At 44.4% G+C, this 144179-nt stretch overlaps 2 protein-coding genes across 2 annotated transcripts; one reads left to right on the top strand and one right to left on the bottom strand.

The window, feature by feature from the left end:
* Positions 1-2713: 2713 nt before the first annotated feature.
* Positions 2714-98356, bottom strand: Iqgap1 (IQ motif containing GTPase activating protein 1). The gene is made up of 38 exons (XM_051206571.1): positions 98192-98356; positions 95524-95623; positions 65823-65979; positions 63639-63716; positions 60462-60538; positions 57124-57191; positions 55356-55469; positions 54697-54875; positions 53116-53200; positions 48737-48900; positions 47890-47974; positions 45088-45251; positions 44744-44904; positions 44219-44343; positions 42275-42438; positions 37298-37388; positions 36961-37128; positions 36203-36345; positions 33461-33631; positions 32647-32730; positions 32484-32555; positions 32322-32391; positions 31748-31956; positions 30514-30669; positions 29845-30008; positions 28672-28896; positions 24674-24814; positions 24503-24587; positions 23240-23472; positions 22671-22803; positions 21040-21142; positions 20334-20469; positions 19936-20023; positions 17977-18189; positions 17148-17314; positions 12935-13057; positions 7954-8062; positions 2714-5274 (listed from the first exon to the last, which is right to left on the bottom strand). The coding sequence occupies exons 1-38, from the start codon at positions 98244-98246 to the stop codon at positions 5161-5163; spliced, it is 4974 nt and encodes a 1657-aa protein (XP_051062528.1). The 5' UTR covers positions 98247-98356; the 3' UTR covers positions 2714-5160.
* A 14146-nt stretch (positions 98357-112502) lies between these two features.
* LOC127238091 (high mobility group protein B1-like) lies at positions 112503-113367 on the top strand. The gene is given in 2 exon segments (XM_051206550.1): positions 112503-112837; positions 112839-113367. Coding segments are annotated over 2 exon segments (648 nt in total). The 5' UTR covers positions 112503-112600; the 3' UTR covers positions 113250-113367.
* The last annotated feature ends 30812 nt before the right edge of the window (positions 113368-144179 follow it).

The following is a 144179-nucleotide window of genomic DNA, read 5'->3' on the forward strand; positions in this document are numbered from 1 at the left end:
AACCAACCAACCAACCCAAAACCCTGGGTGACAGTGGTATCCACTTCATACCTGTATGAAACAATTGCCGTCTCAAAGTCCACAACATACCAGCCATTATAAAGTTGTGCTGGGCAATGAGCCAGGTCATATGCATGCTGGACAAGAGCCCTCTCACTGAGCTACACCCCAGGCCCACACTTTGTAACTTAAATCTAAGAACTTGGAAATGAGCTGCTAGTGGTGGTCCACATCTGTAATCCCATTGGTTTCTGGAGGTGGGTGCAGATGATTGAAGTCCAAACTGTCCTTGGCAATAGGAATTAGATGCTAATGTTTTACTTGAGGCCATCCAAAACCAACCAATGAAAGCAAACCACCCATCAAGCTGGAGGAGAAAATGTGTGAAGGTAGATATAAACTCCCCCAAATCTTTTTAGGGTTAAGTGAGTGGGGCACTCCAGAGTTTCTGGGTTGGCTATCAGCTGAGGGATGACCTCCATTTTGTCTGAGTCAGTTTCATGGTGACTTTACTGATTAGATTTTGCCTGTGATTAATCCTATCAATTTGACTGGATTTGGAATCACCCAGGAGACACAGCTCCGAGTGTCTTTGTTCCTGTATTTTGTGCGTATGAGCGCTTTGCCTGCATCTATGTCTGCAAACTTATGAGTGCCTGGTGCCTGTGGGGCCAGAAGAGGGCTTTGGATCCCCTGGAACTGGAGCAACAGCTGGTTGTGAGCTGCCACGTGAGTGCTGGGAACACAGGTCTTTTGCAAGAGTGGCACATGCTCTTAGGTGTGGAGCCAGCTCTCCAACCCCTCTAAGTTTATCTTGAGACTCCAGAGAGATATAACTGAGAGGACCTCCCCTGGGATCTGGTGGGACCTTTCCTCAGGCTGTGGTCCTGGGCAGAATAAAAAGGGAGAAAGCCAGTTGAACAGACAATCCCTTCTGCTTCCTGGTTGGCACCACCAGCCCTGCTGCAGGCAGCTGCTATACCTTCACCACCATGGTGCACTGCACTCCCCTGAACTATGAGCCAAAATAAACCTTCCTCTATGCAGTTGCTTTTGGTCGGGTCACTGCAAGGAATAAAAAAGAACATTGCTGCCCAGTTCTCTATATTTAAGGATCCTCAGGCTTCTTTGCAGGACAATATAGAGCACAGGCTAACAGAGTTCATGCCCCAATAGCCAGCCTGCTTGATGGCACCGTGTTTCAGAAGAAATCTGTGGCTCATCCTGTGTTGTTCCTCCTGAAGGTCCCATGTTAGGGAAACCATGTTCTGACCATGATGTTCTTCCTTAGGGGGCCACTGCAGCCCCTCACACAAACCATTCCGATCTGTTGCTTAAACTCACTTGGGATTATTGCTTCAGTCATATTACCACTGGCTTTGCACATCTGGCTAGCTTACAAACACAGTAAGATACTAGAGACATGCATTCTTTTTTTGTTTTTTGGAAACAGGGTTTCTCTGTGGCTTTGGAGGCTGTCCTGGAACTCACTCTTGTAGAGCAGGCTGGTCTCAAACTCAGAGATCCGCCTGCCTCTGCAGAACAGAGTGCTGGGACTAAAGGCATGCACCACCACCACCCAGTGAGACATGTATTCTTATGTAAGGTTGTGTGAGCAATGATGTGGAGGCCAGAGGACAGTAGGAGTCAGCCTTGCCTTCCACCTGAGACGGGGGTCTTTTCTTCGTATGCCAAGCTCCACAGGCCTCCAGCTTTTGGAGAATGTCCTGTCGCCGTTTCCCATCTCACTGCAGGAACACTGGATTAGAAACGTGTGCTACTATGCCTACTTTGATGTGAGTTCTGGGATTTGAACTCTGGTCCTCACACTCAGCCACAGTGCTTCTTACAGAGTCATTTCTCTAGTGTCGCTCCCTGCTCCCATCTTATCTTATTCTTTGCAGCTGATGCTTTACTGTTTCTATATCCAGTTTACCCCAGTCATTTCTGGTGATTTGCATATGACAGGAGCCCCCGCTCTCCATGCTTAACAACTGTTGTGCTGTTGGTAAATTAACACAAGGGGCAATTAAAAACCTTCAGGCTTTAGCCTGCCACAGTTATGTGGCAATAGGCTGTCCCTCACTACGTTCTTATATTGAGGCTACTTGAAGCATAACACACTTTAAAAGGCTAAACATCAAAAGAGTCCATAATGGGGGCTGGAGAGATGACATGGCAGTTTAGAGCACTGGCTGCTCTTCTAGAGGTCTTGAATTCAATTCCCAGTAACCACATGGTGGCTCACAACCATCTGTAACAGGATCTGATGCCCTCTTCTGGCCTGCAGGTGTACATGCACTCATATTGGGAAAAAAAAAAAAAAAAAATGCTCATAATCCGAAAGCTGGTGAGATGGTTTATCAGGTAAGGCACCTCCTACCAAACCTGACGAGCTGGCTTTGATCCCTGCGACCCACATAGTGGGAGGGGGGAACACACTCCCAAGTTGTGCTCTCTCTCTCTCTCTCTCTCTCTCTCTCACATACACACACACACACACACACACACACACACACACACACACACACGCACGCACACACACTCACACACACATAAAATTTAAAAATGGTATTCTGTGGTTCAAAGGCAGACTTGATTTGCTCTTTTTAGAAAAGACTGCAAAGGGGTTTGGTGATTTAATCTTACTCTAGTTAGCACTGTTTAACAGGAACTTCTAACAATGAAACTGAGAAAAATAAACACAAACAGGAACAAATGACCTTTTATTTCACACAGAGATACAAAGGCAATTGTGTGTAGCAACAATCTGAGGGCCAGTCCAAATTCTTGGGAGGAAGTAAATTCATAGTAAATGTCATGATGGCTGGTCAGAGAGAAGGTCAGAGGAGGAGGGGAGAGCCAAGACAGGGACGGCAGCAGCAATAAATAACACGAGTGTGGCACGACGTCAGTGTGCCAAGCTGAGGCTCCACAGGTGACCCCAGTGCTGCTTACGGCAGGGCTCCAGAGCAGCCACGAAAAGGTTCCGAGGGGCATTTGGTGCAGTTCTAACTGGTATTCAGGAAGGAGCATCCTTACAGTTAACTGAGACATCTTAAGGCACCATGAACCGTACACTTACTATCGTGGAGATGGCTGACGGCACCACGTTTGTGATGGGCATTCTTTCTTTGAAAACAGGCATAGTGGCTTTGTGCCTTTAATCCCAGCACTTGGGAGGCAGAGGCAGGCAGATATCCGTGAGTTCTAGGACAGCCTGGTCTACACAGAGTTCCAGTACAGTCAAAGCTAAATAGAGCCCTGTCTCTTGTCTCAAGGGAAGAGAAAGAGAGAGAAAGAAAAGAAAAAGAAAAAAAGAAGGACATTGGGCACATCTGTTGGTCCGGTCTGAGGTGATGCTGGTTCTAACAGTATTCCACCCCCTCCCCCAATAGGGTATGACTATGTAGCCCAGGCTGGCCTTGACTTAGTGATCTTCCTGCCTCAGTCTCTCAGAACTTGGATTACAGGTATATCCTAACATGCCAGCCTTAGTGTCTTCCTTTAACCTAAAGAAAATATTTTCTGAGAAAACTATTCTAAAACATCATGAGAAACAGGGTCCCTGGTGGCAGACCCTTCCTCAGCACCCACTTCTACCTGAACCCACTCTCTGAGGCTTCCACCATGGCCTGCCCATGAGGACATATTACATTTGTAATGTAAGGGACAAGCTATATATCTGTCAATAATTAACTACTTTGCAGGGGGAGGGGCTTGATACAGAGTTTCTCTGTATAACAATCCTGGTTGCCCTGGAACTCACTTTGTAGACCAGGCTGGCCTCAAGCAGACATCTGCCTGCCTCTGCCTCCTGAGTGCTGGGGTTAAGGCATGTGCCACCATCGCCTGGCTATCTGTCCCTAATTAAAATAGCTTATTGGCCTTCAATATACATCAGTAAACTCTGTAATATTAGTTTAATTTTACGTTTTATGCAAGAATACCAAACAAAAACATCAAAGAAATTGAAGGCTCAGTAGCATGATTTACCTATCTTTTTGGATAAACAGATTTTTTTAAAAAAAGTTTATGACTTTTAATCTGAGAACAAAGGTTTCCAAATTCAATGCCTGAAACTGAACGGTCTTTGTTAGTTGGAGCCCAACGGTCCAGGCTTCTCAGAATACAAGCATGAATATGAAGGCAGAGAGGAGAGTGGGAAATGGATTTAAACTTCAAACATGACATGGGTTGGCTGCTGTTGCTAAGCTCTCACTGACTCTGTAGATAAACCCTAATATAGGCCATAGAGAAGCTTCAAGAATTCAGATATACAGATAACCCAATTAGAAACGACCCTTTCTCAGGGTACTCTAAAGCATTATACAAATATTTAAGATTCCTATCACTCACATTTTAGGAGATAAACTTATACTTTAGTAAGGCACTCTTGGACACAAACAGTTTTGAAAACATTACATTTTGGGCTCGGGTGAGCCATCCCTTTGTGGGAGGGATGGCGCAGACACGGTCCTTGAATGGAACTCTGCACTGCTCTGAGGGGGTGCCTCAGCCCACTCTCAGTGACTCTAGATGGCCAGCTATGGTCATGGGGTTTCCTTCACCAGGAAGGACACTGCACTAAGAGCGCTGCCCAGACTTAATGGGGAATTCAAAAGCAGTTGTTTTTCTCCTGGAGCGGCTTCATTTGAACAGAGAATAGACACTTGGGATTAGTTCCGCCCACAAAGGCAGCAGAATGGAAGACATCACTGACTTCACCTCTGATCGCACTGATGGGTCATCCTTAGCCATGAATCTGATGCGCACCTTTGCTGTTAACCTGACAGCTTTCACTTCTAAACAAGAATTGGAATCCCATCATTCTAACTGCTAAGTAAAACAACCACCAATGTTTACAAAGTAGCAATTAACACTTAGGAGACCATGACAGAAAGGGACTGGGTGGGGCCCACTCTTTCTATGTGATGAAAGACATGGAAGGAAGCCGGAGAGAGGAAGCCTGAAGTACAATTTACTGTTAAAAGAGGGCATGGAAAGTCCTGGGGGAAGGGGCGGGAGCACTTAAACATGGGGCTTCAGGAGTGCGAGACTGAGGCACCTCTGGACCAGGTCTTTGCTTCCAAGGAGTGATGGAGGATCCTACCAGGCATTGCCACTTTGAATTCTTCTGGACGGGCAGCAAATGCCCATTTACTTCCCATAGAACTTTTTGTTGAGAAGGAAGATCAGGAGGTTGACATTAACTTTAGCTCTATCAAATAACTTCATGACTGCAACCCCTTCGTACTGTAGCTGCAGCAAGTCCTGTCACAACAAAACAAAATATTTTAGCCATCAGGTCTGGAAGGTCCCAGTGAAGGCAGGAGCCTGGAGGCTGAGACAGGCCGCATATGCTAGAGGTGAAGTGCATCGAGTGAGACGACAGAGTGCAGAGCCTTCCACCACACAACTGCCCTGGGCGCTGGAGCAACAGGAAGTGTGGCTGGTTAGCCAATCTTCAGGCTAACTTGCTCTTAGGGAATCATTTAGTTATAGCAAAGTATTCTAAACATGGAAGTGGTACATTCGGTTAAATACATACATTTAAATCTTATTTCAGAAGTTACAATGACATTTTCCCATTCCATTTCAGCTGTGGGTTAAAGTATCAGTACCCATGGAAAAGGGAAAGACATTTCAGTTCATGAAACATGCTAATGGCTGAAAATGAGAATGGCTAGTAATGTGTCAAGACCTACTAAGTTTTTTGTTTTTTGGCTTTTTTTTTTTTTTTTTTTTTTTTGAGGCACAGTCTTATTTGGCACAGGCTGGCCCCAAACTGTTGTCTCCACATCTGGGATAATGAATATGTGCCACCACACTCAGTTCTACAGTGCTGGGCTCAAACCCAGGGCTTTGTGTATGCCAAACAAGCATTCCACCAGCTGACAGCCACATCTCCAGCTCCATGAGCTACTGGACTCTTCTTTTTAAGAGACGGAACCCAGGCCTTTGAATACTGAATATGTGTTCTCTGATGTGCAGCCCCAGCCCTACCAGACTCAGACTTCTGTTCCACCTGGGAAAGATTTTCTACTGTAAAGGCAAGCGAAATAGGAGGACCACACATTCACTGGATGCCTAGCCTGTGAGAGGCATTGCTTTTTACAAAGTATCTTTTCAAGTCGTCACAAAAGTCCTATGAAGTGTGATTACCCCAACTTTAAGGATGGGCTGCTGAGGCTCACAGTTGGATGGCATGGCTGGCCATCAGAAAAGAGCAGGCTTTGGGGTGGCCCAGATGTGACACAGGCTGTTTTCTCAGCGCCCTCTGCTGACCTGAAGGCTTACGGGAGCACTGCCAGGGTCTCTACCGATAAACTTGCAAGAGTAGTGATGAGAAAGCCAGGGTCAAAGGGCATGAAGGGGCCTCAGTGTCCCGAGGATAGGGACCATGATGTGTCCTCTTTGCCTAACCTAATTAACTAATCCAGGCAAGTCTAATGAATGTGAACATCAGTGTATATGTTTCCTTAGCAGAGTCCTTAGCCTCTACATACATGGTGAGACCCATGGGATACAGGGTTGTGTGTAGTAGTTCTTAGTTACAGTGTATGAAGAAGCCCTTACAGGTTTATTTAATTAATATGCTCTGAGAGACTACGGATTACCAAGAAGGAAATGGAGATGACTAAGACATACTGTTTTAAGAGTTCACAGTTTAGGGGGTGGCAGGGAAATGAATCAGCTCACACCGTCAACAGACGACGTCTCTCAGGGCTGCTGAGGCAAAGGGAAGAGCTGCCAATGTGGCCATGGGGAAAGGCTGCAGGGGAGGCAATGCGCGTGCTAGTGCTCACTGTTCGATGCAGGCAGAAGGCGGGTAGGAGGACAGGAAGGGTGGCCAGTTATGGGAGGGGAGAGCATCCTGTGCAGAAGTCCGCGTGCTCACAGAAGAGTATTAGTCTCGTCTGGCTTGCTAGACCACAGCCATGTGAAGCAGGGCGGGGCTAAGACATGGATAGCACAGTTCTCTTCAGGGCATGTGCGAGGCCCCTAGGTTTGATTCTCAGCTTTGCAAAAACAATCAACAAAAACTAAGAGGCCTACATACAAAGCTAGAGGGGTCTTGATCCTGCTTTTATGCATCCTCTCAATTTTCTGAATATTTTTGGCCTTGGGTTTTAAAGATGACTTTCACTATATAGCTTGGCTTGGAATGCACAATGAAGCCCAGCCTGGTCTCAAACTCTGAATCCCCCTGCCTCTGTGTGTTGAGTGCTAGGACTACTGTTGTGCGCCACCACCCCACTGGGCAGATAATTTTAGGTGGTCAGGCATGGCAGCACATATCTATAATCCCAGTATCTGGGAGAAACAATTGGGTCAGGAGTTCAAGGCCAGCCTCAACTACACAGTGCACTTGAGGCTAGCGTGGGCTACATGAGATTCCTACCACTTTTCAAAATTAGATATCTGGGGTTGGAAACTGAGCTCAGTGGGAAACTCCATGCTTAGCAGGCACAAGTCTCTAAGGATTAAACCTGAGCACCAAGGGAAAAAAAAATGAAGACCCTTAAAAATAAAAATTAGGGATAATTATGTTATAAAACAAATCACTACACAATTCATTTTGAATTTAAAATGTGATTCCGATTTACAAAGACCCAACTTACCCACATCATTTAAGTAACACACCTAACAAAAGTATCCATATCAAATCCATACGAGGAAAAATGAATTCCTAGTACTGAGGAGCATACACTTTCACACTGTTGATATTTGCAGTTAGGCACATCCATCAAGGGCACCAATGGACTCTAAGCTCTTACACCTTGGGGAGCTCTTAGAGGGCACAGGCCATGCCCAGCTCCCCAGACCCTTGGTTTCTCCCATCAACCAGGCGCTGAGCCCTTTGAACCCAGGAGCCTTCCCCAAAGGGCCTTCTCTTATCTTCTCCTCCCACCGCATCAGAGCTTCAGGGCGAGGCCTGTGAGCACCCACCTGATAGTGCAGCATGAAAGTCTCCATCTGAACTCCCATAAACTTGGCTTTCACTTCAAAGTCCCCAACTTCTTCTGTTGGACCGATTTCAAAGATAACATTTTTAAACCTGTTGAAACACACACAGCACCATACGGGTGAGCTTCACATTGTCAGGTGATGGTACTCCCAGGTGGGGGAGGGGAACAGCACAGGTGCCTGGTAGAAGGCACAGGATCAAAGTTCTTCTGCAGGGGAGGCACCATGGGCAGGGCATCCTGTCAAGCCCTCTGCTTTGAGACCCGGAGAGAGAGATGGTCACCTCTCCCTAAGCACTTACTTCCTGTTCAAAGAGGACCACGGGGAAGGCCACAGTGGCCTGAAATTGTGATGCCAGGGGGCTCTTTCCTGAAGGTACTATAGAAAGTTAGTGATAAAAGGAGGAGGAGGAGCCAGGTGTGGTGGTGCACACCTGCACACCTTTAGTCCCAGCACACAGGAGGCAGAGGCAGGCGGATCTCTGAGTTCGAGGCCAGCCTGAGCTACAGAAAGTTTTCCAGGACAGCCAGGGAGGGCTACACAGAGAGCCCTGTTTTGGAGAGGGGATGTTGACAACTGGAAGTGGATTGAAGCTGAGGGAGGAGAGTGAGTGCATGGATGTGAGGGCAGGGAGAGGTGACTAGGTAGAGCAGAGTGGCGTCAACAAGAAGCAGAGGTTTTAGTGGACACAGCATGTGTGTACACTAAGTGCGCCAAGTACACGCTGCCCCAGGACAGGAAGCTGCATAGAGCCAACAAGGAGGATTATGCTTCTCCCTAAGAGAACAAAGTACATCACCCCACATTTCCAGAACCCCTTCATGGAGCTGTGACCCCCTACGAACACAATAGAGGGCCACCAAGGGTGTGCAAGAGGGTACCAAGGGTAAGAGAGCTCAGAACCTGTGCTCCGAAACTGGCTGGACTGGAGCAGGGCCATCCTAACGGTGGCTGCTCAAGTGATCTGAACAGATGTGCTAAGAGAAAGAAGAGATGCGAACAGAGGGGGTCACATGAATAGCAGCAGAAAATAATGACAGAAAGAAGGGAAGAAACAAGGTTATAGACTGGGGAAAATGCAAAGCGCCAGACCACCAGACCCAAATGCCTACCACAAAACCAGAAAGACAAAGGCCCCTAGTTGAAAACTTTATGAGAAGGAAAAATAAACAGATGATGAGCCACACCCAAATCTCTCTCTCTCTCACACACACACACACACACACACACACACACACACACACACACACACACACAACCAAACCAAACCAACAAACAAACAAACAAAAAACCTGCCAAAAAACCAACACTTTGTTTGAGGTCAGCCTGATCTATAAAGTGAGTTCCAGGACAGCCAGGACTACACAGAGAAATCCTGTCTTGAAAAACCCAAAACCAAACCAAAGCAAAACAACACCTCAATCAGAAATCTAAGAAACACAGACCTTGAGGAAACACTTTTAATTTTAATAAAAAAAAAGAAAGAATGGAAGAAAGAAAGAAATGTGTGTGTTTGTACGTTATGTCTGAGTGTGCGATCATGTATGCGTATGGAGGCCAGGAGAGGCACTGATCCCTGGAGCTGGAGTTATAGGCGACTGTGAATTATCTGGCCTCGGTGCTGGGAATGGAACTCAGGTCCTCTGCGAGAGCAGCAAGTGCTCTTAACTGTCGAGCTCTCTCTGACCCTTATAGAGATATTGTAAACTACTAATTGCCTTGCACACTGATCGTAGGGAGCAGCGAGGGTCTGCTCCCACATGCACTGGCACTGCTGTATCCGCATGCCTTGCAACCACAGTGGGAAACAGCATTGCAGCCCCCTACAGTCACCGCGTGAGTCACCCCACTTCTGAGCACGTACCCCAAGACTCGAGAGCAATGCCTCTCACAATAGCTTAGAAGCGGAAACAGAGCCTGTCCACCAGTGCATGACTGAGAAACAAAATGTGGTACACACAGACAATGGAATATTATTCAGCCTTAAAATTAAAAAGGAAGGAAATCCTGTCATGTGGTTAAATCTCTAGGACATTATGCTAAGTGAATGTCCAAGCCAGTCACAAAAGACAGAGAGTAAATGGCCTCACTTATGTGAGGTAAACTCATGCAGTCAAGAGCATGGTGGCTACTGGAGGCTGGCTAGTGGGAACACAGGGAGTGAGTCCTGCAAGATGAAAACCTTCTAGAATTTTGGCTGAACTACTGGTGAACACTGAACTACAGCACTGAAAATGGTTACACTGTGAACTGGATGTCATGTGTCTTTGTAACAGTTTTTAAAAACACTCTATCAGAAATCAATTTTAGGCATCCATTATTTTAAAACGCAATCATGACCCAGAGTTGTATTGAGTTTTTTTTTTTTTTTTTTTTTTTTTGGTCCTGCCAGCCAGCTCCCAGATGTTACATAGAGATCTTTTATTAATTATGAAAGCTTGGCCGATAGCTTAGGCTTGTTTTTAACTAGATCTTGTAACTTAAATTAACCCATCTATATTAGTCTATGTGCTGCCCTGAGGCTCGTTTACCTCACCTACATGCTGTCCATCCTGCTTTCCTGCTTCCTCCACGTCTCCTCGGGTTCCTGCCTTTTTTTTCTCAGTGTCCTTTGTGCCTTGGAATCCTGCCTAGCTATTGGCCACTCAGCTTTTTATTAAACTAATCAGGGTTAGCACTTCTTCACAGTGTACAAAAAGTTACTCCACAACACAGTGGCAGTACATGCCTGTAATCAGGACTGGCTGGGGGTAGGGGGGTTGAGGCTAGCTTGGGCTACAGTGAGGCCCTGTCATCACCACCACCACCAAACAAAAACTGAGCATGATGCCATGAGCCAGTAGTCCTAACTGTGCAGAAGGATGAGGTGGGAAGATCAATGACTTGTTAGTTCAGTATCAGCCTGATCGGTATAGCCAGGAACCATCTCAAAAGAGGTGGCCCCTCATGTGGCTTAATACAAGCACTGGCTGATAGACATGTCTTACCACACTTACAATAATATAATAAAAAAGTATAATTAAGTGTTCAAGATAGGGAATATATAGCCATTATAAAGATACTTTTTTTTTTTCCCCATCATAGGGTTTCTCTGTGTAGCCCTGGCTGTCCTGGAACTCACTCTGTAGATCAGGCTGGCCTCTTATTTGGCCCTGCTCAAAGACACTTTCAAAAAGTATGAGGATGTCTCATAATACAATGTTATCAATAAAAGCTGGATACGTGACAGCAAATGACATCCCAATTTATGTTCAGAAAGTGAGGTGGATTGCCTGTTTTTGAATAAAAGCACAGAAAGAAGTTCACTACCTCAAGAGTTCCCTTCTAGCTTGTGGAGTCCTGGGGCCTCTCTCATGCATTGCCCTACTTTGAAAGGTCAGTCACAAATACATATTTCAGAGCTAAGAAGATCCTTCTGGAACAAAGGAAGGAATGGCCAGCAGTCCAAGCTCAATGTGTGCTTTCTGACAATGCAGGCTGGGGCTGCCAGAGGACACTGGGTCAGAGGCATGAACTGTTCTGACCCAGGGTCAAAGCATGCTGGGCTTCCCGGGAAGGATGCAGCGATCCCTATGTGGATCAAAGCAAATGCTTTTTGTGGGCATGCACGGTGGTTTCACATAGGCTCACATGTTTGAGTGCTTGGGCCCCAGTTAGTGGAACTGTTTGGGAAGGATTAGGAGGCGTAGCTTTGATGGACTAGGCGTGGCCTTGTTGGAAGAGGTGTGCCACTGGCTTTGAGATGTCAAGAGCCTATACCAGGCTCAGTCTTGTTCGCTCTCTGTCTACTTATTATTTGTGGATCAGATGTGAGCTCTTGGCTACTGCTCTATGCTATGCCTGCCTACCTGCTGCCAATTTCCCTGCCACGATGATCATACACTAACCCTCTGAAACGAATGCTTCCCTTTGTAACTTGCTGTGGTCATTGTTTTGTCACAGCAGTAGAACAGTAACTAAGACAGTATGAATTAGTCAGACACAGAAAATGAAGGAACTGCTTCCTGTTTCTAAGAGGTGAGATTAGGATGAGGCAAACACACACACATTGCTGTCAATATGCCTGGGACAAAAGAGAAAAAGAAATTTATTCTCAGGTGGCAAACCTTTGGGAAATAAAGGCACCTGTCCTCAAGCCCAATTATGAGGTTCCATCCCTGGAACCCACGTGGTAGAAGGAGAGAACCAACTCCTGCAAATTGTTATCTTACCTCCATATATATACCACGGTGTGTGCGTGTGCACACATATAAAATAAAATAAACATGCATCCTCTTTTATTGCCAGGTTAAAGAACTGTTTGTAAAAAACCTAGCTCTGCACATTAAAAATATATACTTATAAGAAAATGCATAAAATATAGAAAAGAGCCACGTAGAAAGAGAAGTAAGAACAATAAGATAACATTGGAATGAATTCAAAATTAAAAAGAAAAAGGTACTAAAATAGAGTTAAAATGAAAATACAGGAAGAAATGGCTCTGCAGAAAAAGTGCTATTGCCCAAGTGTAAGGCCCTTAGTCAGATCCTCAGCATCCATGTAAAACTCTGGGTACAGCAATCCATCCCTGTAACAACAGTATGGGATGTGGGTGGGAGACACGGGCAGAGCCCAGGGGCTTGCTAGCCAGCAGCCCAGCAGAATTGATGAGCTCCAGATTCAGTGAAAGACTGTGCCTCAGAAAATAAGGTGGAGGGCGAAAAGGAAGAGTGACCTGACATCGGCCACTGGCCTCCATGTACACACACACACACACACACACACACACACACCTCACACACACTTATGCACACACACACATACCACACACACCATGTTCACATACACACACCAGTACACACACACACACCAGTACACACACCATGTTCTCACACTCACACTCACACACACACACACACACACACACACACACACACACACACGTACCAGCACACACACGTGCACATAAAAAGGAAACACTCACTGATTTGCTTGGAGGTCCTCAATTTCCAAAAGAACTCCCTTTTCATGTAGTCTTGCTGCTGTGTACTTCAGAGAAATCTTTTTGCTTTTCTTGCCCTTCATTTCCCGAGGCTTTTTGGAGACTCTGTGAAAGGAAATAGAAACTGCATTATGATGCTCTTTAAGTAATTTACTACAAGTCTTAGACATCACAAAGTAAGGCCAGAAACTTACACAAGCATAAAAATATGTCAATTCTAAAATGGCAGACAAATGTGAGGACTTGCCCAAGCGACCTCTGCGAAACTGGGCAACATTACTAATTCGCTTCCACCTTGATTTGAAGTTATATTGGAGAACAAGGCCATGAACCTTAGAGCATGCCAGTGCATCCACGTAGTTTTCGAACCAACAAATCCATGTGAGGGGCCAAGGAGAAGGCAGAGAGTAAAAGCTCACGTTGCACAAGCCTAAAGACTCAAGTTTGGTCCCCAGAACCCACGTAAAAAGCTGGATACAGTGTTGTGCATTTGGAATCTTGACACTCCCACAGTGGGATGGGAGATGGGGACAAGCTCAGGCCTCAGGGACCGTTGGCCAGCTAGTGTGGAGCATGCAGAACAATAACAGAGAGACCCAGCCTCACACAGGTGCTGTATTCAAACATGTGTATAACACACAAACACACAAACTAATACTGGTGAGGTGGAGTCAAGAGAGTTAGATGCTCAAGGCCAGCCTTGGCTACTGGTGAGTTCACCAACCTAGTGAACTACCTGAGACTCTCTGCAAAAATTAAATAAATAAAATGAAAGTAAAATAATTTTTAAGGCCGTGCAGTGGCGGCACATGCCTTTAATCCCTGCACTCAGGAGGTAGAGGCAGGCAGATCTCTGGGAGTTTGAGGCCAGCCTGGTCTACAGATCAAGTTCCAGGACAGCTAGAGCTATGCAAAGAAACCCTGTTTTGAAAACCAAAATAAATAATGATAATAATTTTAAAAAGTCAGTATAACTAAAAAAAATAAGAGAAACAATTTTTAAAAAGATGTATGCATTCTTCATATATAAAATGCAAATAAAACATTACCATGAAATAATAATAAAAATCTCTGTAAACCCCCAGTCTTGTAGAAAAGGAGTTCCACAACTACAACTTTTATTTATTTATTTGTTTGGTTTTTTTGAGACAGGGTTTCTCTGTGTAGCCCTGGTTGTCCTGGAACTAGCTCTTATAGACCAGGCTGGTCTTGAACTCACAAAGATCCATTGCCTCTGCCTCTGGAGTGCTGGGATTAAAGGCGTGCGCCACCACTACCTGGCCACAACTAGATATTTTAAAAGCAGAAGAGGCACAGCAGTGATAGAGGAATGGAGTGAAGGTGAAAGAAACAGAAGTTAACAGTCCACAGGGAAATTAAAGACAGAAACACTGTGAAGAGTAACCACGGGAAGAAAAACGGTAAGTCCCATCCAGGGACCTGGGCCTGCAAGGGAGTGTCAGGCAGGAGTGTGACAGGACGACCCTAGGAAAGTCACCCATCCGTCCACTTCACGGCTAGGAGTTAACTTTCGGAAAATGCCTACATTTGCAAAACAGCACATGTCTAAGAGGCTGATGCAGGCATTTTTTTAAAATAGATTTGTTGTTATATGTGTGGGTGCTCTGCTATTTGTTATTTTATGTGTGTAAGTGTATGTGTGCCACACGCATGTGTTGTGTCAGGTGGGCTGGAAGAGGGCACTGGATTCCCTGGGACATGAGTTACAGACAGTTGTGAGCCACCATGTGGGTGCTGGGAATTGAACCCAGCTCTTCTGGAAGAGGAGATTTTAACCACTGTACCATCTGTCTGGCTTCATTAACTTCGTTTTTTAAAGTATTAACTTTTATTTTTTTATGTTTCTGTGGCAACTGTATGCATGCTTGTGGAGGCTTGAAGTCTGTCAGATCTGGAGTTACAGACAGCCATGAGCTGCCTGATGTGGATGCTGGGAGCCAAATTCCTCAGAGTGTCCTCAGAAGAGCAGCAAGTGCTCTTAACCACCCAGCCATCTTTAGCCCCACAGAACTGTAGAGTGGTGAACAACTAGATGCAAATGTTCATCAGTGGATAACTGATTAGAAGCATCTTTTGGAACAGTGTGCAGGCATTCAAACTGAACACCTACCTAGCTGTGTTCTGCCTAGAAGGACCTAGGAATGTTGAACCTGGTAACCAGGATGGCTAGACGGCTAGCCACTAAACCGGCTTCTAAATGAAACCAGGGAGGCTTGGGGAAAGCATCGTTCTAGGCCTGGGAAGAGAAACGACAAAGCACGCCTGACAGTGTCTGTCAGAAAGCCAGGGAGCACACAAAGATTGACAGGGGTATGTCAAAGGGTACAGGAGTCAGCTCTCCCAGGTGGGATAGGGGACTGTCTCTCCAGTGCCAGCCCTGCCTGGCTCCAGTGATGAGTATAATATAGAGGGAACGCATGTAAACTCTAGGGCATCTGTAGGAAGGGCTCTGGGTGCCCTGTTCTTTCAACCTTCCTGAGGTTTGAAATTTCTAAAAAATAAAAGGTTGCAATTTCTTTCCTGTAAAAGCAGAAGGCTCAGGCTTGTGGCCATCACAGGAAAGTTGTAGCCAGCTTTCCCTGGAGCCTGTGATCCTGCCCACAGGCATCAGAAAGCCCAAAACTCTGTAAAATCCTTAGGAAGTTGATCGGTTTGGGGGACAGGCCTCTATGTACTGGGACTACAGGTGTGTGCCATCATGCTTGGTGGGAGATTTGGAAGTCAAGTTCGATGGTTCCCTTGCATGAGTCACCAATTCCAGACCAAACTAATATTTTAGAACAAGAAGTGCTGTTGATGGGTCCCCAGACTGATAGCTGGGAATCCAGCATGGGACTGACTCAGACCCCCTGAATATGGGTCTCAGAAGGACTGAGAAGTCTAAGGGACAGTGGAACCAGGATGTATTCCTGTTGCACGAAAGGACCTTGTGGACACATCCCCCATGGGGGGATACTGCCTTAACCTAGAGACAGGAGAGAAGTCCTAGTCCCTACTCCAAATGACTTGACAGATCTACATGACCCCACCTTGAATAGCATAGCCCTATATGTGGAATGGGGGTGAGGGGATGGGAAGGGAGGGTGGTCAGGGTGCATGTGAGGGGGAAGAGAGGGTAAGAGGGAGGGAGAGGGAACTGGGATTGACATGTAAAATAAAAAAATTAATTAAATAAAAATATTATTTTAAGATGTGTTACATTTGTTTATGCTGTGTAACATTTGTTTAATGATGCAAAGATGTGTTGCATTCTTTTATGTTGCATTTATTTAACTCTGTGAAGCTGTGTTACTGTGCCTGTTACAAAACACCTGATTGGTCTCATAAAGAGCTGAACAGCCAATAGCAAAGCAGGAGAAAGGATAGGAGGGGGCTGGCAAGCAGAGAGTATAAATAGAAGGAGAAAAAGAGGGATCAGGAAGCAAGAAGATCAAGGAGCAAGAAGAGGAGGAGAGGAGGGCACTAGGGGTAAGCAACCCAGCCAGCCATGGAGTAAGAGTGAAAGTAAGATATACAGAAACAGAAAGGTAAGCTAGTAGTGTTGGCACACACCTTTAAACCCAGCAATCAGGAGGCAGAGGCAGGTGGATCTAGTTTGAAGCCAGCCTGGTCTACAGAGCTAGTTACAGGACAGCCAGAATTACACAGAGAAACCCTGTCTCAAAAAACATAAAAGAAATAGAGAAAGATAAAAGTCCAGAGGCAAAAGGTACATGGGATAATTTAAGTTAAGAAAAGCTGGCTAGAAACAAGCCAAGTTAAGGCTGGGCATTCATAAGAAAGAATAAGACTCTGTGGATTTATTTGGGAGCTGGGTGTTGGGCCCCCAAAGAGCAAAGAGCCAAAAGAGTAAAGAATAAAAACCAACAATAAAATGTTTGGAAAGAAGCATCCTCAAGCCCCTTCCCAACAGCCCACAACACACTACTAAATGAAACCAGGCAATTACACAGACATAGGAAGCAAAATAAGGAACTAAGGCAGTAAGTGAATCCTAGGTGCTGTAGATAAATTATTCTCTGTCAGGCACCTTTAATTCCAGCACTTGGGAGACAGAGGCAGGCGGATATCTGAGTTCGAGCCCAGTAAATTTAATGAAAAATTAAAACACCCCTTTCTAATTCTTCCTATCCCTGTAATTCTTGCCCAGGAATAATTAAAAATGAAGACTCACTTGCCCTTGCTGGCCAAGTTATCCAAGCAGGTTTTGATATAGCTCTTGTAGTAATCCACCTGCTCTCCATAGAAGGTGGCCTTAGAGTTCAGAGCTGCGTACGTCTGCTGCAGTTTTACCAGCTCGGCTTTCCTCCTCTGCCGGTATCTCCGTTGATTCCGGATATCCTGAGGAAGCACAACCACAAAAAGGAGGACAATGAGGTCAGGCAGCCTATGTCTCTTGAACCATCACCATTCGTGAACTCTATCTACAATCCAGCTGGGCTGAACTCAAACATGCCAACTGTTCTCAACAGGCAGAGACCTGTGTTGGCAACCTAAAGGAAATTCAGATCTCATCTGCCTCAATCCTCTACTAACAGGGAGCTGTGTGCTCAGATTTTGTTTTCATACTTTACTTACAGAGCTGGTCCAGACCTCATAAACATGCTATCCCAAGAGGGAAGGAAAAGAACCAGTTTCTTCAGTGCTAATAGCATTATCCCAGTGAAATTAGAAATCTGAGCCCTGGCTTGGGGTGATTCACACAAATCAAGTGGACCATACAACTACCACCTTTATATATTTCATAGCAATTATGAAAAGGGACTGGCGGATTCTTTAAAGGCAATGAAAAATCAGACACTGGAAGGTCTACTGAAGGCTGTTTCCACATTAATTCAGACCACGCAAAAAATCCCCCTCAGGAGAAGCCCTGGTGTGAGAGTCGGACTGTACCATTCTGCACACGAGAAGTTATGCTGTGGCCTGAGTGGCTACTGCTTGTTTGTGAGCTCTTGAAGCAGCTGTAAACAAGGCTGGGCCACCACTGTTTCCACATGCAGTACCTTGGCAATGTCGTTGATGAGCTCCTGGTATTTGTTCTTTGGGTCCACTGTCCCAAGCTCTGTTAGCTTCTTTAGGCCAGTCTGGATTTTCTCCTTCTTCTCCTGAAGGCTGAGGTTGTTATCCTCCTTCACAGGTTTTGACTTTTTCATCTTGTCAGGGGTTTTGGCATCCCGGATGGCCCGTCTCTGCATGGCCCTCTGATGTTCGGCTTCCTACAGAGCAAAACAAAAATACTTCTTGGAAGTTCACCACAGGAGCCCTAAACTCGGGACTCATAGCATATGTGCACTCGATTGCAGGGTTCTCAAACTCAGCTGCAAATCTCTTCCCTCTATCAAATGCCAGATGAAGAACAGCATCAAGGTGAAATATCTCATTTCACCTAGCAAAGTACAACTGTGAATCCACATGCTCCGCTTTCTTGACACTAGGTGTAGCCAGAAAACTAGATTCTATGAGCTACGAAATCCTTTATCTTTCCCTAGCTTAATTTAGGATGTAGAAGCCACTGTTATTTTATCCAAATTGTGACTCACTATAACAACACAAATTAACACAAGAGCAGTGCCCAGTGAAATCTTGCTAATTGCTCCTGACACACTGCCTGAGCTGGAGCTGGTTCCTGCTGCCCTCTGCTTCCAGGCATGCTGCAAACACTGTTGTCATATCAAAGAACCTTCCCTGGACTCTATCATCTTTCCTTACCTTTTCCCTTGTTTTTTAAAAAAGCACCAAGACAAGGTCTTGCCAGATAGCCCAGGCTGGCCATGAACTTGGTAATCCTCCTGCCTCAACCTCCTAAGGAGTTGAGATTGAGTACTGCCAGGCCCAGCTGATCCTTTTTTAACAACTTCATTCTCTTTTCTGACTTTGGCATCCACGGCTGTCATCCATGGCTATCATCACCATCTCCCTCACTCAAGTCTGAGCTCTGGAGTTCTAGATAATTCCACCCTTGGCTTTGCTTTTCTCATAACTACCCTTCCCATCTTCACCTTGGACTGGTAGTCTGATCTCACTGTTTTCCTCCCTCCTTGGCCCCCTTGTTCCTGTGGGCTCTGTTGCCCTGAATTTGCTCTTTTGTTTTCTATCCTCCTGGTCTCTAAGTGTGGCTTGGGTTCTGCTTCTTTTGTTGTGACTTCCTGATACACTGTTCCTCACTGGCCTCCACCTCAAAAACTGTGGGTTGTTTTTTTTGTTGTTGTTGTTGTTTTGTCTTTTTGAGATAGGGTCTCACTGGCTGGCCTGGAACTAGCTATGTAGACCAGACTGGCCTTGAACGCAGATAACTTTGCTGGGATCAAAGGCATGCCCACCATACCCAAAAACTTTTGGAATCTTTTTTTTTTTTTCTTTCTTCTTTTTTTACTTTTATTTTATGTGCATTGGTATTCTGCCTGCAAGTGTGCCTGTGTAAGGGTGTCAGACCTTGGAGTGAGCTGCCATGTAGGTGCTGGGAATTGAACCAGGTCCTCTGGAAGAATAATCAGTGCTCTTAACCACTGAACCATCTCTCTAGTCCCCTGGCATTTTTATAATCAATACTATAGTTAATTTCTAACGGCCTTATGGTTTCAGATGTATGTATCATTACTTTTTAACTGGACCTTAAGTTTGAAGCCACATCCTGCACTTCTAGAGACACAATCAAGGTACTTCATATAATTACGACTATAAGACAGCCACTAAATTACTAGACAGACACCATGTTCTGTCCCTGATTAAAATCTCATCCAGCCAATATTCTCCATCTCATGTTTCATGTCTTAAGAACACATTCTGGATTTAGGAGCCACCAACTTTCTCAGTCAAATGAGCCTTACTACTGTCCCATAGTCAGATCCATGCTCACCATGGGTCCAATCCCTTCCCTGTGCCCCTATCCCCACCCAGGGATGCACCTGTCCTAGAAGAACTTATCCAGTGTAGGAATACAAGTATGAAATCTTGGTGTGTACCTGTTCACTGGTGGCTGGCGTTTCTAGGATTTCAGTCAAGGTGTCTCCTGGCTGGAACCGGATGACATCCACAATTAAACGTTTTGTGCTGCAAGGAGATGGGAGTGGGTTTGAGCGTGGCTGCGTGCCCCAGCTCCTTGCCATTGGATCTAAGCAGCATCCGAAGCACCATCACCCCCACAATGCCTTGCTATAGCACCCTCAGGGTCAGTTACTGGCACAAGGAACAGGCAACTATAACAGGGGAGGAGTTGCAAGACTGTAATTGTATATTAGCAAAGTAAGTCCTGTGCCAAGCGAGATGCAGGGTGGCGATCCTGTGATGGCAAGAGGGGCCAGGATGGCTGTTCCAGGTGAACTGGACTCCTGGCCACTTCCTTCTCCCTTTCCATACTCACTTCAGTAAGATGGCCCGAGCATCCATCTCTGCATTCTCGTCACCAGGCACATCAAACTTATTGGTCAACGTGAGAGATACTTCTGTCTTAGCCAGTGCCTCTTTGTTGGGGTCATTTAAATTGCCGCAACTTTCCCCTGCAGTTTTGGGAGTGTAGAAAGAGTCAATGTAATAAAAAGACTTTAGGGGGAAAATAATTCAAATAAATACTATGCAGGTCAGTATGACTCTTGATAAACTAACGCACATCAGTGTGGTGAGGTGTTTTTACTGAGAAGGAAAGGAAACTAAGCCAAATGGCTGAGAAAGGTCCATAATACAATAACTTCATAAATGTGTGAAAAATCATTTCGCTGGACATGGTGGTACACACCTCTAATCCCAGCCTTCAGGAGGCTGAGGGAGGTAGATCTCTGAGAATGTGAAGCCAGCTTGGTCTTATTGAGTTCCAAGCCAGACAGGACCTCAAAGTGAGACCTTCTTCTTAAAAAAAAGTCAACAATGTAGCGTTTCCTTTATAAGACTTACTTTCTGATTACAGCTGGTTACTTTTGTCTGGACTCTGCTGCTCATAGGCGGGACTTACATTGGTTCTGTCCCCCACAGTGTGTGTAGAATCTGATACAGTGCAAGATCACAGAGACAATGACACTAAACCCTCTGAGGCGGGCCCTCTCAGCTTTCCAGTGGCTCATGAGGAACATTACCTATCAAGGACTCGATAGTGGGCACCTCGCCAAGGTCGTCCAGCAGCTCGTGGATGGGGTCATTGTGCTCTGGAGCTATGGCGTCCTGATGGTCCAACAGGAGCTGCAAACACCCAGTGAGTGACCCCATGTCCCATCCTCACCCTCTGTCCCCACCTACAAGGCCCAACAGGGATCTGCACAGAAGCAGCCAAACAACAAAGCCACCACATCCCAAGCAAAACAAGCTAACCCAGGAAACAGCACAAGGACCCAGGCAGCAGCACACTGGACTTCATGGAACATTGTACATTGTGAAATACCAGGGAATCCTGGCCTGCCCCCACTTCAGCTCCTGGCCATAACAAATTCAAATGCCCCCGTGTAAGAAAGCCACAGGAACAGACTAAGTTCATCGCTACACTCAACAAGCGCCAATACAACATACTGAGATTTGCTCTGGGTCCCAGGAACAGCTTGTTTTGTGTTTTGTTATTGTTTTCCAATCCCAGGTTTTAAACTCTGCCAATGTACAGTATCTTTTTATTCAGAAAAGAAGCATCCAGAGCTAGAGAGATGATGGCTCAGAGGTTAAGAGCACTTGCTGCTCTTTCAGAGGTCCTGAGTTCAATTCCTAGCAACCACTTGGTGGCTCACAACCATCTGTAATGAGATCTGGCGCCCTCTTCTGGCCTCCAGGAATCATGCAGACATAATAAGTAAATAAATCTCTTTAGGAAAGAAGCATCCAGATTCACACCAACATTATCTTAGTGTCACGCAACAAGGCCTCACGTATGCTACTATCCCAGCTAACGTCTTCAGAGAGGACAGGAACTGAAATTCCATCACATATGAACTTCCCAAGTGCTGGGATTAAATGCGTGCACCACCACCGCCTGATCACATATGTACTTGTTGATGTACATGTCCCCAAAGAGAGAAGGAAATTGTGTTTGAATATCTGTATAAATACAGAGCTTCCAAAAGGAGACCCCCCCCCCACAGCCACAGAGGGAATGAAGCTGGTGTTCTAGAGCCCGTGAGAGGAATAAGGCAAATGGCTGGTACAGAAGAGGGGAGAAAGAATCTTATCAAGCCCCTCAGCCTGTGTTCACAATGCACTTTTTGGTGTCCACCCCCAGAGATTCTGGGTCAGGACACCTGTCATGGGGCTTGCAAACATCTCAATGTCAGCATGGATGGCTCTGACACAGGAGGCTTAGGGATCATCTGCAGAACAGCAGATATTTCAAATATGAAGCAGGGCTGGAGTGTAGTGCAGAGACAGAGCACATAGCACATAGCACACACTAGGCCCTGGATTTGACTCCTAGCACCGAAGAACAGCAATAGAAAAGGATTAAAAAAACAAGGAGCTGTGGTCAATAAAGATCACAGCAAAGTACAGGCAGTGGTGGCCCACGCCTTTAATCCCAGCACTCAGGAGGCAGGCAGATCATTGTGTTCTAGGCCAGCCTGGTCTACAGAGCGAGTTCCAGAACAACCAGGACACAGAGAAAACCTGTCTTGAAGAAACAAAACAAGATCACAGCAAAATGAGATACCTGGCCATCAGAGAGGAGACAGGTGCCAGGGAAGGTAATTCAGGGCAGTGTGATGAAATGAAGTCATTAAGGGGGAATACTTACAGTGTGGGTGTTGATGATTTCACCAATGGAAATGTAGATAACCGGCTTGGTGAGGGTGACTAGATCAGAATACTCGTCCACGTTAAATTTATCCTGCAGCTCCGGGACGTCGCAAGCAGTTTGGAAAAACCGTCTGAAAGTAAGCACCAGCAAGTGGCATTGGCCTGGCAGCTGTCTACTGTCCAATACTGACTGGTAGCAGCCTTAGTCAGTTCTCTGGTTAGTTTTATTTCACCCACAAGAATCAATCAACTAGCCAGGCGGTGGTGCACACCTTTAGCCCCAGCACTCAGGAGGCAGAGGCAGGGCAAGTGGATCTGAGTTCAAGGCCAGCCTGGTCTACAGTGAATTTAAGGATAGCCAAGGCTGTTACACAGAGGAAACCTTGTCTCAGAAAAACCAAAACCAAACAAACCAAAGAAACAATAACAACAAAAAAGAAATGCTCAACTCTTCCCTAGAAGAGAACATCTCTCAATTCATTTGTGAGGTCGACATTACCCTTAATACCAAACACAGACAAAGTGTCATAAAAGGTTGGGTTATGTATCATCTACTTTGTCCCTTACCTGAATTTCTGGTAGGACTGAGCAAGATACTCATTAATGATGCTTAAGTGGGCATTATCGCCCAGAAACATCTTATTGGAGGCTGCATGCTGGAGCATCTTTGCAATGGAGCCCAGATTTCTGCGCTGGTCTGTGGTGAGCTGGCCCCCTGCAGACAGGTCAATGATGTCAAAGGCATCTGGGGCGACAGTAGCCGGGTTCATGTATCGGTAGTAGAGCAAGTTACCAATAATCTGAAACAGAAGCATGGGCATTAAAGACCACAGTACTGAGGAAGCCACACGTGAGGTTGCTAGCAATGAAAATGAGAAAATGCAGTCCTGTGAGGAAACGGTAAATGAAAAAACACACCAGCATGCACACATGCACACAGCCTTCCCTTCAAGACCTAGAATTCAAAATAAATTAAACAAAATCTAGGGTGTGTAAGGGGAATAAGAGAACTGAAAACTACAACCAGGGATGAATGAAAGAATGGATTCAGAACTCAAGTGACATGTAGGCTATGTGATCCAACATGTCAGAACATCTTTTGTTCACATGTGACAGTAGCAGCTAAGCCTGCTGCAAACGCCTGTGCTTTTGGTTTTCACAGGTGGGCTTTGGTGAAGCTACGGAGCACAGCGAAAGTAAACCCTTAGATGACCTATTTAGCACAATGCCATCTGTCCAACCCCACCATCCACATGCTGCAGACTGCAAAGGCCAAGTTCATGCCTCTGAAACGAGAGTCACTCAACACACATCTCTTCCACAGCAGAACTCAAGGGCAATCATGGCATCTCCCCTAGAGTTCCAGACAAAAATAAAATTAATTCACCTGAACAGAAAGTCTAGAATCGAGGCCTCACTGTAGGAAAGCACAGAACTAGGAGAGAGAAGAGAAAAGCGTTCCGATTAAAAAAAATAAATAGAAAGAGTACAGCCGAGTAAGAAGTCAGCAGCCAAGTCATAGCAGAGCAATTGAGCTTGCTGCTATTCACCTGGCCACCAGGAGATGGAGCAATGCTTCAGAGAAAGGAGGACTTGGGGGAGAAAATTCAACTTCCTATACTTAGTGCACTTTGTGTGCCTTTCAAATGAACAGAAACTATTTGATTAGAAGGGCTATCGTCTTCTATTTACAACTGCCTTTAAGGCCCACAGTCAAGGACGAGCTGCACCAGAAATGACACACAGGCACCTCCTGCCGGTCTGCGGTCAGGGCCAGGTCCCTAAGGGCTACGAGAAGGGCAGGGACCCACCAGTTTTCAGGGTTCTCACCTTCAGCAGCTCGTCCTCACCAGCGTCAGGGAACTTCTCATGCAGCGAATCCTTCAGCACTTTGGCAATGAAGCGCATCCCATAACTGTGGGATGGACAAACAGAAGTCAGGGCCACAGAGTACAACATCAATGCCAGCTTTTATTTGGGGCCATAATTGAGGGCACTCACGGAATCTTGTCCACCGAGCTGATGATTGCTGAAAGAAATTTGTCTGTCACAGCCCTCATGTTCCTGATGGAGTTGTCTAGCCTTGTCTTCACTTCTTCATGGGACAAGGCTTGCTCAGGGGTCACATCATAGGGCAGTTTGCTAAGAAAACAGAAATTACCCCCAGCAATGTTAGACCAACTCCCAGGACAGCTTGAGGCAGGAAGCTCATCTTTTATAAATAGAAAGACCCAGAAAGTTTAGCTAATTTAAGTTTGTTCCTCTGCACAGAGCTGGTTAAAGCTGGGGGCAAAATTTGAACTTGGATTTTCGACTGTAAATTGGATGCCTTGTCTTGTGGGGCACTCTGATAAGCACTCAGCAAGGAAAGCACTTAAGACATCACATCTCTCGGGTCGCTCTCACAGCACCAGAGGCATGCAAGCAGGTGCTCATACTGTGTGGACTAAGGTCAGCTCAGCAATACTGCACTCTCCAGCATACCCCAGGCCCTGGGTTAATTCCCTACAATGAAGAAAAAACATGCTTATAAACAGTAAGCTGATGAGACGTGCTGCGGGCTACAGTGGGAGCGTCTACTCAGATTGGAGAAAGAAAGGAAGGCTCCCAACCTCAAGGACAGACACCTCAGCTCAAGAAAATGGAAGTGAAGTGTCTTCTAGGAGGGCAGGGAAGCTGTGTATGAGTGAAGAACAGAAGGGAGAGACACAAGAATAGAAAAGCTAATGGGTCCTGTATACACTGCTAAGTCTCAACTTGCTTAGAAGCCAGAAGTAGCCACTAAAAGTTAAAGGTTTTAGAGAATTGAGATTCCTCAGCAGGTGAAAGTGCTAGCCATACAAGCCTGGAGACCCGAGTTTGATCCCCAGAACCCACAGAAAGGGTGGAAAGAGAGAAACAACTTCATACAATTGTCCTCTGACCTCCGCATGCCCCCTTATTCCTCAACACAGACACAAAGACACACACACAAAGACACACATTCACACACACACACACAGACACACATTCACACACACACACACACACAGACACACAGACAGACAGACACACACACACACACAGACACACACACAGACACACAGACACACACACACACACACACAGTTTAAAGAAAGTTCTCAGTTTTGAGGAAATGCTGCCCTGGCTCCCTACAGGAATTAAAGTGAGAGATGTGGGAAGCCAGTGTCCCAGCTTGAACCAGAGATGATGCGTATGAACAAAGATGCAGGTCCAACGGTGGAGAGCAAGATGGTCCACAGGACCCAAGAGACAGCACAGCCAATAGAACTTGGTACCTCTTCGTGTTAGAGGAGACAGTCAGAAGGAGCACACTTGGTCAGAAGAGGCAGGAGCGAGAGGCTGGGGGTGTGGGACAAGGGCAGAGTGTCTGTCTGGCACACACCAAGCCTGGGCTTCAATCCCCAACACCACATATAAATCAGGCCCTAAAGGGCATGCTCAGGAGGTGGAAGGGGAAGGATCGTGAGTTCAAAGCCTTCTTCGGCTACACGGGGAATTTAAGGCCAGCCTGGGATGCATACAGACTTGTGGGAATGAAAAATGAAGATGTGCTACAACATGGTCTACACAAATAAAGATAAGGATACACGCAAGGATAAGGGTTCTGGTATAGTCGAGGTTTTAAAAGTGATGACTATCTTAGACCGTCCAAGTGGTCCCTAAATATAAACCAGGTGACCAAGAAGATAGAGACAGAGGGAGATTTATTACGCAGGGGAGAGGCAAGGGAGCCGGGGAGGCAGACAATATAATCACATGACCACAAGTTAAGCAGTGCCAAAGGCCACCAGAAATTGAAGCCAAGGAACAGATGTGTGGTGAGTTGCTTATAGTCACCATGGTAAACCAACAGTTGCCATAGCACACTGGATGAAACCCAGTAAAGTGTTTGTAATTAACAATAAAGTATTGTGTGTTTAACATTGTCTCTTTTACATTAGTAAAATTCACTGTAACCTTACACATTTGTTTTAAAACAGCAGTAGTGCTAGGGAGGATGGCTTAGTGGCAGGGCATGGTCTCCCACGTACATAGTCCTGGGTTTCATCCTCAGCATTGCACAAAAGTTAATAATCAAAACAAAATAGTAGCAAGCAAGAGAATCGAAACCACAATGGCCAGAGAAAAGAACACCGAGAAGAGAAACACCTCCCCCCCAATAGGGTTTCTCTGATAGCCCTGGCTGTCCTGGAAGTCACTCTGTAGACCAGGCTGGCCTTAACTCAGAGATCCTCCTGCCTCTGCTTCCAAAATGCTGGAACTAAAGGTGTGCACCACCACCACCACCACCCAGCTTGAGGAAAGGGGAAATTTAAGAATATAGAGGTGACTCTTCTCCTTAAGAGGTGATAGGTCCAAGTCTGCTGTGTTGGGTGGTTAAGCAGAAGGGAAAGGCCTGGGGGGTGGGAGGGAGGGGGAGATGGGGCTGACATGCCAGGTGGCTTCCCACACCTCACAGGTACTAGTACTGAGAGAAAAAAAAAAAAAAAAACAGTCAATTTCCATTTGATGAAAATCAGGAGACACAGTTTCTTACCAACGCCAACAAGAAACAAATCCTGAACTGGCCAGTAGAATTCTGCTTTGTAATGACTGACCCATTGATCATCTAAGGAATTAAGTTAGTAGCCTTGAGCAGTGTTGACAGGGTGACAGGCCAAGTTCCCAGACAAAGAGGGCACAGAGACGGGCGGTGGAGAAGGGGCCTCATTCTGTAACTTTGAATGTCTGCCTCAAACGTCCAACGTGCTGGCTTTACATATGTGAGCCACTGTGCCTGGCTTGCAGACTGAACAACAATGGTGTGAAAAGCTACTCCACCAAGAACCATTGAGTTCCCTGCAGTTTAGCCTGCCCCAAATGAAAAACCAGAGACAGAGCTACTCACTTCATGTCTCCGGGTCCTCATTCCACCTATGTAAAACCAAAATCAGCACAGCTCCCTGCACTTTCTTTTCCCAGCATTACCCAAATTTGACTGACAAGCTTTTGCTTTAGATCTGTTTCTGGCAGTTAAGGTTCACTCTGGCAGACCCAGCTCCCTTAGATATCCATTCATCTGCCTCAGCTCTCAGTACCCAGGACAGAGCACCATTTACCCGGCACCCTTTCCTCCCATCCCAAGCGGCATGAACCTTCCCATTCAACTGCTCCAGTTACAGCAGAGTCTTTTCCGGTCCTGGGCACAGCACTGCAGGGCATTAGACACACACTCACACTTACCATCTTGTTCTTTAGGTCCAGCTAAAAGATGGTTCTCCCTAACCACTCGCCAATGTTCGCACTCTCCTGTACTCTAGTAGAATGCCTTACAAAAACCTTTGAAAACTTTTCCTTGATTGTAATTTTTATTTACCTGTTTTATTTACCTCTCTTCCCCAATGAACTATAAAGGGGTAAGGGATTGAGTTTGTCTCGTTCACTATTATAATTCTTATTATTTTTTCTTTTTATTATTATGGGGGGAGGTGTGTGCCACAAAACACATGTGGAGGTCAGAGGGCAAGTCTGTGGGGCTTGGTCTCTTTAATTTTATATGGACTCTGGAGGTGCAGTTCAGTTCTCTAGGACTGCAAAGGAAGAGCCTTTACCCGATGAACTATCTCACACATGCCTTGTTCACTACTGTTTTATTCTACACGCATCTAAAAGTGCTAGAATATAACAAGCACTCAATAAGTATTTGCTAAATAAGTGAACTATCAACTTAACCTGAAGCACAGTTCCCAAAGGAAAAAATGTGTGTGTGTGTTTGCTTTTTAGAGACAGAGTCTCATGTAGTCTTTGCTGGCCTGGAACTCACTATGTAGCTACGACTGACATTCCTGCGTCCAGATGCCAAACACGGAGATTATAAACATGCCTGACAGGAAACGTTATTTGAACTATTATTATTGTAAATCAAAAGAAACTGCGTTTTTAAAGATACAGAGAACAGCAAACGCATGAAAAAAAAAATGCCATGATCATAATACCTTGCCTCTCCCGTTTGAGATTCCATCTGATTAACCCACGACTTGTAAATATCCACAGGGTCGGTCTTGATGTTGAGCGATTTGTCATCCATGATCTCCTTCACTACAGGGGCCAAGATCTGCCGGAGGGCATTCTGGCCTCGGGCACCACGGTTGAAGCTTACAACCATCTTAATAACCGTAGGGTTTCCTGTCACGATTTCTTGAATCTGATCCACCTTTGACCTATAAGATGTCAAATACAGATTAAATTTAAACTAATCCCAGAATCTATCAGTTTAAAAATGTTCTTCTGGAAACAGGTCAGTTTTCCTCTGTAAGCATTTCCCAATATTCACAGAACTTTCTGGTAACTGCTCTCTCAGTTGCAGGAGTCATGACTGGACCCTTCACTTTAGGACCAATACCATAACATCGTTTTTTTTTTTTTTTTTTTTTTCCCCCCCTGAGATAAAGTCTCTATGTAGCTGAAGTTAGCCTCAAACTCTTAGTCTTCCTGCCTCTGCCTCTTGGCAATACTCCGTGTTTTATTTGATATGGGGGGGGGGGGTCTATGATTTTCTTGCTTCCGCCTCTTGAATGCTGGGATTATAAATTGGACACCATGCTTGGCCAACTCTTTCTTTCTTTTAAAAATTACGTGTAGTTATTTATGTACAAGAGAATGTATCATTTCTCTCTACCATGTGGGTCTGAGGATGGAACTCAGGTCATCAGGCTTGGCAGCAAGCACTTTGTATCCACTGAGCCATCTTGCCAGCCCCATCTGGCCCCCTCTTAAGAAGTCCCTCATAACTGTAATAACTATGCTATAGTAATAACTGCTAAGAATTAGCTACTGTCTAGTTCTTCCTGTCTCTTGATAAACGGTAAACTAGACAGGGATGGACAGGTGGCCATATTGTATACAGCAATGCTATGCCAGGCCCTGGGCATGAAGAGACCTGCTTTGGGCATTAATTCTATTAATTATTAACCTTCCGCCCAACCTCTAGAATGCTGGGATATCAGGAGTGCACCACTGTGCTAGGCAGTTACCAACACTTTACATTAGCTATTTTAAAAAAGAGAATTTCTCACAAGTTGAGACCAAGGAAAGGCAAAAGTTAATCTGAGCCTGAACTATGGCCATCTCCGGTGATGGGAGGGGCCCCCCTGCCCGCCCTGCCGTACTTGATCTCCTCCTGGAGGGCTGTCTTGAAGAGCCGAAGCAGGAGGTACTCCTCTCGCTGGTTGGATGCGTAGTTGTACAGTGTGAAGATTACAGAGTCCATGAATTTGGTGGACTTGTTCTGAGGCATCTGAAAGATCAGCTTGGCCAGATAGGTAGGGTTGGTCTGAAATAAAACAGATCAGAAACTTTTAGATACTATAAAGGCTGATTTACTTAAAAATTCATACTTTTGATAGTATTTTTTTGAAATTACAATTCTATCATTTCTCTCTTCCCTTTCCTCCCCACAATCCCACCTATATAACCCCCCTTGCTCTTTGTCTTTAATTGTTGATAAGCTGCCCAGTCTGTATAATGTTACTTGTATGTGTATTTTCAGAGCTGACCATTTAGTCCTGGGTAAGCAGCTGGTGTGCTTTCCCCTGGGAATACTATTTCTTCTGCTCTCAGCATTCCTTAATTGCCTATAGTTCTCTGTCTAGGGAGTTGAGGCTTGTTAAGCTTTCCTTTCCCAAGTTCATGCTGTGTAAAACCTCAATGATTACAATATACAGAAGGAAAACAAGACGTATCCCTCAGTGGAAGCCGGGCAGGACTTCCAGGAGGACCAGTGTGAAGGAGAAAGAAATCCACTGGATTTTACACAGCCAATCCCAGGAGCCACTTACTTGCAGTAAATAAAAAAGGTGCTGATAGGCTTCCAACTTCTCCCTCTTCTCCTTGCTCAGGGCCTTGAGGCCTCCTTTCTGTTTGTTTAGCATCATCATGTCAGACAGCTGCTCCTTATTTTTCTTAGTAAGTTTTTTACTATGGGAAACCACATCCTACAAACAAAACACAACACAGATCAACAGGCTTGCAGAGTAGAGGCTGAGCTGCACCTGTACACCTGCACACAGCACACTGGCCAGCCGATCCCCTAAATGGCCCTGTTTGGTATCTCAACCTTCTACAGCCACCTCAGCGTGAAGAACGCAAACCATGAGTGGGATCAGGAAATCAATTATCTTAAAATCATAACTCCTTTTTGTTTTGCAGGGGGAGAGGGGATGGTTTGAGACAGGGTTTCTCTGTGTAGCCCTGGCTGTCCTGGAACGCGCTCTATACACCAGGCTGGCCTCTGCCTCCTGAGTGCTGGGATTACTGGAGTGTGCCAGCAGCACGTGGCCATACCTCCTTTTTTGAAAAATAGGATCTCGTGTACCCTAGGCTGGCCTTAAACTTACTATGTAGCTAAAGATGACCTTGAACTTCTGATCTTCCTGCTTCCATTTCCCAAGTCCAAGAATTGTACCATGCCTAGTGTAATATGTGAGGTGAAACCCATGGCTTCAAGTATGCCACCAACTAAGACACATCCTAGCCTTAAAAATGTGTCTTAGGGGTGAAATTCAGGGGCAGAGGACCTGCCCAGCATGCCTAATATCCTGGTTTAACCCTACCATCACAACACATAAACATACTAACTCCTGTAATCCTAAATACTCAAGCTACCAAGGCAAAAGATTACAAGGTTGAAGCTGGGCAGTAGTGGCGCAAACCTCCAATCCCAACATTCTGAGTTTGACGCCAGCATGGTCTATAGTGTGAGTTCCAGGACATCCAGGGCCATACAGAGAAACCCTGTCACATAAACAAACAAAGTTTACAAGGTTGATTGAATACAATCTGGACAACTTATTGAAATATTGTCATAAAATAAAATTTACAAAAAAAAAAAATTTAAATTTGGTGGTGGTGGTAGGGAGGGCTGGCATGTGTGAAGCCCTGGTTGGGTTTGACATACTGCCTAAGATGAATAAACAGACAGACAGTCTTTAAAAAGGCCTCCTGTTAGGAAGAGAAAGGCAGGACCCAAGAGCAGCACAGGCCCCCATGCTGGTCCCAGGCAGCCAGCTGTACCTGCAGTGTGATCTTGTTCTTCACTAGTAGTCCGATTTTGATATCCATGAGATTGAGGTCATTCTCCAGCTGCTGGTTAGAACGGATAAGGGTGATGACCTCCTCCCGCATCTTCATAAGATCGAGTTCCTCCTGAAAGTCCTGGTCACTTTGGTCCAGGAGGTGGACAAACTTTCGGACCACAATCATAGGCGGATCCTCAGCATTGACTGACAAAGAAAATATGAATCAGACAAAGACCCAAGTTACCAGAAAACACTCTAGGTCTGAGGAAGGATTAGCATAGTCTTAAAGCTCTAGTGACACATGGGATATTAACACTTAGGTTTGAGATGTGCTGAGACAACTACCAAGTGCAGTTCCTGAGTTGTGTTATTGCTGTGTTACCACAGGGGCTACATCGGCAAGCAGCAAAACGTCTAGCCACATGTTAGCAAAAGGGCTTAATCACAAGTGGCACCCTTCCCCCAAGCCTTGCCTTCAGGACAACCAAAGAGCTCCGTGGAGAGTGCCCAGGACCTGAGGGCTCCCAAGCACTGCCTCAACTCTTCACTGCTGAGCCATGGTTACTCACTGAGAGTCTTGTAGTCATCACGAGCTTTGTTTGCCCGAATGAAAGCCTGGATTTTGATAATGTCATTTATCTAAGGAACAAAGAGGAGATTCTTTATTCATTTGTCCACCAGGCACATGGAAGAATCCTCCTGACCAACCTGCTGCACCCAGGGATACTCACGTGATCTCGGAAATACTGCAGGCGATCTCTATAGCGCTTTCTTGCTTGATGCATCCTGGCAAGGGACTGAATCTGTGGAAAAGGGGTCCTGGAACTTAGAGGAGGCCTTCTCAACACATCACACCTGCGCCCCACATGGACGAACCCTGCTGGGCTACCGTACCTTCACAACTTCATCCTTATGGGAGCGCAGGTAAGCCAGTCGATCTTGATATGCCTTCTTCTGCTTGTATCCTCTCCACTGTGACTAAAAGTATCATATAGTATATGTGGCATTATTTTCAAAGAATCAGGGAGAGTTAAAAAAAAGAAACGACCGCAGCTTGCTATTCTCCAAGCACGACTTCCTGGCGAAGCTGTAGGAGGAAGCACCTCCGCAGGCACAGACCGTGCATCCACCTGGAGAACACTTCTTTTCCGGCATCACTGGAACACTACAAATAGCTTTGTTTGGGGCTTTGGTGCTAGGGACCCAATCTATGGCCTTGTGTACACTCTGTAAGCACTCTACCACTGAGCTGTACTCCCAGGCCACACTTGTCACCATCTTAAAACGCAGCACACCAATTTGTCATCCTCACTGTTATCAGGCAAGGGAGATTCACATTAACACACTCATGTCACAGATAAGAAAACTTAAAGAGACCCATGGCGCAGCAATGGGGTCAAAATTCCTAATTAATTTTTTTCTGCTATTGTCACTGAAGCACTATTGCTTTATTTGTGACTATAATATCATCACTGTTATTTCTCTAGGGGTGCAAACATTGCCCACAGACACGGTGAAAGAAAACATGAGCGGTGCTCCCTTATGCCTCTTGCCACCACCATTAAGCACAACGATCATAATTTCACAAACAGGACGTAACCATTCAAAGATGAGAAAAGAGGTCACAAGAAACACACTCACACATTCAGCTTTATAGCCTGACAGTTTATTCCTCCTGTTTGGGAGGCCTGCTCACTGTGTGAAGTACCTGAATGCAGGTGATGGCGGGGATCTGTTTCTTCAGAAAGTTCATCCGGGATCGAAATTCCTGTCGAACAAGGTAGCCACGGCAGCAGGCTTGCAGCTTGGTGATCAAGCCTTCGTTAGCCAGCCAAAGCTGCTCTCGGTTATATGCAGCAGTCACTCCAGAGATGGAGCTCTGGAAAAGCATTTGGTCACATTTAGGGGCAAAGCATCACCTAGAGCACACAAGCTATCTTCACTCTCCCTCAATGGTTCCCAATCTTGAGTTGAGTAATTGGGTGTTAAAACCCCAGGTATGGTGTCCAGGGCCAGGCTGACTTGTTAATTAGTAATTAAATATTAAAGTCTAGGTCTTTAATTCATTCCTTATTCCTGTGCCCATGACTCTATCTCCACTGGAACAAGATGCTAGTGAAGAACTTAGAATACTACCCCCCCCAAACACTGTGAAGTGTGTATGTGGTTTGTGGGGGGGGGGTATTCTACGTTCATGGACTATTAATTACTACAGGTGACGGAAACAACAGAAAACTTTTAACAGAGGAACAAAATCAAAATGATCAGATTTATTTTTAGGAAAAAAAAAAAAAAATGGCACCGTTGGCAGAACAGCTAGCTGCCCAGAGGAGAGCTGTGTTGACTTGTGCTGCCAACAACCTCCTACCTCTAGTTCTTTTTATTTTGCTTTTGAGACCTGGTCTTGGTATGTAGCCTGAGTTGGCCTTTAACTCATTTCATCCTGCTTCAGATTCCCAAGTACCGGGATTATAGGTGTGTATTCGTGTGTGTGAGCATGTGCCCCTCCCTCAGCATGCTGGAAAAGAATTTTGAAGTTAAGTGCAAATGAAGTGAATTAGAACTCAATTATTGTGATCCCAGTAAGAGGCCCTGGGCTTGAATGAGGCAGCAGCCATGAGATGTTTAAGAATATCCACTTATTTGATTACCTATGAATATGCCCTTCCTTTCTTTCCTTAGTATTGGGCTTTTTTTCTGGACCCTAACACATGCACCAAAAACACAGTGAGCTCAGCGCTTTGGGAATGCTCACGAGGGAGAGCTGAGAACATGCCCTACTGCTTGTCCTCTGCTTTCTGCCTGGACAGCTACTTTGATGGTTATCAGTCCAAGCTGTCTCTGGGGATGGCCTTGAGAATGTTCTAAGAATGCCAGAGCATGAAGACTGAAGGCTCCTGTAACTATGCGGTCATGGAGTCGCCGCGTCCCCTAAATGGTTGAAGTCCAGAATTACCTTCTGTGAGAGGAGCAAAAACCAAACAAAAGGCAACAAACCCCCTTATACATCATTTCCGTTTCTGTTCTCTGTCAAGCTGTGCCTGAGATATCTGGGTTTCTAGATGCAAGGGAGGCCTGACGGTGTGGGAAAGGGCTAAGATGTGGAGGAACAGATAGATCTCAGGTCACATCTCAAAGGAAGGAGTTGGAGCCACAGGCTTGATTAAAGTCGTCACTGCGTCATCACTTATGCCTGACAGCATCCTCTCTTACTTGCTTACAAGCTCTGTAGGGAGAGGGAGTTATGGAGGGCTGACAGCCGAATCAGGCAGAAGCAGAGAAAGGCAGCAAGAGACTATGAAAGGGCACGAGAAGCAGGAGATCCGGAGACAGCTGCACGGAGATGGACTGAGGGTTTCACAGAGACTTCCTAAAGGCACTTGACAAGGCCCCTTTTTCTTTGTTTTTTGGGTAAGGAAGACAGGATCTGCATGTGGGCCGATACTTAGAAACACAGTCCTTAGAGCAGCAGCAACTGCACTGCCTGGAAACTGGTTAGGAATGTGGGCTCCCAGACTCTGCCTTAGACCCACAGATCAATCAATCTCCACACCCTGCGCTTTAAATTCAGACAAGTATAAATAATGGAAAATACGAGGAGTCAAGACTTGCAGGAACCAGGGAGGAAGGCAAGAGACATTAGGCTATAACAGAAGTGAACTCTAGAAAGCGAGACGTCCCTCCTGAGGGCGCTCGAAAGAGCGAATGGACAACCAGTGAGATGAGAAGTGCAGAGCGGAGAACGAGCAGCGTAATGAGCAGCGAGCAGCGTAACTTGCCAGCCAGTTTTTGTAGGAGTAGGAGATTAGATCATGTGCTAAAAGTAAGGGAACCCCACCCCCTTGTGATGCTGGGCTCACGTGCAAAGCACTGGGAGCCTGGCTGGGCCTATGGAGGGAGGGAGACTCTGAGGTTAGAGAGCACTAGTGCAGCCTCCATTCCTCAGTGCAGCACTGGTCCCCTCCCCCTCCCTCACTGCCTCACTGGCTCCAGCTACACCTGTCAGGCAGCCAGCAGCATGTGGATCTTTCCTCACACCGTCCTGGTTTTTCCATCCTCAGTGACTTTCCTCACTATATACTTTCTATCTAGCACATTCTTTCCTCTCTTACTCACTGGTCGGTCACAATGTCACTTAGGCCGCCTTCCTCCAGGACAGAATTAAACTTTCCCCTAACATTCCCATGACCACACCGTGCTAGGGCCCCATCGCGGCCTTTTCTTTAATAACCATATCGTGTGGCTCACTGGATTGTGCAACGCAGATGTTTTCAAATTTAGACTTCGTCATCTCTCAAACCACTAAAACACGATTACTCCAAAATAATCCGTTACACGGCCTACATTTGAGTCCAGGACTACCAGCCACAGTGTTGCTCTTCTGAACTAATCAATAGTAGCCTGAAGCACTTTCTCTCAGACCCTTCTTGTGTGAAGGAAGGTGGCCTACCTGGATCTCCTCTCGAGACAGCTGCACAGAGTTCTGCACAAAGTCTGGGGGTTCATCCCATCCTCCGCCTTGTGTCTCCAGATTGTGGTAGTAGTAGTACCCGCCTTTCACCCAGTGTTTCACCCATGTGCTGTTGTTGTCTCCTGGCAGGGAATGAGGGGAAGTGAGACAACCCAGAGCCACACTCCCATACTGATATATCCAACCCAGAGGACTTAACTCCAGTCAGCTGGGACAGCCTAGACATTCATTTTTGACCCATTCCTTGGATCTGACAGTAAAGGGGCCTGTCATGTGTCCACAAAACCTCAGCTAAGTCTTGTCTCGTTTATGCCATCTATGTCAGTGTACTACAAAAAGGAAATACCTAGGCGGCCCCACCACAGAATCAGCCACACCAATCCTTTCTTTCAAGACCAGCATGTCATGAAAACGATGGCGGCCACTCAGCATTACAGTTCAGGAAAGAGGAAGCTACAGAATGGTCTCTGCTCTGAACTTTTAACCATCCTCAGATAATCAGAGATACGGCATGGTAGGAAAGGCAAACAGTCAAGCCTCTCGACCTTTTCCAAATGCTCATAAAATTGTCTAGTTAACACAGTTGTCTGCACGCGTTCAGAACTTATGAATATTTCCTGAAAAGTAAGCCTGAAGACTGTACACCCACACTAAAGTATCTTTCCTTACATTTGTCCCTTTCCTCTACATCTGTCTCCTCACATGCTCATGGATGTATTTACTCCCCCACAACTCACCTGCTGCCAGTCTTTTCTTCTTGGCTTCAGCAAGGTCACTCTGATATGTCTCCCCACATTCAGGGATGACTCCATATAAGCCAACATCCGGGGAACGAAGGGCACTCAATGTTCTGCCAACATCACCACTGTCCACAGCTTCATTGATGGCAAAGATTCCTAAGGCAACTGTTTCACAAGAAGATTATTAATGTAGCAGTTTAGAAAGGGTCTATATTCACATGACTTCATCCAACCATACCTACTAGTCTCCATCCTGCTACCCACCAGACCAAAGGCTTGTCACTCTCACCCCCAACCCAAACATAAACAAAACAACAGACACATGGATACTTACACCTCTGAGCTTCTTGGGTATCTTTGTTGGATTGCCAGATTCCACCTTGAATTTCATCCAACCATAATACAGCTGACTCATCCTGGGTTTCCTACATATGATTAAAGCAAAACAATAATAGAGCCATGATGTCAGGGTATGTGTGATGAGGGCCTTCTGGGATTTGGCTACAGAAGAAGCAGCTCTACATATGAACTGTGGATTAATTGAATAGGAAAGGCCAGGCATCAAAAACCCTGCCCTAAACTAAACGAGAAAGGGCTCAGATGCAAGCACAGGATGAATGAAGACGAATTAAGCCGTTTAGGAAGCTGACAGCAGCAGAGGGAGCAGAAGCAGATACACCAGGAAGGGATCCAGGGCCTCCACAGTATGACAAAGGCCAGAACGTGCATATGAAGTGCAGAAAGCCTCCTTTGCCCTTGACACACAGCGGCAGCTTGAGTTCTCCACTACAACTAAAGCTTTCAAGACTGTCCTTTTATATTTAAAGCCTGGAGTGTCACCACACCAAGTCTACAACTTTCTGTTTCAAGGGTTTTTTCTGTTATTGTTCTTTTTGTTTGCTTGGTTTTTGTTTTGTTTTGTTTTGTTTTGTTTTGTTTTGTTTTGAGAAAGAGTCTCTCTACATAGACTGGCTGTCTTGGAACTTGCTATGAAGACCAGGCTATCCTCAAACTCAGGGATGCACCTGCCTCTGCCTCTCTGGCCTCTGCTTCCCAGGTACTGGGATTAAAGGTGTGCGCCACCACATCCTGCTTAGAGTTTAAATCTGTTTTAAATCGGTTGCTGGAAACTAAAATCACATTTCCATATAAAATCATCATAACAAATGGAGAACAGCCAGCCAGCAAAACCTGTGCAGCCTGAGTTGACTTCTGGTGACAGAGGTGATGGAGTAGAAGTGGCTTGTTTCCCTGTTACAGTTTAATTTTTAAGATACCATACAAAGGTGTCAGTATGGCATTTTAATGCATACATCATTTTGGTTTTTTTCACCCCCCCTCCCTGGTTCCTTCTTGCTGGTCTCCTATCTCCCTTCAAATACCCCTTCCTTCTGCTTTCGTGTCACACATATTAAACAAGAGATGACCACACACAATCCCCCAGTCCTCAACCTAAGGTCTGGAAATGCTAAACATCAACTTCAGTGTGAAGCCGCAATGAGTCAGCCACAGGCTTGTGACTACCCGCCAGTACATACGGGCATACATGCAAGCACATGAGTGTAGATGGGAAGAGAGATTTTAAAGTCACTCTCGGCATTTAGACTCCACTACCCAGGGACTGCTAATTTATTTTTAGTCAGATAAAGGAACAAAGAAACAGCACTGATAAAAAATGGCAGACTATGGACCGCTGAGAAATCTTATCACAAATGCAACAAAATGCTGGCCAAAATTGGTGAGAGTATGCTTTTCCAAACTGATGAGACGAACAATCAGAGCCGGCACAAAGGCAGAATCTCACTGAGTGAGAACGTGAAGTTGTGCTCACGCTTGCTTGCTCTTGTCCTCATTTGACCTGACCAGGGGCTTACCTAGCTGTTTAGCATCACTGATGGTAGGACGATAGACAACAGTCTGGGAAAAAAACAAAACACAACACTAACCAGAAAACTTGGGAGGAAAATCTAGAGAATGGATATTTAAAGAAAGCTTTGAAAATGTGGCATATTCCTGTGATGGGAATCTAGGAGGCCACACACAGTATATGTGGGGATGATCTGAACTTCTAAAAGTGATTGTGAGAGTTGCACAATTCTATGAATATAGTGGAAAACACTGACACACATTTTAAATTGATGAATTTTATGGTGTGCAAATTATAATTCCAGTGCAAGCATTGTACAGACAAACATGGTGTCCTCTGCTAAAGCTCTAAGCCCTTACCTTAGAGGGCTGCTATTGTGTAGGAAATAAGATTCTGGGACACAATTTAAGCTGATGGATGTTTATTTGGGGAGAAATCACTTACACCAGAAAGAGATGACTGCCAAGGTTCCTGCTCCAAGGATGGCCCCACCCACCCATGCTCTTTGTCTCCGACCAGGAAGTAAGAGAGGGAGCTGGGGTCCGGCCCCCAGACCTGGCCCCCAGACCTAGGCCCCACAGGTCCTGGCCACCTGTCCCCACGCCCCAATGGGCGTGGTCAGTGTAACAGGTGCAGGCAGGGTGGGTGTCTCACTACAGGCTGCCTTTGGGAGTCTGACCAAGCTTAAAGTGAAAGGCACACAGCTGTGCATTGCCTACTGGGCGGAGCACAAAGGGCACAAAGGGCCCTCAGCAGGGTGGGGAGGCTTCAGCGGCTCCTCAGATTCAAGGAACCCTGTGTAATTGTTAGCAAATCACTAGCTGATTAGGGAGATTCTAGTTTTAGTGCATAGACATGACAAAGACACTTCACACAATTCACAAAAGTCACTGACCAGCTGCACCTCAGGAAACTGAAGCAAGACCCTGCCTCAACAAAACAAAACCCCTAAAACCCTAAACAAGTGATTTATGGAAGACAGGAATCTGGTTTTTGGAATTACCACATTATCCTTAAAAATGTGAAAATTAAAAACCATCAAGAGAAAACAGCAAGAACAACAACAAAAAGATCTGCAAAGAGACCAGAAAGAACATATACAAAACCAAACAGAAAACCCCAACCACAGCAGCAAAACACCCCACAGGACAAGACAGACTGCTAAAAAGCCTCATGTTGAACTTGTGGACAATGACTCGGGTCAGATATTTTATCTGAGTTCAAAGAACTAATGGGGATCTTGTCTAGAACTAAAGTGTGAGAGCATTACCAGACTGCATCTACAAAGAGAAAGCACATTCTCAAACACACCAAAATGGAGATTCTGGGGCTGAAAGAAACGTACGAAAACTGAAATTGGAAACACAGACTTATTGGAGAGTCAAGTGTGCAGAAGGGGTAACAGTCTAGTCAGAAAACTAACAAGAAAAGAGGATGAAGGCAAAGCCTAAAGATGTGAACAGTCCATCAGGTTAGGTCTAACCAACCCAGTTCCTTGACAGAAGAGGAACACTTGCAGGCAGGCACCAAGCAAGGGATACACCACAACAAAACCTGTGTTTAAAGGGTATGCTGATCTGTTAGAAACTTTTCTAAGTCTGTAGGGCAGTGTTAACCCATGATCATGACAGACACAAAGACACCCCCAGGAGGACCACACACTAATAGTATTTATTGTTATTGTTATTTTTGAGACAGTGTCCATGTAGCCCAGGCTGGCCTAGAACTCACATGTAGCTGAATGAGGACAACCATGAGTTCCTGATTCCTGCTTCCACCTCCTCAGAACTGCGATTCCAAGCATGTGCCACCCCACCCAGCTACAGGCTAAATTTAAATCACGATCTTGGGCTTGCTAAATTTAGAAGTCTATGATAATTATATTTTTAAAACTATTCCCTAGATGGCTTGTAGAACTTGGAAGCTAAACAGATGCCTAAAAAAGACAATTCTACCCAAAGCACAGTTTACCCGCTTGGGCTAGTAATGTTCCCCAAGGCTCCCTCTCTCTCTCACTTTCTCTTACTTTTTTGGAGGGTGGGAGTGACACAGGGTTTTTCTGTGTAGTCCTGGCTGCTCTGAAACTTGCTTTGTAGACCAGGGTGGCCTTGAACTCATAGAAATTTGCCTGCCTCCTGTGCACTGGGATTAAAGGTATGCACCACCACACCTGGACCTTTCTCCTACTCTTGATGAACTTTGCAGAATGAAATGCTTTAAACTCCACTGAGTTTAGATAAATGAAGTTAAATGAAGCCAGTCACAAAAGTCACTATAGCACATGATTCTATTTATATGAAGTGTTCTGGATATAAAAATCCACAGAGCAGGAGACTGATGGCTGCGCATTACAGGGGGAGACTGAGCGATAATGAGGGACCACTAACAGGTACAGGGCTTCTTCTGGCAATGATGAGAATATTCTAAAAGTGACAGAGTTTCACAATTCTATGATTGTATTGGAAACCACTGGCATATTTTAGAATGCTGAGTTATATAGTATGTGAGTTATATTTCAATGAATGTATTATAAAGCAAACATTAAGGCATTCTTCACTAAAGTTTAACTTCTATGAACTTCCTCTGACCCACTAATGGCTGTCCTTAATTTACTGGTTTGCTTTGGTTGTTTTTGAGATGTTGGGGAGCAAATGCATGGCCTCATACATGCTAAGCAAGCACTCCACCACAGAGCTGCACCACCCATACGCTTCTATTTACCAAAAAGCACGTATTAGAATTCTTATAGGAGGACCTTCCAATAAGTCAAGCAGTAGAAATCCAGAACTCCCAGTAACAGAAAATAATCAGACGATAAGATCATACACAACAATGGTCATGTGGATGAATGTCACTAACATGCTAGACAAAAGAAGCCTGAAACAGAGGCACACACTATGTATGAATGCACTTAAATATAGGTCAAAAGTCAATCATGGTGTCTGAAATTGGGATAGTAGGGACCACCAAATGGGAAGTGGGTGGGTATGGACAGGAGGAGACATGAGTGGGAGTTTTGGGGTGCTGATAACTCTTGCTATGTAATCTGAATGTCGATCACACTGGCACAATCACTTCTAAAAGTTTATACAACCGAATACTTCATATGACTTGACTTTTTCAGGATCTTATACTTCAATTAATCTGAACAGATATCAGCAAGGAAAGGTGGGGTAGAAGTGTGAAAGAGAGCCAAACAAAACTACCTGTTTCTGAAACTGCCATGAAGAAACCTGCCATTCTGGAAGCTAATGAAGAACATTACATTTAATTTTAAAAAGATTTTTTGCTAAAAAGACATCTACAAGAGAGGAATACCATGAGTTCCCAGAAGGTGGAGAAGTGTTTGTCTCTTGGGAGTCTCTCCAGTGGCCCATGATGAGACAAGGGTGACAAGGCTACTCCACCTTTGCTCCCAGTCAGAGCAGGGCCCATGCTGCTCACCTGGGCCTTTTCTCTCTTTGCTCTGATCAGCGTGTCTTGGTAATGCTGTGCCACTTCTGCAAGGACCCCTTCGAGCTTTGCTGCAGGAATCTGCAAGGCCTGCAGGGTCTTCTGAGCATCGCCTTCATCCAGGGCTTCATTAATTAAACCGATGGCCAAAATCCCTAAGCACAGAGAAAAAAGTCTTTAGCTAAGAAATCTGGAAACCAATCAGTCCTATGGTCCCAGCTGCTCGGAGGTTGGAATCGTGTGGCCACAAGTTCAAGACCAGCAAGAATCGGTGCTAACTCTATGAACTCACTAAGAGTAATCATGACTCAAAGTACAATTGAGCAGTGCTGTATATCAAAAAGTAACTTAGTTTTTATTTCATCTAAACTCCCTCATCCTATCCATTCCTACAGGAAGCTTGGGTCCTTTTGTTTTATTTTCAATGCATTAACTTAAGTGGTCAGGATTTTGCTTTTGTTTCAGTCTCACTGTGAAGCCCAGGCTGGCTGTAACCCTGCCCAGGCCTCCCTGCTGAGGAAATGAAGAGGGTCAATCAAACTGGCTTCACAGCTTTCAGAAACATTCAGATGTGCAATTGAAGTCATTCATCATTTCCACTGAATGAAACAGGAGGCCTGAGTACCTCCTCCCTAGGATTACACAACAAATCAGAGGCAGATGGAAGATCCAAGCCCGGAACTGCCTATTTCAGGCCTTCCCACAAATCACTTGAGAGCGTTTCTCACATGAGAATTCTGCTGTGGGCTGTGGCATTTGGCTGGTTTCTGCTCCTGGTTTCTGAGAGGAAGCCTGAAATGTCCTGAAGGACACAGCACCTGTCTTTTACAGCAGCACCTCCCACCACACTTAAAGGTGTGCCAAAGAAGCCATCCTATGGTGAGCCTCAGGGTAGTGTCAGGATGCAGCTGGCTGTGCCAGATATGACATGGTTTGAAGTCATGTAGTGTTGGCCAGGCTTCCTGATTACCAGATCCATGGCCAATAACTCAGCCAATTGTGTGTAGGTAATGAAGTCAATTCTGGATTCCAAAGGCTCAGGAGAGGTTCCCTGCTCAGTGATGATAACTTGAGGGCCACACATCCTGAGGCCACAGAAGAACCCTCCCAGACACAGACCCTGGCTCTCTACTTTTGCCTCCTGATTTATAACCTTTATACTCAAACTGTAATCCTAAGTCTAGCATGATCCTGAGTTCTTAAGAGCCATTCTAGAAAACCATTAAGCCTCATCTTTGTAGCTAGTTGTTCAGAAGTGAGACCTAGCTTGAGCTTGCCACTGATGTCTGACCAGAAGGGGTCCTGTGGGGGACAGTGCCCTCAACCTGTGCTAGCTGACACAATTGTAGCTTGTTAGAATCACTTGTTATAGCTATCTCTTACAGCTATAATATACTCTGTAAATACACCCCCCCCCAAAAAAATCTATTTAAAGACACATACCCAATTATTATAACTGTCTGGTGTACTGAAAACAGTACCCAACCATAGTTATTTGAGGGGTTTGTGAGTGTATGTGTGTGTATATATATTTCAATTCATTTGAAAGCCTTGGAGTGATATTTAGAACCAGTTCATGTGATGTATGTACATGTTTATGTGTGTACCATGAATCTGTGCCAGTTGCCTGTGAGGGTGCATGTACAGGTATGTGGACATGCATTTAGAGGTCAGAGGTTGCTATCAGGTATTTCCCCTAAACACTAGGTTGGCTGGTAATGGGTACCCAGGGAGCCTCTTGTCTCTGCCTCCCTCCTCCCCAGTATTGGATCTACAGATGAACACCAGCACCCCAATTTTTACATGGGTGCTAGGGATCTGAACTCATGACTTCACGCTTACGGACAGGCACTTTGCTGACTCAGCCATCTTCCCAGCCCGAATCATGTCAACTTTAACGGGAAACTTTTCTGAGGGGACATGATGATTACTCACGCTCATGTTCCTCATGCACCACCAGGTTCACATGGTCCACACAAGCCTGGATGTCATTCCAGGTAATGAATTCATTATTCTCTGCATGTGCCTGAGCTTTCAGCTTCATCAGCTCATCGAGATACCTGTCCCAGCCCAAAATTAAAACAAAAACAAAAAAACCCTTTAGAATGATTATTCAAGGAACAAAGGTCTCTAGAAGACCGGAAATGTCTGATATAAGCCATGGGAAAGTTCTGGAACTGCAAAGCAGCCTTAAAACATAAACATCCAAGGAAAGCACTTGGTCTCTATTTCTAGAAGACCAGCTGTAGAAGCAGGGGACTCATCTAAAGACAGACAAGAGGGCCAAGCTGCAGGCCGCACAGTGGCAGAGCACTGGCCTCAGTATGTATGAGGCGAAGGTTCCAAACCCAGCACCAACAAACAGAATGCTGTGATGTAATGACAGCACATTATGAAGACATAAAGCCTGGAAGGAAAACGTCATGCGATGGACCCACAGTGCATGCTCTGGGGTCCCACCTTTGACAGTTTTCTTCCTCGATATTGGTAAGGCCCGTGACCGTGCTGCTCAGCTGCTTCCACACCGTGTTCATGTCTCCTGACTCCAGAGCCCTGTTGATGAGGGCCACAGATGATAGCATCTCCACAGCGACAGTGAGTTCAGGATGGGTGAGGCTGTGCTGTACAGGGGGGGAGGGGGGGGAACAGTGAGGAAAGACAATTTCCAATACCAAGGGAATTGGAACTTCTACACGAAAACCCGAGTTTCTGAAGAATGCTTCTACCCAAGCACACGGAGATGTGGGTATTAAATTCACTCCCACCACATTCTGCTCCCAAAAGAACAGGCTCAGTTAACTTACTTCAGGACTCTGCTGCTGCAGAGTAGCCAACTCCTTCTGATAAAGATCGGCTGCAAATGGATACACCTGGGGCAGCTGGGCTTCAGGATTCATTAGCTCCAAAACCGTCTTCTCGGCGATGCCCTTCTGGATCGCGGCATTGATTGCTGCTACCGCTGCCAATCCTGGCAGAAAGCAGGTCAACATGCAGTGGGCTCAGAGCCCTGTGCAGAAACAGTGCCTTGTTTTGTTTTTTGAGATAGGGTCTCACTATGTAGTTCTGGCCGCCCTGAAACTCCCCTGGCCTTGAACTCAAAGAGGTCCACCTGCCTCTGCCTCTGGCTCCCAAGTGCTAGGATTAAGTGAGTGTGCTACCATGGCCAGCTACTTGTGTGTGTGTGTGTGTGTGTGTGTGTGTGTGTGTGTATTGTGTAATATGTTTTGGTTGCATGTAAGTATGTATACTGCATGTGTTTGGTATCCAGGAAGACCAGAAGTGGGTGTCAGATACCCTAGAACTGGAGTTACAGATGGCTGTGAACCATCATAGGAATGCTGGGAACAAAACCTGGTCCTCTACAGAGTGGTAAGTGTGCTTAACCCCTGGGCCAGTAGCATCACACACACCCTTCAAAGCCTTCACGATTTGCTTTAATTTTTGTGTGGAGTATATGTCTATATGTGACATGGCATGTGGGAGGCCTTAAGTTGATGCTAAGTGTCTTGATCACTGTCTACCTTACATACTGAGCCAGGGTCTCTGCTGGACCTGGAGTCTAATAGTTTCAAGTTAGTCTGGCTATCCATGCACTGGGGTTACAAGGCAACTGCCAAGTCCACAGGGCTTTAACACAGATCCTGGGGATCAGAATCCTGGTCCCCATGTTCCAACAGCAAATGTTTGACTTGTTGAACCATCTCCAGTACCCCATACTCCCATTACAAAAAAAAAAAAAGGTTCACTATGTAGCTCTAGTCTGACTTTACTCATATTCTCCTGCCTCAGGAGCTGCTGGAATTAATTATAGGTATAGGCCACTGAATCTGGCTAGGAGGTACCAACTTTTACAGAATGAAGTTCCATTCTATGCCTACAGTATCAGCCATTATGCTTGAAGTGGAACTCTCATTGGAGATGGTAGCAGCAGCAGCCCTGTACTGGGGGTGGGGCACCAGCAAGGGCATGGGCTCCCAATGGGAGAAGAGCAGGGATACCCAAAGCTGAGACCACTCTGAATGCAGAAGGTCAAAGAATGCCTTTACCACTGAGTTCCTGGTGGCAGAGGCCACCCAGATCTCTTGCTGGTATTAAGAGCTGTACCAAGCCTGTGACTGAGCTCATGATCTGGGGAGCCAAGCACCCACATATTCAAGTCACCCAATATAAGGACCCTTGTTGACCCAAATCTGAGCCTATGGGCTGGACCATGAGCAAGGGTCCACCCCTAACTCTAATGTGTAGAGCCCCCAGGCAGCATAGGAAGCTGTACAGTCCGGCAGGCAGCCTATCATGCTGGGTACCCTGTGCCAGCTGGCGCTGATTTACCTGGTGCCGATTTACCTGGCATCTAATCTCAAGCAGACCTACACCAGGCTAGCACTGTCTGGACTGTGGTTGAGGGTGAGGTGACAGGCACGGGGACATATGTGTTTACAAAGATGTCTTCACACTAATGCTTGAGTTTCCTGCAGGCTGATTCTGTCCTCCATGCTCCAGGCATTAAGGACCTGCTTACCTACATACCAATGGTTACCGCTACCTACCTGGGTGTCTGTTAAGCTATCGGCTGGCACCTCTGCCACACTTTATGTGAGAGCCTTGTCTGTTTGCAGACAGTGCCTTTCTTTATCTGCTGTATAGAACTCATATAGCAGGGCAAGTCAGGGGAACTCTGCCCCACTGCTGGGGCAGTTCCTCCCAGTGTCCTCTTCCTTACCCCAAGAAGGCCAAACCCCTACAGCTTTGAAGACTAGTTCATCTGAGGGCTGCCTGCACCTTTGGCTCCCCAGAGCTGCTCCTGTGCAGGGCTGACTCCAGCCCCCCTGCGCTCCAGAAGAGGGCCTCGGGGCCTGGACTGCGCCCTTTGTCCCCCTGCATCCCTCCTGTCACAAGGGATGAAACCTGCTTCTAGTGCCTGGCCGGGAACAATACAGCCCAGAGAAAGGGGCACTGTAGGACGGAGCATGGTGTGCACTGTGCTGTGCTTACTCAGCCCGAGGTCTGCCCCCCATCACTTCACAGCTGACACCTCTGCCCTCCCTTCTGCTACCCTGACATGTGCTGGCACCTAGCACTGGAATAAAACCACTTCTCTCTTCACCCCCATTTCCTGTCTGCTGTCGTCATCGTGTGTGCTGTGGCTGCACTAAGTCCTTCTTCCTTCCCCAGGAGCCTTCTAATGAGGCTGCCCTTCCCAGCTTGCCAGCTTCCCACTCGGCCCACAAGCACGAGAATTCACTCACAGCAGCTGCTGCTCTAAACTCACCCATCCCTGTTGACACTGTCTGCCCCTACTCCTTTTCTTTTCTTCCTGCTACAATCAGGAATGCTCTCTCCTCTTCCATAGCCCAAATCTCTACCCTCTAAATGTTGCCTTCTCCAGGTACTTCCCTAACTACCCACAAAGGGTTTATTAACCATAGTCAATCTGCCTGGACTCCGGTTCTGCTTTTAAAGCTAGAAGAACCCTATTGCCACCAAAAGGGCTTGGCTTTTCATCATGACTAGTAGGTATGAGGTGACATACTTCAGACCTTTAAATGAAAGAGCCACAGCCTTCCTCCCCCTGAAATTTCTGTGGCCTGGGGCTAAGGGACTCTTACTTCGTTGATATTGCTGGGCAGCGCTGTTGGCAGCATCCACTCCGGCCTGTACCTCCTCCTTCTGCAGCGGGTCAGTCTGGCCACTCTGGAAAGCAGGGGACATTGATGAGATGATTGTTCATGCATTGACCTCTAGGGCTGAAAGTTCTCTTAACAGCAGTCACAAGGAACAGAGAACCAGAGACATAAGTGACAGCTCCAGGCTTCATGCAACCAAACCCTTGCCAACTCTGGGGTACAGAATATTATCTCCTGTGTGTGTGTGTGTGTGTGTGTGTAAAGAACTGAAATGTTCTATGAATAAATATTTATGAACTCACAAGGGCAGTAATGTGGCTTATTCCAACCAATGCATGCTGGGAATTTGTAAGATGTATACTTGTCTTTATCTGGGCAAGAAAGAGGAGACTTTTCTATTTGTTCTTCAGGAAAAAGCCTACAAGTTGAATTCCACATGATCCACCCACCCTGCAGCCCCTGAAGTATTCTCCAGTGACATAGGCTTTTCCTGCAGTAAGAATGGAAAAACTTCAGGTGTCCCTACAAAGATTTTCCTTAGAGGGAGGGACTGGAGGAGTGGGTAAAGGAAAGAGGAGGCATTATGTATTTTAAAAGAGGATTCACAGTTCTCAAAGTGAAATGGGGCTTTAGGTACTGTGTGCTCTAGTTGAAATTAAACACAGCTCAAGCCTAAGTTGTTTGAAGGAAAACAGCTACATTAGGGAATGGCTACGTAAATGCCAGGGGAGACAGCATTGAAGTGAAGGCCAGACAACTGGGGGGGCAGTATGGAACCAAGAAGGCCAGGCAGCCCCCCACCCCACCTCACCCCACCCGGCATGCCCACCTGTCTCTTTTGCTGCTGGTCACTCTGGAGCTGCTTTAGGTACCAGTCGCTGTTCTGGGTCTGCAGCCCTCGAAGGCCCAGAGCCGGTGACTGTAGAGCCTTGAACAGGGCCAGTGCACAGCCCTGCTCCAAAGCCAAGTTGATGTTGGCCAGGGCAGAGAATGCTGAGGGGAAAGGCAAAGGCTTAAAATCAATCTGCACAACAGCCTAGAGAATCTGCCTCTTCCCCAGACAATCACAGCTTCAAATTTCGGAAACCGCCCAGTGCTAGCATTACTGCAGCTCAGAAGCTCAAGAGTCTGGAGTCAGTTCTTACCCTGGAGTTCACACTGAATTCATCCAACTCTCCCCTACTGTGACAACATACATACACCTCACTAACTACCATGGTTCCTTCAACCATTTCTCCCATGGCATTTGAACTCACTAGCCTGCTGTCCTCCTGTGCCGGCCCATTTTATGTCAACTTGACTCAAGCTAGAGTCATCTGACAGGAGGGACACTCCATTGAGAAAATGCCTCCATAAGATCCAGCTATAAGGCGTTTCCTTAATTAGTGACTGATGTGGGAGGGTGGTGGTGCCATCCCTGGGCCACTGGTCCTGGGTTCTATAAGAAAGCAGCCTGAGCAGGTCAGGGGAAAGCAAGCCAGTAAGCAGCTCCCCTCCAGAGCCTCTGCACTAACTCCTGCCTCTAAGGATCCTGCCCTTGTTGCTGTCCTGACTGCCTCCAGTGATGTGAGGAACTATGATGTGGAGGTGTGAGCCAAATAAACCCTTTCCTCCCCAAGTTGTTTTGGTCATGGTGTTTCCTCACAGCAATGGTGACCCTAAGACAGTCCCCAACACGCAGCAGTCAGAAGCGGACAAAGGCAGTTCAACTGGCAAAGAGGAGGGGGCTGTGCCCCCCATACTCTCTCAGTCACAGGGGAACACAGATGTTTCTTCATCAGAAAATGATGATAAGAGATGCCTCCCATAGGTGATGGGGGATGGGCTGCCTCAGTGTGTTGTCCAAGCTGATCTTCAACCTGAGGGCTTGATGAGCCTCCCGAATGAAGGGACTTGAAGTGTGCACCCCCATGCCTGGCTCATAGGGCAGTTTGGGTTTTTTGCTGAGTTGGGAAGATGTTTTGTTTTCTGTTTCTGTGTAAGCTAATGGGATCTCTGAGACATTTTCACATATCCATCAATCATGTCCACCTACATGTCTACCCTCCCTCATTCTTCCTCTCATTCCTCAACAGTCCTCCCAGGCTGACTTTTAAGAGTAAACGAAATCATACACATGAAAGCCCTTCATGTAATGTAAAGTAAATAAGGTATCAATTAGGTTGAAAGGCAGAATAAGGCAATTTCTGATTTAAGAAACTACAGCTTAAAAAAAAAAAAAAAAAAGCCAGGCATGGTGGTGCCTGCCTTTAAGCCCAGTACTCAGAAGGCAGAGGCAGGCAGATCTTTGTGAGTTTGAGGCCAGCCTGGTCTACAAAGCTATACAGAAAAACCCTGTCTCAAAAAGCAAATAAATAAATAAAACTAAAAATTAAAATATTTGGGATATAGCAATACTTAACTTTGAGTGATTAAACAAAGTAGTTAGAGAGAGAAGTAGATCACGAGCTCTCTCAGAAAGTGAGACCGCAGCCCAAAAGTGACAAAGTCTCAAATAAACCAGACCATGCAAGGGGAAACCAGAGGCACAGAGTGAGGCCTGGGACACAGCACAATGGGAGTGCTTGCTGGGTATGAGTAAGAACCTGGGTTCAACTTCCAGCACTGAAAACAACTAAAATTACACACACACACACACACACACACACACACACACTCACACTCAAAGGTAAGAGATAGGCTGAGTGACAAGGTGCTTTAGATTTGTGATCTCACATCAGTTCCTTATGTCTGCAATTTGATTAAGTGATACCTGAGCAGGGGTGGTAGCTTTTTTATTAAAGTGAAACTAAAGAAATTTAATTTTAGAATATACACCAATACAAACAAAAGCTAATGCATAAGATTATTTCTTAACAGTTATGTGTGTGTGTATATGTATATGCACGCATATATATTGTTGGTCAAATATATGTTTTAAAGGAGCCTTCTCTTACAATCCTTCCTTTGGCTAGGGGTATAACTCAGTGGTAGAGCACTTGCTCAGCACATCCATGGCCACACCCTTAACACCACAGATAAAGAAAGCTTGAGCCTCTTTAGAACTGGGGAGATGCTCAGCAGATAAAAGCACAAGCCTGAGTTCAATCCCTGGGAGCCACATAAAGGTGGGGAAAAGGACCAGTTCCACAGCATTGTCCTCTGACCCCCTTACACATGCACATCCATGTACTACTACTGTTACTACTAATAATAAATTAAAAATAAATAATGCTTCTGGTGGTTGAGAGAGCTCAGCAATAGCAAAAGCAACCCTCTTTGTGAAAAAAGGCCCCTGGGATAAGGCCATGTTTCCCTGACAGGTTTTCAGAGCCTAGAGATCGCAGGGGTGGCGCACGCCTTTAATCCCAGCACTTGGGAGGCAGAGGCAGGTGGATCTCTGAGTTCCAGGACAGCCTGGGCTACACAGGGAGACCCTGTTTCAAAAAGACAAAACAATAACAACAAACAATATCAGGGGCATGCTCATTCCTTAGCGTGGCTGTGGCCTTCCACGCCCTGATTTCCAAAGTAACTCAGCACCCAGATGGTTATTCTCCACCTTCTCAATAGCTCACTTCAAGGCAGCTTTCTATGGGAGAATGCTGTCAAGCCAATCACCACTATGCTCAATCAAAACCTTGTGCATCTTATGAATCCACATCCATTCTGGGGAGCCTACTAGTCTTTCAGCCCAAAGTCTTTAGAGTGGAAAAGAACAGAGACATCTCCTGGTGAAAAGACTTTCAGAGAAAAGATCATGGAATGGGACCTATCTGTCAGCCCCTGCATGAGACCCTCAATGAAGCAAGGGTGCAGATAATCTAGACACAACATGCCCAAAGGTCAAGACGACCATGTTTCTATTTCTTTACCTCAACAAAAATCCCTCACACTCATGGCACTTTGACAGCAGCGGAGGGACATAAGAGAAATGAAACAATGAAGTTAACAGCCAGGCTTTCTCTAAATATTCACTTCGCAGTCTCAGTGCAGCCATCCACAGACGCCTCGAGTCAGTGAAGCTTTTCCTACACATAAACTTACCACTTAAATATGCAAATGAGCCCTGAGTGCCATCTGACTGCAAAGATGGTAAAGTTTAGACGAGGTGTCACATCTGACACACCACGGGAGGGGGCAGGGCTGGGGCACCAGCATAGTGGCAGAACCTGTGCTTAGTGAGCGAAGACCCTCCAGGTTCTAAACCCCGCAGAGGGAAGGGGAAGGAGAGGACAAAACAGGGAAAGGGAGAACACGAAGTAGAGTCATGAAATGGACTTTATGCATCTGGGAGAAAGTCAAAAACTGGGTCCCTACGGAGGGCTGTATTCACCAAACACTGCACAGCCAGGTCGGCATGCTCCGTTGTCTAACGTGTTACAATGACCCAACACAGGTTCTTCAGCAGAAGAACAACAAAATGAACTGACAGTCCAGAGAAACTATTCTCAAAACTGGGTACCACACACTTTCACAAAAATCAATATAAAAATAGAATCTCGTTTTTACTTAAGTGCACATTTTGAAGGCTATGAAACATCCAGTGGATATTTCTAAATGACAGGACCTGTCTTTATCGTCTGCATAGCTCTTTGCTCTTCTTTAACTTTCTGTTACATCTTTGTGTTTACTGGGAGGGGAGGGCCGTGTGCCATCGAAGACTGTGGAAGACAGCTCGCTGGAGTTCTGATCTCCCACCAAGTAGGTCTTAGGTGGGAACTGAACTCGAGGCATCAGACCTGGGAGCAAATGTCTTTACCCACTGAGCCATCTTGCCAATCCCAAATATTCTTTTTATAAAATTCCATTTATACATCTATTTATGTGTGTATGTGTGTGAGTGACTGTGCCGTGGTGTGAGTGTGGAGGTCAGAGGACAGCCAGTGGGACTGAGTTCTCTCCTTCCATCATGTGAGTCCCAGGGGTCAAACTCAGATCATCAGACTTGGCAGCAAGCACCATTTACCTGCTGAGCCATCTTGCTGGCCCTGTCTCAAAAAAAAGATAGGACAGTACAGAAAATATTTTTCAGTTTGTAACAAGGTAAGAGTATGGAAGCCATTGCAGCCTGAGGGCAATAGCAGAAACAGGCTTAGGAACACGGATTATGTGAAGCACAGACTACACAACCCACTGAGAGCTACAGCAACACATTAAGCCCCATCCTAACTGAGCAACTCGGCTGCTCTAGGGTACCTCTTAGGTGTCTAACGCAGTCATACTTACTATTGACTTTGTTTACATTCCCTTGAATTTCAGCTTGTGTGAGCAGCTCCTCATACACATCCCTTTCTCTGTCAGAATTTTCTGTCTGAGGATGAACAAAAAGGGTAGAAATTAGCCAGGTCTCTGAAGAGCCCAGAGAAGCTATGTGTGTACTTCTCCTCAACCATGACAAAACCAAGAACGAGCCCACGCCTGAGTTCAGATCATCTGTACGTGATATAATTACACGACTCTACCTAAAAACACAAGACCCAGGTTCCTCCAGAGCTGGGCCAGGAAGGAAGCCCTGGGGGACTCCATGCCTCCTGAGGGCAGTGGGCTGAGCTGCATCCTTGCCCGAGAGCAGAGGCTTCTGCAGGTGCCTGCTTGCAGCCTCTCACTGGTGATACAGGCAGAGGCATGGCCTCACCACCTCCCTGCAAGACTATTCAGTACCTTGGGGCTTCAAATTCCCTGCTCTATAGTAAAGAAACATAAAGAATATATACACAGACCTTCAATTTGACATGTGAATGCCTCTCGATGAACATTTCAATCTCTGACTTAAAAGGCTCAGTAAGCGTGTGTGGAGCCTTTGTTCATTTATTAATGTTGTATGTGGGTATGCTTGGGGGATGGGTAGGGGCAGTGTATATATGTGGCAAAGAACAGCTCTGTGGAACCGGTTCTCTGCTTTCACCTTTAATGTGAGTTCTGGTGACTGAACTTAGGTCCTCAGGCTTCTGTGGCTTACTTGCTGAGCATCTCACAGGCCCTTGTTTTTGCCCTGAGGCAGAGTCTCACTATGAATCCCTGGCTGGCCTGGAGCTCACTATGTAGACCAGGCTGGCCTTGAACTCACAGAGATCCACCTACCTCTGCCAGAGTGCTAGGGTCAATGGCACGTACCACGGCTGTTTTGGTACCACGGCTGTTTTGTTTTGAGACTGGGTTTCATCTGTGGTTCAAGCTGGTCTACAACTACTAAGGGAATCATCCAACTAACTTCCACATATTTATAACAATAGTAAACATACATTTCATCCCAGGGCCATATCAATATTTGGAGATCACCTTTCAAAAACAAAACTATTCAAATTGATTTGAAATGGCCACACACAAGTGTGAAATGGGAGAGGGGGAAATGCAATACTAGAAGACTATGAACTAAGCAGTTACATTCACGCAAAATTCTAGGAAAGGTAAGATGTAGTGATAGAGAAAAAAAGACTGGAAGTCAGCCAGGTATAGTGGCGTACAGTTTTAATCCCAGCACTCAGGAGGCAGAGGCAGGCAGACTTCTGATTTTGAGGCCAGCCTGATCTACAGAATGAGGCCCGCCATGGCCACACAGGAAAAGCCTGTCTCCAAAAAAACAAAAAGGGAGAAACAGACTGATAACTGCCTGGAGTTGGGGTGGGGAGGTAGACTGATGGCCCGGGGCAACAAAGGGACAGTTAAATGAGCACATACACATCTACCAAAACTCAATCGTACACTCAAAGCAGGCGAACTGTACTAAACACAAGCTACATCTCAATAAAATGGCTTTTAAGATGCAGATTTAAATTTAAGTTAATTAAAAAGATGCAGCATTTTTACCCTGTTTTTGGCATTTGTCGTCTTGTCTTGCTTGGCCTGGTAAAGAACATCCTGGTAAGTGGAAGCCAGGGATTCCTCAAGATTGACAAGCATGGCATTGGGGTTTTTCAGAGCTGTAAACGTGTCGGCTGGAACTCTACGGTCAACAGCTTCATTAATAGCAATGACAGCAGCATGTACTAGAAAACAAACAGAGCAAATCAAAGCTCAGTACATTTGAGATTACAGACAGTACTGGGTGCACGCTATGCAGACAGACAATATTGCAGCTAGCTGTTACAGAGAAAGACTCTTTTCCCAGAGAAAAGTAACAGCAGAACTGGAGGCTGCCTGGGCCTCCACGTGGCTTCTCTTCCTTATGCACAGAGCAGCAGGCCCTCCATCAGAATGCTCAGCACTTGCTGAACACTCCCGGCCAAGAATGTTTGGTGTGAAAAACTGTTTGCCCTTAACCATGTAGTAAATACTGTAAGAAAAAGATCCCAAAAGGCACTCAAGTGAGGACTCACTTTCTAGTGTCTTTAGCACCACTGACTAGAGCAGGGCCTAAAACTATTTATAGCTCAAAGCTTGCTAGCAAAGCTGCTCCTGCCTGAGACCCAGGGCCAGCGTAAGCAACAGTGAGCAAAGACCCTGTGAGCCCAGAAAAGCTCCCTTACACGCGGCTTCATCCACCGAGAGTTCATTAGCCAGGATGCCCCCAATCTTGCTGAAGGCGGGCATCTGGATCCCATACTTCTCTAGCTCGATCTTCATGTTGTTGATTTCTTCCTCTGCAGAAAAGAATGAAGACCCAGTCAAGCAAGCTAAGCACCTCAGAGGAGGATCAGATTCCTCAACTATAAGGTGGGATAAAATGGCCTCTGCCTCTAACTGATGAAAGATTAAGCTAATACTAAAATACTGTATGAAAGCACTTAGTACAGTACCTGTTAGACAACGTGTTGTCAATAAATATCAGCTCATCACTGTTATCTATAGCATCAAACATAACTATAAGACAAAAAAAAAATCTATGGACATAGGGGTTTTTTGTTTTGTTTTGTTTTGTTTTTCCAGACCAGATGGGTTTCTCTGTGTGCCCTGGCTGTCCTGAAACTTGCTCTGTAGCCAGAGCTCTGCCTGCCTCTGAGTGCTGGGATTAAAGGTATGTGAGCCCCTGGGGATGAAGTTTTTAAACATTGTTTAAAACTCACAGCATTTACTACAATAATCTATGGAGGCTTTAAAGGAAACTTAAGGACTAAACCACAATCTGTTAGTTATCTCAGTCATAATCCAAATCACTAGCTGCTACTCTGTTTCCTTTCTAAAGCAGAAAGCCAAATGATAAAGAAAACAACTAAACTTTGACCTTTTCCTGAGATTAGTGAATGAGTGTCCTGGAAGGAAAAATATTATAGATAAAAGCTTTACTACCAAATTTAAACTGCAAGGCTGACAAAACAGTCACCAATTGAGAGATTTGAATGTTACCCTTAACCAATGTTACCCTTACCCATTCCCTTCCCAAGCCTCCATCTCTTCAAGCACCTGACTGTAGCAAATACACAAAATGCTATGGCTTGGATGTGGTTTACACAAGGGTCCATATGTGAGAGGATCGGTCCACATTGTGGGGTTGTGAGAAGTACTGCACCCTCTAAAAGGTGTGTCTGGTAGGAGGTTCCTAGATTATTGAACACACTGTTCTCCGAGAGGATTAAGGTTGTTCTGATAGACCTTTACTTCTCACAGCTAGCTCTCAGAGGAAACCTGGACCCACCCACTTCTCTGGGTCTAGTCTTGAAGTACAATCTCTCGTGTATGTGAGTCCACCAGGCCATTAGTCTCTCATCAGAGGCCAAACCAACAGGGTTGTCTGACTCGATTTCCAGTCTCCAAAACTTTTCTCTATAAGGTATTTTGTTATAGTAAACAATACACAGGAAATATGTACCCAAAAAGCTTATACTTTAAAATAAGTGTTGTTTCTGGGTCAAGCTTATACTTTAAAATAAGTGTTGTTTCTGGGTCACCTCACTCTCCACTCCTGCCCCTTAGTTTTCCCTTATACGTACCAGCTAGAAGAGAAAGACTTCATTTTATAAGGCTTTTTTCACAGCATGGAAGCATTTAATGTTAGCTCCACATACCACCATTTTACGCTTTAGATGTTACTACTCTCAGGTAACTGATACTCACATATAAAAACAGGTATAAGAGAACTAAATTCACCAGTCACTCCACATCATAAATCACAGAGCAGAGGGTGCAAACCAGGCTCATGTTCTCCCTTCTACCCGAAGGGCAGTTTCCTTACTCCTGTCACATCTTCCTCAGGGAGTATTTTCTAAAGCCTTCCCCTTTAAGACAGGTATTGCTGAACTTTCCAGGCCATTACCACATGAGTCATTCATTTGCTGCCAAGCCTCAGTAACTCCTTACCTGTGAAGTCAACCTTTCCATACAGGTCTTGGATCTGAGGAGCCAGGCCCAGTTTGAACAGGTACAAGCTAGAAGACACCAACATGCAAAAGAGTGAGGCCTCGCACAGCAACAGCTGTAGCTCTCAGATGAAAAGGTGACATGGGGATACGGGGAGGGGTGGGGGGAACACTCTGCTGTGACAGTGTCTGCCTCAGCATACTTTCTGCCCCAGAGAGTGGCACACAACATCATGAAAGATTTCCCTTAGACTCAAATTCAAGTTCCAATTGTGGCACAGAGTTAATGTGTAATTAGATGTTAGGGTTAATATACCTGACACTCTGTCAGCAGTACTGAGGTCTTTTCACTTGTGTTTGTGAGTTTTAAATAATAAGACCTTTTACACACGTCTCAAGGAAATGATTCACACAGCAAATCTTGCTTCAATGGAATTCCTATTACTGACACAGGCTTAATCCAGGTCAATTAAAAGTTTAAAATATAGTACATGTTACTTATGTTCCCTCTTCAGAGACTAAAAAAACTAGACTCAGCCAGGCAGTGATGGTGCATACTTTTAATCTCAGCACTTGGGAGGCAGAGGCAAAAGATTTCTGTGAGTTCAAGGCCAGCCTGGTCTACAGAACGAGTCCCAGGACAGCCAGGGCTGTTACACAAAGTCACATCTCCAAAAACAAAACAAAACAAAACAAAAGAGACTCTAGATTCTCAGCTCTATCCATGAAGGACAGGACAACAAAGCTCACCAGTGAAATCTTCCAGAGATAAATATCTACAAGCCTGTGTTGTCAGGTTGATTCTCAAAACTCAAACAGATCAAAATCAACGAATTAGAAGAGATCAGATGTGCACTTTATGGACACTTGCCATCAAGCCTGACAACCTGAGTTTGATCCCAAGGATGTACGTACATGGTGAAGAACTAACTGATTCCAATAAGGTGAACTCTGACCTTGACAGTCATGCCATTGTGCACATACAAAATAAAATGTTTTTTAGATCATTTAAAAAGGTACAACAGGTTAATATACCATTTTTCACATAATCTTCTAAACATACTCATAGATAAATAATCTAGATAATCTCAATTAATTCTTACCAGGTTTTGCAAACAAATGAACTCATTCTAACCTAAACTCAATTTTCACAACATGAAGGATTTTTTTTTTTTTTTCTTTTTTCCTTTTTTGGCTCCTTGAGTACAGGGTTCCTTTGTGTAGCCCTCCCTGTCCTGAAACTCACTCTGGAGATCAGGCAGGCCTTGAACCCACAGAGATCTGCCTGCCTCTGCCTCCCAAGCGCTGGGATTAAAGATGTAGACCACCAGTGGCCTCTTTTTTAAAAAATTATTTATTTTTACTTTATACATATTGATGGGTTCTGCCTTCAGATCCCCTGGAACTGGAGTTGCAGACAGTTATGAGCTGCCATGTGGGTGCTGGGAATTGAACCCGAGTCCTCTGGAAGAGCAGTCAGTGTTCTTAACTGCTGAGCCATCTCTCCAGCCCCTACTTTTATTAATAGAAAGTGAGGGATTATGACCCTATTTAACATCAAAACCAGTAAGGTTTTGTTTAAATTTGCTTTGGGGGGAGGGGCTGGGAGAAGGGTCTTACTATGCATCCTAGCTGGCCTGGAACTGACTATGTAGTCAAGGATGTCCTAGAACATCTAATCCTTCTAATTCCAAATGTAAAATCATTAAGAGAAAAGGAAAAAAAAGGCCATACAAACAACAGAGAATAGAATGTTACCTACAAAATAACTGAGTATAACCTAAGTGCAGTAACTCTAGAATAATGCCAGTTAAATCTCTTTGTAAAGGGAGAGGGAGGGAGAGCATATCTCAGATCTCAGTGAGAGGGAACTTCCAAAGCATGGACAAGGTGTGGATAAGACCGCCAGCACTACTTGAAGGTCAGAGGGTGCTCCAGGGTGACTGCTGGTGCATAGGAAAAGGGTGCCCCACAACAGTGAAGTGGGCAAATGCCCTGGGAGCTGCTGTTGAGGTACTGAGTCGTAAGCAGCCCCTTCCTACACACTATCAAGTGTTGCCAACTTACCTTTCAGGAAAAACACCAAATGGGAGGAAAGAAACCATAAATCCTGAGCCAGAACACTCTGCTCTGTATGAGCTTTCTAAGCACAGACTACATATGCAGGAGAAATGGAGAACAATAGTGTACTTCCTCCCTTTGTCCTGACTCCATCATTGGAAAGGCACAGCTAATTCTTAGTCGGTATTTCAAAGAACTGAGGGCTTGGGACCCAGGCTACATCAGAGGCTACAGAAGGAGCAGAGGGGAATTCTGCCAACTTCAGCTCCATGCCTGCCAAGTTCAGCTGACCACTGTAGGCATGGCCTTTGCCAGGTTATCAACACAGACAGACCTCAGCACACTAAGCCAATCACAGTGCTGAGAATTAACCAGGTTTTGGCTCGGACACACACATTTGAATTTGTTCTATTCCTAACACAGGAGATGCACTAGGCAGCTGTTCAATCTTCTGCATGTTCAAAATATGCTGGTAATACCAAGAATCCAGCCTAAGTCTCATCAAAACCCCAAGATGGGTCAGCTCGGTGGCAGAATGTGTGCTTAGCCTGTGTGAGGTCCTAGAGTCAACTAGAGACAACAGGCTTCTTATAGACCCATGCTATATATCCCCTTTCATTCATAACAGTAGCATTGATTAAGCATATATATACAAAAGGCCGTATAGCAAGAGGAACCAAACAAACACATCTCATCTTCAAGTCCCACTTCCTCCCCAACCTTCTCCTTTAGTCCTATAGCCATGGAGTGAACCTGATAAAATTACACTGCCATTCCCAGCCACCAGGGTACATCCATCCTCGTCTCCCCCTCCCCTCCCCTCCCCTCCCCTCAGACACAGCACTGTCTCCTGCTATTCATGACCCTGCTGATTCTTGAAATTAGGTCATTTTCCATGAAATGATACTTTATTTCCTATCACATTTGTGTTGGCATAAAAATTATTTATTGAATGAACAAATAGCAAGAGCCTAGAAGACTGAAGAAAGGAGACCACACCTTGATTAAGATGCAGAGTCCAGAGAGACATTGGGTCAATAGTGAAAGATTATACCATGTTTTTGCAACAATAATATATTATGGGGATAAACAAATCCCTTCTCTCTGCTCCCTAGAAAAACACAGGTGTTTCTGTAAGGATAATAGCCTTCTATTCCATTTAAAAATCCTGAAGTTGATGCAAAACCTCTTTCATTCTTGCACCACCGACAAAAAAGATTCACCCTTGACTGAGAAGCTATCCTTAAATGGCTTATTTTGCCAAGAATCCCTGGTTACCTGAGAGCATGGATACAGTAGATACATCTTGGCATGTTCTTCCGATCATAGATATCTGTGGTTTCTGGGTAAAAAATCTAGGGAGAAATAAAAGAAGTAGACTGAGTGAATTGGAAGACTCTGGAAAAGAATAACAACCTTTACTAAGACAGACAAGACCTCAGCAAAAGATCTTCAGGGGAAATAGCAAGAATACTCATGTTTGTGAGAGTGAGGAAAAAGTCTAAAGCTTTCTGAAATGCTCAGAATATATTCTACAAAGTTCTAGACAACAAGGTATATAGGATGGAATCGGATGATTACAATCATGTTCAAAGACGGACTTGGTGCCCTAGCTTAGGAGCAAAGGAGGGAAGGAAGCTTTAGAGATGCTGCCGGAGACAGGACCCAGGCTGTGCTGAGGAGTAAGGACAGGAAAGCTGGAGGAGCAGGCTGGAAAGTTGTTGTGATGGTGGATGGACAAAAAAGGCATCTCAGATAAAAGTAAGTTTGGAGAAGTCCAGGTTATCTCTATATTTTTTGAGGCTAAGTCAGAAGAATCCTAAGTTCAAGGTGTGCCTGGATACAGACTGAGCTGAAGGGTAGCCTGGACAACTTAGTGAGACTGTCTCAAAATAAAAACTAATGAAGGCTGGGAGTATAGTGCAAGGATAGAGCACTTGCCTAGCATGCATGAAGGCCTGGGGTCAGTCTCTAGTGCCACCACGAAAAACAACAAAACAAAACAACAAAAACCCCTAGCAACAGCAAACAAACACACTCTAAATACCATTCAAAGGAGGTTAAAATGCTACTGCCCACAGATGACAACACTGTATGAAAGGCAGGAAGTCACAGTACACGGTGTAGTATTTTATACTAGCGTGCATTTTACATCACAGAAAACGGGAATAGAAGGTATAGGTGCATAGAAAGGCCAGGTAACCATAGCAACTTGGTGCAATGCATTTCCTGACATTTGTGGGAGCAAAACCTCAAACACACCCTTACAAAGACGAGCACTTGGGCACTCTGCTCTGAGTAAGTGAGGACAAAAGCTGGTTTCTTGCAAAGACTCAGATCTGGACTTGAGGCAGCAACAGATCCATGTGCAGTGATGAGCTGAGCACTGCGCTGGTACCACGTGGCTGACTTCAGTCACTCTACGACACTCTACATCTTACTTCTATTCTTTCTCTTTCTTCAATTACAAAAACCTGGGCCCCACAGGGAAGTACAGAGAAAATAAAAACCACCCCCTAATCCCATCACACAGGAACAAAAAGCTTCTCCTTAACAATGTTCCATTTCAAAGCATACCTACTTTATTTTTGCACAAAAACAGTGATCTCACCTTTGCTGGAACAAGTTTTTATAACCTTAAGCCGGTGTCCTTCCCCTTACTTAATATCAAAGACAACTTTTCAATTTTTATGCATATGAACAATTTGCCTTGCATGTTTTTCTGAACACCGGGTACAGGTCTGGCAGCTGTGGAGGTCAGGAGAGCGCAGCGGACCTCCTGGACTTACAGACGGTGTGGATGCTGGGGATCAAACCCATGTTCCCTGGATGAGCAGTTAGTGCTCAGAGCTGCTAAGCCACTTCTGAGGCCTCTAAAGACAATCTTTTTTTTTTTTTTTTTTTGGGTGGGGGTTGGGGTGGGGGTGGTTCCAGACAGGGTTTCTCTGTGTAATAGTTTTGGCTGTCCTGGAACTCATTCTGTAAACCAGGCTGGCCTTGAACTCACAGAGATCTGCCTGCCTCTTCCTCCCAAGTGCTGGAATGAAAGGCATGCACCACCACCGCCTGGCTTCAAAGACAATCTTTAATGGCACTAGTATTTGTAGCTTAGATATGAGCTACTTTAGAACGTGTAGTCTGCTCCATTCCACCCCCAACCCAACCCCCAGCCATAAGCACTGCTGAAAACTCTTTATATATACATCATCTTATATCTTTGGAGTTATGGGGGTGGGGATAGAGGTATGTCAAAACAGGGAGGGAGGGAGGGAAGGAGGGAAGAAGGAAGGAAGGAAAGAAGGCCATGTCTCTTTGATCTTGGTGATATATACCTTTAATCTAGCACTTTAGATGCAGAAAGCAGGCAGAATTTGAGGCCAGCCTGGTCTACATACATAGTGAGTTCTAAGTCAACCAGGACTGCTTAATGAGACCCTGTCTTAATTTTTTTTTAAGAGAAAAATACAAAACCATGACTGTGAAAGTGGAGGTGCAGCCAGTGCATCCTCTATGGCTAACTACTGAGTAGGTGAGAGATGATGACTTACTAAGGGCATCACAAAATATAGTCCTGAACAAAACACTCAGGATGCATGCTTCCATGTTAAAACCACAGCCGCCACTCATATACCTCATTACTGTGAAGTAGTTTTCCTACTCCCTGCAGATCTGAATAGTCTGAGGTTGGAAGGTGACAACATCTCTACAACAACATTGTGAATAAGTAAAAACCACTACTGTGCACTTTAAGGTGGTACATCTCTATAATGTAAAAAGTGCATCTTTGAACAACACTAACATGCACTAGGCAGGTATAAAGCCATGGGCTGGATGATGCTTGCTATCCCAGCACTCAGAAGGCTTGAGCAGGAGAATCTCCAAGGCCCACCTGGGCTACAGAGTACACTCTTATCCAAAGAACCAAGCTGGGCATGTAGCTCGTGGCTCAGTTAGTAGAGTGCTGGCCTAGCATATGCAACACCCTTGGTCTGATCTTCAGCAAAAATACAAAAACAAAAACACACGTAACAACATAAACCTACAACTGAAGTAGTCAAAATAAATACCGCTATAGGAAATTGCTCTAGGGTAAGAAGGACATACAAGGAAAAAGAACAAATATAAAAGAAAAAATTATTCTCTTAAGTCAAACTGAAAGGAACCTTTAGCATTGAGAAGGAAAAAAATTAGCCAGCATGTTGTTATATACCTATAATCCTAGTACTCTGGAAGTTGAAGCAGGAGGATTTTGAGTTCAAAGCCAGCCTATGCTACAAATTGAGCTTAAGCCACTATCTTAAAAACAATGAATAAAGGCATAAAGGGAAGGAGGGAGAGAGACAGGGAGGGGAGGAAGGATGGAAGGAAAAATATTAGGAAGGATGGATAGATGATTGGTTGGTATGGAGAATAATTTTACATTACAAAACCACCAATAGCATGAAAAGCAGTTACCTTAGGCAGTCCGATCTCATCCATGGCATTCAGCCACTGAATCACATTGTCCGTGTGTCTGAAGTGCAGGCCTGTAGCCTGAAAGAAACAGAAGTGTCAGGTGCTGCTGGCAAACACCACATATAACTCTTCTTGTGAATCCCCTGTGAGACTCTACAACATCCCCTCCCTAAGTCATTACACTCGGCACCAAGAAGCTACATTCTTCCCTCCTCTTATATACAAACTGCCCGGGGAACCTAGCTCACCAGTATGCTCTACAGCATGGTCTCTGGAATCAACCTATCCAAGACTCAGTTCTCAGGCTTGGCCATCTACTGATGACAGTGGACAGTCACTCACCCTTGCAGCCTGAGACACTTCATCTAGTATAGCTACTTAGCGCATCTGTGTGAGGCTGTATGAGATAGTGTACACAGAACCCCTTAGGTTAGTGTTTGAACAGGTATTATACAATATGTCAGTGAAGGTTTTCATTATATACTTAGAAGTAATCCCCTGTAAATGCCCACCTGCTTATTCTTTAAATAGTGCTGGGCATCAGACTCAGGGCCTTACACATGCTAGTCAAGAACTCTACCCCTGAGTTATAGCCCAATGTCTATTAGTTTGGGACAAGATTACTTTGCAAAGGGAGTCTGTTGCTTTGATTTTTTTTTTTTTTTGAGACAGGGTTTCTCTGTGTAGCCCTGGCTGACCTGGAACTCTCTTTGTAGACCAGGCTGGCCTCAAACTCAGAGATCCACCTGCCTCTGCTTCCCAAATGCTGGGATCAAGGGTGTGTGCCACCATGCTCAGCTACAAAGGAATATATAACTAGGTTTTTTTTAATTATTATTATTTAAAGAAATCACAGCTGCAAATCATTTTTTAAAAATTAATGTAAGGTTGTACATGATGTCACACACCTGTGTCACTCAGGAGGCAGGAGCAGAATTGTGACATTTTTAGGTCAGCCAGGATTACAAATTGAGACCCTACGTTACACAAAACAAGCAAAACCTCTACTCTGCATTAGTGTGCTGCTATTGTGTTTACATGAACAGCTCCAGTGCTTGGTGTGGTGGTGTGTGCATTTAACCCTAGCACTTGGGAAGCAGAGACACACAGACCAGGCCAGCCTGGTCTGTATAACAAGTTCTGGATTAGCCAGGAGTACAAAGTGAGACCCTACAAAGGGGAGAGGTGGCTCTAAGGATGTCTTTAGCATAACTGTTTACTTAAAATTCAAAATACTAATACATTTTAAACGTAATGACTTAGGGAGGAGATGCTATCGTCTCACAGGGGATTCATACTTGGGAGACATATATAGGTTGGACCTATGAGTTTGAAGCTAGCCTGGTCTAAGAAGTGAGCTCCAGGCCAGCCAGACATCAAGACTCTGTCTTGAAGAAGTTGAAGTTGTTTCTGTTTAGGATCTCATGGTTTGGACCGAGATAGAAAATCCCCCAGTATCCTGAGTTACAGGGTTAGTCCCCAGTGAACAGTGCAGAGGTGAGTGGACCTCACCCCCCCCCCTTCCTCCATTCCCTGCTGTGATAATTACCACAGCCAAGAAAGACAGGAGCAACATGAAGACGGACTATACCCGGGAACTACAGGCCAGAGGACAGTCTTTCCTCTTTGTCTCATTTCAGACAATTAGTACATAAAGGTGATTTTGGCTGAAGACCTATAGTTTCTTGACCTGAATTTTTCAATATAAAAACCGTTTTCACAGTCAGTCTGTGGCTTTAGCTCATATGACTTTGGGCCCAGTCCTGAAGTCAATCCTTACACTACTCTGGCTATGCAGTCCTCCACTGCCTCTCAGACAGTAATTCCCACGGCCTCAGTCACAGGAATCAGTCCACTCACTGCAATAAGAATTTTCCCAAAGTTGATATACTTCAGTGCCTAGTTCTAGTGAGACTGACCGTGGTAATTCCCCCCAGTTACTTCCTCTACTTTCTAAGAATGAAAAACAACAACAAAAAGCCATCCAGGGCTGAGAAATTCTAAATAAATAGCTCTGTCAGAAGCATGCTACCAGAAATGCACAGCTAATGACATTTCCCACTGTATCTACATCTGCACACTTACTCTCTCTTACCCTGGGCTTGCTTGGAACAAACACCAGACAAGCACACAGACACCCTCTCAAGCACACAGAATAATCTAAGCACTATGCAAAGAACTCACCTTGTATCTAGTCTGCTCTCGATCATAGATTTTTTTCAGGGACACCACTTTGGGAGAGAAGAAGTTCCCTAGTTTGGCAAGGTAGACTCCATTCCTAAGCCCCTCCTCTAGCTCCGTGGTAGGCGGCAGGTCCTCCCCGAGGCACGCTTCCATCCACCTGTACAAAAGGAAACGAGGGTCAGAAGTTCCTTATGGATCTGAATTTCCATTCTCCTAAACCAACAGTAACAATGCTCTTCAATGCCTTCCACACAGCCACACTCCCCAGCTCAGACCTGTGAGATGGCACCTTAAATGCAAAAGACAAATGGCACCCTCTCCACAGGGTGAGGGTGCTCCAGGAACCTCAAACTCTACTCTTAAGTCCTTGCTGCCCCTTAGCGAGGCCAAGAAAATCCATTTACAACAAGCCACTGTCTTTGTCACTGGTGGTCTTTTCAGGACAGTGACCTGCTAGGCTGAGGCACTAAGTCTGCTTTTGGAGCAATCAGCTAAAATACCAAAGGGAGGAAATGCCTCAGGAAAAAGTAAATAGCAAGCTCCACACTCCCTTCCCTTTTACTTGATTTTTGTTTTGTTTTTTCTGAAGACAGTCCTCAAAATCAGAGATCCACCAGGCAGTGGTGGTGCATGCCTTTGATCCCAGCACTCTGGAGGCGGAGGCAGTTGGATATCTGTGAGTTTGAGGCCAGCCTAATCTACAGAGTGAGTTCCTGGACAACCAGAGCTACACAGAAAGACCCTGTCTCGAAAAACAATAAAATCAGAGCTCCACTTGCCTCTGCTTCTGGAGTGCTGGAATTAAAGGCATGCACCACCACTGCCAGGCTGGAATAATGAATTTTAAAGTGTGACTGTACCCATAGACATTTACACTAAGAGCCAAAGAGGGATAAGGGAGTAGTTCAGTAGTACAGCACTTACCTAAGCAGTAAATTCTAAATCCTAAATACTAAGTCCTAATTCAATGCCCAGTATCTCCACAACACTAAAAAGGTAGGGGCTGGAGGGATGGCTCAGCAGTTAAGGGTACTTACTGGTTGCTCTTCTAAAGGACCTGGGTTCCATTCCTAACACCCACATGGCAGTTCACAATCATCTGTAAGTCCAGTTCCAGGTGATCCAAAACCCCTATGTGACCTCTGTGGACACCAGGCACATACATGGTACGCATACATACATGGAGGCAAACAATCACACACATAAAATAAGTAAATCCCATGTACCCACACACACATTAAATATATGTAAAGATTTTTTCCTAGTCTTTTTAAAAACAAGAAAAATAACAATTCTCTTTTCCCCCTCAAATGCTATAGAACAGTCAGTTTTATTTTCAAATGTATTCTCTTTCAGTGTACCTCGAACTGTCTGACACACAGTAGGCAATAAGTAAAGGCTGGATGGATACATGAATGGACCAGAAAACCTTCTGCTTGTCTACGGAACACAATGACAACAAGCTTTTCTTCTGACTTTCAAATATTATAATAAAGAAAAGAAGCAAGTTTCCCAAAAGAGTTGCCATGGAAACTAAATTAACTATCAATCTGCCCAGTCCACAAAATTCAAACAATACTGTTGCTGTATCCTAAAGATCAGGACAACAGTGTAGGAAAGAATGGCAGCTGCCAAGTGGAAAGAGCTGTAACCAAAGGACACGTGTCACATATTTTCGTCTAATATTTTACTGCTAGGAAGGATATGGATGGCCAGGTGTAGTGGCACATGCCTTTGATTCCAGCACTTGGGAGGTATTGGCAGGTGGATCTCTTGGAGTTCAGGACTACAGAGTGAGTTCCAGAAAGCTATGCAGAGAGACCCTGTATCAACAACTAATAGGGGAGAGAAGGAAGTTGAGTGTGATGACTCTGGCAAGCAGTGGTTGGCAACCCCAGGTCTCAAGGGACCTTCTAACTCGGGTTCTCATTAACAGGAACAACCTCACAACAGCTGAAGCCAGGAACAGCACAAGAGACAAAAAGCATTTATTTTTGGTATGATGTCTAGTCATAAGGCAGACTATGGATAAAAGTACAGTGGATTCATCTGCCCGGGTCAGAGACAGTTCCCATGGGTGGTTGGATCTTCCTCCTCTCTGAGGTTACTAGACTAGCAGAAAATAAAAGACAGGACTTAGGTTACCCTCAACCTTTTCTTTGCCTTCCCTGGTCCAACAGCTATAAAACAGACTTGGTTTTATGCCTATGCTGACAAGTTCCCTGTAGTAAGGAGGGATACTGGGCACAGTACCCACAAACCAGAGATAGAAAAACCAGCTGTGATCTGGTGACAGGTGAGCAGAGGCAGAAACTACAGTAGAGAGAAAGGGCAATGCAGGCACTGCTTCCAACCACCACACTCATCTTTGAGACAGTTATTCTTCAGAGGTCTGTCTCTGTGACTAAAATAAATCAGACTTGGGAAAAGCAGGCTTCTGTGTATCTCAGTTTGCTTTCTATTGCTGTGATAAAACATAACCAAATGCAACCTGGGAAGGAAAGGGTTTATTTCACCATCACTGAGAGAAGTCAGGTCAAGAACTCAGAACAGGAACCTAGCAGAGGCCATGGAAGAGTGCTGCTTACTGGCTTGCTTTCCATTGCTTACTTAGCCAATTTTCTTATAGCACCTAGGACTACCAGCCCAAGGCTGGCACCACCCACAGTGAGCTGGGCCCACCCACATCAATTACCAATCAAGAAAAGGCACCACAGGCTTGCCCACAGGCTAAGCAGGTAGGACCACTCTGCTCAACTGCAGTTCTCTTTTCAAAAGACTGTTGCTTGTCATAAAAGTAGCCAGCATGCTGTGTTAATCCAATTTTGATATTAATTTTAAGCACAGTGCCTTCATATTATAATTGATTGACTGACTGACTGACTGACTGACTGACTGACTGACTGACTGACTGGCTGGCTGGCTGGCTGGCTGGCTGGCTGGCTGACCAACAGAATTTCTACAAAGCCCCTGCAGGCTCTAGACTGGCCTGAAACACAGGATCTTCCTGTCTTTGTCTCCAATGCACTGGAGCTGCAGGTGTACAGCACCACACTTTGCTGTGCTGTAGTAACTTTTATGTTAGCACTTTGGACTCTACTGCTAAGAAAACAACAACCCTCTTTTCAGTCCTCTACAGCTTATGAAATTTGCCAATAAATTGGGAGTCTTAAAGTCTGAGAACCACAAGTGTGCTTCTAGCGTTAGTTCCTTCGGGTTTGTTCTTTGGGGTTTTTTGTTGTTGTTGTTGTTTTGTTTTGTTTTGTTTTGAGACAGGATTTTTCTGTGTAGCTCTGACTGTCCCCCAACTCAGAGATCCACCTGTCTCTGCCCCAAGTGTTGGGGTTAAAGGTGTATGCTACCATTAGTTTGGTTTTGAACATAGAACAAACATTAAAGAAAATCATTTAACATTTTTTTCAAAATTGCATTGACTATTTTGCATGTTATTATGTAGCTTTTGAAGACTTTTAAGTTACATAAATACTCTACCAAGGGCTTGGTCAGCTTTTAACATTTATGTCATTTATAAACATTTCCAACTACTAATAATACTGAAAGAATAGCTCTGTGCACAGTGTTAGAATTAATCCTGAGGAGGAGAGACCCTTAGACAGGACACACACTCATAAAGTGCAAAGTCCTGGGTCTAATCCCCAGAAAACCAAAAATAAAATAGGAATATATGTACATTATACACACAAACATTTTAAAAGTTTTTTTTTAAACATTGAAATGGGCAATGTTTTTAAATAGTTATATGTGTATGAGTGCTTTGCCTGCATGTATATATGAGCACTCATATGTGTGCCTGTTGCCCACAGAGATATGAAGAAGGCATGGGATGGGTCCCCTGGAACTGGAGTTATGGACAGTTGTGAGCTGCCAGGTAGGTGCTAGGAACTGAACCTCTGCAAGAGTAGCCAAGTGCTCTTAACCATTGAGCCATCTCCCAGGCCCTCACAAATATAAACATTTACAAGTGCTTTTGGTTGCCCAAGAAGTTGCTTCAAGGTTGTACCTTAATTTCATAATCACTCATTTACAAATTATGAATGACTTCCCCAAAGTCATTGCTACTAAGAAGCAAACTCTTACATAGGAACTCTTCTCAGGGTACCACCGTTGCTAATACTTCACTCACCAAAGAGCCCAACAGAACTGGGCACCTCGGGGTGCCAAGGGGTGTCTAAACAGAACTGGGCACCAAAGGAGTAACTAACCAGGGTGAAGTTTCAGAAATCTCATGCAAGGAGGGGGGGGGAAGGCTGGGAATTCTTCATGGCCTATCTCCTTCACACTGTTTTAGTTAGCTCAATAGTAAACCCACCAACAATTCTCAACTCAGACACAAAACTCTCTTATAAAATACAGCAGTTAGGGTTGGCAAGATGGCTGTGCGGATAAAGGCACTTTGCCAACAGACCTGACAACCTGAGTTTGATCCCTAAGACCCACATGTACCCCTCCCCTAAATAAATAAATAGATAAATGTAATTTTTTTAATTTAAGCATTTTAATTTATTTTTATAAATGCATTGAAAAGCTAACATCTGTGGCTACGGATGTAGCCCAGCAGTTGAATGTTTGTGTAGCATGCCTGCAGTCCTAGCCGCAGTCCCTAACATTGCAAAATACAGATAAATAAATGGGAAATAAATAAATGGTAGAAAAAAATTAATTATGGCATAAAGGATAATTCATCAGACAATAAAAATTTTTCTCCCTCACCCCAATGATGCCTCAAACAAAGTTCCCAAAACATCTCCGCCAAAGCATTAAACAGGAGCCTGTGCCACTGCCACATTCAAGGGAAACCATTTCATTTCTGGACACTGGGAGCCAGGAAGCTTTTGTGATGCCAACACCACCCCAGTTTTCTGCAGATCACTCAGGATGCCTTCTGCAGCAAGATGACATAGAAAAGAGGGTGTCACGTGACCAGCGCTGGCCCTGAACTTAGAAAGACTGCCCTTAACAAGACAGCAAGCCGTCTAACCGGTCCCCCTGCTCTTGGTTGTCATTGAGTCTCATTGTGTAGATGAGGTGGGCCTTGAACCTGTGATCCTGCTCAGTGGATCTGCCTCAGCTGCCTCAGCTGCCTCAGTGTCAGGTGATGGTTTACAGAGAGACCCATGCAGGGACACTCTGCAATTTCTTCATTTGTTGACAGGGGAGAGTAGCAAAACCTTCCAAATGGTGCTGTTGCTAAGAATTCAGTAAGAATACAAGTGGAGTCTAGCATAGTGCTTTGGCTGATGATTAAAAGATATCTTGGCCTTTTCCTCCTATGAGTCACACATTCGCCACTTGATACTTCCGTTAAATACAATGATTCCAGTTCCTTCAAGTATTCTCGTAAAAAGAATAATAGCATGTACCTGTAGAATGTTCTGGATGATGAAACCATATATGGAAGTGCTAAGATTACCGTCTGGCGCAGAGAAGCCATCAGAATGCCATCTGGCATTAAAAGGAGTGTGGGACCTGCTCCTCATGCCCCTTGACATCTTCCTCCCTCGGCTCTGCAGTTCTCCACCTGAACCTTATCATCCTGACAAGATCTAGAGTCACAAGGGTCGGCTCTCTGAACACATCTGTGAGGGAGTTTTTCGACTGGATTAACTGAGTGAGAAGACCTACCCTGTGAACAGCAGCATTTCACTGCACCCAAGGCTGACTAAAAAGGAGAAAGCCAACTGAGTGCCCACATTCATCTCTCTACTCACCGAGAATGCAATGTGACCTCACACTCTTGTCACCATGATTTCCCCGACATGATGGACTGCACCTCAAACTGTAAACTAATAGATCCTTCCTTCTAGGCATGGTGGCACACCCCTGGAATCTCAGTACTCAGTAGGAGGAAGCAGGAGGAGCTCTGTGAGTTCAAGGCCAGCCTTGTCCTTATATTGAGTGCCAGGACAGCCAGGGCTACAAACAAAGCCTTGTCTTAAAAAACAAAAACAAAAAAAAAAAAAAACAAAAAAAAAACAAAAAAAAAAAAATAGAGCGAAACAGAAAATAACTTTAAGTTCAGAGAATATCATAGCAAACTGATGATCTAAAAATACCCTACATGTGAGCAGGATTCGGATACAGCTTAGTAATAAAATTGCTGTTTCTATGGAAAGCAGAGTCCCCCCTCTCACAGAGGGTCTAAACATTCACCACTTTGTCCTACTACTTGCATGAAACCTAAATGCAAAATATTATTCAAAGTTCTATCAGATCTGGAACTACTTCACAGCATATTAGAGTGAAAGATTTGTTGTCAATAGAAACAATGTTTAAAAAATCTCTAACTCCTTATGGCAGCTATGAAACTAAATCATGCATTATCTCATGTGATCTTTGCATCGAACCCAATAAAATTAGTAGTGTTGCCTTGCTTCACAGATGGAAAGTAACCCCAAAATCACTCACTGGTCAGCTCACACTTGAACCTAGTTTGGCATGATCCAAAGCTCACACACTTTTCTTTTTATATGTATGTGTATGATGTTTGGCATGTGCACTGTGCGCCTACAGTGCCTGTGGAGGCCGTATGAAGGCGTCAGATCCTCAGGACTAGAGTTACCCACAGTGGGGAGCCACCATGCCAATGCTGGGACATGCCAAGTCCTCTGGGAACGCAACCAGTGCTCTGAACCATTGAAGGTCCCTACAGACCCAAAGTCCACACTCCTAATAATGACAATGTACTCCTTTCTTCAAAGACAGTAACAGGTACCACCTACTGAACATGCACGAACCAAAGCAAGCTCAGTCTCTGGAGCTGGCCTTCCTCAAGCTATCGGCAGCACAGTTCATGACCTCAGTAACAGACTCTGCTCTAACCAAGCCCTCAGAGAGGAGTCTCGAGAGGACTAAGCCTTGGTGACTTCTGCTGACACAATTAGTAGGAAACCACGCACTTGTATAATTACATAATAATTTTAAAGAAATTGTTTACGGGGAGGTACATTGAGACAGGGTCTTGCTGTGTATTCCACATTAGTTTCAAACTCCCAATCCTCTCACCTCTGTCTCCTAAATACAGGGATTATAAATGATTGCCATTATGTCCAATATATAGAGCTAGTTTTTAACGATATATTTTACAAATAATATGAATACCAAAGTTGATTTAGAGATTTAAGTATGTGTGAATGCAAGTGTGTGTATATATGTGTGTGTGTGTGTGTGTGCATGCACATATGTATATATACACATATTTATATAGATGAAGAGTTATATAATATTAAAGGAGAAAAATAACTTAAAACCAAGACTACACAGGCAGAAATCAGAGAGAAGAATATAAATAAAATGCCTACATAAAAAGTGTTTCGTGGGTGGTGAGATGGCTCAGGGGGTAAAGGCGTGATGACCAGAGTTCAACCTTCCAAACCCACTGGGTGCAGAAAGAGAGAACCAACTTCCCCAGCTGTCCCCACATGAGCAGATGGCATGTGCATACTCTCACACTCATAAACACACAAGGCAAACAAATGTTAAAAAAAAAAAAATAAAAGTAGCTTTAAGTATTTAGCCAGGTGCAATGATGCTGGCCTATAGCATCAGACACGGGGAAGCAAGAGGTTCATAGACAACATGCCTATAATCCCCACTATAACCCTGCACTCTGGAGGCTGAGGCAGAATACCAGCCAGCCTGGGTGACATACTAAGACCTTGTCTCTAAAAACAAAACAAAAACAAGAACAACAGAACATCCAACAAGGCTAGACATGGTGCCCTATGACTTTTTCCTCTATGAGTTCAAGGCTAGTCTGGTCTACATGGTGAACTCCAGACCAGCCAGACCTACATAGCTGAGACTTAAGTAAAAATTCAACAACAACTTATAATAAACTGGAGGTAAAACTGCAACATTTAACAACCCATAACAATTTCCTGTATTTATACACATATATTTTAAACACTTAAAATACAATGACAAGTATTTCCCTAGAAAAACAGGCTACAAACAGAAGCAAGCAACTCATAAAAAGAAAAATAGAAATAGCCAGTGCTCACATGAAACTTTCAGTCTTACCAGTCATCTATGAAATGCAAATTAAAGTAACAATACCACCATCTGCCAGACTGCCAAATAGTAAAATAATAACCTATTATTTGATTTGTGGGAAAATCCCACATTATCACACAGATCCAGGAAAAATAAACCACTGGCACCATAAGCCATCTATAGCAACTACGGAAACTTCTATAAAAGGAAAGAGAAAAGGTTTCATTTTTTAAAGTGACTTGGTGACCTGTGGCATGGATGACTAAATAGGAGATGAAGCCATCAAAAGAGATGGGGGGGGGGGAGACCAGGACACAAGACATGACATGGGACTGGAGGACAAGAAGATGCAAAGTACACGCTGGGCCTGAAATGTCAATGGACAGCCAGAGAGTGACATCCTGCAGGCACCTGGAAACAAACCTAGGGAGGGAGGGACTCTCCTGGGGGGGCCTGGGACAGAACCGTCCATAGGTGAAGTCACTTTGGTAAGATGAGCAATCAAGAAGGAATCAAGTGGTGGCCAGCAAAGAAGGAAAACACTCTGAGCATCTGGGTGCAATCACTACCTTCAAATGCTACAAAACGGACAGCAAGAAGAAAGGGTGTGGCTAGGCAAAAAGAGGGTGTGGCAAACATAAAAAACTCAGTGGCCTCTGTAAAGGGACTCTCAAGCAGGAGTCAGCTTGCAATAACCATAAAAAACTGACAGCCAAGTAGAAAAATACCAGAAGTGACATTGGCAAGGCAGCAAATATTTTTCAGGTTTAAGCAGACAAGAGTTTTTTATCCAGAGCCAGGATGCAAGTTTTCACTTAAAAAACAGGGAAGGCCATCACATAAGAGTCTGAATGCTCAGATTCTACAAAATGTAAACCCAGGCCCAGGATAAAGACTCGCTCCTAATCCAAATGGCTGGGCTTTGTGGCAAGGCATTCAAAGGTCCACTCTTCACCAGAGACTTCAGGACACCAAGTCCTAAACCACAAGAGAAAGCAGCTTAATCCCAGCACTAACAAGGCAGAGGCAGGAAGATCTCTGGGAGTTCAAGGACAGGCTGATCTACACAGCAAGTTCCAGGCCAGACAGGCTACACAATGAGACCCTGGGGAAGAAGAAGAAAAGAGGAAGAGATGGAAAGAGAAAGGAGGGGACGGGGAGAGATGAGGGAAAGGTAACCACAGACAGAGTAAATTCAGCTGGCCATCCCTCAGCCCTGTGAGATAGAACCTAGCTGCCTTCATTGGGATCACCCTTTAGATGAAGGCTGCCGGCCGGCCACCTTGACAGACACGACTGTGGCAAATGTCTAACTCACTGTCTCAACCAATCACTGTGTATGAGTTGATGAAAGAACTAACAAAAAGAACGGGGAAAGGGATCCAAGAGAAAGGGATGAGGCCTAGTCCCTGATGGTGGTCAATCCAGGGAAAGATATAGGTATGCCTACAAAAAAGAACAAAGATGGAGAGACTGAGAATTCAATAAAGAAAACAAGATTGGGAAAGGACACGCCCCTCTCCTCACTTGAGAAAAGAGGGAAGGGACTAAGCATGAGCAAGAATGATGTGTTATCTAACAGACCTCATGGACTTCCGGTTCCTGTCTGTAACATGGATTAGGACCAGCAAGCAAGGTTGTGTGAAGATTAGAAGAGATCATTTACACTAAGAACTAGAGGCAATAAATGATGGTATATACACTTAAAATATATATAGTGTTGTGAGAGAGAGAGCAAGAGAGAGAAAGAAGAGAGAGATGGTTAGAGGAAGGGAAGGAGGGAGGGGGAAGGGAAGGAGAGAAAGAGACAGAGAGAGAGGAACAGCTCAATTCCCAGAAATAAATAAATCTTCCAGAGGCCAAATCCAGTGATTACCTAATACCTGTCTACCTGGTCCTACTGATAACATTTTTCAATTCTCAGCCCTACCCATTCTGCCACCAGCGAAAACAAAGCTGTGACTATCCCAGAACACTACAGTGGTAAGGCTAAAACAAGCCCGGACCAAGAGCATATGCAGAAAAGAATCAGGGTGGGAATCTGAATTAGGGGTCTGTAAAGAGGAAACCAGTTGAACAAGTTCTGCAGAGCACATGACTTCAGTGGTTTCCCAGCTCTGTGCAATACAGAAGGGGAACCGACCAATGCCGGAACTGACTGCTCCAACCGCTGAGATTCAGTTCCTCCAGGAGCAGAAACTGCCACCACACCCATCCTGCCCAGTGGAACCCCATGCCAGGATTGCCCTATGCTAAAAACCTCCCAAACATGGCCAGCTTGCCCTGCCATGGCAGGGGATCCCATTAAGTCACACCACCAGGTGTACAAACGGCCTCAAAAAGTCAACAGTGTGTGGCAGCTGAGGCCTGGAGGAAACGCAACAGCAAGCATAAGAAATAAGAAAGCAACGTGTATTGCAGGAGGAGAACAGGCAGTCCTCCTGCTTCCTAGGGAAAGTGCGACTTGGGTATTGAAAGACTTTGGGGTTAAGGGGACCTGACAAGGGGTGTGATAGGAGAAAACACAACAGGCTGAAGGAGAGAGTGAGAGGGGGGAAAAAGACAACCCTTTGGGGATCTGAAACAGGAATGAAGGGATAAGAGTTGATTTAAAGCTGAGTGTGGTGACAAACACCTGTAATCCCAACACTGGAAGACAGAGAGATCAGGAGTCCAAGGGCACCTTCATAAACGCCAGAAGGCCTCAAAAAAAGAAAGAACGAGACAGACAGAAAGTGTTTCTGAGCAGTATGGATAAAGAGAAGGGGCCAGTGAAATAAAACATGAAATAAAAGAAAATACTGCAGTGATGGGGACAAAACACACACACACACACACACACACACACACACACACACACACAAAGCTTGTTTCCAGGTTAAACTAGCAAAATGAGAAATTTTGATAGCATCTGTTTTAAAAGAAATTTCTGAGTTCAGATTAAACTAATTTGGCCTGGTCTACAGAGCTAGTTCCAAGACAGGCCCCAAAGCAATACAGAGAAACCCTGTCTCAAAAAACAAGACAAAACAAAACAAGCAAGCAAAAAAACAATTTGGAAAAAAAACAAGAACAGGAATAAGTTAGAAACAGAGGAAAATGTTTTCCAACCTTAAGTAATGTCTTTAATTTCAGTGTTTCGTTTTGTTTTTTCTTTTCTTTTTCTTTTTTATACCTAATACCAACCTATTCCTGAGCAAATCATTTTCTCAAGAGTTGAACTGGAGGCCTGGTGGTGGTAGTATAGCCTTTATGGGGGCAGAGGCAGTGAATCTCTGTGAGTTGGAGGCCGCTGGTCTACAGAGCGAGTTCCAGGATAGTCAAGGCTGTTACACAGAGAAATCCTGCCCCAAAAACAAAATAACAACAAAAAAGAGTTGAATGGGGAAGGGCGTCTAATCCTATTTCAATAGGCCCTCTGTCTGACTGACTGGAGTGATAAAAACCAGACTTTGGAAGTGGGTGTCAGAAACAAATTCACTAAATATTACTTACAAGTGAATTTTTTGTCATTTAGAGTCTACAAATATCTTTTCATTAAATTTATTTAGATAATTATTTCTGTGCCATGTCACTCATGCAGAGGTCTCTACATGCAGGTGTGGGTTCCAGGGACTAAACTCACGCTATCAGGCTTAGTGGCAAGCACCTTTACCCACTGAGACACCTTTCAGAATGTTTAATGTTAACTAACAATTTTTTAAAAATCAGAGCCAGGTGGTGGTAGCAGCCCATGCCTTTAATCCCAGCAGGCAAAGCTCTATGAGTTACAGAACAGCCAGCTACACAGATAAGCCCTGTCTCAAAAACAAAACAAAACAAACAAACATCTTAAACTGAAGTAAGCCTAGACAATAGCTAGGTCTCAGCAGTTTAGCCTAGTGGTTACTGTGATCACTCTGAAGTGTAAGCCAGGGACTCAGTGTAAGACGCTTGTCTTGACATGTGTGAAATCTTCACAAAATAGAAGAGTCCAGATAAACAGAAAGCACAAGACAGGTTCCTCCTTCTTTATGACAGCAATCTTCTCTAAAGCCCTGGGAAGTTAGGTCACTGTAGTAATATACATCAAAAATTTAATTTTCCAATCTATGACTTGGTAACAACAAATCAAAGCATGGTTGATTATGGGTCTTACTAAGGGGACACAGCTCCTCCCGCTAAGGTTCATAACATCTTAGGGGAGAGAAAGGGGTGTAAAAAGCTGTAACAAAGCTCCCAGAAGAGGAGCACTGGGCTCAGCTCTCCCTTAGTGTGTCCAGAGAATTCCAGAGTTCATGTTCTCAGAAAGGAAACACATTTTTCACACACAGTTCAAAATTCAGAATCTGAAGGGGAAAAAAAAATCCCAGAATCAGGGGTCATTGCTGATGTTAGCAAGAAATACCAATGAGAGAGAGGAAGGGCCAGCAGCTGCACCCCTGGAGTATGGCATGAAGAGTACACTGGAGGGGACAGTTGTCAGCTGGGGGGGGTCGGGACTCAGGGGCCACATAGTAAGTGGCTTCTGGTGTCTGTGTGCCAAGAAAGGAGCATGTTGCAGTTAGGAAAATGACACTGGGTGATGGCACTACAGACAAGGGGAACAGCGGAACAGGCCAAGACAGTGCAGTAAAGCAAATGGGATCTGCTGGGATGCAACAAATGTTGGGGAGTTTTCTGGAGCAGACCAATGCCATCAATATAGGGAACTAGAGATGGAGATGCCTGCCAAGATTTCCAGATGAGCCTCATCCACCCCTGCCAATGCCAACAAAGACTGCAAGTCATATTCCCCATGCTCAGAAATCACAACACCCAAACTTCTAATACCGTGTGTCTCTTTATCTCTTCACCCACTGAAACCAGTCATTACCCACATAAAGGCACTCTTGTCTGTCTTTGGTCAAAGTGCTCTAGCTACTGGAAGATCTCTGGGTTGCTCTTGCCTAAGGAACATACAACCCATGGACTCAATTCTAAACAAACAAACTAACAAAACCCAGAAAATTACAGCAACTTCATAACGACATACCACTAGCCCACCACAACGTTGGCCTACATGCCACACTCTGAACTGAGCCACGATTCTGAACACCTACTTAATGAGGCTCATCATTGTGGTCAGGGGTGCCCCTGAGCACCAAAAAGTAACCGAGGGCACCAAGAATATGGATGCCATGTTTTCCTTGTCTCCCTCGCAATTTCAGCCTTTCTTGCAAAACCCAACCAACAAATGATGTTTGCATCATTCCCTTAGCTCCATATGACAGTCACACTTTTCATTCTTCCATGTTAGGTAACTTTTCAATGCTTATGTCTTGTCTGTCCAACTAATATAGCTGCCTCTTTAAAAAAAAAAAAAAAAAAAAAAAAGATTGACTTTTTAATTATGTGTGTGTAGTCCTGTACACCTAAGTGCAGATACAGAGGAGACCAAGAGGCCACAGATTCCCCCTGGAGCTGGAGTTTCACACACATGGGTGGCTGGGAATGTAAACTGGAAGAGCAGCAAGCACTCTTAACTGCTGAGCCATCTCTCCAGCCTCTTAATGGCAGGACTGGTTTATCGTTTCAAACCCTCCCTGGTACCTACAACCAAGCTGTCCTGAACAAGGGAAGAGTCTAAAAATGCTTTTCGTTTGTTTTAAAGTAATAAAAGAATTTTTTTTTCTCAACCCTTTTTCACATCAGAGAAAAAAACGGGCCATGAATATTATCAAGTCATTCAAAACAGTGTTTAATAAAACAGGAAATGAAAATACAACTTATCTTTAAATAAATTCAGAAAGAGGCTGGAGAGATGGCTCAGCTGTAAGCACTGGCTGCTCTTCCAGAGGTCCTGAGTTCAAATCCCAGCACCCACATGTTGATTCACAACTGTCTCTAATGGGATCTGATGCCCTCTTCTGGTGTGCAGACAGACAAAGCATGCACATGCATAAGATAGATAAATAAATAAATCTTTAAGTAGCTTCAGGATAGGTAAGAACAGAGAGAGAAGCTTGAAAATCCTCTACAACATGGTTTTTCCAAAGCGGCTCTGACAACTTCAAGTGTGTACACTTGGAAAGGGTGCCCACGAACACGCTTGCACATGCACGTGAAGAAGACCACAGGTCAACCTCACATGTCATTCCGCAGGCGCTGTCCACCTTGTGTTATTTTTTTAATTAATATTATTGTATGCCTGTGCATCCCAGACCACACTGCACGTGTGAGGTCGAGGTCAGGGTGGGTTCCCTCCTTCCACCTTTACATGGTTCCAGGGGTCAAATTCAGGCCACCAGACTTAATGGCTAACAAATATCTCGGGTTTCATTTGCTTTCCCACTTATGCTGCTTCTCTCCTATTCTGTGCTTAACCTTTTTTAGCCACGATGTAAAAGTTAACACGTTTAAGGTTAGTGTGCCTTACACAAGATCCCATCTCAAAAAAAAAACAAACATGCGGAAAAACCCCAACAGCTCTTTTGCTGAGATTAAACTTTGCAAGTCACCATCTTTAACCATTTTAAAGTTGCAATTTGGTGATATTTTGTTTGTTTGTTTGTTATATTCACTATGTGTCTAATTACTACAATATAGTCCCAGGATACTTTCATCACCCAAAAAGAAGCCCTACACCCATCAAGCAGCCACTCCCCTCTAGCACCCCTTTTAAAATCTGGCTGACTCAGGCAGCTATAAATCACCTTAATTACATTGCAATCTAATTCGTATTTACTCAGTCTCTCTGCAAGAGCATCACAGGACACTCTTCCAAATGCCTCACTGCACCACAGTCCTTGGTTTCCTGACTCACCAATCTGTGGCCCTGTTCAGCAGAAGTTTCTGCAACAGTTGTCCTAAAGGAGCCCATGCTGAGGAGTCAAGGTGGCTCCCAGCATCACTTCTGATCTCAGCAAGTCCTCAGAAGCACTCTATCTGACAACATGCCCTGGGGCTTTGCCATCCCTAAGTTTCTGTCAGAAATTAGTTCACTAGATCAGAATTTGTGAATGCTTTCTTCTCCTTTTGAATCCCAACTCTTAAAAAAATCACAGTGCTGTCCTTTACAATGAATGACTTGTAGAGCCGGGTGTGATAGTACACACTTGTGATGGTGCACACCTGTGATGGTGAACACTTGTGATGGTGCACACCTGTGACGGTGTACACTTGTAATGGTGCACACTTGTGAGAGTGTACACTTGCCATGGTGAACACTTGTGGTGGTGAACACCTGTGATGATGAACACCTGTGATGGTGCACACCTGTGATGGTGCACACCTGTGACGGTGTACACTTGTAATGGTGCACACTTGTGAGAGTGTACACTTACCATGGTGAACACTTGTGGTGGTGAACACCTGTGATGGTGAACACTTGTGATGGTGCACACCTGTGATGGAGTACACCTGTGACGGTGTACACTTGTAATGGTGCACACTTGTGACTGTGCACTTGTAGTCCCAGTATTTAGGAAGGAGAGGTAGGAGGAAAATCAGGAGTAGCCTTGGCTATATGAGATCATCTCAAAATACAAACACACACAAAACAATGTCCTAAAGATAATGCACAACAGTTTAGCAATTACACTCAGCCAATTAGTGAAAGTCTTTAAACTCTGTCAGCCTCCAGGAATGAGGACTCAGTGACAAAAGAAAGAATTTAAAACACAGAATAGGGAAGAGATTACCATAAACATCACAGGTTCTATTTTTTTTTTTTTTTCAAGACAGGGTTTCAAGACAGGGTTGGAGCCTGTCCTGGAACTTGCTCTGTAGAGCAGGCTGGCCTCGAACTCACAGAGATCCACCTGCCTCTGCCTCCTGAGTGCTGAGATTAAAGGCACACACCACCACTGCTTGGCTATATCACAGTTTCTTAGTAAAATCAAATCCCTTACTCTGACTGAGAATTGTGCTTCCCAGACCAGAGGAACTCAGAACTGGTTGCAAGGCAGACAGTCCATGAGAGAAAACAAAAATCTGAGTGGGTTTGAGAAATGCTGTATACACCATTCTCTTCCTTAGCAACACACACACACACACACACACACACACACACACACACACACACACACGCAAAGGTACAGCACATCCCCCTGTCTGTTTATTAAGACAGCTATTAATGATGCATAAAATTTATGATATTATCTAAAAACTCTCTGGATATAGTGGCATAAGCCTTTAATCACAGCACTTAGGAGGCATAGGCAGATGACTCTCTTTGAGTTCAAGGCCAATATGGTTCACACAGTGAATTGTAAGCCAGGCAGGGCCACAAAGTAAGGCCCGTCTCAAAAAAAAAAAAAAAAAGATACCTACCTAGGTCCTCATGCCAAAATTCTAAATGAGTTAAATAAAATGCTAAAACTCTTCATATATATATATATATATATATATATATATATATATATATCATTTACATATATGTGTATATATAGTATGCATGCATATCAAATATATACATATATTTATATTAAATGATACTACATATACATGAATGCATATATATATTTTAAAACATTGGGCAGGACTGGCCTAGAGGTATAAGGCCCAGCAGAATACTTGCATAACATGGTCAAGGCCTTGGGTTCAATCCCCATCACTGAAGGAAGGGAGAGAAGCCCATACGGAATGTTTTTAAGACTTAGTTTCTAGTAATTTCTAATTATGTGTATGTGTGAGTTTGTAACAAGCCTGTTTTAGCAGGCCATGTTCTTAAAGAGACATGCATGCTCCCTCTTTGGCTGTCAAACTGCTAAAAAAAAATGGACCCCAAGAAACTGAATTTCCCCAGGACTTTACTGCTGGGAGAGGAAACAGTGCAGCCCTCGGGGCATCAGGAGAGGACCTAGTTTCCAGGGAAAATACCTGGTCAGATGTCCTTGCCAAGGAGCAAGACTGCATGCCCTCCAACCACACCGTGTTGGACAGCTTGGTTGTGTGTGTCTTGCTTCCTGCTCTTAGGTCAGGCTCCTGAAGGTGGACCTTGGGGACCATGCTTGCTTTCTGCCCCTCTTCCCAATGTGGCCACATTAACAAAATCCCTTTTTTTCTGCTTCCGCTATTGTTTTGGCTCCATTAATTGGCTTACTGAGGATAAATGGCTGGACCAGGCTTGTTGAGGGCACAGAATGTTATGACCCCTGAGATCAGTACAATGTGTGTATGTGTGTGTGCACTTGTGTGTGTATGTGAGTGCGTGCACACATGTACCTATTGAGTACATGTACTTAAGAGGGCAAAGAAATCAAATCCCCATGAAGCTGGGATTAATTCATTCAACACAGGTACTGGAAAGCAAACTCAGCTCCTCTGGAAGAACAATTGATGCTCCTAACTGTTTAGACATCCCTCCAACCCCAGAATGATTCTATATCATTTTATTTACGTTAGGACTGTATAAAAATGGCCTGAAGAGGAAGACCCCAGGAGGTAAAAAATAAGATTAATAAATTCAAAAATGTTTTTAAGATGCTGGTTTTTTTAAACAGTTAAGTTTCAAACCCTTTGAGACCTACTTTGATACATTAAATAGGCACCTCAGTCATTTGTCCCAGGTTTGAAACTTAACACCTTACACAAATAAAATTTTACAGGGCAAAATGGAAAAAAATATTTACAATACATATGGCATAAAAAGAACCAAGTTCCTCAATATACACTGGTTTGTAAGAACTCTTACAAACCAATAGGAAAGATTATTGAGTAACCATGGTGGCTCATGTCTATAATTCAAGCTTTCAGGAGGCTGAGGTAGGATGATTGCCAACAACATGCACACAATAACAACAGCTAAGAGGGGCAAGAAATGTTCGTCAATGGTCAAGTCCATAACCGAAAATCAAAGTCACTGAAAAATAAAAATGCACAGTGCATAGCCACTTCTAAAGGAAAGTGACTCCTATTCATCTGCAGAAAGGCTCTGGAAGAGGACAATCCTAACAGCCTTCTATCTGGAAAAGATGGTCCTGGGGCAGGAGAAACAGGACCAAGGAAAACATGAGGGCTCATTTTTTTCTACGGAATATCCTCCCACACTTTCTGAATTATGTACCATAGCCATGTATCTCTGGTTTTGGGGGGAAAAAATTCAACCTAGGCCATACTATACTTAAAAAAAAAAAAAAAAAAAAAAAAAAAAACTGGCTAGGTGGTGGTGGCACCCATCTTTAATGTCAGCACCTGGGAGGCAGAGGCAGGCGATCTCTGTGAGTTTGAGGCCAGCCTGGTCTACAGAGTTCCAGGACAGGCTCCAAAGCCACAGAGAAACCCTGTCTCAAGAAAACAAAAAAACAAAAATTACCTCTCACAATTAATACCAGCATATCCTTCTTCTGTCTCAAAAATCTCACAAATCTTAGGACCCAGTGTCCTCAGTCCCCTGGGGCCTCTGCCCCAGCACCAGCAAAGCCCTGGGCTGGCAGCTGCCTCTCCAGTCTTCCTTCTGCTTTTCGTTATGATTTCCAATGACTCAACAGGAAGGCATTCTCAGTAAAGAAGAAATAGAGGCCTTTAGACAAGTCCTTCCTCCGCCCACAACCCCCCAAACACAATTCTTGCCAACACGATGTAAGGCAATTTCCAATCCAACTTGCCACTCCTGTCTGCATGAGGTCACTATTTAGCAAATGACAGTCTGGTGGGACAGGAGCTAAGCCCAAAGGCAGAGACCAGGTTGGAAGTAGAATGAGGAGGAATAGTCCAACGATCCAGTTAAAGACAAAAATAAATGACGGAATTGGGTGTGGTGGATTGTGCCTGTAAAGCCAACCTACTCATGAGACCAGAGCAGGACTGAAAAATCTGAAGCTAGCCTAGAGGACCCTGCTTCAAACGATTTTAATCACCATGTTTTGGGTGTGGTCTAGCCATAGGCAACTTGCCCAGCATACATGAGACTCTTAGTTCAATCCTCAATATATGAAACAAACTAAAAGGCAAACCAGACATTAGGAGGTGGACGAGAACAGTAAGCAGCGGACGCACCAATCCTCGGCCATTTGACAGCTGGACACCAGTTGTCTTAATGCTGGGCCTTACTGTTGTCCCTTGCATGTCTGCAGGGGTCAAGAACACTGGCAATGGTTGGTGTGACACGGACCTAGGCTTGACTTCTGCAGACAGTTAAGTGACCTTGGGAGAAGTGTTATCAGCTCATTTTCCCCTCTTGGGAATAAAAATAATGCCTATATCACAATAGCATTCGATTGAAGGTTCTTCAGCACACAATAACTAATGACAGTTACTACTGCTGTCATTATTTTTACAAATACCAGTAACATCAAAGTAGTGAGGACATGGTAGTTAAGAACAAGGGTTTTGGAGCCCTTGCCAAATTTGAAATCTACTACATGAGTGATTAGCTTCTCTGGGCTTTGCTTTCTTATTTGCTAAACATAAATAATAAGCACCTCATGGGGCACTCAGAACAGCTAACTAGATCAATATGTGAAGTGTTCAGCACACATGGACACACACAAGCACACAGGTATGCACAGAGCTCAAGAATCGGTACTGGTGACCATAAGGCAGAGGGAATAAAGCAAGAGGAAGCCACTGACTTTAGGACACATGGGGAATATTTCCATCATTGCAAATGGCAGGTTTGGGAACCTGGAGTGTCATGGGGATTTTGTTGTTTCCTTTTAGCTCTCTTAAACATAAAGGATTGCACTTCCTATAATATAACATCTGATTGAAATAACTAAGTCTTCCAAAACAGTTATAAGTTTTCTGAAAATTCAAACTTACGTAAATTTTTATTTTTCAAACACAATCATTAGCCAAGGCTTTCATGTATATGTTTAAACTTTTTATTAAAAACACTGCCAGGCCACTATCAGGAGCCTTCCGAAATTAAACGAAGAAGCAGAGCTGCAGTGTATTTGATCAGGTAGGCCCTGGCCCTTAACATTTAACTGGCACTTCACACTCAGCTTACTCAAAGATATGGTGTCTAAGCAACAGAGTCCCAAATTAAACAAACAGCAGCCGTAATATGAATCACTTCCGGAAGGTCTCATTTTGTCTACCAGTACTTTCTTTACACAAATACTTGTCACAGGCTTTATTTAGGCAGCCCCAATTAGAAGCAACCAGAGGCCATCAAATACCACATAGTTTAAAAACACTCAAAACCAGTCCTGCTATCTACCAACAAGTATCCCCAAACTGCTACATTTCAAAGCAGGAGAAATGGTACAGAATGAGGGACAGGCCACCAAGCAAGGCCAGGAAGTGAAATTCCTAGAATAAGCTAACTCAGGACTTCTAACACATGTTTAATATGTTGTCACTGGGGTTTAAAATATATGAGCACAATTACTGCTTTGATCTCTAAATCCAGGAGAAATAGATGCCAAATTAGGTCAAATGAATAGGCTGCTTAGCTCTCTAAGACTTTCTCAATCTTGACTGGTGAACAGTGTGTACACTCAGCACTGGGTTAGCACTTGTCTGTGGTCACGTCCACCTCCACACCACTGTCTGTAAAATGTCACGCCCACGTTGCCCAGGAGACTCCTATCTCCACCTCCAAGGGGACTTCTATGTACCCCACTGTTCTTCATAAACTAATGGAGACCCACTTAACTATTAGTAAAAGTAAAAGGACTTAGCAGATCATATTGAAAGCTACAAGAAGTCAGACAACAGGACCAGTGAGAACAAAACCAAGAGAGCGGAGCATCAGGCCAGACATGGGGTGCACGCCATTTCCGATATATCTCTGTTGCTATGACTTTACATAAACAAATGTACTGAAGAGACATTAAGAGGAGATTCTGCAGCTCTCAGCCTCAAGACAGAACTAATGAATCAGGGAATTATTAAAGGTTAAACGGATAATTTCCTAGAGCTAAAATAAACAAAAAGATATTATAGGAAGGGACCAGCCAGGGGGAGGGCGGAGGACACAGGGAAGAACAAACTGGAAAAAAATATAACACCTATGCGTGAAAATGAAACCACCACAGTGAACCACATTACTTTGCGTGCTAAACCTGAAAAATAATTTTAAGAAAGAAAAAAGGGGAGGTTAAAACTGTAAATATATTATAAATAGAGAAGAGTCTTGAACTGAGGGCCAAGTTGGTAGTAAAGCACCTGTGTCTCACACCTGAGGCCCTCGGTTCAACACCCACCACTGAAAACAGTTCAAGGTACAGACAAACTGCTAAGATAACGCCAATCTGAAAGGAATGAAAATTCTATAAAAAGAAAACACCAAACAAATCACAGTACTTGTCAAAGAGCCAGCATGGAGCTGCTTCAGTTTCTCAGCAAGAAAGAGTAAAGCAGATGAAGTGTTGTGCATCCAGAGAGAGGCACATAATCACCGTAACAGGCAAGTCCAGAACTGGACTAGGCACTTGGTATTTATCACATCACACACAGGTTGCTGCCAGACAATAAGAAGATCACTTTAAGCTGCACACTGGTGGTTTGTTTGGTTGTGTTGTCAATGCTGTTGATTTAGTTTGGCTTTTGGTTTTGGGAGAGAGGGTCTCTCTATGCATCCCTGGTTGTCCTAGAACTTGCTTTGTAGACCAGGCTGGCCTTGCTGCCTCTGCCTCCTAAGTGCTGGGATTAAAGGTGTGTTCCTCATCCCTGGATAACTTGCACCCATTTGTAATTCCAGAACTTGGGAAGTAGGAACAGGAAGGTCAAAGGTTCAAAACTAGCCTGAGCTACATAGGATCCTGTGTCACATACATGCACACATGCACACATGCACACAAACACACGCACACGCACAAAGACAGGCAGACAACAACAGATAATCTGGATATGAAAATAAAAACTACAGGCAAAAATGTAAGAAAATGTCCAACTTGGCCAATAATCAAAGCGATGTAACTTTAAATTGGATAAATCTCAATAAAAATATTAAGTAGATGTTGAAAACAGTAAGAAAAAAATGAATTTGTGGTACTGGAGAGAGAGCTCAATGGTTAAGAGCATATACTGCCTTGCAGAAGACCTGAGTTCAGTTCCCAGCACCCATGTCAGAAGCTCACAAGTGCCTGTAACTCCAGCCCCAGGAGATCCAACTCCCTCATGTCCTCCCCAAATTCCTGCATGCATGTGCACATACCTACCCACATACAGACTAACGGGCAGGCATATAAAAATAAAATAAGTCTTTTAAATGTTTGTCTCACACACACACACACACACACACGTAACTCCTTAATCCCTCCCTTTCCTTTTATTATCTCATTGTAAAAGGACTTTAGATACAATGATACAGTAGTCAATAAAAAAAAAGCCATCTCCTTGCTCCCTCTACCCCCATTTTGCCGGTTACTGTGTTTCCTTTCCAAAAAAATACAAGTCTCCAGTAGAAAACTAGGGCCACTAACCTTATAGGGGTGTCTAACTTCTGACACTGTGATCTGATGTTGCTGAGGGTGTTGGGTCACATGCACCCTAGGTCACATACTGGGTACAACTTAGGACTCTGAAAGCATATTAATACTGCTTCAAGTTCTTATTAAATCTCTAAATCTCCCTTTGGCCACAGACAAGGACAAAGAATTTATTCACTGGGGCTGGAGAGATGACTCAGTTTAAGAGCACAGGCTGCTCTTCCAGAGGATCGGGTTCAATTCCTGGTACCTACAAAGTAACTCCCAACTCTCTGTAACTCTAGTTCCAGGGGATCTGACATTACTGAGTGTTTTCTGTTATCTCCCTGGGCCACCACTTAACCCGTACAACAACTCTGTACAATGCAGAGAATTCCTACTCCACAGAGTAATGCAATCCCACTGCCTGAGGTCAAGCAGCTTGCAAAACCAGAAGCAGAATGCATACCTGCTCAAACTCAAAGTCCCATTCTTTTCCCTTCGCCAAGTATCTTAACATTTTTTTCCATGACCCAATTACCTCACAGTCAAGATTTTCAAGGTTTTTTTTTTTTTTTTAAAGACTCTTCTCAGTTATAAGAATGAAGGTAGTTGTGTGACTTTTCTTAGCAATGATGGTAACTACTAATGACTTGACTATTTTGTATCAGACTACTTTTAATATTGTTTTGTTTTGTCCTTTTTTTGTTTTTGAGGCTAATCTCAAATTCTCAATCCTCCTGTCTCCATCTCCAAGTCCTGAGATTAGGAGTGCACCACCACACCTGCCTTTTGTTTTGTAGTTCAGGCTGGCTTCAAACTCAAGATCTTCCTGTCTCAGCCTCCCCAAATGTTCAAATCACATCTCACCCAGCTCCCTATTTCTTTGCATCTTGAGACTGAGTCTTGTGTGGCTCATGCCAACAGTGTGTCTATGGTGCTGACAGTGACTGAACTCCCCAAGGCTGGAATGAATTGTCATTCTAGCCACCCACACAGCTTCACATTTTTTATTTATTTATTTATTTTTCTTTTTCAAACCTTTTTATTTTTGCCCATTTTTCAAAACAGGGTCTCTCTATATAGCCCTGGTTTCCCTGGAACTTGTTCTGTAGACCAGGCTGGCCTTGAACTCACAGAGACCCACCTGCTTCTGCCTCCCAAGTGTGTATGCCACCACCACCCTTTTTTTCACCCAATTTTCATGTGTGTGTATGCTTACATTTGCATATTTATTTTTGTTTCTGTATGCACACACATGTGGGCCCACATGGTTTGTCACAGGAATCATCTTCCATCACTCTCCCACCTTATTCATTGAGGCAGGGTTTCTCAATCAAACCCAGAGCTTGTCAAGATGGTAGTCTTACCTGACAGCTTTCTGGGGCTGGAATCAAGATGGGCTCCACCCACCTGCATTTTTCATGGGTTTCTGAGGATCTGAACTCAAGTATCTTTAACCCTAATAACCATTAAACATTCCCCAGCCCTAGCTTCACTTTTTTTTGGGGGGGGGGGAGTTGGGGAGTAGACAACAGAGTCTCCTTAAGTTGCCCTTGCTGGCCTGACTTTCACTAAGTAGACCAGGGAGGCCTCAAACTCATAAAGATTTGCCTATTTCTACCTCCTCCTTCATCCCCAGTGCTATTGAAGGCCTATGCCAACCACACCCAGCCTCTGCTTCACATCTGTTAAGTTTACAATAGAGTCTGGTTAAAAAGTGACTGACAGTCATACTGTCATACTAGGAAAGAAAACTCATATCTGTAGCACTGTTACTGTGTGAGTAGTGGTAGTACTATGTGAGCAGCAGTTACTATATGAGTAGTCTGTTCCTGTGAGTAGCACCGTTTGTTACTGTGTGAGTAGAACTGTTACTGTGTTAGTAGCACCGTTTGTTACTGTGTGAGTAGAACTGTTACTGTGTGAGTAGCACTGGTTGTTACTGTATGAGTAGCACTGTTACTGTGTGAGTAGAACTGTTACTGTCTGGATAACACATCTGCTTCTTCCCTGAACCTTTAAGCTATACTTCTCCATCTAAGAACTCTGAAAGCTGGTGAGTGTGCTATTTTTCCTAGCTACCTCGCTTGTGCATTGGAAAGTTTTGCCTTGTAAAAATCTTAACTTCTGTTTTCAAGATCAGAGTCTGAGCCTAGAAATAGCCAGATGTCTCTGAATTCTAATACCATCAGTAAAGGTGATTTAAAGGGGCCAACTCAGAAAGTGTTCCATGCAACAGCAAAGATGCACACACAAAGGGAATCTGTTTCCAACTCCCCTCATCTGAAGGTAAAGTGCTTCTGTTAAATACTGAGCTCTTGTTAACATCATGTAGTTTCCGACAATCTCCAACCAGCCACAGCCTGTACTTGCCCTTCTACAAAGGTAGTCGGGGGAGTGTCTACACCCTTAAGCTGGTGTGTGGGCAGCACTCAGGAAGAAGGTGGCCCAGGGAAGACTCAAGAGGATACACCAAAAAGTCCCTGAAAGACTAAATACATTAGCTGAGATAATACTGGAACTGTCTTTTGTGACCTTTAACCTACCTGAATTTTCCTTTACTTGCAGACTCACCACACCCTCTCCACTCCTCTGACCTACCTAATATGTTCTTTCATGGTTCCTTTTCTTCTTCTTTTTTTTTTTTTTTTTTGTTTTTGTTTTTGTTTTTAACCCAAGCCACCTTCTGATTCTTCTTCTCTGTTAAATTCTCTTGTCTCAAGCCCTGAGTAACTACATACCTTATATGTCATTGTCACCTCCTTCACATGGGTGAAATGACATTCTTCTCTCACTCAATTACTCCTTAGCTAAAATAAATTCAGGCCTTTGTTAGTCTTTGCTCTGCTATATAGCCCTTAGCATTCTAAAATTTTATTAGAACATCAGCTTAACTTCCATACTGAAGCCATTTTTCTATAAAGCAGAAATCTCTGCGTTGTATTTCTCAACCATTTCCAGGACATACTTTTCTGAAATCCACACTTATGAACTCAAATCAGTTCCCACAGCATCCTCTAAACTCTCTACACACAGAGACACAGACAGCACAACAGTCCTCCACACATCCAATCTCTCTCTACACTCCTCCATTTCCCTAGGAACAAACCCTGTTAAAGGTCCAGGAGAAAGAAAGAGCCCGGGGCACACAATGGTTCCTCTGTACTAAAAGGTGGAGTGCTGGGCAGGAACAGAAGAGTTATAAATAGATGTGAGGAAGGAGACTTTCTCCCCTGGATCTCTCATCTTTATTCCTGGCCTCCTAGTTGATATAAACCCCAGACCTTGGGGATCCTCCAACTTGAGAGGAAATAGGACCAGCGCAACCCAAAAAAGGCCAACTGGGCTTTTGCTAGAGGGGAAGATGAGCCTAGGAGCATGCAGACACAGCCTTGCTGCCCAGGTGAGGCAACAGGACAGGGAGAGGAAGTCCTGACTAGTGATGATTGGCTGGCAGGCATTGCATTAAGTGACTGGTCCTACGATAACATCCCCAGGTTTCTTGGCTCTCTCTAGTTGCAATTTTGACACTTCCATAGCTGATTTTCTAATCAGAGGTTGTTGTTGGCTTTGGAGGTGGGGGGCAGATGGACTAATACTGAATCCAAATTTGATACCATTCACTCCCTAGGAAAAACAGGCAGCATTTCCACAATGCCAGGGTATGGCAAGATGATGTACTACAACCATTCTGTCCAAAGGTTTAAAAACAAAAAAAAAAAAAAATCACAAATGTCTCCATGGCCTAGGCTTGAAAAACTCTTCAGGGGTTAATAGCTCTCAATGGGTTAGATTAAGGGGCTGCTTTTCTATACTGGAGACCGCTCCTGTAGGAAGGTACAGGCTCTGAAATACTGCAAATAAAATGTTACCAGTGCTGCACTTGGAAAGGAAGTTAAGAACATCATTAACTCCCTAAGAGGTTATGATCTCAAAAACATTCAAAATGTTTAAATGTGTTAAAAGTATGGAAATCTTACCTCTCAACTGGGGTGAGAATGACCAGCTAAGTCACTAGAGGCATTTAAAATATTTGGGTATGGAGCTGGGGTGTAGCTCAGCAGCAGGACACTTTCTGACTGCTCAACAGTAAAACCCAGATTATCTGCATTCAAAACTCTCCCAGGAGATTCTAATGCACACACCACATACCCGGTTAACGACCACTGAACAAATAAGGAACATTCCTTGACCAAGAAACTATGAGAAGCCAGGTGTGGTGGCAGACAACTATGGCATGGAGCACATGGTTTCAGTCATCTTCAACTACATGAGCCCCAGGCCAGCCTAGGTTCCCGGGCCCCCACCCCTAAAAAAGAACCTACAGGTAGACTAAGAAACCTCAGGCCTCAGTTTCCTCACTAAAATCAGAGGGCTGCTTTGGCCAGAAGTTGACCTTGTGCTAGGGATGTAGCCCAGGGGTAGGGAGTGCATTTAGCAAGCACACGGCCCAAATCCCTAGTGCTTTGGGAAAAATAAAACTGTGAGCTAGACTAAATGGCATGGTGATTGATTATCACAATAGATATTGGCAAGATGCTCTGAAATACTATAAATGAAATGTAAAATGTAGTCAGTGTCACACTGTAAAATGGTGCTATCACCATAGAAATCCAGCAGAAGAGCTACTGGTAGGAAAGGGAAATTAGTAAACTGGTGTCTTAGGACACCTTAACAGAGTCCCAATGGCAATCCCTTGACCTTCTACAACAAGAAGTTCGAAATTTAAGTGGCAGAAGACTTAGGGTCTTCATCCTCTTACACACTTTTTTTTTTTTTTTTTTTTTTTTTTTTTTTCTAGACAGGGTTTCTCTGTGTAGCCTTGGGGCTTGTCCTAGAACTTGCTCTGTAGACCAGGCTGGCCTCAAACTCACAGAGATCTGCCTGCCTCTGCCTCCTGAGTGCTGGAACTAAAGGTGTGTGCCACCACCACCCAGCTCCTTACAGACTTCCTAAGAGAAAATATTCCCTTTCTCACAGTATCTCATCTCTTGCTATCCACACTTTTGTTTACCATTAAGTTGGGAAAGAAGCTCAGTGGTGTGCCAAATGCTCTCTATGCTTCACCCCCTGGCACTATCAAAACTATCATAATAAATTTCCATTCTGAAGACTAGTGTCAGGCAGAGGCAGGAGGATCTCTGAGTTTGAGACCAGCCTGATCTACAGAGCAAGTTCCAGGACAGCAAGGGCTACAAGGAGAAACCCTGACTCAAAAACAAAAAAACAAAACAAAAAAAAAAAAAAACAAAGCAAACAAACAAAAACTAGTGTTATTATTGTTAATCCTCACCTAAATTATCACTAACATCCGTCTCTGACTTTCTAAAAAGTGGAGAAGCAGCCAAGACTCAAGAAGACACGATAGGGGACAGGATAGATGGCTCTGAATTTAAGAACCCGGGTCAGTTCCTAACACCCATGCCAGGTGAGTCAATCTCCTTCCACTCCAGTTCCAGGGAATCTGATGCCTCTGGGATCCATGGGTAAGTGCTCACGTGATTAAAAATAAAAAGTAACTAGCCCCTCCATATATGGGAGACAGTTGTGAAGCTTGGACTATCTGAGGGGCCTTGGCAGTAGGACCAGGATATATCCCTGGTGCATGAGCTACCTTGTTGGGTCCATTCCCTATGGTAGGATGCCATGCTCAGTCTTAATGCAGGAGTGAGGGACTTGGTCCTGCCTCAACTTAATGTGACTCCCCACGGGAGCCCTTACCCCACTGAGATGAGTGGATGGGGGGTGGGGGTGGGCTGGGGAAGAGGGAAGAGGGAGCTGGAGGAGGGGTGGAAAAGATAAGTGTGGTTGGAATATAAAATGAAATTAAAAAAAAAATAATAATAATAAGTAAATCTTAAAGACTCCAAGGAGGGGACCCTAACTGAGGCTGTTTTTTGTCATCTTTTAGAGAAAGAGGAAGCTCTGAAAGGTTTAGAGTTCTGGGATTCAAGGATGCTTGTTGTAAATACTATCGACTTTCCTGGATTGCTTTTAACACTCTTAGAATTATTTTTAAAAACACACAAAGTCAAATCTTCACTCTTGTCTTCTCGGCCCCATTTAAAACATTCTTGATTTTTAGTAGTCTTGGATGACAAGTATCCTTCATTATTCCTCACCATACACCATCTATAATTGTATTTATCTTCTCTGGAATCTTGCAAAGGAATATAAGCAACAGAACAAAAGGAACTACTGATAACAAATTGACACCCTAAAATTAAGATCACAAGGTCGTGAGATATCTGGAAAAGATAAACAGCAGGTGTTCATCTACTTCATAAAGAATGCAGAGGAGATGGGTGTGGTGGTGCATGCCTGTAATCTCAGCACTTGGGAGGTGGTGGTAGGAAAGTCAAACCTCAGCAGCAGAATGAGTCTGAGGTCAGTGTGGGGCTACCTAAGACCCTGTCTCCAGAGTGTGGGGGGGGGCACATGGGAGCACATGCATTGATGAAAGGTTTCCCAATACTGCCAAATGGATGGATCTATACCTATAGCACTGTCCTTGATAGACAAGGTTCTTTGGTTTCCTTCTGGCACTGAGTGTCTTCCAGGACCTTGGGCAAACTCGACTAAGGTGCATCTCAGCACTATCCCTCATCAGCCTCCCAAACCTAATATTCACTCCACAAATCACAAGGCAACGGAGCTAAATACATAAACAAAAAACTGTGAAAAATTAGGAAATGTTAAGATCAAGAACATCAACCCCTAACTTAAAATGTTATTTCCAGGGCTGGAGAGCCCACTGTGGTTAAGAGCCCTGGCTTCTCTTTCAGAAGAACCCAGTTCAACTCCCAGAACCCACATGGCAGCTCACAGCTGTCTGTCACACCAGTTCCAGGGGATCTGACACCCTCACACAGATAGATATACATGCAAGAAAAGCACCAATGCATGTAACAATAAATAACTCTTCAAATGTTATTTCTAACAGAGAGCTGGCAGTTCCTAAAATAACCACTATTCACACAAAAGCTGGATAACACAAATCTAGAAATCTCTTCAGTATGCACAAATATTCAACACAGTGTTTCCTGATAAACCACTATGGACCACTTGTTCCCATGAATAAACACTCTGCTACCAACCTCCAACATTCTTACCTAAAATTCAGTACACACAAAGAAAACCATCTGGAGGCTGGACAGGTGGCTCAGCAGCTAGGAGAGGACCAGGGCTGGGCTCCCAGTGCCCACATCTGGTGCCTGTAACCCCAGCTCCAGGAAGATCCATTACCTTTTCCTAACCTCCGAAGGCACCCACACAGGGATACCAAAACAAACACATACACATAAATAAAAACAAATCTTAAAAAAAGCACCCCATATCAATTCCCTTCATTAGTGTGCCTTTACCTCTTTGCTTCTTCCAGATGACAAAGGTACTCGTAAGCCACGTTCTGCCGTCTCCTTTCATCCATCTCCTCTGCAGTGAGCCTCTCATTATCCAGGACAGCTAAGAGGAGATGCAAAGAGCGTAAAGATCAAGACCTGTACCTTTCCTCAGCAATACACAAGAGTCATAGCCATCAAATTGCTGCCCTGTCACCTAGAAAAGCAGGCTAACTAGTGGATATGTGAGTAGCCGGGTGCATTACAGACGACTTCCTAAAAACAAACCCATATGGGTTCAACTATACCCATATACCCTTAATATGTATATTAAGGGTATATATATATATACACACACACACACACACACACACACACACACACACACACACACGTACATATATATGGTAAAGGGCTGCAGAGATGATTCAGAATTAAGAGGCACTTGTTGCTCTTGAAGAGGACCTGGGCTCCTAGCACCCACATGGCGGCTCACAAGCATCTGTAATTCTAATTCAAGGGGATCCAATGTCCTGTTTCTGACCTCCAAGGACACCATACATACATTTACATTACATATATACACACTGGCACTCATATATACAAAATAAAAACATGATGCATGATATGGGAGGGGTAACTGGTAAGCTGTCCATGCTCCAATGGACAATCTGATACCCATGCACATAGGAGCAGCATAGCTGGACCTAGTTGGGTTTTTTTGTTGTTGTTGCTTTGTTTTTTGTTTTTTTTTTTTTAAGGCTGGAAAGATGGTTCAGCTTCAGTTAAGAGGATTGGCCGCCCTTGTAAAGGACCTGGGTTCAATTCCCAACATCCACATAAAGGTTTACTCCAGTTTCAAGGGATCAGACATTTCCTTCTGGGCTCTACAGGCATCAGGTACATACATGGTGCACAGACAACAAACCACCCATACACATAAAAAAATGTTAAAAAAGAAAAAGAGCCAGGAGTAATGGCACAAGCCTGTAATCTCAGCACTTGGAAGGCAGAGGCAGGCAGATCTCTGACTCCAAAGTCAGACTGTCTTAAACAGCAAGTTCAGGCCAGCTAGAGTTATAAAAGAAGAACCTGTCTCAGATAAATTATTGAAGGGGAGAGATGGGAAATAGATATAATCATATTTCACTTTTTATATGCATGGAAATCTCAGAAAATGCCAACTAAGGTCTGTCCTTATTGGTCAGAACTAAACTAGAGGGCATCATACTCTCCCCGCTTTAGTCTCAGCTAAAGCCAGCAGCTATGGGACTAAGCATTTTACACACGTTCTCTCACTACAGCCTAGAACAATCCTGTGGTTACCACTATTTGACAGATGAGGAAATGGAAGCCCCATGAACTCAGCCCCAGGACTAATAAAGGGACCTACATTTAAATCCACCTGTCTCCAGGGCCTGTGGGGTGTTTATTGAAGCAATCTGCCTCCTCCATAACCACCCCAAGGTGAAATGAATCCCTAACCCCCTAGGAGAGCAACCAAAGCCATTCTAGCTCTAGCCTAGACTACTTTGGAAAATTCTTTTTCCCCTTCCTCCCCTTCCAGGTCCACCACTACCCTACCACTCCGTTCAGTTTCTTCCACACACAGAGTATCCCCATAGTCTTCAATACCGAATTTCCTTTATGTCTGCCCTCTCAGAGTCATGTCTTGGTTCAAAAGTCACCACCTATGTTCCCATGGCCTCCCTAAGTCCCTTCTCTTCACCACATCACTCTTTATACCTAGTTAGTTCATGCATCGTGTATCTTTATTGCACCTTATTACCTCTTTTTCCCCTGGAGCTGAGGACTGAACCCAAGGCCTTGCACTTGTTAGGCAAGCACTCTACCACTGGACTGGATTCCCAACCCCGTATCTAAGTTATCAATCCTTTGTGCACCTGATCGTCTCCGACAGTTTCTGAAGACACTACACGGTCTTATTCATCTCTAATTTCACAAACGTGGCACACTATCTCACACTTAACTGTGGAGACGTTAAAGTATCCTTTAAGAATGTACTTTCCCCAGAACATAAAACAAAATCTAAATGCACCCAAAGGGATTCTCTTGTAACTACTATCTCACGTACAGTTGGTTAGTTCACTAATGTTGCAGGATGGCCACAGAAAATGAGGAAGTGGGGGGGGGGGGATTGGTTGAGTGTGTGTGTGTGTGTGTGTGTGTGTTTTAATTTTACTTTTGAAATGCTGACGTTAGAACCCAGCCCGAGGAAACTTAAGTGGCTGGCCCAAAACTGCACCTCGCAGCTAGTGCGTCCGCGCGGGTCTACACCTTGGGTCACCCTCGCAGGCAGCAATCGGGGCAGCACAGCAACTTTCCTACCACGCCCCAGCAGCACCCCCGGGTCCGGTGCCCAGGACACGCCCTGCACAGTCCTCCTGCCACCTCACCCCAGGCCGTCTTCCCCAATCTCAGTAGAGCTAAGCGGCGGAGGCGCTGGGTGGGGCTCCCCTGCCGCAGCGCCTGGCGAAGGTTGAGGCCTCCAGGTTCCTAGCCGCCACCTCCGGAGCTCTAGAGGGCTCCGGCGACAACCTTGCTGCCAGCCACCACACAGCTGGGCTGCTCTTCCGGGTCCGTGCGGTCCCAGGCCACCCCGCGCACCCGCCCGGCTGAGCCCCCAGGAAAACCCGAGCCTGGCCCGTCGCCTGCGCACCCCGGCACTTACAGCCATAGTGCGGCCGGACCACACCCAGCCCATCAACCTCCTCCGCGGCGGACATGGCGGCCGAGTCCGTTCTCCGGTGAGGAAGCGCTGAGACCTTGAAGACGCGGGCGGCAGCTGCAGCGGCAACTCCTGCCCTGTGCGCGGGCTGTCGCTGTCCCCGAGGCCCCGCCCCGCGCCTTCGGCCCCACCCTGCAGACCCCGCCCCTCAGGCCCCGCCCTAGAGGCCCCGCCCAGCCGCGCTCCCATGAGCGAGACGAAGGGCGTGGTCACTTTTGCAGGACCCGCCCCTGCCCGCTTCGCCCTTCACTTACGGAAGAGTGGAGGCGGGGCGCGGTAGGCAAGTCCCTAGGCCAGCCTGGTCCGTTGTCCCGACGCTCCTCTGCGGTCGTTCTATCCGCCGCAGCTCAGACTGAAAGGCCGCCAGTGTCCGCAGCTTGAAATCCAGACTTTTCCGCCGCGAGCCTGCCTTCCCCTGACAGTTGAGTTAACTCCCTCTGCACAGCGGCTCATTGAAGGAGCCCTTTCAGGTGCCACGGGCTGCTCTTGTTGAACACAAGTAGGACCCAAACTGACAGGAAAGAATGTCAACCATAGTCTCGTGCCTATCTGGCCTCCATTCTCCCCAGCAGATAGCTCAGTCTCTTAAATTTGGGGGATAAAGGTGAAGCAGGAGAGCTGTTTATCAGACAATTTACACTGCATGCTCCGCTTTGCAAGCTCTTATGGGTTATCTTTGACCCTGTCAAGGACGCCTCTATTTGCTCTTGTGATCTGCTTTCAAAGAGTCGGTATTCAACCGAATTCTCTCCTCAGCCCTTTTTGGTTTTTCTCGGTAACTTGCCCAACATGGTGCAAGCCTGTAATCATCCCACACTTGGAAAGCTGAGGCAGAAGGATCACCATGGGTTCGAGGCCAGCATGTGTTACGGAGTAAGACACTGCCTCCAGGTAATAATTATAATTAAAGTAAAAGCCTCATCCCCAGTAATCTTACACTCACCATAAACCTCAGGTGGTCTCTACTTACAATAAAGAGTATCTGGAAGCCCCTTGGTAATTTCAAGCTAATGTGCACTTTTAGCATTGTCTCCCACAGACATTAAAACTTCCCGAGTCAAGCATTGATCCTGTTCCTGCCCCATTCATTCTCTGTAAGTATTTAGTCACTCGCACCCCAGGTTCTTGCCTCACGTCTATTTCTGAAGTGCCTAGTTTTTGTCCCCGCCTGTAATTACATTGTTTAGATTATCATCATCTCTGTTCTCACTTCTGCCAACCAGACTGTCACAATAACTGGCATGGTTTTTTGTTCTTTCCAAAACACAAAACACAGTTCTTTTTTTTTTTCTAATTCTGTACCTTACAGAATTTAAAATAATCTATAAAACTATGTTTGATTTTCTTTTTAATTCCTTCAATTATTTAATGGAAAACAGAGAACCACCTGTAGGTTAATAAATAGGTCACATGGGACAAGGACACAGGTGTCTTCCTGTATTAGGATGAAGGTTTTTGTGTGTATGTTTCGTTCGGTTCAAAGGAAGGCAGTCCAGATCCAGTGGTGTACACTTTAGGTTAGTGTGGACCATCTTGAATGTACTGACTAGTCCTGCCGTGTCAACTATGAAAGTTAGGGCAGTCCTGGTCCAAGATCACAGAGCTCTGGGTTGAATCTCTTTCTGGCCACTCCAGCCTGGCCTGGCCTCCATTGTGTTTTCCAAGACAGTCTGGGGATTTTGCAAAGAGAAAGACAGACCCAAAGTTTGTGTTAATGGCTCTTTAATATGGAGAGTAAAGGCGGTGGTTGCCCAGCCTCAGAACCTGATTTTGATGCCCAGGCCCTACATAGTAGATGGAGACCAAGGACTCAGACTCTTTGAAAGCTACCATCTCACCTCCACCCATGCAGTGTGGCCCTGTGCATGAGCATGCACTAACCTACATTGCTCCAACGATACAGGCTGATTACCTTGGAGACCTGCTGCATCTCATCCATCTTGAGTGGAGATTTACACCCTCTCCCTAGGATTTTCAGGAGCCAATGAGAGTTCTCATGATGCCTTCAGAACCACACAGCTTTCCAAGGTACCTGTCCCTGTCTTGGGGATCAAACCCATTCTAGGGCACCCTACCCTCTACAGAGACAAGAGAACCCCCATTCTATCCTTTCTATTACCTCACAGTTTTTGTTTCTTCCTCACTTGACATGGCCTTGATTAATAGTCGTATCTCCTATGCAACAACAGCTCCCTTGAAGTTCATCTCAGCTGCCAATTTCATCGTCCCCTGAATGGCATGTAAGTGTTTCAGTTCATCTTTTCACCTCATTGGTACATCTCTGCACACCTACAGGGGGGCTGCCCTTGGACTAGATGCCAATTAAGAATAGAGAATGCTAAACTGGGGATTATAAATAATGGCCCCAGGTCTTATAATGGCTCTATGGTAGTTTGAAAGAAAATGGTCCACAAAGGGAGTGTCACAATTAAGAGGTATAGCCTTATTGGAGGAAGTGTGTCACTATGGAGATAGGCTTTGAGGTCTCCTATACTCAAGCTATGCCCAGTGTCACAGTTAACTTCCAGTTGCCTATGGATTAAGATGTAGAACTCGCAGCTCCTTCTCCAGCCCCATGTCTGCCTGCCTGCTGCCATGTCCCTCCATGACAATAATGAATTAAACCTCTGAAACATAAGCCACTCCGATTAAATGTTTTCCTTTATAAAACTTGCAGTGGTCATGGTGTGTCTTCACAGCAATAGAAATCCTAAGTAAGACAGAAGTTTTTGCTACCTAACATGGTGGTACATATATATTAATCATAGCATTTGGAGGGTTAAGACAGGAGGATAGCAAACTTGAGGACTGCCTGGGCCACATAGTAAGTACTTGTTCCAACAACCAAGTAAATAAACAAAGACATTCTTTTTAATTTTGTGATGACACAAAAGATGCATATTCAATAGAAACCATACTTCACATTTTAACTGTAATTTATTTGTTGGGCTAGAGATAGTCAGTAGATGCCCAGAGGTGGAATAATGTAAGTGGCCTGGGAGTAAGGTGAAACTGTGACAGCCACTAAACTGGATATGTTAGTACACTTGTCAGCTTACCATGTTTTCATTATGTGGGTTGTTTGAGACATCCCACCATAAGCAGAAGAGCATCTGTATTTCTTTAGAAGGAGGGTGGGTAAACAAGAGACACTGGAGTTTCTGAAATTATGTTTAAATGAAGATAAATTCTGAACTCACAAACAAATTATGATATCATTTTTGTTTTAAAATATATAAGCATCCAAGGGCAGTAATGCATACCTATAATCCCAGTCTGGTTGAAGAATGGAGTTGTGTGAGATTTCTGAGTGCTTATCTAAGAGGGATGGAGTATTGTACATGAAGTCTATTAACATTAGTGTGTAGGCATTGATGTCCCTGTTTGGGCGCCACTTGTTTACCACTGTAGATAGAGGCAGTGGGATTTGGGAGAATGGAGCCAATAGATGAGGCAAACTAAGGTCTCATGCAATAGCCAAATTTATTCTGAGCATCAGACAATTTTTACATTGAGGAACAAGAGGAGTCACCTGAGTAAAATGTACAGTCACAAGGGTACACCAACCTAACAAAAACACATTTTTTTCTTAGAGGCATGTAAACAAATAACCACAGCCAGTTGTAATGAATGGTCTGAGATCTCAAGAATTCTCTTGTTTTCTCAGAGCTTTCTCACAAGCACTCAGAAACCTCACACAAATCCATTTTTAGATTATGTTCTAACAAAGGAGAAAGAGAAGGACGAGGAAGAGAACAAGAAAGAAGAGAAGACAAAGTCAGGAGTAGTGATGTACATCTATCTGTATATCCCTGAACTCAGGAGGCTAAGACAAGAGAATAATGAGTTCAAGATCCTGTCTGGAGGGTAAGGTGATCTGGGATGGTAGTGCTTGTTTTTCATTCTAGCACCTGGGAGGCAGAGGCAGGCAGATATCTATGACGTCCAGGTCAGCCTGGTATACATATAGTTTTCAACAAGCCAAAGCTGCATGATGTAACCCTGTCTTAAGGAGAAGGAGCAGGAAGAAGGAAGCAGCAGCTGCAGCATTCGAGCAATATATTATCAGTGGGTTCTCCAGGGCGTGAAATTACTGGATTTGTGTGGGCCTTGTTTGTTTATATCTCTCTATGTCCTCCAAAATGTAATACTAGAAATACAATCTTGTCAGTGAACATAAATTTGAATAGTTTATTAAATAACAGACCATTTAATTAAAATTAAATGGCAAAAATTGTGGACACTTTAGAAAGTCGCATTGGTCATGGTTGATGGGAGTGAAGCAATATTAACAGAGTATCTTGGAATAAACACCATAATAGATGTTTCCCTTGGTCTGGAAGAGTTTCAGCCCTTCATCTGCCTGGGAAACTCCCACTTAACTTCCCAGACCCAAATGAAATGTTGCTCCCTCCCCTCAGTTAATCATTTTCTTACTGAGTTCCCAGTAGCACTTCAGAAATCATACATCTTCAAACATAAGTAGAAAGATCCTTCACATATCAGTGCTTCTGAAACAAGATAGGTTTTAGAATCAGTACAAAACCAGCAAACAAACAAAAACCAACTAGCTAAATACCTCATGAAGAAAGCAGCTGGGGAAGAAACCTTTCATTGCTTAAAGATATGTGTGACATCAGAGATAGGAATGTGGCTCAGTTGATAGAGAGCAGGCTAGTGTGCATTAACCCTGTATTTAGTCCCCAGGTACTTCATAAACTGGGCATGGTGATAATGCCTATAATCCCAGCACTTAGGAAATAAAGGCAGGAGGATTGCTGTAAATTGGAGGCCAATCTGGGCTATGTTATGGAATATTAGTTTAAGATGTGTTACATTCATTTATGCTATGGAAATTTTTGTTTAATGATGCAAAGATGTGTTGCATTTGTTTAACTCTGTGAAGCTGTGTTACTTCATCTGCATAAAACACCTGATTGATCTAATAAAGAGCTGAACAGCCAATAGCTAGGCAAGAGAGGGATAGGCAGGTCTGCCAGGCAGAGAGAATAGGTCAGAGGAGAAATCTAGACTTAAGAGAGAAGAGGGAGGAGCAAGAAAAGGAGGAGAGGAGAACACCAGGGGACAGCCAGCGACCCAGCCAGCCACGGAGTAAGAAGGAAAGAAAGGTATATAGAATAGGGAAAGGTAAAAGCCCAGGGGGAAAAGGTAGACAAAATAATTTAAGAAAAGCTGGCTAAGCTGGGCAGTGGTGGTGCACACCTTTAATCCCAGCACTCGGGAGGCAGAGGCAGGTGGATCTCTCTGAGTTTGAGACAGCCTGGTCTACAGAGCAAGTTCTCAGATGGTGGGCCGTTACACAGAGAAACCCTGTTTCACGAAAGAAAAAAAGGTGCAGGGAGAAGAAGCCTACTTGAATTTCAAGAGAAAACTAATAAAGTACTCAGGAACACTTGGGGTATTTGGGTAGGAATCTGAGGTGGCTCCTAAGAAGCACTGTCAAACAAACTGATGAGAAAATTTTGTATAAAAAAGACTTGAGTTTGCTGAGCTCCTTCCTTGTTTCCCTCTGACAGATCTCATTTAACCCATAATAATCTGGTCTATACAATCTGAGTTCATGTCTTTGCCCTATCCACTGAACACCCTGGATAACCTAATTCTAGAGATTAGACAAAAAGAACTGCATATACCAAGTGACAATGCCAGGACAAAGGCTTCCTTCAAGCTTGGGTGATGATCTTTGTTTTTGTTTGTTTGGTTTGGTTTGGTTTGGTTTTGGTTTTTCGAGACAGGGTTTCTCTGTGTAGCCCTGACCATCCTGGAACTTACTCTATAGACCATGCTGACCTCAAACTCAGAGATCCACCTGCCTCTGCCCTCCAAATGCTGGAATTAAAGGTGTGCGCCACCAACACCCAGCTTAATACCTGATTCTCTGTCAGTAGTACTGAGGTCTTTTCACTTGTGTTTATAAATTTCAGGTAATAAAACCTTTTAATCTCAGTATGGATCTGACTCTTCCTCCTGAATGCTGGGATTATAGGATTACATCCAAGGACCACCATTTACTTAGTGTATTCAGTGCTGGAGATCTGAACCCCTACATATCAGACAGTCACTTTACTAAGTGAGCCTCATGTGAGCCCTAGATACAGTACAATTATTCCTCACAACTTGTAAAATGAAGAAACAGGAACAAATCAGTTAGGTATTTTGCCCAAGGTCTGAAGATTCAAAGTTGAGAATAAATCCCAGGTCTTTGTGAATTTAGAATTATTGACAAGTCATCCCAGACCACCACCTCTCATTTTATGAACAGCAAAACAATGAGAAGGTTGTGAACTAAGTTCACTGGAAAAGTCGGACCTGTGCTGAGGATTCTGCACACTGACTGACATGAGAACTTCTATTGTAGAATATTATTTAAACTCTGTTACATTTGTTTATACTATGGAACATTTGTTTAATGGTGCCGAGATGTGTTGCATCCTTTTATGAAGCATTTGCTTAACTCTGTGAAGCTGTGTTTACTGTGCCTGTTTAAAACACCTGATAGTCTAGTAAAGAACTGAATAGCGAATAGAGAGGCAGGAGAAAGGATACGTGGGGCTGGCAGGCAGAGAGAATAAACAGAAGAAATCTGGGAGGAGGAGGACATCAGAGGCTAGCCACCCGCTACACAGCAACCACAGAGAAAGAAAAAGAGTATACAGAATTAGAGAAAGGTGAAAGCCCCAAGGCAAAAGATAGATGGGATAAGGCCGGGCATTTATAAGTAATAATAAGACTCTGTGTGTGATTTATTTGGGAGCTGGGTGGCAGGTCCCCCCAAAAAGCCAGAGAGTAAAGAGTCAAAGAGCAACAGCCAACACCAAACTTCCATGACTGTGGAGAACTGGGACATTGCAGATCCACAGGGAAAATATGTCATGCTCTCTTTAGTCCCTTTAGTAGCTTTGTATTGCCCACCTGTGTGTGACCTAACACTCCTCTTACTATCAGTAATTGGAATGCATTCATAGCAGAGCACTCACTTCTACCGACCCACAAGCTAAGAACATCCTGGGATGGCATCCCAGGCCCACAGCTGGGCTTTCCCTGTCCTGCTGTAACCCCAACTCACACAAGGATTTGCTAAGTGCTTTGATTTCTTGTGACTATAAAAGTCCATTGAACTGTTTCCACAATGGAACATGTCCTTGAGGCGACATAAATCCATGTATGTGGCCAAGGTCACTCATATTTGGCTCAGAATGAAGTCTCTTTCATTCTATTTGAGTTGAGAGCTGTGTTCTGTTTGTTTGATTGGTTTTGTTGTTGTTGTTTTGTTTTGTTTTTGTCAACAAGGTTATTTACATATTCACTTCCTAACCAAGTCTGGAAATTTTTCCTCAAGCATTAATACACTATGTCCTAGTCTATTGATACTGTATATCAGAAAACTAAGCCAGGTGTGGTGGACACACTTGTAATGCCAGCAAGTTGAGATTTGGGAGATGAGAATAGGATTTTATAACCAACATCAGCTATATAACAAATATGAGGCCAGCCTGGGCTACAAGAAATAAAATTTTTTACAAAACTGGAAAGCTAGAGTGGCATCAAGAATCAGGTCAGCCCAAAATGGAGTGGAGCATTGTTTCTGGGCTGGGGCCCTCCTGAGGCATCAAGGCTAAAGACAAAGGATAAATCTAATGAACCATCAAGAAAAATGGTTAAGCTTGCTTAGTGGTGCACATCTGCAATTCTAACATGACAATGAAGAATTGTGAGTTTGAAGCCAGCCCTGACTGCAGTGTAAGTTCAAGGTCACTCTACCACCAAGTAGAATGACTCCTAGGTGGAGTGCCTGTCTCTTACTTGTAAGGCCTGAGTTTGATCCCCAACATGGGGAGGTGGGCAGAGAAAAAGTGTGTTGGTTCAGAGATGTGGCCCAGGTATTAGAGCCTGTGCCTAACGCGATTTCCATCTCTACCGTCTCATAAATGAGAGGCTAAGCACATGAGGGGGGACAAGGAAGAGGGGGGTGAGCAAGAGAGAGACCAAGAGAGCGAGAGACAGAGAAGAAATTGTGGTTAATATTAATGGCCAAGCCGGGCGTTGGTGGCGCACTCCTTTAGTCCCAGCACTAGGGAGGCAGAGGCCAGCAGATCTCTGTGAGTTCTAGGCCAGCCTGGTCTACTGAGTTCCAGGACAGGCTCCAAAGCTACACAGAGAAATCCTGTCTCGAAAAGCAAACAATATATACATGTACGCATACATACATACATACATACAAATTAATTGGATCTGACTCCACTAAGAAATACTCTTGGAGTAACACCTCTGCCCCATGCCAAATGGCTGGGGCAGGCAGAACTCAACAGAAGGCAGCCCAAAGTCTCTAGCCTCAGCCCACAAGAGGACATGAGAGGGGGCATAGCTGATATTGCCTCCTTCATCTGTGGTGTGGTGGTGGGACGGAGGAAAAGATGCTCTCCCCTCTCCCTCTACCACCCACAGATGGCAAGGAAACGGACCCTCCCCTTTACCTCCTGCAACACTTAGGAAAACCAGCCTTGCACCCGATCTGGGCAACACAGCACAGCTGACCTTGTTTACCTGGGCCAGCCTGAGAATGTGAGCATCACAGATCTGGCCCCGCCCCTCGTCTGCCATATGGTGGCATGGGTGGGAAAGATATAACCACCGCTCAACCCCAGTGTGGGAGAGCTGGTCCTGAGGTCATAAGAAGGGGAGCTGCCCCTCCCGCCACCAGCTGCAGCACTCAGGAGAGTGGCCCCTGCACCTTGCTTGGGCAACATAGTAAAGCTGGCCCTGATGGCCCAGGTACAGGAGAGCTGCCCCTGAGGGTGTGAAAGCCCCTTGCTCATTGCTGCAATGCTAGCTGGGGCAATGCTAGAGAGCTCACCACCACAGTCTTGGTTCTGGGGTGGGGGTGGGGGAGCTGGAGGGCTGGCCAACCCTGCAACTACCAAGGCCCAGTACCAGGGTTATGAATTGATCCACCCCAACAGCCACCCCAGCTATGATCTGTGGGAGCACATGAAGATCCATACCTGCAGGATCTCCACAACACAGGGCAACAACAGGCTATCCAAGAGGAGTCCTAGTGAGGACACAGAATGGAGTGTGTATAGCAGAACCAGAGGTCTCGAACCAGACCAATGACTCTTTGCAATGGAAAAATTGCAAGTAGAGATGTATGGACAAAAGGGCAGGGGGAGAAAAGAAATACTCCTGGGGCAGTTCTGCAGGGGAATTTCCATGAAGGACAGACTGAGGCGGAAGCCCTCCCCTGGAGTAGATAAGGAGGTCCTAGGAAAAGTGTTGATCCTTTGGTCTCCATTGCTCTTGTTGCCATTGCCGCCATCCTTTCCAGGCACCAGCATACAGCTACCTCAAACCTTGCAACGCAGACTGAAGACTCCCAGAGTTAGTGCCACACTGGGATGGCTGAAGCATCCAGCAGTGTAGACTGAGCCACTACTGTGTCTTCAGTCATTGGACTGAGGAGCCAGTATCACACAAAACAATCTAATATGCTCTCTTCGAAATATACATCTGTTCTACTGGTTCTGTTCTCTAGGGAACCCTGACACTCAAAGTGTGGAGAAAAGGGAAGTAATTAGGGCCAGAGATAGCACAGTTCAATGAAGATTAGCCTCTGAGACAAGGCTGCCCCGGCCAGTCTCCAGGGATGATGATAAGTTATGAGTATCAAGAGCTAGCTTGAGGTGTGTTGCTCCTAAATGCAATTTTTTTTCTGTTAAACTCTATTGTTCTGGCAATCCCAACCATTAAATCCAGGATCTCATACATATCAAGCATGCACTGTACCACTGAACTACATCCCCGGCCACTTAGGTCCTCTTATGAGTATTTGATATGCATCATTTCATTTTTTTTCCAAGACAGGGTTTCTCTGTATTGCTTTGGAGCCTGTCCTGGAACTAGCTCTGTAGACCAGGCTGGCTTCAAACTCACAGAGATCTACCTGCCTCTGCCTCCCAAGTGCTGGGACTAAAGGCGTGCACCACCAACACCCGTCTACATCATTGCAGTTTTAAAAACACTTTGTTGGCTTACTTTGTGTGTGTGTGTACAGAATTCTGAAACTCAAGGGACTGAGATCTGACAAGATTAACTCATTTTCAGAAGATTATACATCTTGTTAGAGACATTGCCAGGATTCAAACTACACTTGGCCCAGAGCCTCCAAGGGTGAGCTCTATTCTCTATTCAAACACTACTTCCAGGCAGCCACCGCTTTACAGGGTCCTGTTGACAGATCTGTGAGGCACCAACAAAGAATATGATGGTCACAACGAGATATGCAGGTGCATGCTTTAATCCCGACAACTTTAGGGAGCCAATCAATTCTCTGCTCTCACCATATGGGTCCTAGGAACAGAACTCAGGCTGTCAGACTTGGTGACATGCAGCCTTACCTGCTGAGCCATCTCACAAATCTGCTTTTATTGTGTACTTTGGGTTTGTTGGTTTATTTGTTTGAGACAGGGTCTGGCTGTGTAGCCCTGGCTGGCCTAGAACTCTCTATGTAGACCAAACTGATCTCAAACTTGTGGCAATCCTCCTGCCTCTGCCTCCTGAGTGCTAGATTTTAGGTGTACACCACCACACCTTGGTAAAATCAGTTTGTGCTATGCCTTCCTAGAAGTGTTGTTTAAATAAGGCTTCCAGGGAAGACACAGAGCAGAATTAGGGAAGCAGTGTCAACAAAGTCTTGAAGACAAGGGGATGCATGCAGGTATGTGCATGTGGCTGCGGCCCTGCTGTCTACCTGGCTCTCTTACAGTTGGTCTTCTCCAAGAGCAGAAACCACATGATACTTCACAAAGTTCAGGTGGACTCTGTTTGGAAAGATGTCCTCCTCCTGAGAGACTGTGGCCTCCTCTCTTTTCCTCCTCTCTTTTTAGGTACCACTGGCTGCTGGGAGATGGGGAATATTTGGGTGAGAAGAGCTAGAATGTTTTCTTCCTTTGTTACTTCTTGTTCTCATTAAGACTGAGATTGGATGACTAAACTAGGTACGCTACTGAACATAGCAACACATGCCTATAATCCCAGTCAAAGTGGTTCTCACCTTCCTAATGCTGAGACCTTTAATACAGTTCCATGAAGTTATTTCATTGCTACTTCATAACTGTAATTTTGCTACTGTTGTGTATAGTAATGGAAATTGAAATTTGATAAAGGGGTCTAGACTCACAGGTTGAGAACTACTGTCCCAGTGCTTTAGAAGTAGACATAAAAGAATCAGAAGTTCAAACCCAGCCTCAACTACATAGCAAGTTCAAAATTAGGCAGGGCTACATGAGACCCTGTCCTAGTTACCTTCCTGTTGCTATGACAAAACATTGACCAAGTGGATGAAAAAATTGCCCAGCAGACTGCTGCTGCAAAGAACCCAAGTTCAATTCCCAGCACCTACTCATATAGACTAGCTCACAACTGCAGTGATAACCCCAGCTCTAGCAAAGTCCTACTCCTCTGACCTCCATGGGCAATTGCACTAAAGTTCACACACACACACACACACACACACACACTTTAAAAAATAAAAAGTAAAGTAATAATAACAACAAAAGGAAACCACATTGACCAAAACTAACTTGGAAAGAAAAGGGTTTATTTCATCTTATGGGTTGTAGTTCATCTTCAAAAGGAGCCAAGCCGGAGCCAGGGCAGGAGCCAACAGGCAGAAACCATGGAGGAGTGCTGCTGACTGAATTGTTCTCCTTAGCTTGCTTATCTCCCACATCAATCATTAATCAAGAAAATATCCCACAGACTACAGGCCAGTCTGATGGAGGCAGTTTCTCAACTGAGTTTTCCTCTTCCCAAGTGACTCTAATTTGTGTCAATCGGCAATAAATTAACCAGCACAGACCTTGAGTGAGAAAACAACAGAAACCATTCCGTTGGAATGGCACAGAGGGTATAAAACAGTTGCTCTGCAAGTCTGACGACTGGAGTTCCATCTGTGGAACCCATGGAAGGTGCAAGGAGAGTTCTACAAAGTTGTCCTCTGACCCCCCACATCTTCCAGGGCACACACAGTAATAATAACACTTAAAACTCTTCAAAAGCTAAATAAGCCAGGTGGTGGTAGCCCACATCTTTAATCCCAGCCCTTGGGAGGTAGGGACAGGTGGATCTCTGTGAGTTCCAGGCCAGCCTGATCTACAGAGCGAGTTTCAGGACAACCAGGGCTATACAGAGAAACCCTGTCTTGAAAAAAATAGAACAAAATAATTGTCATGATGGCATCTACTAAAATATGAGCATTTAGGGTAGAGGAAGAAGAATCAAGAGTTCAAGGTCATCCCCAGCTACATAGCAAGTTCAAAATCAACCTAGGTTACACAAGACCCTCTTTCAGACCTCTTTCCCAAAACAGTTGAGAGGAGGAAAATATTCCTGAGCCTCCAGACATTTGTATTCTTTCAAGTACCCACTGGATCAGGAAGACTGCCTTATCTCTCATGATAGTCCTTCTCTGGATTCCTTTTCCTTCTTGCTATTAAAACTGTGTGTCAGGGTCAAGGATGTAGCTCAGCTGGTCAAGTGCCTGCCTACTGAGCAGGAGTCCCTGGGTTTGATGCCCAGCATGGACCGTATCAACTATGTCTACTAACACATACCTGTAACCTCAAGGGGGAAGCAGGAGGGTCAGGAATCCAGGTCATCCTCTACTCTATATTGTGTTGAGGCTTACAGAAGACTGTCTATGAGGGCTCAGGGAGATGGCTCAATGGTTAAATGCACTGGCTGCTCTTGCAGAGGACCCAGGTTTGGTTCCCAGCACCCATATGGTGGCTCACAACCATCTATAACCAGTCTCAAGAGGTGCAGTCTTCTACCTTTGAGAGGATCAGGATCAGACACACACACACACACACACACACACACACACACACACACACACAGAGCACGCAAGAAAAACACTCATACATAAAAAAATTTAATTATTTTTGAGACAGACAGTGTATTACTATGTAGCCTTGGCAGGCCTAGAACTCACTATGTAGACCAGGCTGCCTCTCCCTCTGGAGTGCTGGGATTAAAGGTGTGAGACATTGTGCTTTGCTAAAATTAAATCTTCAAAAAAAAAAAAAAATGGTTTTTTTGTTGTTTGTTTTGTTTTGAAGACAGGGTTCCTCTGTCTGTCAGGCACTCACTCTGTAGACCAGTTTGGCCTGGAACTCACAGAGTTCCCTGCCTCTGCCTCTGAAGTCCTGGGATTTAAGGTGTGTGACACAACTGCCCAGTTTTAAAAAAAAAAAAAAAAAAAAAAAAAAAAAAATGTTTTTAACTGTAACTCTGTCTTTACCAGCCAGTTTATGTCCCTCAGGAGAACTGTTACATTCATACCTGTGTCTCTAGCAGCCTGGCCTGGGCCTATAGGTGATAGGTGAATAATGAGCCTTTATTTAGTTAAGGTTGATAAATCAAGGAGCCACAGCATGGAGTCTGATGAGCCCATGACTTGGTCAGGACAGGGTATTCTGGGGGTCGAGAGCCGATGTTAAGGTGTTTTCTTCAGTTGAGCTTAATTTACCCAGACACAAATACCAGATTTAGGGCAAAATCCCTGCTCAGTAAAGAAAAACAAACTTCTGGCTTCAGGAGCCTTAGCTTGTCTCTTAAAGAATCTCATAAGGGCTGAAAGGGGTGGCACACGCCTTTAATCCCAGCACTCAGGAGGCAGAGTCTCAAGGGCAGCCTGGTCAACAGAGTGAATTTCAGGACAAGCCCATGGCTACACAGAGAAACTGTGTCTCAAAAACAAACAAACAAACAAACAAACAAACAAAACAAAGAAAAGAAAAAGAATCATAAGGTCATAGGAGGCTGGTGAGAAGTCTTTTTTTTTTTTTTTTTTTTTTTTTTTTTTGAGAAGTCTTATGGGTAAACTCACTTGTCAACAAGCCTGACCACCTGAATTCCATCCCCAGGACCCACATCATGAATCGTACTCTGATTGCCACATGCATGCTGTGGCATATACTCATAAGGGTATGCAATTGGGTGCATATGTGGGAATGCAGACACACAGACACATACACACACACACACACACACACACACACACGAGCAAACAAATAAATAAAAATTTAATTTTTTTAGCATAAAAAAAAATCTGATGAGCAACTAAAATGCTACCTGCCATCCTGAATGTAGAACGAGGAAGCAAACATTAGCACTGGGACTTCAGTGTAAACCAAGAATCCATGATGTAAGGCAGGAGTCAGAAAGTCAGACTGGGCAGTACATTGAGCTCCATAGAGACAGCGCCGGGGCAAGCGCGAGCCGGACGGGCACTGGGCGACTCTGTGCCTCGCGGACGAAAATCAACTGAACATGGGCAAAGGAGATCCTAAAAAGCCGAGAGGCAAAATGTCCTCATATGCATTCTTTGTGCAAACTTGCCGGGAGGAACACAAGAAGAAGCATCCGGATGCTTCTGTCAACTTCTCAGAGTTCTCCAAGAAATGCTCAGAAAGGTGGAAGACCATGTCTGCTAAAGAAAAGGGGAAATTTGAAGACATGGCAAAGGCGGACAAGGCTCGTTATGAAAGAGAAATGAAAACCTACATCCCCCCCCAAAGGGGAGACCAAAAAAAAGTTCAAGGACCCCAATGCACCCAAGAGGCCTCCTTCGGCCTTCTTCTTGTTCTGTTCTGAGTATCGCCCAAAAATCAAAGGAGAACACCCAGGCTTATCCATTGGTGATGTTGCAAAGAAACTGGGAGAGATGTGGAACAACACTGCTGCAGATGACAAGCAGCCCTATGAAAAGAAGGCTGCCAAGCTGAAGGAGAAGTATGAAAAGGATATTGCTGCGTACAGAGCTAAAGGGAAACCCGATGCAGTGAAAAAGGGGGTGGTCAAGGCAGAAAAGAGCAAGAAAAAGAAGGAAGAGGAAGATGATGAGGAGGATGAAGAGGATGAGGAAGAGGAGGAAGAAGAGGAAGACGAAGATGAAGAAGAAGATGATGATGATGAATAAGTTGGTTCTAGCGCAGTTTTGTTTTTGTTTTTGTTTTTGTTTTTTTTTTTGTCTATAAAGCATTTAACCCCCCTGTACACAACTCACTCCTTTTAAAGAAAAAAAAATTGAAATGTAAGGCTGTGTAAGATTTGTTTTTAAACTGTACAGTGTCTTTTTTTGTATAGTTAACACACTACCGAATGTGTCTTTAGATAGCCCTGTCCTGGTGGTATTTTCAATAGCCACTAACCTTGCCTGGTACAGTCTGGGGGTTGTAAATTGGCATGGAAATTTAAAGCAGGTTCTTGGTGCACAGCACAAATTAGTTATATATGGGGACGGTAGTTTTTTTTTGGTTTTCTTTTTTTTTTTTTTTTTTTCTTTTTTTGTTTTGGGTTTTTTTTTTCCATCTTCAGTTGTCTCTGATGCAGCTTATACGAAGATAATTGTTCTGTTAACTGAATACCACTCTGTAATTGCAAAAAAATTGCAGCTGTTTTGTTGACATTCTGAATGCTTCTAAGTAAATACAATTTTTTTTATTAGTAAAAAAAAAAAAAAAAAAAAAAAAAAAAAAAAAGAAAGTCAGACTGATGCTGGTACCTTTGAAAGAGACTTAAATCAATACTAAAGTAAGCCTAGCACATAGGTATAAACCTAGCACTTGTGAAGTAGATGCAGGAGAATCAGAAGTTCAAAGCCTTTCTCAGCTACATTGTGAGTTCAAAGCCAGACTGGGATACTTAGACCCTGTTTAAAAACAAAAACAAAACAACTGCATCTGGGAATGTAGCTCAGTTTGTAGTGGGCTTTCCAGCGGGAAAGTAGAGGCAGGGTAATCCCACGATCCCACAAAGAGGTCAAGGTCAAGGTCAGCCGGGCTACTGTAGACCCTGTCTCAGATGAAATATATTTCAAGATTTTACAAGTGGGGGTAGAATGTTATTAGATTTTAAAAAAAGGACAAACATACTCTCTGCCCTTAAGACAAGAATTCAAATGTCTGAAATAACAGATAAAATAAAAGATAAGCTAAGCCCAAGCTGTGGAAAGAAATGATTACTGTTCAAAGTAGACCCTATCTGCCTGATTGAGGAAATTCAGGAATATTTTAAGTAGAGGGAAATATTTGTTGTTTCTTATTACTGATTTACTTATTTATTTAGAATGGTGCTGGGGATCAATCCCAGGGTCTCTCATATTAGTAGGGATTTGATAATGGAACACAGAATTCTCCAAAAAGAGATAATATGAACAACAAATACACTTGTAAAAGTTTGGCTTTCCTACTAACTAAGGAAAGCTGTAGTAGACTCACAGTAAGGTATCAATCACTTCACACATCAAATTGGATGGTCTGAGCAAACCTAGGGTTGACTCTGGAGAATAGTGATGGAGGTGTGTATACTCCCACTTCCAGGGGAACTTATGACAGCCACTTCAGAAGATACGTTGAAATTAATCTAATCAACTACACACTTACGCTGGGCCCTCAGAACCCCATTCCCAGGGAAACTTCCACATCTTTACACAAGATGAACCAAAACAGTCAAAGCCCAGGGCCTGTACCCTAAACCCTCCCAAAATTACCATAATGACCATAACAGGAAAATGCATAAACCACAGAGTGTGCTCTGAATATTAAAGCTGCAAAACTGAATGAAACACAAGGAAGGGAGGAACCAGATGTGGTGACTCACATCTGTAATCCTAGCATGTGGGAAGGTGATGCTGAGGTCTGCATGGACTGCAGAGTGAGATGTAGGCCATCCTAGACTACAGGGTGGGATTCTGTCTCAAACAAACAAACAAATGAACAGGCAAAACATTGATGGGAAAAATACCCAGAATACATAGTTGGATTCATAGTTGGATACACAGAAGTTTAAATAAGTTATACAAACAAATGTTATAAAATACATGGGAATTTCTATATAGTACTTGAATGTAATATAGTAAAGTTTTTTCCAGGAGAATGGGAGGAAAGGCTAAGAACATGACTTTGTGATAGAATACTTGCTTAGCATACACAAAGTTCTACATGCAGTTTCCAGCACTCAGATGACAGACTCCACAGTACGATTCCTCAAAAAACATAACAAAACAACAACAAAACCACCATGAAGTGCAATTGAAGAAGATACCAGGTGTTAATCTCTGGTCTACCAAGTGACAAGTGAGTTCTAGGATAGCACCAAAGAGACAGAGAAACCCTGTCTCAAAAAACAAAAAGAAGGAAAGAAAGAAAAAAAGAAAAAGAAAAAGAAACTGAGTTCAGTGAACAACTGAATGACATGTCATCCCTCCAATTGGCAGAACAAAGGGGATTTTTGCCATAAGAGCTGCAGCTTGCATTTAAATAATAACCTGTACTTTATAAATACTTTTGCTAGAGCAAAGTGGGGAAGGGGCTTGTCACTGGGTAACCTAAATTTGCCCTCAGAAATCACATGGCAGAAGGAGGGAAGAGACAAGAAGCTACTCTGACCTCCAGATGTGCACTGTGGTGCCCACTCCTATTTAAAAAAAAAAAAAAAAAAAAAGTCTTTTCTATCAAAGATGGCTAACCCACCAAGTGCTGGTATTCTAAAAATGGCCCCCATCTTGTGAAACTCTTGCCTCATCCAGGCCCCTGGATGACAGACATTCCTGACACTTGACTCTATCACACTTCCCCTTTGAACGAGAAAAATGAGGACGTGACTGCTTCTGGGTATAGGTTGAGGAGGTTTATTGTAGACATGAGGGGGAAAAAAAAGCCAGAGGCATCTGGAAGGCTCCAGCCTGAACTGGGCCATGAGAGGACAGGTAGGGTAGGGCAGCAAGAGAGGATGAGGAGAAAGAGGGAGCAAAGAAGGTATCTGGGGACCCAGAGAGTACGAGCACCAGAAGGACCGTAACCAAAGTGGCCGAGGTTATATAGGAATCAGAGAAGCTGGGGAAAGGGACAGGCAGCTCAGGGGCTGGAGAGGCTCAAGGGAGGGGGTGGGTGTGTAACATGTATTGGTGAGACTGAGAGGCTGCCAGCCAGCCTCCACTTTAATATGATAAATAGGCACGCACCTCAGTTAGCCATTTGTCCCAGGTTTCTTTGAGACCTAACATCCTTTGCTCCCATTATGATTAGCCAATCACATCAGATTGTGAGGTCCAGCTTCCACCAATGGGGTGTTAGGACAAAAACTAAGTGATCTTCCCATCCAGTGTGCATGCTCATGGTTTGGTAAAAATAAATGGCCTTGCTGAGTTACTATATTCTTTTCCAACAATTTGGAGTCTGGACGGGATGGCTTGTCTGGGATTTCAAATCCATCTGGGAAAGTGTTCAGATCCCATCCCTTGGAGGAAACATATTCAATGGTCCCTCTGCAGTAATATACCCCTGCCCTGCCGCCAGGGCCTCAAACAAATGTCACTTTTTTTAAATTATTAATTTTTTATGTGTAAGGGTGTTTTGTCTACGTGCATGTTTGTGTACCAGTGAGTCCAGAAGAGGGCATCGGATCCCCTTACAACTGGAGTTACAAATTATTGTTTGCAGTCATGTGGGTGCTGGCAATAGGACCCAGTCCTCTGAAAGAGAAGTCAGTGCTCCTAACCACTGAGCCATATCTCCAGGCCCCATGTGAACTCTTTAGGATGAGAAATTCCTTAGCAAATGCAAAGAAGAGCCCAGACCAGCACTTCAGTGACCAAATGGGCCAAGTATTTCCTTGAGGTGGTCAGGACATATTTTAGAGGTTGTGTGAGAGTGAATGAGACATGCTCTGAACACAAAATAAGAGTACAGCAGGATTCAGCTTCTACAGGTGTTCAGACCTCACACAGCTCAGCAACAGTCCCTCAGACCTAATCAGAGGTTTACACCAAACTGTCAAGCATTGAACACCCAATAAGGAATTGGTAGGTGATTGGGAATGCAAGAAACCACCCCCCTCCCCCCAGGGAAAGGAATTCAGCTCTAAGGGACTCTCAAGCCTGAAGGCTGGGGTGGGAAACAAGCAAAATAAAAAGAACCCTTGGGAAAAGGAAAGGAGGAATAAGATTCCCTGTGATAACCCCTGCTTAACAATTGGAAGGATAATGAGAGAACCAAAAACCACTGTGAAAGGGAGCTAACTTCAAAACCTTCCTTTTCTTTCCACCCCAGGAGGGTAACTTCAGACTTGATTTTCCCTGAGGGAGGTCTCTCCAGTGGAGAGAGAATTGGGTTGTTAATCCCCTCTGACTAGGAGGCCCCCACTACCCCCCAAAAAAGAGCTAAAGTCACTTTCCCCACGGGACTGCCCCCCATGCAGCTTAAATGGCACACCCTCCCTCTTCTCTTCCATTCTTCTTCTCAAACAATAGCTAAGATGTATGGCTTGCCTGCTTTGGCAGGCAATCTAATAAAATTGTCATTAAGTTTCCATTTGAATCCATTCTGGCATTATTTTATTGTGAAGCTAAAAATTTCAAGAGGGGACCCTGGTTTCCCCTGTATCATCTGGCACCCACAAAGGGACACCAACATACCAACAAGTAACACTGGTGATGTGCACTCTGAATACAAAACAGGTAATGTCCTTTATCTGTCTTGCCTTGGGGCTATGGTGCTCTGGCTTCCTGGGAGGAGGAAAAAGCAAAACAAAACAAAAATAGAAGCTCTTTTAATTTCCTTTTTTCCCCCTTGTCTCTCTCAGGCTGCTGTGGCTAACTGATCATCATGTTCATGGGACTAGAAAATGCCAAGTTTAAGTCCCTACATTCTCTCCCTGGCAGAGGGTCTCCCTTCTTTCCCACAACCTGGGAAGGGAGAACAGACAGGCACGTGGTGCAGTTAATTCAGACCCTGCCCTAAGACTACGTGGTTCCTGGAATGCTGCTTTTCAGCCTGGGTAAAAGCACCACACCATGCTGTTAAGGTTTTAAATCAGGATTAACTAAATTAAACAAGTTAGTTTCGAAGGGACTCAAAATTGTACAGACAAGGAGGGTCAGAGGTCACAGGGCTGTCTGATCTCAGCCTGTACCATGCTCCAGTGGGACAAAATGGTGCCAAGGACACGTTCTCCTTATTCGGATTTATTGTTGTTGCTTGTTTTAGAAAAGGGTGTGCGTGGCTGTCCACATTTAATCTGTGAGATGTGTGATTCCCACAGGCACTTGTGCCCTGATGACAGACATGATCATTTTGTTATTGGGTTGAGCTTACAACAAGCAAAGAGTAACCTTGTAGCTTTGTCACCCCCTTGGCTGGTGACTCATCAACATGTTGCCATCTTGGTTAATGCAATTACATGGCATAAACCAAAGTAGCACCCCTAAAACTTCATGGTACCATCGAGCCCTCTCTCTTCTCTCAGTAAACTCCACGTGGGTGGTGAGTCTCGTGTTTGTGTTTCTTAGGCATTAGTTGCATCAAAAGAAAACAGGAACCCCTAGAATTTCTGAACCACAGACATTCAGTCACACAACCCAACATCCTTCCAACACTAGACAGCTGTAAGCTTACACTGCCAGGTGGTCCTTGTGGACTGAGTCCCGGGAGGCGCAGAAACAATCAGGACCCACAGGATAGATTGCCAGGTGCAGCTAAACATTTAGGCAACTGCAGCACCCATAGGCAAAGAGCTCGTTTGGATAAGAGGCTGGACCCTGGGGCTGAGTGGAAGCCTGTTCTTCTGCCCCGAATCTCCAAGTCTGATTTTCTCTGATATAGATAAAACAGACTTCCCTTCAAGACTCCTTCATGCATTGGAGTCCTGGGTACATGGTTTATTTTTCCTTTTCAGTTACAGTGACATAGACAGACTAAAGAAAAAGAGCAGACCTTTCCAGATCTTGTAGATGTTATTGTTTTCTGTAGTCTCTCATTACAGGTAGAAACAAAACAAAACAAAACACGGAGAGAGAGAGAGGACCCTCTGCCTAAATCTCTTGGTGATTACTCCAGCGTCACAATTTCAACAGGGCTTCCTTCTGCTGGATGATCTTCAGTTCAATCAAGTTGTGCTGTGCACGGTTGCTCCTAGCTGTTATTTGTACGCATTCAAAACCGAAAGCACAGCTTTGATAGTTTACTCTCTGCACTGTACAAAGCACATAAAAATTTGTGTGTGTGTGTGTGTGTGTGTGTGTGTGTGTGTGTGTGTGTGTTTCCAGACAGGGTTTCTCTGTGTAACCCTGGCTATCCTGGAACTCACTCTGTAGACCAAGCTGACCTCAAACTCACAGGGATCTGCCTGCTTCTGCCTCCCGAGTGCTGGGATTAAAGGCCTGCACAACCACTGCCTGACTCAAAGATTTCTATTTGCCTTTTGTTCTCTATAAGGTTTCCCTGAAATGTTATAAAGCCTTCTAGTTTAACAATATTTACACAGGTAATGTTAATTTGTTACTCTGTCCTATGTTTGTAATTGGAGTTCATTTTTTTAAAATTTTATTTATTTATTTTGGCTATTGCTTTGGAGGATGTCCTGGAACTCTCTCTGTAGACCATGCTGGCCTCGAACTCACAGAGATCCACCTGCCTCTGCCTCCTGAGTGCTTGGACTAAAGGCCTGCACCACCAACACCTGTCATTTTCCTTTTTTATTAAGGTGGAGTTGCAGCGTAGTCTTCTGAGCCAAGAACTGCCATCCTAAGGACTTTAGTTGTGCCTGCTTGGAAACGATCATCTCTGCTGCACTCTGTTGATGTTCCTTCTCTGAGGGAGGGGTGGGAGGGTCATGGACCCACCTGACAGCCTCCTATCCAGTTCTGCCCCACTTCCAGATGGCATGCAGGCATTGGGGACAAACTAGAGTACATAGGCTGGCAGATACCAGGGAAAGGGCGGGGCACTCCATCTACGGTCTGTGGGAAAGCTCTCATGCATGCTGAGAGAGGAAGCTTTTCCACCGAGGCTGTTTGGTATCACCTATACTCCTGTCAGTTACCCCTCACCAACTCTGTAAGACACATTGGTCCCCTGGGTGAACTTTGCTAAAATGGAACTTTGGTTTGTCATCAGGACCTTATAAGGAGGAAGTAGACAATGCTTACCTCCACCCACTCTTCCAAGAGAAGATTTTCACAACCGGTGGTAAACTATTTGTTAATATTGCTATGCCTATGGCATGTGTGTATGTGCATGTGGGGGGTAGTGAGTTAAAAAAAAAAAAACTAAAAAGGATGTACAAATAAATATTTTTAGTAAAGCTGTATGTAAGCATTACCCAGTAGTTAAAAGTCCCTGAGTGGTGTTAATTCACCATCTGGGTCTTGAATAACCAGATGTGGAGACCTATACTGATGTGGTCAGAGGAATTAAAAAGGGGGCAATATTTTGCTCTTTGTCCTCTAAGGTCACTAGGTCCCAGGGGATAGTGAGGCATTTCTTCAAATGTCCTGTAACTATGGGGACTCACCTATTCTATTGTTCAGGGAGCCCATGAAGACCCTATCTTGTGCACTCTTACCTGATTACAAAGAAGAGAGCCAACTCAGAGGGAAACTTTCCTCAACCGTCCCCAGGGAAGCTACAGTCAAACAAGGCCTTTGACTGATCCTCACATTGATGGGGATCAACTGTAAAGAAAGCCTAATCGGGGCTGCAGAGATGGCTCAGAGGTTAAGAGCACCAAACGCTGACTAAAACAGCAACCTCAGCCTTGTTGGAGGAAAGATACCAGAAGTGCTAGGAGTTTTGATCTTTGATCTGGTTGCTAAATAATGTTAGGGTTACTTCTTCAGAGGGGGCATGTTACAGTGCCAGTAAAAACCCATTAGAGAAAATTCCTCTATTCAAGAGTCCCTTGAAGCCGGGCATTGGTGGCACACACCTTTAGACCCAGCACTCGGGAGGCAGAGGCAGGCTGATCTCTGTGAGTCTGAAGCCAGCCTGGTCTACAGAGAGTGTTTCAGGACAGGCTCCAAAGCAATAAAGAGAAACCCTGACTAGAAAAAAAAAAAGTCTCTTGAGTAGAATCTCTTGCCTGGGAGGATGCCTGACATTCCAGCTGGGTCTCATTACCCAGTCAAAGAATGGTGGGCTCGCCATAAACCATGCTAACAAGCCAGGTAGAATAATTAATTCCTCATGTTAGGGGGCCTCATCCAGAACCTCAAGACCACTCTCAGCAAACAATCCCCAGTCACTCCCCTCCCTTGTCATAACAGTAATTTTACTAAAAGCTTCAGAAGATGATCAAGTGGGGGCTGAGTTTGGAGAAAGGGATGAAAATGTATGCTGAAGAGGGAAAAATGTGAAAAAGTCTTTCCTATCAAAGATAGCTAGCCCAGCAAGGGCCAGTATTCTAAAAATGGCCCCCATCTTGAGAAACTCTTGCCTGTTTGCCCAGCTCCTGGATGACAGACATTCCTGAGATCTGACTGTTGTGGAATATTAACTGGGCAAAGATGTGTTACATTCGTTTATGCTGCAGAAGATTACTTTAGCGTGTAATTTGTTTAATTATGTAAAGGTGTGTTGCTGTTTCACCTTGCCTGCCTAAGGCACCTGATTGATCCAATAAAGAACTGAACGGCCAATAGCTAGGCAGAGGAGGGTTAGGTGGGGCAGGTGGGCGGGCAGAGAGAATAGTAGGAGACAGCTAGGCTGGGGAGAAAAAGAAGAGAGGAATGAGAGAATGGAAGGGGGACATGGCCGGGGCAAGTCGCCAGGCAGCGAAAGTAAGACATACAGAAGTGAGAAAGGTAAAAATCCCTGAGGCAGAAGGTAGGTAAAGAGAAACAGGTTAATTTAAGCTAAAAGAGCAGCCAGAAACATGACAAAGCTAGGCTGATTCAAAACTAAAAATAAGTCTGTCATGATTGGAGAGCTGACTGGTAGCCCAAAAGAAAAATCCTGGTACACTTGACTCCATCACACTCTTTGCCTTTGTGCCCTTTATAAATTAGCCAAGTGCACATCAGATTATAAAGTAGAGCGCCCACCAATGGGGTAGGACACTCACCACCTTGTGTTGGGATTAAAACTAAGTGAACCAACCAATGTGTTTGCTAACCTGGGTTGTGTCCTTGTGTATTTTTTGAAACATTTCTCTTTTGATTTTGAATTTTTGAGGCAGGGTTTCTCTGTGTAGCTTTGTAGACCAGGCTGGCCTCGAACTCACAGACAACTGCCTACCTCTGCCTCCTGAATGCTGGGACTAAAGGCATGCACTTTAAAACTTTTTTGTTTGGTTGGTTTTGGTTTTGGTTTTTGGAGATAGGGTTTTTCTGTATTGCTTTGGAGCCTGTCCTGGATCTCACTCTGTAGACCAGGCTGGTCTCAAACTCATAGAGATCCTCCAGAGTGCTGGGACTAAAGGCATGTGCCACCAATGCACAGTGGCTTAAAACATTTTTAAAGACAAGTTCTTACTATATAGCAGCAGTTCTCAACCTGTGGGTGATGGCTCCTTTGAGGGATTGCATATCTTATGGTTACCATTCACAACAGTAGCAAAATTACAGTTATGAAGTAGTAATGAAGATAATTTTATTGTTGTGGGAGGTCACAGAAACACAAGAGGAACCATATTAAAGGGTCACAGCATTAGGAAGGTTGAGAACCACTGCTGTATATCTTTGACTGGCTTGAATCTTACTATGTAAACCTGGCTGGTCTCAAACTCATAAAGATCCAACTGACTCTGCCCCCCAATTGCTGAGAGTAGATGTGTGTACCACCATGCCTGGCCCCTTAAAGTAAAATTATTGTCATTATTTCATGTGCATAAGGGCTTGCCTACATGGGAGTCTGTGCATCCCATGCATGCCTGGTACCCGAGGAGCCCAGGAGAGGGAGTTGGGTCTTCTGGGACTGGTGGTATAGTTACAAGTTGCCATGTGGATGCTGGGAGACCTGGGTCCTCTGGAACAGAGCTATCTCTCCAGCCTCACCACCCAAAAGGCAATTGCCTCAAATGATTTACTTTCACATTGTGTGTCATTCTGTTCAATATCTAGGGAGGTACATTTCCAATAATTCGGATTTCTTTTTCAGCAGTCCCAATAAACACAAAGTTTTTTTTTTGTTTGTTTGTTTTTATTAAAAAATAGCTTTTCAGGCAGGAGAGATGGCTCGGAGCTTAAGAGCACTGGCTGCTATTCCAGAGGTCCTGAGTTCAAGTCCTAGCCATTGCATGGTGACTCACAACACTCTGTAATGAAATCTGGTGCCCTCTTCAGGTGAGCAGGTGTACTACATGCAGACATAACACTATACATAATAAAAAATAAATCTTAAAAAAAAAAATGAATGAAATTGGAAGTTGAGAAGAAATACCCTTTCATATTCTAGCTCATTTAATTATCAACTTTTGAGGTAATGGAGCCATTTTGTTGTTGTTGTTTGTTTTGTTGAAACAAGTTGTTACTACATAGCCTTGCTATCCTGGAACTCACAGACCTCCACCTCTCTTTGCCTGTTGTTTTTGTTTGTTTGGTTTGGTTTTTGAAACAGGGTCTCATTATGTAGCCCTGGCTGGCCTGGAACTCACTATGTAGGCTAGGCTGGGCTTCAGCTGATAAATAACATGGGATTAAGAGTGTATAGCACCACACCTGGTTGGATACAGATGATATTATTCTTACTTCTTTACTCAGTTGTATTTTTAAATATTTCTATAAATGTGCATGCATAGCTTTGGTGCTTTAAAAAATGATACATCAGGGAGGAAGAGAGAGGCAGAAAAAAAAGTCAGTGACTTCTTCAAAATCAAATGGTCACATTTATGACTCCCTAGCCTGCCTTGGGAGTGCACGTGAAGGACAGGATAAATACAAGAAAGCAGCTAACACGAAATAATGTCCAGCCCCACACTTATTCAACAAAATATAAATTAAAGCATCACATAAAAGTCTTGTCTATTAAATAGCAAAACTTTTTCTCAAGGAGAAGGTGTGGTGAATGCAGTAGTCATATATTATGGCTGATAACATTACAAAGTGGTACATTTGCTTAGAAGATTTGGCAGGAGTAACTAGAGCTGTATAAGCGTTCACACCCTGTGAAAATAATCATTGTTTTCTAAAGGGGAAAAATGATATTCACATGAGCGTTGCTGTGTAATGGGCTTTCCCTACTCAGCCAGGCGATCCAAGTTTAGAGCTTATAGCCTGGTGTGCCTACAAACCTTCCTGACTGATACAGAGAGGGAGTGAGGTCACAGCCCTTGAGCCATGAATTCAATTCCCAGCACCACAGAAAAGTAAAAAAGGTGGTAGGCAAGAAGGTTTTGGTGTCAGTTCAGGGTGAAGGAACTTGGATTGACTCCCACCCGCTTGCTACAACTCAGTTTTATGGGGTTCGAAGAGAAAGGTCAGTCTTTGGAGGAACGCTGTTTTCCTATTTGTCATTGTGGTGTTTGGCCTTTAGAGAAAGGGTCTCTCCCTCTTTTTTTTTAAACATGTTTATTTTGTGTGAATGTATGTATGTTTGTATGTATATATGTATGTGGTTTTGCCCATGTCACAGAGCACATGTGGAGGTCAAAGGACAACTTGTAGGAGGTCAGATGACAGCTTCTTTCCTCCCATCATGGAGGAGTCAGGGATACAACTTGAGTCATCATGCTTGGTGACAACACCTTCACCCACTGAGCCATCTCACCAGCCCCTGCATCAATCTTAATTCTATTTACATTGTTCCTCTGCCTTAAAAAAAAAAAAAAAGTTTACCTATCTCTCCTGACCTGGATTTTCTTGTCTACGATTTTTATTTTATGTGAGTGAGTGTTTTGTCTGCATATATGTCTCTTTACCACATCCATGCCTGGTACCTACAGAGGCTAGATGAGGGTGTCAGGGCCCCTGAAACTGGAGTTAACTGGATGTTAACCAGGTGGGACCTGGGCATCCAGGTCCTCTAGAAGAGCAGCCAGTGCTCTTAACTGCTGAGCCTTCTCTCCAGCCCCCACACCACCACCCTTCACACTTTTTTTTTTTTTTTTTTTTTTTTGAGACAATCTCACTCTATAGTCCAGGCAGGCCTCAAATTTATGGCAATCCTTCTGCCTTCCAGGCATAAGCCACCACACCCAGCTTCTTCACCTAGATTAGTGTCTGAGGTCAGTAACTAATCCAAGGAAAGGGTTGTCATCACTGGCATTGTTGTCATTGACACTTATGGAGCAGATAGCGTTCCAGGTGCTGTTCAGAGCTGTGTGTATTGTTCTATTAATCGTCACCCAACCCATAAGGATGGGACTGTGACCATCCTTATTTTACACACAAAGAAATAAGGGAGATCAAATAAGCTACCCAATGTCAAGCAGCTTTTGAAGGTGGATCTCTGTTTCATCTGTTCTCAGACCTCTAAGATTCAGGGTAGGACTCGGTGTGCAGAAGGCTCCCAGGGTTTGCCAACAAGGACTGAAAGGGAAAGGTAAACAGCAGATGGAAACCCGTTGCTGTGATTCAGACGATGGCCGTGGGAATGGAGAAGAGGATTTGGAAACAAGACCTGGCTTGCCAGATTTTACAGAGCTGAGATCTAGGGAGCAAGGCTGGGGGGAGGGGAAGGCTGTACGTGCTATTTTTTTCTTTGGCTTTGGGCACATTTGCATTTTTTAAATTTCATAAAGCAGAAGGTATTCTTACAATGTTTTAAATACACACACACACACACACACACACACACACACACACACACACACACGAGCTACTATAGGACTTGGCACCAGCAATATAAAGGAAACAAGAGAGAGGAAGAGAGCCAAGCAGAGCAGGAAGTTGCTCCAAAGAGAGAAAGAGAGGCATTTGGAATGCTTTGGGAGGAGAAGCTGACAATAATTTGGGACCTATCAAGCAATGAGACTTCCAGGTCTAAAATTTCAGAAAGATCAACCAGAGCATGTCTTTATTTCTACATTTATTTGTTTGTTTAGTGTGTGCATGTATGTGTGTTCATGCATACGTGTTTGTGTGTGTGTGTGTGTATACAGGTCAGAAGACAATTTCTCTTTTCATCATGTGGAATTCAGGTTGTCAGTATTGGCAGCAAGCACCTATACCTGTTGAGCCATCTTGTTGGGCCTAGGCCATGTTCTGAAGGATTCCAATGGAGGTGGAGAAATATACACAGAAACACACGTACTTGAGAGAGTGCTTGTAAAGATTAATGTGCAAAATATAGACAAGGCCCTGAGTTTCCAGACTCACCATTGGCAGAAGGGATGAGTAGTAGTACTGAATAATAAAGACAATATAGGTACACCACACATCCTACAGTTATAGAAAGATCAAATCAAACTCTAAAGGATATGCTAAATAAACAGAAAGGGATAATAAAGAACCCCAGAACTGGATTGCACAGTGCTTTATTGACTTTGAATTTTCTGAATGTAAATGAGAAAAGAACAACAGCTGTGGAGAGACACTGGATAATAGAAAAAGCTACAGAAGTAAATCAGCTAATATACTTTAAAGGTATATCTTGACCTCAAAATGGAAACGAGGACATGTGTTACATTGGGGAAGAGGTTTTGCTTTTGTTTTCACAGGTGAAGAAAAGCTATAGATACCATCAAAACTGATAAAGATTTGATTTGAACGAGACCCCTCTTAATTAGAAGAGATGACTGTTCATCAAGCACCATGGTCATTTAATCTAAGTTAACCTATAAAACTAACAAATGTTTTTCATTTGATTAGCTATAACTTGTCAAAGAAGAACCTCCCAAAATTTAGGGTTGGGGAAGGGTTTTAGTTTTGTCTTTTCAGAATAAAGGGTTGCAGCTAAGGAATCCGGAGACCACTGGACAATTGAGACATCTGAAGAAAAGGGACAAATAATCCAGAAAATTTGTCCCAAGAAAAGGAATAAATTGGTCTATTGATATTTTATATTTCCAACAGGATAAAACTTCAGAAACCTTCCCAAATGTTTGTTTCTAGTATTCTCTACATACATAATACAAATAGTTCTTTTGAAACCCAATTAAAGACTAATGTTGGCTTTGGAGTTGGAGTTTGGCTCTCTCCTTCTCTAAGTAGGCTTGTTAAAGAAAAATCCAAAATCTTTGTCTCATGTCAGAAGAGCCACCTAATATGGGATAGGAGAAAAACAAATAATTGAAAGACTTTTGTATTGCCACTAATTTCATAATCCTTTGGTTTTATATTGACTTTTAATAGCTTTTCTTAAAGCATAAATCTTGTATTTATATAAAAAGGTATAAGATTAATATATATGTATTTTAAAGTTTTGTCATGATATTAATAATCATATAGAGTACTAACTAATTCTAGAAAAAGGTTTCATCTACCTTCCTGTACATGATTTTGGGTTTAAGTCTCTATTAGTTGTCTGCAGTAAACCATGACCAGGACTAACCTTGACCTTTGAAGTCTCCTAAAGGAGGATGGGGCCCTACAAGAACAATTTATCCAGGACTATGATAACACCATTAAGCTGAACAATACCAGCTAAACATCAGCTTTGGAGTAAAAACTGTTCAGAACAATTTGAAGGTGACCAGCTGAGATGACCCAGACTCACAGACACTGTCAGAACAATTTCAAGGTGGCTAGCTGAGATGATCCTGAGATGATCCAAGTTCACAGACTGCTTTAGTCAGGACTTGAGGCAATCTCTGCACTTTCCCATTATGCAGAACCTGAACAACAAATGATACAGCTTGACATTTAATCCAATTTTTCTTTTCAGGATCCTCTAAAGATGCCATCACCCCCAGACAGCAGGAGGTACATTTAAGAATATGACACCCACATTCCCAAGAGGTGAGGTGGGTGGTTTTTAGTCATTCTAGGTTATGAATATTTGTCATTGTTTAGGGGGATTGGTTACAAGTTGTTACTGGTTAAAAAATAAATAAATAAATAAATAAATAAAGGGAGGTATCCAGGTATGATAATATAAAAGGGTAGATTATTGAATCTACTCTGAAAAGAAAAAAGGGAGGCTAAGGATATGATGAGATAAAAGGTAGATCATTGAATCTATTCTTTAAAAGAAACTGCTAGTTTTAAATATTTTACATTGGATTGGACTTTTGTATATTGCATACAAATATTGTATATTGATACAAATTTGAAATTAATTGGTTAAAGCATACATACATTTCTAATATTGTTCCAGTATTATACCTATACAGCTCATTTGACTATGTAATGCAAATTTCTAGTCCTTGAAAGTTATTACTACCAACTATATAAGATAATAAGGAAATGTAGGTTAGTAGTTATTAACTATTACAATGGAACTTGTAGTCATATAGGCATGATATCAAGGTCAACGAGATATATTTTAAATAGGTCCTCTTCAAACACATTAGAGATCTACAGAATATGGCAGTTAAAATGTTGTAAGAACATGGGTTCTTTTTTATGACAATAAGGCATGACTGTGCCTGGCAGCACCAATCTACTTCAGAGAAGATGATGGGCATTGAAGAAACTCCACATGGAGTTTACTTTCTTTGTGGCAAAAGTAAGCCACTGGGCAAGAAAGTACCCTTGCCTTGACTGCTCACACTATGCTCTCCAAATCGGACAAGCAGGACACAAAGACGAGTGACCATAAAACCTTACCAAGACAAGGTGGGACAGCCCTTCAAAAAAGTCCTGCTTCACAGAAAAGTCTGTCAAAGATGGATGCCCCAACATTGCAGAGAAATCTTGTGTGGCTGTCTAGTTAGCCACATGTTTCTGTCACTTCTCACATTTTCCTTGCACTTCCTGCTTAAACAGTTAATATTATTTACTTCTCAGGTCTCTGAGGGAGTTGAAGACTAGATAGTTATAGTTTTCATTGTTTCCCAAACTCAGAAAAGAAACTCACTAAAGAGGTGTAAAGTATAAAAGTCTGAGAGACATAAAAAGATAATTTTGATAATGCAAATTAGAATAGAAAATAAATTAGGTACAAGACTTTGAACTCACCAAGATAGGATAGATAATGAAGTATTTTCTCTGAATTTGTCAAATGCAAATGGACTAAACATTATTGGCAAACTTGTTGCCTGGATATGTTGTATATACTTATGTTAGCAATTTTTCTTTTTGTATTAGACAAAAAAAGGGGAGTTGTGATATATTATTTAGGATTTATTAAAGCTTGCCTGAGGATTCAGAAAGCAACATCAGCTTCAAGCTATAGAGATCAGTAGTGATAAATGTTTTTAATCCCAGCAGCCAGAAGCTGGGAGGTGGTGGTACACACCTTTAATCCTAGGACTCAGGGTTAAGAAATAGACAGATCTCTGTGAGTCCAAGGCCACCCAGATCTACACAAGATTGATCCAGTCCTAAAGAGAAACAGCTCACACAAAGATGATCTCAGCCCCAGGATCACACACCTTTAATCTCAGCACTGGAGGGGTAAAAAAGATAGGAGCAGGGTCTTCAGTAGTCGGTATCAGACATTCATTCCCCAGCCACATTGAGCATAGGAAGACATTGAGGTCTCGGGATTCTCCAGCCACGCTGAAGAAAGGTTACAGTCTGAGGCTTGGTGGAACTAGGATCACCTTTTAATCTGAGGTAGAGTGAGAGCTAGTGACCAGCTTCTTTGCTTTTCTGATCTTCAGCTTGAAGCCTGAACCCCAAAATATGTCTCTGGGTCTTTTATTTTCATGCTACAGCTTGGTGTGATAGGTCATACCATAATCCCAGCACTGGGGGCTGAAGCTGGAAGATTGCCACAAGTTTGAGGCCAGCCTTGCTGGAATTGAGATCCTGTCTTAACCAAATTAAAAAAAGAGATCTCATCATCACTTGGGAAGTAGAAGCAGTGAAATTAGGAGTTCAGGTCACCCTGGGCTACATAGTGAATTTGAGACTAGCCTGAAACACATGAGACCAACAAAACACAGTTTTAAAGTCAGGTGGTGGTGCTGCATGCATGGCTTCAATCCCAGCACTCGGGAGGCAGAGGCACGTGAATCTCTGAGTCTGAGGCCAGCCTGGTCTGCAGGGTGAGTTCCAGGACAGCCTGGCCTGTTACACAGAGAAACCCTACAAAAAAAATATATGCATATATATATTTAAAAAAAAGAAATATTAATTACTAAAAAGAGTTACTGAATGGAAAAAAGACAAAAAAGAAATGAAAGGAGAGGAGCTTTGCGAGGCTAGCTCCAGGAGCATGTCTAATTAGAAGTCATTGTCAAAACTCTGAGAATAAGCACACTGATTGGGAGTTTGGCAGAAAGGGAAAGCAGGCATAGTCTAGAATTGCTTCCTGACTGTGCCTTGTTGTAGTGGTGTCCCTCATACTTGCCATGGCCACAGAAGAGTTAACATACCTGGAGCTGTCTTAATGCCTTAAGCTTTTCTCTATGTAACACAACTTACACATAGTGGCCAAGTCTACCTTTCTCAGTGCTGACCATGCCTCTCTGTCCCTGGATAACTGTTGGCAACACCCCATTGTTCAGAGTAGAGCATCCAAACTCCATGGTTAGTAACTAAGCACCATCCTAGTGTGCCCTCACTGACCCTTACAGCATCATCTCACTCATAGTGAGTCTGCTAACTGACAGTAGAAGGGAGAATCCACTCATCCATCCATCCAGTGAGCTTCTAGTAAGCATTTGTTTGTTTTTTCAAGACAGACTTTTTCTGTGTAGTCCTGGATGTTCTGGAATTCGATTTGTAGGCCAGGCTGGCCTCAAACTCACAGAGATCCACTGCCTCTGCCTCCCGAGTGCTGGGATCAAAGGCGTGTGCCACCACCCAGCAACAAGCATTTCCTTAGCATTTATTATTGCAGAATGGAAATGATAAACAGAGCTTTTCTTTCTGGGATTTATAAAAAACAAACAGGAAATTGTGTGACAAGTATAAGGACTTCAGTGAATAGAGAAGAAGGTCAAATGCTGATGTGATTGCCAGGAAGTCTTGATAAAGAGGTGAGTTTAGGCTAAACCTGACAGAACATACATAGTCTATGAAAAGATCCAGTGAGAAACATAACTGGCAGAAAGAACAGTCCTCAAGGTACATATAGCCTTATTGTGACAGAGGAACAAAGACTGCAGATTTGCAAGGCATAGCGAGGGACCAGGAAGGTGGAGTCAGAAGAGGTGGAGTAGCATGTGTTAGCACATGCATGTGCCTCAGCTCTTGGGAGGTAGAGGCAAGAGGATCAGGGAGCTCAAGGCTATTCTTGGCTACCTAGCTGAGTTCAAGGCTAGCCTGGACTCTTGAGAACGGTCTGGGTGTATATGTGTAGGGGGAGCAATTGCCTCAATAGCAGGAGAAGCTGAGTCCAGTCCTCAGCCAGACACACACTAGTAATCCCAGCCCCGGAGTCAGACACGAGGGTCCCTGGGGCTTGCTGGCCAGCCAGTCTGGCTGATTCATAAGCTCCAATTCAGTGAGAGATTTGTGAATGTGAGTACACCACACACACACACACACACACACACACACACACACACACACACACACACGGGGCGGGGGGGGGGGCAAACAAAGGAAGAGGAAGCTGCTGACAGGATGAAGAAGCAACCACACAGAAGCTCCCATGTACATTTCTGTACTGGGAGCTTCTGCGATTCTCCCAGTGTCTAAACCACAGGCATGCACTAGGAGAATTTTGCCTTGTCACGGCGATGAGACAGCTGGTGACTAATGCCTGAACAGCAAGTTACTGGGACAGAATTTCCATCTTATTAAATCTGGGTTGCTACTGTCTTCCAAGTTCTGAACTCAGACAGGATGACATTGATGAAAAAAACCAAAGCAATCCAACCAAGTTTAGAAAGAAAGGAAGGAAGGAAGGAAAAGAAGGAAGGAAGGAAGGAAGGAAGGAAGGAAAAGAAGGAAGGAAGGGAAGGAAGGAAAGGAAGGAAGGGAGGAAAGAAAGGAAGGAGGGAAAAAGAGAGGAAGGAAAAAGAAAGAAAGGGAAGAAAGCGAAAGGAAGAAAATGGGGAAGGGAACCGGTGAGACAACACAGCCTGGAGACCTGAGTTCAATTCCCAGAACCTACACAGGAAGAAAAGATTCAACCCTACAAACTGCTCTCTGATCACACCCCCCACACCAAAACAACAGCAAAAAACTAAGTTTGAACTAAAACTATGCTAAGGCCCCGGCATCGCACAATCGGTTTTTCTTTATCTTACTTGATTTTTTTTCCAGACAGGGTTTCTCTGTCCTGGAACTAGGTCTTGTAGATCAGGCTGGTCTCGAACTCACAGAGATCTGCCTGCCTCTGCCTCCCGAGTGCTGGGACTAAAGACATGTGCCACCAACACCCAGGCAATGAGTTTTTCTTGTTTTTATGGTACTGCAGATTGAACCTAGACCCATTTTACATATTAGAGGGTACTCCGTCACTGAGCTATGTCCTCAGTCTCTCTCTCTCTCTCTCTCGTGTGTGTGTGTGTGTGTGTGTGTGTGTGTGTGTGTGTGTGTGTGTGTTTTGAGCCAGGGTCTCACTGTGTGGCAGCTCAGGTCGGTGTTATTATCTACAGTTCCATGCATATATATGATCATGAGTATAGGTGCCTACTGATGTTAGAAGAGAGCCCTGGATGCCCTGGAGCTGGGGTTACAGGCAGCGTGGCTGCTGGAAAAAAAAAACTCAGGTCCTCTGGATAGAGTAGTATGTGCTCCTAATGACCGGGCCATTTCTCCAGCTAGCTGTTTTTGTTTCGTTTTTAATGTTTTCTTTTTAGATTTTAAATTATTTCATTATTTTATGTGTATAAGTGTGTTGCCTGAGTGTATGCCTTTACACCATGTGCATGCTTGATTCTCATGGAGGCCTGTGGGTCCTCTGGCAGAACAGTCAGTCCTCTTAACCATTGAGTGGTTAAGAACATTGTCTATTCTTCCAGAGTATTCAATTCCCAGGACCCACATGGCAACTTACAACTGTCTATAACTCAATTCCAAAGGATCTGGCACCCTCACACAGACATGCATGCAGGCAAAGCACCAACCAAAGCTTATAAAATAAAAATAAATAAATTTAAAAAAATGTGGTCAGGTGTTGGTGGCACACGCCTTTAGTCCCAGCACTTGGGAGGCAGAGGCAGGCGGATCTGAGTTCAAGGCCAGCCTGGTCTACAGAGCGAGTTCCAGGACAGGCTCCAAAGCAACACAGAGACAGTGACAAAACCCTGTCTTGTCAGTTTCTAGAGTAAACAGGTTTTTCTCCCATGTGTGTTCTCTGGTGTGTGAGAAAATTAGAACGCTGGTTGAAGGTTTTTGCCACACTCAGGGATACAGGCAGAGCCATCTCCCAGATGGCTGCGATGATGGGTTGTGAGGCTCTTCCCACACTGAATTTGTAGGGTCGTTCTCCTGTGTGGATTTGTTGGTGTTTACCAGGGCAGAGTTTCAGTAATCCTTTCCCACAGTCACTGCACTTTTACGGCCTCTCACCCATGTGTGTCCTCTGATGAGTGACCAGATGTGAGTTCTAACTGAAACTTTTGTGGCATTTGGGATAACTAAAGAGTGCTATTCACATGAGCCACAAAATGAGAACTACCCCGAGGCCCTCCCTGTACCATGGGCATTGTAAAGCCCTTTCTCCCGTGTGGGTTCCCTGGTGCTTGATTAAGTCTGAGCTCTGAATGAAGCCATCCTGGTTACACCTGTAAGGTTTCACCCCATGCGGATTCTTTGGTGGGTGATGAAATCTGAGCTCCAACTAGAGCTTTAATGACTTCCAGCACGTGTAGGGCTTCACTACCGCGTGCATTCATTGGTGCATGATGAGAAGAGGACACTGCTTCCCATGATCTGGGCACTCGTCGGGTCTCTCTCTGCTGTGGGATCTTAGGCTTTTCCAAGTGTGGGGCTGTGGCTGAAGTTTTTTTGCAGTCAAATGCTCTACCACTGAGATATACCCACTTGCTGAAGGTTTTTCCTCACAACTACTGCAGTGGTAGGGCTGCTCTACTGTGCATTCGGCAATGACTGATGAGGTCTGACTCTGTTGGAAGCTTTTCCCACACTGCTCACATTCAGAAGACCTCTCTCTGGCCAGTGTGTGTGAGAAAGGGGGGGAGGGAGGAGAAAGACAGACAGAGAGATACAGAGACACAGAGAGAGACGGGAGGGGGGCAACTTACAGGAATCATTGCTCTTTCTCCTCTGTGAGTGTTCTACTTATGGAGCTCAAGTCAATAAGGCTTGCTTGGCTAGTGCAGTTACCTGCTGAGCCATTTGGTCAGGCCCAATTTCTCCTTCTAGGTAAATTTCACACCAAAACACCCAGTGCTTAGGCGTGTGTGTGTGTGTGTGTGTGTGTGTGTGTGTGTTGGGGTGTGGGGTGTGTATCACGTAGGGGGTTATTACAATAGTATAATGATGGGAATGTTTTACTTACATATATCTTATCTCCCAAGGGCTGGAGATGGCTCAGACTTTAAGGGCACTGACTGCTCTTCCAAAGATGACTCGGTGGATAATGAGCTTGCTGTGCAAGTCTAAGGACCTGAGTTCAGATCCCCAGCCCAGATGTAAAACCAGGTGTGGAAACACATGCTTGTTTCCCCAAGGCTGGAGGGTGGGGCCAGGCAGCCTCTGGGGCTCACTGCCAGCCACCCTAGAGAAAGCAGTGAACTCCAGGTTCAGTGAGAGGCTGGATAGATGGCTCAGTGCTTACTTGCTGCTCTTCCAGAGGACCCCAGTTCGGTTCTAACACACATATCAGACAGTTCATAATGCCTATAACTCCAGCTCTAGGAGATCTGACTCCCTTTTCTGGTTTTCACAGGCACATGTATACATGTGGTGTACACACACATAACTAAGTAAGTAATAGTAAATACATTTACTTTAAAAACGAGTGATGAGTGACTGAAGGAGACATCCAAATGTCAACCTCTGGTCTCCACAGGCACCACAGAGCAAGCAACACCCACACACATTCACATACCACACACACAAACACACACAAAGATGGGGGGCTTGGGGGTTAATGGGGGTTGTCCCTCTGAGTCTGGGTGGTACCACTTGGGGCCCCACAGGGTGAAGGAGTTGTCTGTGGACTCAGAAGTTTAAGGGTAGTTTGAACAATTTAACAAGATCCTGGGGTCAGAGAGTAGAAGGAAAGGGAGACTCTTATTTACAGATAACAGAGTTAGGGACCCTCTAGGTGGCCAGAAGGTAGATTTCTATGGTGTTTCCACCACCTCCTGCCAAGAGCTGAAAACCAACTTCCTTCCCTGCTCTTGACCTTACAAAAGTCTTACAAATCACTTACAAAAGACTTCTCTGTGTTCTGTGAGCCCTGGGAGGGAGCTGTTGTGACCACATACATTAACTTTTTAGAGGACAACCAATTCTCTGTGTAAAGATTCATGAACTCACAGTCCTTCCTCATGAGAAGTTCCTCATTGCTTCCAACAGAACATTTTATTTTTACAAATACATAGTAATATAAGTTCATTTTTAAAATATAATTACAAGTAAGTAAAAATGGGAAAAATACTTCATTTAGAAAAAAACCAACAGCAACCAAAACCTCATTACTGTTGCATTTCTTTCTGTAGTAGAGCAGCAGTGCTCAACCAGTGGGTTTCCATCCCTTGGGGGATCAAACACCTTTTCCTTTTCACAGTGGTTGCCTAAGATCATCAGAAAACACAGATATTTACATTACAATTTATAACAGTAGTAAACTTACAGTTACAAAGTAGCAAGGAAAATCATTCTGGGGGGAGTGGTCATCACAACATGAGGAACTGTGTTAAAGGGTCAAAGTGTTAGAAGGTGGAGAAGCACTGGAATAGAAAAAGTTGTCTAGAGGGTCAGGCAGAGTGGAGCGAACCTGGAGTCCCAGCACTTGGGGAGGAGAGGCAGGAGGATCAGAAGTTCAAGGTCGCCTTCTGCCGAATAGATCTTTGGAGGCCAGTCTGAGCTACATGAGACACCACTAACACCACCCCATCTCAAGAAGCAAGAAACAGAAGAACAGAGCTCTGTTGGTAAAGAATCTGCCTGGCTGAGTGTGATTCCACAGAACCCACTGGGCACAGTGCAACTGGCTTTTAATCCCCACCCCAGGCCAATAAGGAGCCTTTCTCACAGGAGATAGAGATGATACCTGAGGTTGTCCTTGACCCTCCACAAACTTCATATGCACCCACATCTACACAATAAATATTGAAATGTCTGCCCCCGATAAGCTCCTCTGCCAACACAGCAATCCAAATCAGACCAAGTCAAACCGAATTAGAAAAAGCCCACATTTAAAGGACACAATGCTCCCTGACAGCTTTCCAGCCCCCCTCCCCCCAAAGAGGAGATGGGGAAGAGAGACCAGAAAAGAAAACCAAGAGTCTGTTTCCTGGGGGACAGTTTAAACCCAGTGGGAGTGGTCTTGAGCACCTCTGGGGGAGGGGGTCATCATTTGGCAGTCTTTCTGAGATGCAGCAGGGTTTGGAGAGAGATGGGGAGGGGGCTTGTTCCTCCAGAACATTCCAGAGTCTTTGGGTATGTGGATGCCATTTCGGTTCATGTCTGGCTTCTTCCTCCTGATGAGGGATGATGGAGGGTGGGGGAGTCAGAAGTCAGTGGGCTCATGCTCAGCGGGTGGTATGGGTGAAGAAGCTTTCAGTTAGCTGCCATCCTGCAGACCTCAGCATCTGTTCCTTGAGGAGGCAGAGAAGGCAAGGTGCCCAGGCTGCCAGGAAAAACAATAGATTGTTATCATTGGCCTATGAATGGGGTTAGCCATGGGAAGAGTGACAAGGGCCAGAATGAAGGGACCGGAGAAGTGTCCTGGTTGTACAGAAGAAGCAAGGGTGAGTGAGACAGAGAGCAGATGTGCTCTTCATTGGGACAGATTAGAAAACCAGATTCCAGTTGTTGGATAGGTTTCCCCTTAAGCCTGGAGAGGCGGTACCATGGTGAAGTCCCAGGAGTTGGTGCAGGGCCTGTCTTATCTGGAGGACCCTCTGTGAGCTGGCCTTGGCCCAAGTGGGAAGAGCGAACCTACAAGATATGCTGGACAATGGGTGGGGTCAAAATGGGCTTTGGAGACTATATTAGTTCCATCAGGCAGATTTCTTGACACAGTAGAGAGCTCCTTCCCCAGGAACCTGCAGGGGTCTGTAAAACAACTAGAACAGATTTACATGTTGGTGTCCTAGCAAAAGGCTATGGGTTAAAAAGGCACGAACAGTTTTAGAAGACAATCAGAGGAATTTTCAAACTCTGAGCCTCTGAAGTTACATCTGAAACCTGGTAATTCCGGACTATGAAGCCCGTAAAAGAGGCTCACTCGTCTGTACTTCTCCCCCTCCCCCAAGACAGGATTTCTCTGTATTGCTTTGGATCCTGTCCTGGATTTCGCTCTGTAGACCAGGCTGGCCTGGAACTCACAGAGATTCGCCTGCCTCTGCCTCCTGAGTGCTGGGACTAAAGGCATGCACTACCAATGCCCAGCTAACCTGTCTGTACTTTTAGCAACTAATGAACTAAAGAGCTATCAATACCCTAGCCAAAACTAGCCAAACCTCCTTCTACAGGTCATTTATGCCCCTGGCTCCACCCCCAAATGGGCGTGGTCAGTGCCACAGAAGGAGACAAAGTGAATATCCCACTACAGTCATGTGCCATCAGATAGACCTGAGAGGGTTAAGTAGATGAGCAGAAGCGGGACAGCCTTTTCAGCTAAAGCAGCCCCAGGTTTTTCTGAAGTAGGAAGGAGGGGGTCCCATCCACCCCTGTGACAGGAATTGGAGAGGGAACTGTGGGACCCCAGTGAGAGGTAAAAACAGATAGAAACTCAACGGACTTACATGCTACCTGCAGCGTCCAGTCAGGCTGGGAGAGGGGAATGGTAGTCTCCAAGTGTAGGCGCCCTCAGTCCTCCGCCAGGCTGAGGAGTTTGAAGGCTGGCAGAGTCTCAGAGGGCCCGTGTTTGTGAGGCTGGACCTCCATGGCATGGCATATAGGATGATCCTGCACGGGAGCATTCCAATTTCCAGTGTCCAGGCTGGCAGCAGAAAGGGCATGGCCTAGTCGGCCAGCCGCTGAGGGTCAGGGCAATATGGTGACAAATGACTGTATTGACCACATTTGAAGCAGGCTTAGTTGACTTGAGCTCATCTCCAGCGGGATGGAGCCTAGTGATCAACATCCATTGTCCCCTTGTGACCTCAGGGCAGCTGATAAGGCTTGCATATGTACCCGCATCTACACACACACACACACACACACACACACACACACACACACACACACACACACACACCCCTCATGGGGCCTTGTTTGTTTTGAGACAGTGTCTCTCTGTGTAGCTCATGCTGACCTGCTACTCAGAATCCTCCTGTCTCAGTTTTGAGTGCTGACATAACAGTGTGCACCTCCAAGTTTTGTTTTGGGTTGTTTAAAGGTGCAGAGTAGAGAGGTAGGGTCTCTCGTCTTGCGGAGGGCAGCCCCTGTGTTCTCTTGACATGGCTGAGGTGGGTTTCACGTGCTCTGAAGTGTTGAGTGGTTTACGGGTACCACAAGAACAAGCAGGACCCACACCTCACTTCTGCCGAGGCCTTCCCAGTGCCAAGATGTAGATCTCTGACTTGTGACTGAAGAAGGTAAAAGCTGATAAATTCCTATTATTTGGCCACATGGTGTCAGACTGAGTGTGAGCAACCCTCCTTCAAAGCCCTAGAATCCGCCCACCCCTACTTGTGCCAACAAGTACCTTATGAAGAGTTGTGGGGGAAATGGCTTTCATATTCCAGTGAGGACACCCCCTTTTCACCATCTGCATTGTTGACCCTGAGAGTGCAGTGCTTTTGGGCAGCCCCTGGGCATAGTGGCCCCCGTTTGTATTGGCCTCCTTAGGTTCGTCCTCACCAAGTTGCAGCATAAAGAGCATGTGACTGAGGCCCTGCCAGTTTCAAGAAGTGAGGCTTAGTGCTGATTGAGGTGGCTCCCAACCTCCCCCATGGCTCTGATATATATCCCCTCCCCCTCGGCAGATCCAGCTTTGAGGGCTCCCATTGTGCTAGGTCCTATATCACACCCAATTGTATTCAGTAATAAATCTCACATCCAGTTTGGAAAAAAAAGGGGGGGTGGGGACCAAAGAGGGGAGTTTTGGAGGCTGGAAGGCTTGGGGAGAAGGGACAGGTCCAGTCTCAGGAAAGTCTGCCGTCTGGCTGCTTTCTTCTGTCCTCGCAAAGTCAGCAAATGAGACCAGGCTGGAGGTGGCTCCGGCAGGTGACACCATGCAAGCTAGAACCTGAGGAAGAGCATTCCTTTTACAACCACTCACAGGTGTGGTCCCCAGGGTAGGACCACACCCTGGGGGAGGACCAGGAGGAGGAAGCTGCTGGAGATGGGGGTGGGGCGTGGGGATGTGGTTCTTGCTTAGAGAAGTCTGCCAGGGCTGGGGATCCCCAAAGGGGAAAGGTTTTCCCTATGCTGGAGGGGAAGAATGACCCTGCAGTCTCAGTGCCAAGAAGATGGTGTTTCTCAAATTTAATGTTACACCAGTTACGAGGTGAGCTTCCTTAGAAGCAACAACCAGAAAAGCCTCATACCATCCTCCCCCTGCACCCCCCCCCCCATTCAGGACCAACTCAAGACTTCTTGTGTTTGGCCAAGTGCTGTTAGCTCCAGTGCTGGTACGCCACTTTTCCTTCCTTCCTCCCTTCCTTCCTTCTTTCCTTCCTTCCTTCCTCTCTTTCCTTCCTTCCTCCCTTCCTTCCTTCCTTCCTTCCTTCCTCTCTTTCCTTCCTTCCTTCCTCTCTTTCCTTCCTTCCTCCCTTCCTTTCTTCCTTCCTTCCTCTCTTTCCTTCCTTTCTGCCTTCCTTTCTCTCTTTCTTTCTTTCCTTCCTTCCTTTCTCTCTTTCTTTCTTTCCCTCCCTCTTTGCCTCCCTCTCTTTTTGTTTTTTAACACAGGGTTTTTCTTGAAATCCTGGCTGTCTTAGAACTTGCTCTGTAGACCAGGCTGGTCTTAAACTCAACTCCCCATTGCTGGGATTAAGGGCATGGGCCACCAAGAGGCTCTTTCTTTTTCTTTTCTTTTCTTTCTTTCTTTTTTTTTTTTTCTTCATGTATATGTGTGTGATCATGTTTACATTTGTGTAAAAACAACCTTTTGGCCATGAAGGCCTGCTTTACATCTGGTACCCTTAATTGCTCTCTATTAAGGCAGGGTCTCTAGCTGAACCTGGATCTCCCCAATTCAGGTACTATAACTAGAAAGCTTACCCTCAGGGACACCCACCCTCAAGCTCTACTCTATCTCCCAAGTGCAGTATTACATGCAGCCATCGTGCCTGTGAGGTGTTTATATAGGTTCCATAGGTTGGGCTTTATCCACATGTTTGCACAAGTGCCTTATCCAGTGAGCCATCTCCCAAAGCCTGTGTGTCTGGTTTTGTTTTTGTGTATGTGGATACAGATTCTTTAGGGAAAGATGAGAAAGAATTGGCAGTGCGGGACTCTGAGGAAGGACTATCTTGGTTTTTTGTTGTTGTCTGAGACAGTCCTGATATGTGGCTCCTGCTAGCCTGTTTGCTATGTGGACCAGGCTGGACTTGAACTCACAGAGCTCCTCCTGCCTCTGCCTCTGGAGTGCTGGTATTAAAGATGTGTGCCACCATGCCTGGCCAACAGCAGTATATTTACAACCTTTTACATTACAGCCATAGGGAATGGTTCAAAATAAATCCCCAGGACCTTTGAGTGGGGAACCGAGAACAATAAACACCAGATGATGTAACCTGGGGGGTGGGGGGAACTGAGCCTCTATTTTCGAACATGGAAGTTTAGGATATTAAAGTAGACCCTTAGCTATAGTGTTGATTTAATATATACATTTTAAAAATGAGAGTAGAATCATACCATGAGTATTACTTACTAATTTGCTTCTACAACTTATTTAGGAACATAATTGCTTAGCAAGTAAATGCCCAGTCAGATCCTGACCCATCGGGCCTGTACTGGAGCGGCTGGAGTTCTGTGTACAGGCTCTGGGTTTCATTGCTTTAGTCAGAGCTAACGAGGTGTTAATCTTCAGCCTTCAGTTCTGCCTAACTGTAAACTATTAGTCATCCTGAGCACATGAAAGAACCTCTGTTTCACAGCCTGGACTTGACATCAGCACACACTTAAAACACCGATTCCAGGAAGAAACAATACTCTGTCGTGTTAATTGTAAGAAGTTGCTATGATCAAAATACAAATTGATTTTATGTTTTTCCTTATTATGGATCCCTGTCTTCCCTTTTAACATTTTAACATTTATTGTCGTTTATTTTGTGTGTGCTTGTGTGTATTCATGTATGAGTGAATGCATTTTAATTGAACATACCAAAAAATAATTTGGGCACATAAAAGAAATGAATTTGAAAAGAGAACTGAAATGGCCATAAAGTGTTAAAATCTTTGGCAAAAACAGCATATGAAAACAACCATGGACTCATGACACAATGACATGAAAATAGGGCACCTAGATGAGAAAAAAAAGTTAGTTAGAAAGGTTTTTTTTTTGTTTGTTTGTTTGTTTGTTTATTTTTTCGAGACAAGGTTTCTCTGTATTACTTTGGAGCCTGTCCTGGAACTAGCTCTGTAGACCAGTCTGGCCTCAAACTCACAGAGATTTACCTGCCTCTGCCTCTGCCTTCCAAGTGCTGGGACTAAAGACGTGTGCCACCAATACCCGCTCAGAATTCAGATGATTCTTTCCAAAAACTTTTTTTATCCTTTCCAAAAATTGCTAAGTAAGTACATATATAAATTAACATATATAAATAGATACACGTTTCCTTTTCATAATGAGGATTTTAGAAAATATAATCCCAACAAATGAAGTTCAAATTCTGTTTATTAAAAATATCTTATGTATGATTATGTATATGAACTAAATGTCTATGTGTGGTTATACTTTATTTTTACTTAACGCATTTATTGCTCAATTGGCTTGTGAGAAAGTGCTCATGTAGACTAACGTTCTTAACTCAGCCAAACTCCATTTTGCTCATGGTAAATCTAAAAATTTTAAGAAAAGAAAATGATATTAAAAGACAAAAAAATGCTGGGGGTGGGGGTGACGGCACACGCCTTTAGTCCCAGCACTTGGGAGGCAGAGGCAGGTGGATCTCTATGAGTTCAAGGCCAGCCTGGTGTATACAGCAAGTGCCAGGACAGCCAAAGCTGTTAAACAGAGAAATTCTGTCTTGAAAAACAAAAAAAGAAGAAAAAGGATGATCACTCCTGCTGCAGGGTGTGTTTTTCCTTCTAGGCAATTGTCCTTCCTTGAGATACTAAGCTCTTTATTCCAAAGATTAAGAGGATAATTTATGTCTGTGCTCTTAGGTATATCTTGTTTATATATGAGTATATAGATAAACACAAACATTTTAAGTATATTTTTAACTACGACAGCTTTAAAAAACAAAGTAAATGAACAGGTTTTTTTGTTGTTGTTTTTCCTAAGATCCCTGCTTTAACGAGGAGGCCTATGTAAGAGAAAATCCTAAGCATTTTCTGATTATTGTTGTTTTGTTGTTGTTTGTTTGTTTGTTTGGTTGGTTGGTTGGTTGATTTTTGTTGTTGTTTTTTGTTTTTGTTTGAGACAGGGTTTCTCTATGTAGTCCTAGATGTCCTGGTTCTATAGAAGACCAGGCTGGCCTTGTAAGGATGGAAAAATTTAGCCTAATTTTCCCTAGACTCTGCCCCCTAGCAGTGAGTAGGCAAAAGGTCATTCTTGACTGTTTTACGACAGGGTGGGTTACTGACAGCACCTGTGAGTGAATGAGAACAGGAAATGAGCCATGCCACACTACCCAGGAGTCCTATCGAAAGCAGACTTCCTGGGCTAAATGTGGGCTTGTCACACTACCCAGGAGCTCCAGCGAATGCGGACTTCCTGGGCAAAACGCGGGCTTGGATAGTTCAAATTGATTGGTCCACACTGGATGCTGTTGAGATGATTGGTTTGTAATCATGAGCTTTGTTGTAACCCTATAAAAGCTGTCTGAACCCTGTACCAAGGGTTCCCAGTCCTGTACCCCACGTGGAGTATGGCTGCGGACCCCAGTGCACTGGAATATAAAAGACCTCATGCTTTTGCATCAAGACCGCTTCTCGTGAGTGATTTGGGGGAGGGCGCCTTTCCTGAGTTGGGGCGTGAGGGTCCACGCCCTCCGCAGGTCTTACAGCCTCAAACTCACAAAGATCTGTCTGCCTATGAGTGCTGGAAATAAAGGAATTCATAACCACTGCCTGGCTACTTTTTATTAGTGTTTTTGAGGCATCAAGGTTGGATAAGGCATCTAGAGCAGGATAAAGTTTGACATTTAAGAATTTAGTATCACTGTAACTAAAAATAAGGATGAATACTTTTAAAAATATATCATTATGGTACAACACATTAAGATGATCTGCAAACTCTAAGATGTCTGTGTAAGCCTCAAAGAAAGCTTTCAAAATGGCAATTAAAAATACTTAGGGCTGCTGGGTGGTGTTGGCCCTACCCTCCTACTTGTATGATCCACTAAGCAGTGCTTAAAGCAATCCACTGCTTTCCTAACCCAAAATCCCAAAGTCCAAATTCCTCCAAACAGAGCATGGTAAGGTTTATCACATCAATACCCCACTTCTGGTACCAACTTCTGACTTAGTTAGGTTTTCTGTTGCTGTGAAGAGACACCATGACCAAGGCAACTCTAATAAAAGAAAAACATTTAATTGGGGTGTCTTAACATTTCAGAGGTTTAGTCCATGACCATCATGGTGTGATATGGTGGCATGCTGGCAGACATGGTGCTAGAGAAGGAGCTGAGTGTCCTATATCTCAACTGGCAAGCAACAGTAAGTGGTCTGTGTCTCTGGGCATGGCTCAAGCATATATGAGACCTTCATATCCACCTCCACAGTGACACCACACTTCCTCCAACAAGGCCACACCTCCTAATAGTACCACTCCCTTTGGGGGCATTTTCTTTCAAACCACCACAGTAATCTATATCACAAATAAATGCTATGTTAGACAGAGAGGGCGTTAAAAAAGTCAGATCCAAATAATGATGG

This window comes from Phodopus roborovskii, unplaced genomic scaffold (genome assembly GCF_943737965.1).
Source record: "Phodopus roborovskii unplaced genomic scaffold, PHOROB, whole genome shotgun sequence".
Classification (NCBI taxonomy): Eukaryota; Metazoa; Chordata; class Mammalia; order Rodentia; family Cricetidae; genus Phodopus; species Phodopus roborovskii.

Coding starts and splice junctions, on each gene's coding strand:
- Iqgap1 (XM_051206571.1), bottom strand. CDS start 98,246: ATGTCCGCCGCGGAGGAGGTTGATGGGCTGGGTGTGGTCCGGCCGCAC. Junction 37,129..37,297: donor TACCCAAGAAGCTCAGAGGT/GTAAGTATCCAT, acceptor CTTGTGAAACAG/TTGCCTTAGGAATCTTTGCC. Junction 32,731..33,460: donor CCGCCATCACCTGCATTCAG/GTACTTCACACA, acceptor TGATACTTTTAG/TCACAGTGGAGAGGATACAA.